The following is a 144,179-nucleotide window of genomic DNA, read 5'->3' as shown; positions in this document are numbered from 1 at the left end:
GAGTAGAATAGAATAAAACAGAACAGAACACAACAAAATAGAACAGAACAACACAGAACGAATACAGAAACGAGTAGGCTAGAGTAGAGTAGAGGGGAATAGAGTAGAGTAGAATAGATTCGAACAGAGCCAAATCGAGCCGAATCGCGTCGAAATGGGTTGAATGAATCAAATCCAATCAAGTGGATTACAATACCTTAGAGTTGGGTAGCATAGGGTAGGGTAGAATAGAGTAGAATAGTACAGAACAGAGTAGAAACAATACAATAGAATAGAGAAGAGTTGACTAGAGTAGAATAGAGCTGAATAGAGCCAAATGCAGACGAAACGAGAGGAATCGTGTAGAAGCAATTAGAGTGGTGCTGGGTAGGGTAGAGCAGAATAGAGTAGAATAGTGTAGAATAGTGTGGAATGAATAGAATGGAGTAGAATGGAGTCAAATAGAAATGAATAGAGTAGAAAAGAGTCGAATAGAGCAGAATAGGGCCGAAGAACGCCAAATCGAGCAGATTCGAAGCGACTCAAGCCAAAACAAGCTGAATGGAGCCTAACTGAGCCGAATAGAGCCAAATCGAGCCGAATCGAGCCGATTCAAGCTTCATCGCCTCAAATCGCGTTCAATGCGTCAAATCCAATTGAGACGTATAGTTTAGAGGAGGGGAGGGGAGGGGAGGGTAGAATAGAACAGAGTAGAGTGGAATAGAAGAGATTAGAACAGAATAGAAGGAATAGAATCGAGTAGAATAGAGTGGAAAAGAGTAGAGTCGAATACAGTCGAATAGAGCCGACTAAGCTGAATAGAGACGAATGGAGCTGAATACAGCCGAAAAGAGCTGTATACTGCCGAATCACACCTAATCGAGCGGAATCAAGCAGAATCGCACTGACTGTCACCGAACAGCGTCGAATCGAATCAGGTCGAATCGAGTCGAGCCACATCGTTTTGAATCAAACAAGGTCAAATCGCTTCATATTGTGTCGAATCCCATGGAATCACGTCGAATAACTTCGAATCGCGTCAAACCTCAGAGAATCCTACCGAATCACGTCGAGTCGCATGGAATCTCATCAAATCCCTTCAGATCTTGCTGAATCCAGTCAAGTCATATCAAATCGCTTTGCACGGAATCGAATTGAATCCAATAGACTAAAGTAGGCTAGGTTCGGGTGGGGTGCCGTAGGTTCGGGTGGGGTGCCGTAGGGTCGGGTAGGGTAGAATAGAATAGAGTACAACAGAATAGGAGAGAACAGAACAGAACAGAAAGAATACAACGGAACAGAATAGAGTCAAAGAGAGAGAACATAGCCGAATTGAGCCGAGTGGAGACAAAACGAGACGAATCACGTCCGGTTGCTTCGAATCGCGTCAAATCAAATCGAATCGATTAGAAGAGATTAGGGTAGGGAAGGGTAGACTAGAATAGAGGAAAATAGTGAAGAATGGTGTGGAATGGAATAGAATGGAGTTGAACGGAGTCCAATAGAGACGGATAGATATGAATAGAGTACAAAAGAGTCTATTAGAGAAGAATAGGGCCGGATAGGGCCAAACAAGGCCTAATTGAGCAGAATCCAGCAGAATCGATGGAATTCGAGCCTAATCGAGCCGAATGGAGTGAAATGGAGTCAAGTCGAGCCGAATAGAGCCGATGCGAACTGAATCGAGCTGATTCAAGCCTAATCGCGTCAAATCGCGTGGAAATACGTCACATCGAATCTAATCAAATAGATTAGGGGAGGGGCGGGTGGGTAGAATAGAACAGAATAGTACAGAATAGAAAGACTAGAATATAGTACAGTAGGGTGGAGTAGAGAGAGTAAAGCAGAGCAGAGTAGAATTGAGTCAAATAGAGTCAAATAGTGCAGGACATAGCTGAATAGAGCCCATTCTGGCCGAATCGAGTCAAATGGAAACAAAACGAGATGAATCACACCGAATTGCTTCGAATCGCATCCAGTCGAATAGATTAGAGTAACGAAGGGTAGAGTAGAACAGAATAGAGTAGAATAGCGTAGAATGGAGAAGAGTGGAGTCAAATGGAGTCGAACAGAGACAAATAGAGTAGAAAAGAGTCGAATCGAGCCAAATAGGGCCGAATAGGGCTGAACCGAGTGGAAACGAGCTGAATTGAAGCGATTCGAGCCAAATCGAGCTGAATCGAGCTGATGTTGCGGAATCGAGCCGACTCAAGCGTGATGGTGTCCAGTCGCATCGAAATGCTTTGAATCGAATCAAATGGAATCGATTAGAATAGGTTAGGGTAGGGTAGTTTATGATAGGAAGACTAGGGTAGATGCAAGTAGACTACACTAGAGTAGACAAGAGAAGGCTAGAGTAGAAGCCTAGACTAGTAAGCTGGACTAGTCAGCTAGACTAGTGGCATAGAGCAGTAGCCTAGACAACTAGTCTTGAATAGTACCCTAAGTCAGTAATCTGAACGAGTACCCTTGCCTGAACTCTTAGCCTAATCTAGTACCCTTGCCTTAACTAGTAGTCCTAACAAGTACCCTTGCCTTAACCAGTAGTCTTCACTAGTACCCTTGCCTTCACTAGTAGTATGTCCTTAACAAGTAGCCTGAACGGGTAGCCTTGCCTTAACCAGTACCCTCAACAAGTACCCACGCCTTAACTAGTAGCCTGGCCTTAACTAGTAGCCTGGCCTTAACTAGTAGCCTGAACTAGTACACTTGCCTTAAGGAGTACCCTTGCCCGAACTACTCCCCTTAATTAGGACCCTTATTGAATAACCCTAAGTAGTAGAGTATGGTACGGTGGGGTAGCATAGGGTAGGGAAGCCTATGGTGGAACAGAGAAAATAGAAGGAAATAGAATAGAACAGCATAGGTCAGGGTAGGTTAGCTTAGTGCAGGGTATGGTAGAGTAGCATAGGATGGAATAGAGAAAATAGAAAAGGAGACTAGAAAAGAGCAGACTAGATTAGGATAGGGTAGGGTGGGGGAGGGTTTTGTAGAATACAGTAGTGTAGAATGGAATAGAATGGTGTGGAGTGGAGTCGAATGGATTCGAACAGAGATGAATAGAGTAGAAAAGAGTTGAATAGAGCCGAATAACGCTGAATAGGACCAAATATGGCCGAAATGAGCCGAATCGAGTCGAGTCCACCAGATTCGGGATGAATGCAGCTGAGTGGAGCTGAAATGAGCCAAATAGAGACAAACTGAACCCAGCAAAATCGAGCCAAAACACACTTAATTGCATCCTATTGCATCGGATCTCGTCGAATTCCATCAAATCCCACCAAAACGCATCAAATCTCGCGGAATCTCACCGAATCCCGTCGAATTGTCTCAAATCGGGTCGAATGGAGTCAAACGGAATGGAATCGAATTAAATCGAATAGATTAGAGTAGTGTAGGTTAGGCTGGGATTCAGTAGGGAAGGGCACAGAAGAATAGAATAGAGTAGAACAGAAGAGAATACCAAGAGTAGAATGGAGTAGAGTTGAGTAGAGTGGAATAGTCAGAGTCGGGTAGTGCAGAATATAGATGAATAGATCCAATTCAAGCCGAATCGATTCGAATGGAGAGGAAAGGAGACAAATCGTGATGAATCGAATCGATTCGAATAGATTAGAGTAGGGTAGGGTAGGATAGAATAGAATAGAGTAGAAAAGAGTAGAATGGTGTGGAATGGAGTTGAATGGAGCCAAATAGAGACAAATAAAGTAGAAAGGGTTGAGTAGAGCTGAACAGGGCTGAATAAGGTTCACTCGAGCCTAATTATGCTGAATTGAGCAGAATCGAGACGAACTGACCCAATTCAAGCCAAATAGAGCTAAATCGAGCCGATTCAAGCCTAATCACATGGAATCGCGTCGAAATGCGTTGAATCGAATAGATTAGTGTAGAGAAGGGTATGGCAGGAGAGGCTAGACTACAACACAACAGAACACAATAGAAAGAAGAGAATAGAATTAAGTAGAGTCGGGTCCAGTAGAATAGAGTCAAATCGAGTTGACGAGAGCTGAAAAGAGCCAAACAGAGCTGAATACAACCGAATTGACCAAATTCAAGGTGAATCGAGATGAATCAAGTCCAGTCGTTTGAAATGTGTCGAATCGAATCAAATAGATTAGTGTGGGGAAGGTAAGGTTAGGGTAGGGTAGAGAAGAATAGAATAGAGTAGAATAGAACAGAACAGAAAGAATCGAGTAGACTAGAGTCACACAGAGTCGAATACTGCCAAAAAGAGCCGAATAGAGTGGAAAAGAGCCGAATAGAACCGAATCGAGTTTAATGGAGGAGAAAGGAGATGAATCGAGCCGATATGACCCGAATCAGGTCGAATTCCGTTCAAGTGTGTCGAATAGCATAGAACAGATTACAGTAGGCTAAGTTAGGGTAGGGTAGGGTAGAATAGAGTGCAGTAGAACAGAACAGAAGAGAAGAGAACAGAACTGAAAGAATAGAATAGGGTCGAGACGAGCAGAGTATAGAAGAGTAGAGTAGAGTCGAATATTGCCGAATAGAGCCAAAGACAGCCAAATAGAGCCCAAAAGAGCTAAATCGATAGAAACCAAGACAAATCACGCCGAATCCCGTGGAATCGTGCTCTATCGCGTCGAATCCCGTCGAATTGCATTGAATCTGATCAATTCCAATCCAATCCAACCCAATCCATTAGAATAGACTAGAGTAGGGTAGAGTCCAATACAATACAGTAGAGAACAGTTTAGGATGGAGTAGAATGGTGTAGCATGGAGTCGAGTGGAGTCGAAAAGAGATAATAGAGTTGAGTAGAGTCTAACAGAGCCGAATAGAGCCTATTCGAGCTGACTAGAGCCGAATGGAGCGGATTAGAGCTGAATCGAACCGATTTGAGCCGATTGGGGATGAATGGAGTGGAAAGGAGCCGATTTGAGCTGAATCGCATCGAGATGCGTGGAATCGAATCCAGTAGAATAGATTAGATTAGGGTAGGGTGGAATAGAGTAGACTTGAACACAGTAGAAGAGAATGGAAAGAATACAATAGAATAGAGTAGAAAAGGGTAGAGCAGAGCAGAATAGTGTAGAGTAGAATAGAGTAGAGTAGAACAGAGTCGAATCAAGCTGAATGGAGACGAAACGAGACAAATCGCGTCGAATGGCGTCGTATCCCGTCGAATCAATTTTTATAGTAGAATAGCGTAGAATGGAGTGGAATGGTGTGCAATGGAATCGAGTAGAGTAGAAGAGAGCCGAAGAGGGCCGAAGAGGGCCAAATTGAGCTGAATTGAGCGAAATCGAGCCGAATCCAGTGAATCGAGCCTAATCAAGCCGAATCGACACTATTCGAGACAAATGGAGCCGGATGGACATGAATCACACCGATTCGGCCCCTAGTCGCGTCAAAATTTGTCGAATTCAATGGAATAGACTAGAGTAGGGGAGGTTCGGGTAGGCTAGGGTAGGGTAGAATGGAGTAGAATAGAATAAAACAGAACAGAACACAACAAAATAGAACAGAACAACACAGAACGAATACAGAAACGAGTAGGCTAGAGTAGAGTAGAGGGGAATAGAGTAGAGTAGAATAGATTCGAACAGAGCCAAATCGAGCCGAATCGCGTCGAAATGGGTTGAATGAATCAAATCCAATCAAGTGGATTACAATACCTTAGAGTTGGGTAGCATAGGGTAGGGTAGAATAGAGTAGAATAGTACAGAACAGAGTAGAAACAATACAATAGAATAGAGAAGAGTTGACTAGAGTAGAATAGAGCTGAATAGAGCCAAATGCAGACGAAACGAGAGGAATCGTGTAGAAGCAATTAGAGTGGTGCTGGGTAGGGTAGAGCAGAATAGAGTAGAATAGTGTAGAATAGTGTGGAATGAATAGAATGGAGTAGAATGGAGTCAAATAGAAATGAATAGAGTAGAAAAGAGGCGAATAGAGCAGCATAGGGCCGAAGAACGCCAAATCGAGCAGATTCGAAGCGACTCAAGCCAAAACAAGCTGAATGGAGCCTAACTGAGCCGAACAGAGCCAAATCGAGCCGAATCGAGCCGATTCAAGCTTCATCGCCTCGAATCGCGTTCAATGCGTCAAATCCAATTGAGACGTATAGATTAGAGAAGGGGAGGGGAGGGGAGGGTAGAATAGAACAGAGTAGAGTGGAATAGAAGAGATTAGAACAGAATAGAAGGAATAGAATCGAGTAGAATAGAGTGGAAAAGAGTAGAGTCGAATACAGTCGAATAGAGCCGACTAAGCTGAATAGAGACGAATGGAGCTGAATACAGCCGAAAAGAGCTGTATACTGCCGAATCACACCTAATCGAGCGGAATCAAGCAGAATCGCACTGACTGTCACCGAACAGCGTCGAATCGAATCAGGTCGAATCGAGTCGAGCCACATCGTTTTGAATCAAACAAGGTCAAATCGCTTCATATCGTGTCGAATCCCATGGAATCACGTCGAATAACTTCGAATCGCGTCAAACCTCAGAGAATCCTACTGAATCACGTCGAGTCGCATGGAATCTCATCAAATCCCTTCAGATCTTGCTGAATCCAGTCAAGTCATATCAAATCGCTTTGCACGGAATCGAATTGAATCCAATAGACTAAAGTAGGCTAGGTTCGGGTGGGGTGTCGTAGGGTCGGGTAGGGTAGAATAGAATAGAGTACAACAGAATAGGAGAGAACAGAACAGAACAGAAAGAATACAATGGAACAGAATAGAGTCAAAGAGAGAGAACATAGCCGAATTGAGCCGAGTGGAGACAAAAGGAGACGAATCACGTCCGGTTGCTTCGAATCGCGTCAAATCAAATCGAATCGATTAGAAGAGATTAGGGTAGGGAAGGGTAGACTAGAATAGAGGAAAATAGTGAAGAATGGTGTGGAATGGAATAGAATGGAGTTGAATGGAGTCCAATAGAGACGGATAGATATGAATAGAGTACAAAAGAGTCTATTAGAGCAGAATAGGGCCGGATAGGGCCAAATAAGGCCTAATTGAGCAGAATCCAGCAGAATCGATGGAATTCGAGCCTAATCGAGCCGAATGGAGTGAAATGGAGTCAAGTCGAGCCGAATAGAGCCGATGCGAACTGAATCGAGCTGATTCAAGCCTAATCGCGTCAAATCGCGTGGAAATACGTCACATCGAATCTAATCAAATAGATTAGGGGAGGGGCGGGTGGGTAGAATAGAACAGAATAGTACAGAATAGAAAGACTAGAATATAGTACAGTAGGGTGGAGTAGAGAGAGTAAAGCAGAGCAGAGTAGAATTGAGTCAAATAGAGTCAAATAGTGCAGGACATAGCTGAATAGAGCCCATTCTGGCCGAATCAAGTCAAATGGAAACAAAACGAGATGAATCACACCGAATTGCTTCGAATCGCATCCAGTCGAATAGATTAGAGTAACGTAGGGTAGAGTAGAACAGAATAGAGTAGAATAGCGTAGAATGGAGAAGAGTGGAGTCAAATGGAGTCGAACAGAGACAAATAGAGTAGAAAAGAGTCGAATCGAGCCAAATAGGGCCGAATAAGGCTGAACCGAGTGGAAACGAGCTGAATTGAAGCGATTCGAGCCAAATCGAGCTGAATCGAGCTGATGTTGCGGAATCGAGCCGACTCAAGCGTGATGGTGTCCAGTCGCATCGAAATGCTTTGAATCGAATCAAATGGAATCGATTAGAATAGGTTAGGGTAGGGTAGTTTATGATCGGAAGACTAGGGTAGATGCAAGTAGACTACACTACAGTAGACAAGAGAAGGCTAGAGTAGAAGCCTAGACTAGTAAGCTGGACTAGTCAGCTAGACTAGTGGCATAGAGCAGTAGCCTAGACAACTAGTCTTGAAGAGTACCCTAAGTCAGTAATCTGAACGAGTACCCTTGCCTGAACTCTTAGCCTAATCTAGTACCCTTGCCTTAACTAGTAGTCCTAACAAGTACCCTTGCCTTAACCAGTAGTCTTCACTAGTACCCTTGCCTTCACTAGTAGTATGTCCTTAACAAGTAGCCTGAACGGGTAGCCTTGCCTTAACCAGTACCCTCAACAAGTACCCACGCCTTAACGAGTAGCCTGGCCTTAACTAGTAGCCTGGCCTTAACTAGTAGCCTGAACTAGTACACTTGCCTTAAGGAGTACCCTTGCCCGAACTACTCCCCTTAATTAGGACCCTTATTGAATAACCCTAAGTAGTAGAGTATGGTACGGTGGGGTAGCATAGGGTAGGGAAGCCTACGGTGGAACAGAGAAAATAGAAGGAAATAGAATAGAACAGCATAGGTCAGGGTAGGTTAGCTTAGTGCAGGGTATGGTAGAGTAGCATAGGATGGAATAGAGAAAATAGAAAAGGAGACTAGAAAAGAGCAGACTAGATTAGGATAGGGTAGGGTGGGGGAGGGTTTTGTAGAATACAGTAGTGTAGAATGGAATAGAATGGTGTGGAGTGGAGTCGAATGGATTCGAACAGAGATGAATAGAGTAGAAAAGAGTTGAATAGAGCTGAATAACGCTGAATAGGACCAAATATGGCCGAAATGAGCCGAATCGAGTCGAGTCCACCAGATTCGGGATGAATGCAGCTGAGTGGAGCTGAAATGAGCCAAATAGAGACAAACTGAACCCAGCAAAATCGAGCCAAAACACACTTAATTGCATCCTATTGCATCGGATCTCGTCGAATTCCATCAAATCCCACCAAAACGCATCAAATCTCGCGGAATCTCACCGAATCCCGTCGAATTGTCTCAAATCGGGTCCAATGGTGTCAAACGGAATGGAATCGAATTAAATCGAATAGATTAGAGTAGTGTAGGTTAGGCTGGGATTCAGTAGGGAAGGGCACAGAAGAATAGAATAGAGTAGAACAGAAGAGAATACCAAGAGTAGAATGGAGTAGAGTTGAGTAGAGTGGAATAGTCAGAGTCGGGTAGTGCAGAATATAGATGAATAGATCCAATTCAAGCCGAATCGATTCGAATGGAGAGGAAAGGAGACAAATCGTGATGAATCGAATCGATTCGAATAGATTAGAGTAGGGTAGGGTAGGATAGAATAGAATAGAGTAGAAAAGAGTAGAATGGTGTGGAATGGAGTTGAATGGAGCCAAATAGAGACAAATAAAGTAGAAAGGGTTGAGTAGAGCTGAACAGGGCTGAATAAGGTTCACTCGAGCCTAATTATGCTGAATTGAGCAGAATCGAGACGAACTGACCCAATTCAAGCCAAATAGAGCTAAATCGAGCCGATTCAAGCCTAATCACATGGAATCGCGTCGAAATGCGTTGAATCGAATAGATTAGTGTAGAGGAGGGTATGGCAGGAGAGGCTAGACTACAACACAACAGAACACAATAGAAAGAAGAGAATAGAATTAAGTAGAGTCGGGTCCAGTAGAATAGAGTCAAATCGAGTTGACGAGAGCTGAAAAGAGCCAAACAGAGCTGAATACAACCGAATTGACCAAATTCAAGGTGAATCGAGATGAATCAAGTCCAGTCGTTTGAAATGTGTCGAATCGAATCAAATAGATTAGTGTGGGGAAGGTAAGGTTAGGGTAGGGTAGAGAAGAATAGAATAGAGTAGAATAGAACAGAACAGAAAGAATCGAGTAGACTAGAGTCACACAGAGTCGAATACTGCCAAAAAGAGCCGAATAGAGTGGAAAAGAGCCGAATAGAACCGAATCGAGTTTAATGGAGGAGAAAGGAGATGAATCGAGCCGATATGACCCGAATCAGGTCGAATTCCGTTCAAGTGTGTCGAATAGCATAGAACAGATTACAGTAGGCTAAGTTAGGGTAGGGTAGGGTAGAATAGAGTGCAGTAGAACAGAGCAGAAGAGAAGAGAACAGAACTGAAAGAATAGAATAGGGTCGAGACGAGCAGAGTATAGAAGAGTAGAGTAGAGTAGAGTCGAATATTGCCGAATAGAGCCAAAGACAGCCAAATAGAGCCCAAAAGAGCTAAATCGATAGAAACCAAGACAAATCACGCCGAATCCCGTGGAATCGTGCTCTATCGCGTCGAATCCCGTCGAATTGCATTGAATCTGATCAATTCCAATCCAATCCAACCCAATCCATTAGAATAGACTAGAGTAGGGTAGAGTCCAATACAATACAGTAGAGAACAGTTTAGGATGGAGTAGAATGGTGTAGCATGGAGTCGAGTGGAGTCGAAAAGAGATAATAGAGTTGAGTAGAGTCTAACAGAGCCGAATAGAGCCTATTCGAGCTGACTAGAGCCGAATGGAGCGGATTAGAGCTGAATCGAACCGATTTGAGCCGATTGGGGATGAATGGAGTGGAAAGGAGCCGATTTGAGCTGAATCGCATCGAGATGCGTGGAATCGAATCCAGTAGAATAGATTAGATTAGGGTAGGGTGGAATAGAGTAGACTTGAACACAGTAGAAGAGAATGGAAAGAATACAATAGAATAGAGTAGAAAAGGGTAGAGCAGAGCAGAATAGTGTAGAGTAGAATAGAGTAGAGTAGAACAGAGTCGAATCAAGCTGAATGGAGACGAAACGAGACAAATCTCGTCGAATGGCGTCGTATCCCGTCGAATCAATTTTTACAGTAGAATAGCGTAGAATGGAGTGGAATGGTGTGCAATGGAATCGAGTAGAGTAGAAGAGAGCCGAAGAGGGCCGAAGAGGGCCAAATCGAGCTGAATTGAGCGAAATCGAGCCGAATCCAGTGAATCGAGCCTAATCAAGCCGAATCGACACTATTCGAGACAAATGGAGCCGGATGGACATGAATCACACCGATTCGGCCCCTAGTCGCGTCAAAATTTGTCGAATTCAATTGAATACACTAGAGTAGGGGAGGTTCGGGTAGGCTAGGGTAGGGTAGAATGGAGTAGAATAGAATAAAACAGAACAGAACACAACAAAATAGAACAGAACAACACAGAACGAATACAGAAACGAGTAGGCTAGAGTAGAGTAGAGGGGAATAGAGTAGAGTAGAATAGATTCGAACAGAGCCAAATCGAGCCGAATCGCGTCGAAATGGGTTGAATGAATCAAATCCAATCAAGTGGATTACAATACCTTAGAGTTGGGTAGCATAGGGTAGGGTAGAATAGAGTAGAATAGTACAGAACAGAGTAGAAACAATACAAGAGAATAGAGAAGAGTTGACTAGAGTAGAATAGAGCTGAATAGAGCCAAATGCAGACGAAACGAGAAGAATCGTGTAGAAGCAATTAGAGTGGTGCTGGGTAGGGTAGAGCAGAATAGAGTAGAATAGTGTAGAATAGTGTGGAATGAATAGAATGGAGTAGAATGGAGTCAAATAGAAATGAATAGAGTAGAAAAGAGGCGAATAGAGCAGCATAGGGCCGAAGAACGCCAAATCGAGCAGATTCGAAGCGACTCAAGCCAAAACAAGCTGAATGGAGCCTAACTGAGCCGAATAGAGCCAAATCGAGCCGAATCGAGCCGATTCAAGCTTCATCGCCTCGAATCGCGTTCAATGCGTCAAATCCAATTGAGACGTATAGTTTAGAGGAGGGGAGGGGAGGGGAGGGTAGAATAGAACAGAGTAGAGTGGAATAGAAGAGATTAGAACAGAATAGAAGGAATAGAATCGAGTAGAATAGAGTGGAAAAGAGTAGAGTCGAATACAGTCGAATAGAGCCGACTAAGCTGAATAGAGACGAATGGAGCTGAATACAGCCGAAAAGAGCTGTATACTGCCGAATCACACCTAATCGAGCGGAATCAAGCAGAATCGCACTGACTGTCACCGAACAGCGTCGAATCGAATCAGGTCGAATCGAGTCGAGCCACATCGTTTTGAATCAAACAAGGTCAAATCGCTTCATATTGTGTCGAATCCCATGGAATCACGTCGAATAACTTCGAATCGCGTCAAACCTCAGAGAATCCTACTGAATCACGTCGAGTCGCATGGAATCTCATCAAATCCCTTCAGATCTTGCTGAATCCAGTCAAGTCATATCAAATCGCTTTGCACGGAATCGAATTGAATCCAATAGACTAAAGTAGGCTAGGTTCGGGTGGAGTGCCGTAGGGTCGGGTAGGGTAGAATAGAATAGAGTACAACAGAATAGGAGAGAACAGAACAGAACAGAAAGAATACAACGGAACAGAATAGAGTCAAAGAGAGAGAACATACCCGAATTGAGCCGAGTGGAGACAAAAGCAGACGAATCACGTCCGGTTGCTTCGAATCGCGTCAAATCAAATCGAATCGATTAGAAGAGATTAGGGTAGGGAAGGGTAGACTAGAATAGAGGAAAATAGTGAAGAATGGTGTGGAATGGAATAGAATGGAGTTGAACGGAGTCCAATAGAGACGGATAGATATGAATAGAGTACAAAAGAGTCTATTAGAGCAGAATAGGGCCGGATAGGGCCAAATAAGGCCTAATTGAGCAGAATCCAGCAGAATCGATGGAATTCGAGCCTAATCGAGCCGAATGGAGTGAAATGGAGTCAAGTCGAGCCGAATAGAGCCAATGCGAACTGAATCGAGCTGATTCAAGCCTAATCGCGTCAAATCGCGTGGAAATACGTCACATCGAATCTAATCAAATAGATTAGGGGAGGGGCGGGTGGGTAGAATAGAACAGAATAGTACAGAATAGAAAGACTAGAATATAGTACAGTAGGGTGGAGTAGAGAGAGTAAAGCAGAGCAGAGTAGAATTGAGTCAAATAGAGTCAAATAGTGCAGGACATAGCTGAATAGAGCCCATTCTGGCCGAATCGAGTCAAATGGAAACAAAACGAGATGAATCACACCGAATTGCTTCGAATCGCATCCAGTCGAATAGATTAGAGTAACGAAGGGTAGAGTAGAACAGAATAGAGTAGAATAGCGTAGAATGGAGAAGAGTGGAGTCAAATGGAGTCGAACAGAGACAAATAGAGTAGAAAAGAGTCGAATCGAGCCAAATAGGGCCGAATAAGGCTGAACCGAGTGGAAACGAGCTGAATTGAAGCGATTCGAGCCAAATCGAGCTGATGTTGCGGAATCGAGCCGACTCAAGCGTGATGGTGTCCAGTCGCATCGAAATGCTTTGAATCGAATCAAATGGAATCGATTAGAATAGGTTAGGGTAGGGTAGTTTATGATAGGAAGACTAGGGTAGATGCAAGTAGACTACACTAGAGTAGACAAGAGAAGGCTAGAGTAGAAGCCTAGACTAGTAAGCTGGACTAGTCAGCTAGACTAGTGGCATAGAGCAGTAGCCTAGACAACTAGTCTTGAATAGTACCCTAAGTCAGTAATCTGAACGAGTACCCTTGCCTGAACTCTTAGCCTAATCTAGTACCCTTGCCTTAACTAGTAGTCCTAACAAGTACCCTTGCCTTAACCAGTAGTCTTCACTAGTACCCTTGCCTTCACTAGTAGTATGTCCTTAACAAGTAGCCTGAACGGGTAGCCTTGCCTTAACCAGTACCCTCAACAAGTACCCACGCCTTAACTAGTAGCCTGGCCTTAACTAGTAGCCTGGCCTTAACTAGTAGCCTGAACTAGTACACTTGCCTTAAGGAGTACCCTTGCCCGAACTACTCCCCTTAATTAGGACCCTTATTGAATAACCCTAAGTAGTAGAGTATGGTACGGTGGGGTAGCATAGGGTAGGGAAGCCTACGGTGGAACAGAGAAAATAGAAGGAAATAGAATAGAACAGCATAGGTCAGGGTAGGTTAGCTTAGTGCAGGGTATGGTAGAGTAGCATAGGATGGAATAGAGAAAATAGAAAAGGAGACTAGAAAAGAGCAGACTAGATTAGGATAGGGTAGGGTGGGGGAGGGTTTTGTAGAATACAGTAGTGTAGAATGGAATAGAATGGTGTGGAGTGGAGTCGAATGGATTCGAACAGAGATGAATAGAGTAGAAAAGAGTTGAATAGAGCCGAATAACGCTGAATAGGACCAAATATGGCCGAAATGAGCCGAATCGAGTCGAGTCCACCAGATTCGGGATGAATGCAGCTGAGTGGAGCTGAAATGAGCCAAATAGAGACAAACTGAACCCAGCAAAATCGAGCCAAAACACACTTAATTGCATCCTATTGCATCGGATCTCGTCGAATTCCATCAAATCCCACCAAAACGCATCAAATCTCGCGGAATCTCACCGAATCCCGTCGAATTGTCTCAAATCGGGTCGAATGGTGTCAAACGGAATGGAATCGAATAAATCGAATAGATTAGAGTAGTGTAGGTTAGGCTGGGATTCAGTAGGGAAGGGCACAGAAGAATAGAATAGAGTAGAACAGAAGAGAATACCAAGAGTAGAATGGAGTAGAGTTGAGCAGAGTGGAATAGTCAGAGTCGGGTAGTGCAGAATATAGATGAATAGATCCAATTCAAGCCGAATCGATTCGAATGGAGAGGAAAGGAGACAAATCGTGATGAATCGATTTGAATCGAATAGATTAGAGTAGGGTAGGGTAGAACAGAATAGAATAGAGCAGAAAAGAGTAGAATGGTGTGGAATGGAGTTGAATGGAGCCAAATAGAGACAAATAAAGTAGAAAGGGTTGAGTAGAGCTGAACAGGGCTGAATAAGGTTCACTCGAGCCTAATTATGCTGAATTGAGCAGAATCGAGACGAACTGACCCAATTCAAGCCAAATAGAGCTAAATCGAGCCGATTCAAGCCTAATCACATGGAATCGCGTCGAAATGCGTTGAATCGAATAGATTAGTGTAGAGGAGGGTACGGCAGGAGAGGCTAGACTACAACACAACAGAACACAATAGAAAGAAGAGAATAGAATTAAGTAGAGTCGGGTCCAGTAGAATAGAGTCAAATCGAGTTGACGAGAGCTGAAAAGAGCCAAACAGAGCTGAATACAACCGAATTGACCAAATTCAAGGTGAATCGAGATGAATCAAGTCCAGTCGTTTGAAATGTGTCGAATCGAATCAAATAGATTAGTGTGGGGAAGGTAAGGTTAGGGTAGGGTAGAGAAGAATAGAATAGAGTAGAATAGAACAGAACAGAAAGAATCGAGTAGACTAGAGTCACACAGAGTCGAATACTGCCAAAAAGAGCCGAATAGAGTGGAAAAGAGCCGAATAGAACCGAATCGAGTTTAATGGAGGAGAAAGGAGATGAATCGAGCCGATATGACCCGAATCAGGTCGAATTCCGTTCAAGTGTGTCGAATAGCATAGAACAGATTACAGTAGGCTAAGTTAGGGTAGGGTAGGGTAGAATAGAGTGCAGTAGAACAGAACAGAACAGAAGAGAACAGAACTGAAAGAATAGAATAGGGTCGAGATGAGCAGAGTATAGAAGAGTAGAGTAGAGTAGAGTCGAATATTGCCGAATAGAGCCAAAGACAGCCAAATAGAGCCCAAAAGAGCTAAATCGATAGAAACCAAGACAAATCACGCCGAATCCCGTGGAATCGTGCTCTATCGCGTCGAATCCCGTCGAATTGCATTGAATCTGATCAATTCCAATCCAATCCAACCCAATCTATTAGAATAGACTAGAGTAGGGTAGAGTCCAATACAATACAGTAGAGAACAGTTTAGGATGGAGTAGAATGGTGTAGCATGGAGTCGAGTGGAGTCGAAAAGAGATAATAGAGTTGAGTAGAGTCTAACAGAGCCGAATAGAGCCTATTCGAGCTGACTAGAGCCGAATGGAGCCGATTAGAGCTGAATCGAACCGATTTGAGCCGATTGGGGATGAATGGAGTGGAAAGGAGCCGATCTGAGCCAAATCGCATCGAGATGCGTGGAATCGAATCCAGTAGAATAGATTAGATTAGGGTAGGGTGGAATAGAGTAGACTTGAACACAGTAGAAGAGAATGGAAAGAATACAATAGAATAGAGTAGAAAAGGGTAGAGCAGAGCAGAATAGTGTAGAGTAGAATAGAGTAGAGTAGAACAGAGTCGAATCAAGCTGAATGGAGACGAAACGAGACAAATCGCGTCAAATGGCGTCGTATCCCGTCGAATCAATTTTTATAGTAGAATAGCGTAGAATGGAGTGGAATGGTGTGCAATGGAATCGAGTAGAGTAGAAGAGAGCCGAAGAGGGCCAAATCGAGCTGAATTGAGCGAAATCGAGCCGAATCCAGTGAATCGAGCCTAATCAAGCCGAATCGACACTATTCGAGACAAATGGAGCCGGATGGACATGAATCACACCAATTCGGCCCCTAGTCGCGTCAAAATTTGTCGAATTCAGTGGAATAGACTAGAGTAGGGGAGCTTCGGGTAGGCTAGGGTAGGGTAGAATGGAGTAGAATAGAATAAAACAGAACAGAACACAACAAAATAGAACAGAACAACACAGAACGAATACAGAAACGAGTAGGCTAGAGTAGAGTAGAGGGGAATAGAGTAGAGTAGAATAGATTCGAACAGAGCCAAATCGAGCCGAATCGCGTCGAAATGGGTTGAATGAATCAAATCCAATCAAGTGGATTACAATACCTTAGAGTTGGGTAGCATAGGGTAGGGTAGAATAGAGTAGAATAGTACAGAACAGAGTAGAAACAATACAATAGAATAGAGAAGAGTTGACTAGAGTAGAATAGAGCTGAATAGAGCCAAATGCAGACGAAACGAGAAGAATCGTGTAGAAGCAATTAGAGTGGTGCTGGGTAGGGTAGAGCAGAATAGAGTAGAATAGTGTAGAATAGTGTGGAATGAATAGAATGGAGTAGAATGGAGTCAAATAGAAATGAATAGAGTAGAAAAGAGGCGAATAGAGCAGCATAGGGCCGAAGAATGCCAAATCGAGCAGATTCGAAGCGACTCAAGCCAAAACAAGCTGAATGGAGCCTAACTGAGCCGAATAGAGCCAAATCGAGCCGAATCGAGCCGATTCAAGCTTCATCGCCTCGAATAGCGTTCAATGCGTCAAATCCAATTGAGACGTATAGTTTAGAGGAGGGGAGGGGAGGGGAGGGTAGAATAGAAGAGATTAGAACAGAATAGAAGGAATAGAATCGAGTAGAATAGAGTGGAAAAGAGTAGAGTCGAATACAGTCGAATAGAGCCGACTAAGCTGAATAGAGACGAATGGAGCTGAATACAGCCGAAAAGAGCTGTATACTGCCGAATCACACCTAATCGAGCGGAATCAAGCAGAATCGCACTGACTGTCACCGAACAGCGTCGAATCGAATCAGGTCGAATCGAGTCGAGCCACATCGTTTTGAATCAAACAAGGTCAAATCGCTTCATATCGTGTCGAATCCCATGGAATCACGTCGAATAACTTCGAATCGCGTCAAACCTCAGAGAATCCTACCGAATCACGTCGAGTCGCATGGAATCTCATCAAATCCCTTCAGATCTTGCTGAATCCAGTCAAGTCATATCAAATCGCTTTGCACGGAATCGAATTGAATCCAATAGACTAAAGTAGGCTAGGTTCGGGTGGGGTGCCGTAGGGTCGGGTAGGGTAGAATAGAATAGAGTACAACAGAATAGGAGAGAACAGAACAGAACAGAAAGAATACAACGGAACAGAATAGAGTCAAAGAGAGAGAACATAGCCGAATTGAGCCGAGTGGAGACAAAAGGAGACGAATCACGTCCGGTTGCTTCGAATCGCGTCCAATCAAATCGAACCGATTAGAAGAGATTAGGGTAGGGAAGGGTAGACTAGAATAGAGGAAAATAGTGAAGAATGGTGTGGAATGGAATAGAATGGAGTTGAACGGAGTCCAATAGAGACGGATAGATATGAATAGAGTACAAAAGAGTCTATTAGAGCAGAATAGGGCCGGATAGGGCCAAATAAGGCCTAATTGAGCAGAATCCAGCAGACTCGATGGAATTCGAGCCTAATCGAGCCGAATGGAGTGAAATGGAGTCAAGTCGAGCCGAATAGAGCCGATGCGACCTGAATCGAGCTGATTCAAGCCTAATCGCGTCAAATCGCGTGGAAATACGTCACATCGAATCTAATCAAATAGATTAGGGGAGGGGCGGGTGGGTAGAATAGAACAGAATAGTACAGAATAGAAAGACTAGAATATAGTACAGTAGGGTGGAGTAGAGAGAGTAAAGCAGAGCAGAGTAGAATTGAGTCAAATAGAGTCAAATAGTGCAGGACATAGCTGAATAGAGCCCATTCTGGCCGAATCGAGTCAAATGGAAACAAAACGAGATGAATCACACCGAATTGCTTCGAATCGCATCCAGTCGAATAGATTAGAGTAACGTAGGGTAGAGTAGAACAGAATAGAGTAGAATAGCGTAGAATGGAGAAGAGTGGAGTCAAATGGAGTCGAACAGAGACAAATAGAGTAGAAAGGAGTCGAATCGAGCCAAATAGGGCCGAATAAGGCTGAACCGAGTGGAAACGAGCTGAATTGAAGCGATTCGAGCCAAATCGAGCTGAATCGAGCTGATGTTGCGGAATCGAGCCGACTCAAGCGTGATGGTGTCCAGTCGCATCGAAATGCTTTGAATCGAATCAAATGGAATCGATTAGAATAGGTTAGGGTAGGGTAGTTTATGATAGGAAGACTAGGGAAGATGCAAGTAGACTACACTAGAGTAGACAAGAGAAGGCTAGAGTAGAAGCCTAGACTAGTAAGCTGGACTAGTCAGCTAGACTAGTGGCATAGAGCAGTAGCCTAGACAACTAGTCTTGAATAGTACCCTAAGTCAGTAATCTGAACGAGTACCCTTGCCTGAACTCTTAGCCTAATCTAGTACCCTTGCCTTAACTAGTAGTCCTAACAAGTACCCTTGCCTTAACCAGTAGTCTTCACTAGTACCCTTGCCTTCACTAGTAGTATGTCCTTAACAAGTAGCCTGAACGGGTAGCCTTGCCTTAACCAGTACTCTCAACAAGTACCCACGCCTTAACTAGTAGCCTGGCCTTAACTAGTAGCCTGGCCTTAACTAGTAGCCTGAACTAGTACACTTGCCTTAAGGAGTACCCTTGCCCGAACTACTCCCCTTAATTAGGACCCTTATTGAATAACCCTAAGTAGTAGAGTATGGTACGGTGGGGTAGCATAGGGTAGGGAAGCCTACGGTGGAACAGAGAAAATAGAAGGAAATAGAATAGAACAGCATAGGTCAGGGTAGGTTAGCTTAGTGCAGGGTATGGTAGAGTAGCATAGGATGGAATAGAGAAAATAGAAAAGGAGACTAGAAAAGAGCAGACTAGATTAGGATAGGGTAGGGTGGGGGAGGGTTTTGTAGAATACAGTAGTGTAGAATGGAATAGAATGGTGTGGAGTGGAGTCGAATGGATTCGAACAGAGATGAATAGAGTAGAAAAGAGTTGAATAGAGCCGAATAACGCTGAATAGGACCAAATATGGCCGAAATGAGCCGAATCGAGTCGAGTCCACCAGATTCGGGATGAATGCAGCTGAGTGGAGCTGAAATGAGCCAAATAGAGACAAACTGAACCCAGCAAAATCGAGCCAAAACACACTTAATTGCATCCTATTGCATCGGATCTCGTCGAATTCCATCAAATCCCACCAAAACGCATCAAATCTCGCGGAATCTCACCGAATCCCGTCGAATTGTCTCAAATCGGGTCGAATGGTGTCAAACGGAATGGAATCGAATTAAATCGAATAGATTAGAGTAGTGTAGCTTAGGCTGGGATTCAGTAGGGAAGGGCACAGAAGAATAGAATAGAGTAGAACAGAAGAGAATACCAAGAGTAGAATGGAGTAGAGTTGAGTAGAGTGGAATAGTCAGAGTCGGGTAGTGCAGAATATAGATGAATAGATCCAATTCAAGCCGAATCGATTCGAATGGAGAGGAAAGGAGACAAATCGTGATGAATCGATTCGAATAGATTAGAGTAGGGTAGGGTAGAATAGAATAGAATAGAATAGAATAGAGTAGAAAAGAGTAGAATGGTGTGGAATGGAGTTGAATGGAGCCAGATAGAGACAAATAAAGTAGAAAGGGTTGAGTAGAGCTGAACAGGGCTGAATAAGGTTCACTCGAGCCTAATTATGCTGAATTGAGCAGAATCGAGACGAACTGACCCAATTCAAGCCAAATAGAGCTAAATCGAGCCGATTCAAGCCTAATCACATGGAATCGCGTCGAAATGCGTTGAATCGAATAGATTAGTGTAGAGGAGGGTACGGCAGGAGAGGCTAGACTACAACACAACAGAACACAATAGAAAGAAGAGAATAGAATTAAGTAGAGTCGGGTCCAGTAGAATAGAGTCAAATCGAGTTGACGAGAGCTGAAAAGAGCCAAACAGAGCTGAATACAGCCGAATTGACCAAATTCAAGGTGAATCGAGATGAATCAAGTCCAGTCGTTTGAAATGTGTCGAATCGAATCAAATAGATTAGTGTGGGGAAGGTAAGGTTAGGGTAGGGTAGAGAAGAATAGAATAGAGTAGAATAGAACAGAACAGAAAGAATCGAGTAGACTAGAGTCACACAGAGTCGAATACTGCCAAAAAGAGCCGAATAGAGTGGAAAAGAGCCGAATAGAAAAGAATCGAGTTTAATGGAGGAGAAAGGAGGTGAATCGAGCCGATATGACCCGAATCAGGTCGAATTCCGTTCAAGTGTGTCGAATAGCATAGAACAGATTACAGTAGGCTAAGTTAGGGTAGGGTAGGGTAGAATAGAGTGCAGTAGAACAGAGCAGAAGAGAAGAGAACAGAACTGAAAGAATAGAATAGGGTCGAGACGAGCAGAGTATAGAAGAGTAGAGTAGAGTAGAGTCGAATATTGCCGAATAGAGCCAAAGACAGCCAAATAGAGCCCAAAAGAGCTAAATCGATAGAAACCAAGACAAATCACGCCGAATCCCGTGGAATCGTGCTCTATCGTGTCGAATCCCGTCGAATTGCATTGAATCTGATCAATTCCAATCCAATCCATTACAATAGACTAGAGTAGGGTAGAGTCCAATACAATACAGTAGAGAACAGTTTAGGATGGAGTAGAATGGTGTAGCATGGAGTCGAGTGGAGTCTAAAAGAGATAATAGAGTTGAGTAGAGTCTAACAGAGCCGAATAGAGCCTATTCGAGCTGACTAGAGCCGAATGGAGCCGATTAGAGCTGAATCGAACCGATTTGAGCCGATTGGGGATGAATGGAGTGGAAAGGAGCCGATTTGAGTCAAATCGCATCGAGATGCGTGGAATCGAATCCAGTAGAATAGATTAGATTAGGGTAGGGTGGAATAGAGTAGACTTGAACACAGTAGAAGAGAATGGAAAGAATACAATAGAATAGAGTAGAAAAGGGTAGAGCAGAGCAGAATAGTGTAGAGTAGAATAGAGTAGAGTAGAACAGAGTCGAATCAAGCTGAATGGAGACGAAACGAGACAAATCGCGTCAAATGGCGTCGTATCCCGTCGAATCAATTTTTATAGTAGAATAGCGTAGAATGGAGTGGAATGGTGTGCAATGGAATCGAGTAGAGTAGAAGAGAGCCGAAGAGGGCCGAAGAGGGCCAAATCAAGCTGAATTGAGCGAAATCGAGCCGAATCCACTGAATCGAGCCTAATCAAGCCGAATCGACACTATTCGAGACAAATGGAGCCGGATGGACATGAATCACACCGATTCGGCCCCTAGTCGCGTCAAAATTTGTCGAATTCAATGGAATAGACTAGAGTAGGGGAGGTTTGGGTAGGCTAGGGTAGGGTAGAATGGAGTAGAATAGAATAAAACAGAACAGAACACAACAAAATAGAACAGAACAACACAGAACGAATACAGAAACGAGTAGGCTAGAGTAGAGTAGACGGGAATAGAGTAGAGTAGAATAGATTCGAACAGAGCCAAATCGAGCCGAATCGCGTCGAAATGGGTTGAATGAATCAAATCCAATCAAGTGGATTACAATACCTTAGAGTTGGGTAGCATAGGGTAGGGTAGAATAGAGTAGAATAGTACAGAACAGAGTAGAAACAATACAAGAGAATAGAGAAGAGTTGACTAGAGTAGAATAGAGCTGAATAGAGCCAAATGCAGACGAAACGAGAAGAATCGTGTAGAAGCAATTAGAGTGGTGCTGGGTAGGGTAGAGCAGAATAGAGTAGAATAGTGTAGAATAGTGTGGAATGAATAGAATGGAGTAGAATGGAGTCAAATAGAAATGAATAGAGTAGAAAAGAGTCGAATAGAGCAGCATAGGGCCGAAGAACGCCAAATCGAGCAGATTCGAAGCGACTCAAGCCAAAACAAGCTGAATGGAGCCTAACTGAGCCGAATAGAGCCAAATCGAGCCGAATCGAGCCGATTCAAGCTTCATCGCCTCGAATCGCGTTCCATGCGTCAAATCCAATTGAGACGTATAGTTTAGAGGAGGGGAGGGGAGGGGAGGGTATAATAGAACAGAGTAGAGTGGAATAGAAGAGATTAGAACAGAATAGAAGGAATAGAATCGAGTAGAATAGAGTGGAAAAGAGTAGAGTCGAATACAGTCGAATAGAGCCGACTAAGCTGAATAGAGACGAATGGAGCTGAATACAGCCGAAAAGAGCTGTATACTGCCGAATCACACCTAATCGAGCGGAATCAAGCAGAATCGCACTGACTGTCACCGAACAGCGTCGAATCGAATCAGGTCGAATCGAGTCGAGCCACATCGTTTTGAATCAAACAAGGTCAAATCGCTTCATATCGTTTCGAATCCCATGGAATCACGTCGAATAACTTCGAATCGCGTCAAACCTCAGAGAATCCTACCGAATCACGTCGAGTCGCATGGAATCTCATCAAATCCCTTCAGATCTTGCTGAATCCAGTCAAGTCATATCAAATCGCTTTGCACGGAATCGAATTGAATCCAATAGACTAAAGTAGGCTAGGTTCGGGTGGAGTGCCGTAGGGTCGGGTAGGGTAGAATAGAATAGAGTACAACAGAATAGGAGAGAACAGAACAGAACAGAAAGAATACAACGGAACAGAATAGAGTCAAAGAGAGAGAACATAGCCGAATTGAGCCGAGTGGAGACAAAACGAGACGAATCACGTCCGGTTGCTTCGAATCGCGTCAAATCAAATCGAATCGATTAGAAGAGATTAGGGTAGGGAAGGGTAGACTAGAATAGAGGAAAATAGTGAAGAATGGTGTGGAATGGAATAGAATGGAGTTGAACGGAGTCCAATAGAGACGGATAGATATGAATAGAGTACAAAAGAGTCTATTAGAGCAGAATAGGGCCGGATAGGGCCAAATAAGGCCTAATTGAGCAGAATCCAGCAGACTCGATGGAATTCGAGCCTAATCGAGCCGAATGGAGTGAAATGGAGTCAAGTCGAGCCGAATAGAGCCGATGCGACCTGAATCGAGCTGATTCAAGCCTAATCGCGTCAAATCGCGTGGAAATACGTCACATCGAATCTAATCAAATAGATTAGGGGAGGGGCGGGTGGGTAGAATAGAACAGAATAGTACAGAATAGAAAGACTAGAATATAGTACAGTAGGGTGGAGTAGAGAGAGTAAAGCAGAGCAGAGTAGAATTGAGTCAAATAGAGTCAAATAGTGCAGGACATAGCTGAATAGAGCCCATTCTGGCCGAATCGAGTCAAATGGAAACAAAACGAGATGAATCACACCGAATTGCTTCGAATCGCACCCAGTCGAATAGATTAGAGTAACGTAGGGTAGAGTAGAACAGAATAGAGTAGAATAGCGTAGAATGGAGAAGAGTGGAGTCAAATGGAGTCGAACAGAGACAAATAGAGTAGAAAAGAGTCGAATCGAGCCAAATAGGGCCGAATAAGGCTGAACCGAGTGGAAACGAGCTGAATTGAAGCGATTCGAGCCAAATCGAGCTGAATCGAGCTGATGTTGCGGAATCGAGCCGACTCAAGCGTGATGGTGTCCAGTCGCATCGAAATGCTTTGAATCGAATCAAATGGAATCGATTAGAATAGGTTAGGGTAGGGTAGTTTATGATAGGAAGACTAGGGAAGATGCAAGTAGACTACACTAGAGTAGACAAGAGAAGGCTAGAGTAGAAGCCTAGACTAGTAAGCTGGACTAGTCAGCTAGACTAGTGGCATAGAGCAGTAGCCTAGACAACTAGTCTTGAATAGTACCCTAAGTCAGTAATCTGAACGAGTACCCTTGCCTGAACTCTTAGCCTAATCTAGTACCCTTGCCTTAACTAGTAGTCCTAACAAGTACCCTTGCCTTAACCAGTAGTCTTCACTAGTACCCTTGCCTTCACTAGTAGTATGTCCTTAACAAGTAGCCTGAACGGGTAGCCTTGCCTTAACCAGTACTCTCAACAAGTACCCACGCCTTAACTAGTAGCCTGGCCTTAACTAGTAGCCTGGCCTTAACTAGTAGCCTGAACTAGTACACTTGCCTTAAGGAGTACCCTTGCCCGAACTACTCCCCTTAATTAGGACCCTTATTGAATAACCCTAAGTAGTAGAGTATGGTACGGTGGGGTAGCATAGGGTAGGGAAGCCTACGGTGGAACAGAGAAAATAGAAGGAAATAGAATAGAACAGCATAGGTCAGGGTAGGTTAGCTTAGTGCAGGGTATGGTAGAGTAGCATAGGATGGAATAGAGAAAATAGAAAAGGAGACTAGAAAAGAGCAGACTAGATTAGGATAGGGTAGGGTGGGGGAGGGTTTTGTAGAATACAGTAGTGTAGAATGGAATAGAATGGTGTGGAGTGGAGTCGAATGGATTCGAACAGAGATGAATAGAGTAGAAAAGAGTTGAATAGAGCCGAATAACGCTGAATAGGACCAAATATGGCCGAAATGAGCCGAATCGAGTCGAGTCCACCAGATTCGGGATGAATGCAGCTGAGTGGAGCTGAAATGAGCCAAATAGAGACAAACTGAACCCAGCAAAATCGAGCCAAAACACACTTAATTGCATCCTATTGCATCGGATCTCGTCGAATTCCATCAAATCCCACCAAAACGCATCAAATCTCGCGGAATCTCACCGAATCCCGTCGAATTGTCTCAAATCGGGTCCAATGGTGTCAAACGGAATGGAATCGAATTAAATCGAATAGATTAGAGTAGTGTAGCTTAGGCTGGGATTCAGTAGGGAAGGGCACAGAAGAATAGAATAGAGTAGAACAGAAGAGAATACCAAGAGTAGAATGGAGTAGAGTTGAGTAGAGTGGAATAGTCAGAGTCGGGTAGTGCAGAATATAGATGAATAGATCCAATTCAAGCCGAATCGATTCGAATGGAGAGGAAAGGAGACAAATCGTGATGAATCGATTCGAATAGATTAGAGTAGGGTAGGGTAGAATAGAATAGAATAGAGTAGAAAAGAGTAGAATGGTGTGGAATGGAGTTGAATGGAGCCAGATAGAGACAAATAAAGTAGAAAGGGTTGAGTAGAGCTGAACAGGGCTGAATAAGGTTCACTCGAGCCTAATTATGCTGAATTGAGCAGAATCGAGACGAACTGACCCAATTCAAGCCAAATAGAGCTAAATCGAGCCGATTCAAGCCTAATCACATGGAATCGCGTCGAAATGCGTTGAATCGAATAGATTAGTGTAGAGGAGGGTACGGCAGGAGAGGCTAGACTACAACACAACAGAACACAATAGAAAGAAGAGAATAGAATTAAGTAGAGTCGGGTCCAGTAGAATAGAGTCAAATCGAGTTGACGAGAGCTGAAAAGAGCCAAACAGAGCTGAATACAGCCGAATTGACCAAATTCAAGGTGAATCGAGATGAATCAAGTCCAGTCGTTTGAAATGTGTCGAATCGAATCAAATAGATTAGTGTGGGGAAGGTAAGGTTAGGGTAGGGTAGAGAAGAGTAGAATAGAACAGAACAGAAAGAATCGAGTAGACTAGAGTCACACAGAGTCGAATACTGCCAAAAAGAGCCGAATAGAGTGGAAAAGAGCCGAATAGAAAAGAATCGAGTTTAATGGAGGAGAAAGGAGGTGAATCGAGCCGATATGACCCGAATCAGGTCGAATTCCGTTCAAGTGTGTCGAATAGCATAGAACAGATTACAGTAGGCTAAGTTAGGGTAGGGTAGGGTAGAATAGAGTGCAGTAGAACAGAACAGAACAGAAGAGAACACAACTGAAAGAATAGAATAGGGTCGAGACGAGCACAGTATAGAAGAGTAGAGTAGAGTAGAGTCGAATATTGCCGAATAGAGCCAAAGACAGCCAAATAGAGCCCAAAAGAGCTAAATCGATAGAAACCAAGACAAATCACGCCGAATCCCGTGGAATCGTGCTCTATCGCGTCGAATCCCGTCGAATTGCATTGAATCTGATCAATTCCAATCCAATCCAATCCAATCCATTAGAATAGACTAGAGTAGGGTAGAGTCCAATACAATACAGTAGAGAACAGTTTAGGATGGAGTAGAATGGTGTAGCATGGAGTCGAGTGGAGTCGAAAAGAGATAATAGAGTTGAGTAGAGTCTAACAGAGCCGAATAGAGCCTATTCGAGCTGACTAGAGCCGAATGGAGCCGATTAGAGCTGAATCGAACCGATTTGAGCCGATTGGGGATGAATGGAGTGGAAAGGAGCCGATTTGAGCCGAATCGCATCGAGATGCGTGGAATCGAATCCAGTAGAATAGATTAGATTAGGGTAGGGTGGAATAGAGTAGACTTGAACACAGTAGAAGAGAATGGAAAGAATACAATAGAATAGAGTAGAAAAGGGTAGAGCAGAGCAGAATAGTGTAGAGTAGAATAGAGTAGAGTAGAACAGAGTCGAATCAAGCTGAATGGAGACGAAACGAGACAAATCGCGTCAAATGGCGTCGTATCCCGTCGAATCAATTTTTATAGTAGAATAGCGTAGAATGGAGTGGAATGGTGTGCAATGGAATCGAGTAGAGTAGAAGAGAGCCGAAGAGGGCCGAAGAGGGCCAAATCGAGCTGAATTGAGCGAAATCGAGCCGAATCCAGTGAATCGAGCCTAATCAAGCCGAATCGACACTATTCGAGACAAATGGAGCCGGATGGACATGAATCACACCGATTCGGCCCCTAGTCGCGTCAAAATTTGTCGAATTCAATGGAATAGACTAGAGTAGGGGAGGTTTGGGTAGGCTAGGGTAGGGTAGAATGGAGTAGAATAGAATAAAACAGAACAGAACACAACAAAATAGAACAGAACAACACAGAACGAATACAGAAACGAGTAGGCTAGAGTAGAGTAGAGGGGAATAGAGTAGAGTAGAATAGATTCGAACAGAGCCAAATCGAGCCGAATCGCGTCGAAATGGGTTGAATGAATCAAATCCAATCAAGTGGATTACAATACCTTAGAGTTGGGTAGCATAGTGTAGGGTAGAATAGAGTAGAATAGTACAGAACAGAGTAGAAACAATACAAGAGAATAGAGAAGAGTTGACTAGAGTAGAATAGAGCTGAATAGAGCCAAATGCAGACGAAACGAGAAGAATCGTGTAGAAGCAATTAGAGTGGTGCTGGGTAGGGTAGAGCAGAATAGAGTAGAATAGTGTAGAGTAGTGTGGAATGAATAGAATGGAGTAGAATGGAGTCAAATAGAAATGAATAGAGTAGAAAAGAGGCGAATAGAGCAGCATAGGGCCGAAGAACGCCAAATCGAGCAGATTCGAAGCGACTCAAGCCAAAACAAGCTGAATGGAGCCTAACTGAGCCGAATAGAGCCAAATCGAGCCGAATCGAGCCGATTCAAGCTTCATCGCCTCGAATCGCTTTCCATGCGTCAAATCCAATTGAGACGTATAGTTTAGAGGAGGGGAGGGGAGGGGAGGGTAGAATAGAACAGCGTAGAGTGGAATAGAAGAGATTAGAACAGAATAGAAGGAATAGAATCGAGTAGAATAGAGTGGAAAAGAGTAGAGTCGAATACAGTCGAATAGAGCCGACTAAGCTGAATAGAGACGAATGGAGCTGAATACAGCCGAAAAGAGCTGTATACTGCCGAATCACACCTAATCGAGCGGAATCAAGCAGAATCGCACTGACTGTCACCGAACAGCGTCGAATCGAATCAGGTCGAATCGAGTCGAGCCACATCGTTTTGAATCAAACAAGGTCAAATCGCTTCATATCGTGTCGAATCCCATGGAATCACGTCGAATAACTTCGAATCGTGTGAAACCTCAGAGAATCCTACCGAATCACGTCGAGTCACATGGAATCTCATCAAATCCCTTCAGATCTTGCTGAATCCAGTCAAGTCATATCAAATCGCTTTGCACGGAATCGAATTGAATCCAATAGACTAAAGTAGGCTAGGTTCGGGTGGGGTGCCGTAGGGTCGGGTAGGGTAGAATAGAATAGAGTACAACAGAATAGGAGAGAACAGAACAGAACAGAAAGAATACAACGGAACAGAATAGAGTCAAAGAGAGAGAACATACCCGAATTGAGCCGAGTGGAGACAAAACGAGACGAATCACGTCCGGTTGCTTCGAATCGCGTCAAATCAAATCGAATCGATTAGAAGAGATTAGGGTAGGGAAGGGTAGAATAGAATAGAGGAAAATAGTGAAGAATGGTGTGGAATGGAATAGAATGGAGTTGAACGGAGTCCAATAGAGACGGATAGATATGAATAGAGTACAAAAGAGTCTATTAGAGCAGAATAGGGCCGGATAGGGCCAAATAAGGCCTAATTGAGCAGAATCCAGCAGAATCGATGGAATTCGAGCCTAATCGAGCCGAATGGAGTGAAATGGAGTCAAGTCGAGCCGAATAGAGCCGATGCGACCTGAATCGAGCTGATTCAAGCCTAATCGCGTCAAATCGCGTGGAAATACGTCACATCGAATCTAATCAAATAGATTAGGGGAGGGGCGGGTGGGTAGAATAGAACAGAATAGTACAGAATAGAAAGACTAGAATATAGTACAGTAGGGTGGAGTAGAGAGAGTAAAGCAGAGCAGAGTAGAATTGAGTCAAATAGAGTCAAATAGTGCAGGACATAGCTGAATAGAGCCCATTCTGGCCGAATCGAGTCACATGGAAACAAAACGAGATGAATCACACCGAATTGCTTCGAATCGCATCCAGTCGAATAGATTAGAGTAACGAAGGGTAGAGTAGAACAGAATAGAGTAGAATAGCGTAGAATGGAGAAGAGTGGAGTCAAATGGAGTCGAACAGAGACAAATAGAGTAGAAAAGAGTCGAATCGAGCCAAATAGGGCCGAATAAGGCTGAACCGAGTGGAAACGAGCTGAATTGAAGCGATTCGAGCCAAATCGAGCTGAATCGAGCTGATGTTGCGGAATCGAGCCGACTCAAGCGTGATGGTGTCCAGTCGCATCGAAATGCTTTGAATCGAATCAAATGGAATCGATTAGAATAGGATAGGGTAGGGTAGTTTATGATCGGAAGACTAGGGTAGATGCAAGTAGACTACACTAGAGTAGACAAGAGAAGGCTAGAGTAGAAGCCTAGACTAGTAAGCTGGACTAGTCAGCTAGACTAGTGGCATAGAGCAGTAGCCTAGACAACTAGTCTTGAATAGTACCCTAAGTCGGTAATCTGAACGAGTACCCTTGCCTGAACTCTTAGCCTAATCTAGTACCCTTGCCTTAACTAGTAGTCCTAACAAGTACCCTTGCCTTAACCAGTAGTCTTCACTAGTACCCTTGCCTTCACTAGTAGTATGTCCTTAACAAGTAGCCTGAACGGGTAGCCTTGCCTTAACCAGTACCCTCAACAAGTACCCACGCCTTAACTAGTAGCCTGGCCTTAACTAGTAGCCTGGCCTTAACTAGTAGCCTGAACTAGTACACTTGCCTTAAGGAGTACCCTTGCCCGAACTACTCCCCTTAATTAGGACCCTTATTGAATAACCCTAAGTAGTAGAGTATGGTACGGTGGGGTAGCATAGGGTAGGGAAGCCTACGGTGGAACAGAGAAAATAGAAGGAAATAGAATAGAACAGCATAGGTCAGGGTAGGTTAGCTTAGTGCAGGGTATGGTAGAGTAGCATAGGATGGAATAGAGAAAATAGAAAAGGAGACTAGAAAAGAGCAGACTAGATTAGGATAGGGTAGGGTGGGGGAGGGTTTTGTAGAATACAGTAGTGTAGAATGGAATAGAATGGTGTGGAGTGGAGTCGAATGGATTCGAACAGAGATGAATAGAGTAGAAAAGAGTTGAATAGAGCCGAATAACGCTGAATAGGACCAAATATGGCCGAAATGAGCCGAATCGAGTCGAGTCCACCAGATTCGGGATGAATGCAGCTGAGTGGAGCTGAAATGAGCCAAATAGAGACAAACTGAACCCAGCAAAATCGAGCCAAAACACACTTAATTGCATCCTATTGCATCGGATCTCGTCGAATTCCATCAAATCCCACCAAAACGCATCAAATCTCGCGGAATCTCACCAAATCCCGTCGAATTGTCTCAAATCGGGTCGAATGGTGTCAAACGGAATGGAATCGAATTAAATCGAATAGATTAGAGTAGTGTAGCTTAGGCTGGGATTCAGTAGGGAAGGGCACAGAAGAATAGAATAGAGTAGAACAGAAGAGAATACCAAGAGTAGAATGGAGTAGAGTTGAGTAGAGTGGAATAGTCAGAGTCGGGTAGTGCAGAATATAGATGAATAGATCCAATTCAAGCCGAATCGATTCGAATGGAGAGGAAAGGAGACAAATCGTGATGAATCGATTTGAATAGATTAGAGTAGGGTAGGGTAGAATAGAATAGAATAGAGTAGAAAAGAGTAGAATGGTGTGGAATGGAGTTGAATGGAGCCAGATAGAGACAAATAAAGTAGAAAGGGTTGAGTAGAGCTGAACAGGGCTGAATAAGGTTCACTCGAGCCTAATTATGCTGAATTGAGCAGAATCGAGACGAACTGACCCAATTCAAGCCAAATAGAGCTAAATCGAGCCGATTCAAGCCTAATCACATGGAATCGCGTCGAAATGCGTTGAATCGAATAGATTAGTGTAGAGGAGGGTACGGCAGGAGAGGCTAGACTACAACACAACAGAACACAATAGAAAGAAGAGAATAGAATTAAGTAGAGTCGGGTCCAGTAGAATAGAGTCAAATCGAGTTGACGAGAGCTGAAAAGAGCCAAACAGAGCTGAATACAACCGAATTGACCAAATTCAAGGTGAATCGAGATGAATCAAGTCCAGTCGTTTGAAATGTGTCGAATCGAATCAAATAGATTAGTGTGGGGAAGGTAAGGTTAGGGTAGGGTAGAGAAGAATAGAATAGAGTAGAATAGAACAGAACAGAAAGAATCGAGTAGACTAGAGTCACACAGAGTCGAATACTGCCAAAAAGAGCCGAATAGAGTGGAAAAGAGCCGAATAGAACCGAATCGAGTTTAATGGAGGAGAAAGGAGGTGAATCGAGCCGATATGACCCGAATCAGGTCGAATTCCGTTCAAGTGTGTCGAATAGCATAGAACAGATTACAGTAGGCTAAGTTAGGGTAGGGTAGGGTAGAATAGAGTGCAGTAGAACAGAGCAGAAGAGAAGAGAACAGAACTGAAAGAATAGAATAGGGTCGAGACGAGCAGAGTATAGAAGAGTAGAGTAGAGTAGAGTCGAATATTGCCGAATAGAGCCAAAGACAGCCAAATAGAGCCCAAAAGAGCTAAATCGATAGAAACCAAGACAAATCACGCCGAATCCCGTGGAATCGTGCTCTATCGTGTCGAATCCCGTCGAATTGCATTGAATCTGATCAATTCCAATCCAATCCAATCCAATCCATTAGAATAGACTAGAGTAGGGTAGAGTCCAATACAATACAGTAGAGAACAGTTTAGGATGGAGTAGAATGGTGTAGCATGGAGTCGAGTGGAGTCGAAAAGAGATAATAGAGTTGGGTAGAGTCTAACAGAGCCGAATAGAGCCTATTCGAGCTGACTAGAGCCGAATGGAGCCGATTAGAGCTGAATCGAACCGATTTGAGCCGATTGGGGATGAATGGAGTGGAAAGGAGCCGATTTGAGCCGAATCGCATCGAGATGCGTGGAATCGAATCCAGTAGAATAGATTAGATTAGGGTAGGGTGGAATAGAGTAGACTTGAACACAGTAGAAGAGAATGGAAAGAATACAATAGAATAGAGTAGAAAAGGGTAGAGCAGAGCAGAATAGTGTAGAGTAGAATAGAGTAGAGTAGAACAGAGTCGAATCAAGCTGAATGGAGAAGAAACGAGACAAATCGCGTCAAATGGCGTCGTATCCCGTCGAATCAATTTTTATAGTAGAATAGCGTAGAATGGAGTGGAATGGTGTGCAATGGAATCGAGTAGAGTAGAAGAGAGCCGAAGAGGGCCGAAGAGGGCCAAATCGAGCTGAATTGAGCGAAATCGAGCCGAATCCAGTGAATCGAGCCTAATCAAGCCGAATCGACACTATTCGAGACAAATGGAGCCGGATGGACATGAATCACACCGATTCGGCCCCTAGTCGCGTCAAAATTTGTCGAATTCAATGGAATAGACTAGAGTAGGGGAGGTTCGGGTAGGCTAGGGTAGGGTAGAATGGAGTAGAATAGAATAAAACAGAACAGAACACAACAAAATAGAACAGAACAACACAGAACGAATACAGAAACGAGTAGGCTAGAGTAGAGTAGAGGGGAATAGAGTAGAGTAGAATAGATTCGAACAGAGCCAAATCGAGCCGAATCGCGTCGAAATGGGTTGAATGAATCAAATCCAATCAAGTGGATTACAATACCTTAGAGTTGGGTAGCATAGGGTAGGGTAGAATAGAGTAGAATAGTACAGAACAGAGTAGAAACAATACAAGAGAATAGAGAAGAGTTGACTAGAGTAGAATAGAGCTGAATAGAGCCAAATGCAGACGAAACGAGAAGAATCGTGTAGAAGCAATTAGAGTGGTGCTGGGTAGGGTAGAGCAGAATAGAGTAGAATAGTGTAGAATAGTGTGGAATGAATAGAATGGAGTAGAATGGAGTCAAATAGAAATGAATAGAGTAGAAAAGAGGCGAATAGAGCAGCATAGGGCCGAAGAACGCCAAATCGAGCAGATTCGAAGCGACTCAAGCCAAAACAAGCTGAATGGAGCCTAACTGAGCCGAATAGAGCCAAATCGAGCCGAATCGAGCCGACTCAAGCTTCATCGCCTCGAATCGCTTTCCATGCGTCAAATCCAATTGAGACGTATAGTTTAGAGGAGGGGAGGGGAGGGGAGGGTAGAATAGAACAGCGTAGAGTGGAATAGAAGAGATTAGAACAGAATAGAAGGAATAGAATCGAGTAGAATAGAGTGGAAAAGAGTAGAGTCGAATACAGTCGAATAGAGCCGACTAAGCTGAATAGAGACGAATGGAGCTGAATACAGCCGAAAAGAGCTGTATACTGCCGAATCACACCTAATCGAGCGGAATCAAGCAGAATCGCACTGACTGTCACCGAACAGCGTCGAATCGAATCAGGTCGAATCGAGTTGAGCCACATCGTTTTGAATCAAACAAGGTCAAATCGCTTCATATTGTGTCGAATCCCATGGAATCACGTCGAATAACTTTGAATCGCGTCAAACCTCAGAGAATCCTACCGAATCACGTCGAGTCACATGGAATCTCATCAAATCCCTTCAGATCTTGCTGAATCCAGTCAAGTCATATCAAATCGCTTTGCACGGAATCGAATTGAATCCAATAGACTAAAGTAGGCTAGGTTCGGGTGGGGTGCCGTAGGGTCGGGTAGGGTAGAATAGAATAGAGTACAACAGAATAGGAGAGAACAGAACAGAACAGAAAGAATACAACGGAACAGAATAGAGTCAAAGAGAGAGAACATAGCCGAATTGAGCCGAGTGGAGACAAAACAAGACGAATCACGTCCGGTTGCTTCGAATCGCGTCAAATCAAATCGAATCGATTAGAAGAGATTAGGGAAGGGTAGACTAGAATAGAGGAAAATAGTGAAGAATGGTGTGGAATGGAATAGAATGGAGTTGAACGGAGTCCAATAGAGACGGATAGATATGAATAGAGTACAAAAGAGTCTATTAGAGCAGAATAGGGCCGGATAGGGCCAAATAAGGCCTAATTGAGCAGAATCCAGCAGAATCGATGGAATTCGAGCCTAATCGAGCCGAATGGAGTGAAATGGAGTCAAGTCGAGCCGAATAGAGCCGATGCGACCTGAATCGAGCTGATTCAAGCCTAATCGCGTCAAATCGCGTGGAAATACGTCACATCGAATCTAATCAAATAGATTAGGGGAGGGGCGGGTGGGTAGAATAGAACAGAATAGTACAGAATAGAAAGACTAGAATATAGTACAGTAGGGTGGAGTAGAGAGAGTAAAGCAGAGCAGAGTAGAATTGAGTCAAATAGAGTCAAATAGTGCAGGACATAGCTGAATAGAGCCCATTCTGGCCGAATCGAGTCAAATGGAAACAAAACGAGATGAATCACACCGAATTGCTTCGAATCGCATCCAGTCGAATAGATTAGAGTAACGAAGGGTAGAGTAGAACAGAATAGAGTAGAATAGCGTAGAATGGAGAAGAGTGGAGTCAAATGGAGTCGAACAGAGACAAATAGAGTAGAAAAGAGTCGAATCGAGCCAAATAGGGCCGAATAAGGCTGAACCGAGTGGAAACGAGCTGAATTGAAGCGATTCGAGCCAAATCGAGCTGAATCGAGCTGATGTTGCGGAATCGAGCCGACTCAAGCGTGATGGTGTCCAGTCGCATCGAAATGCTTTGAATCGAATCAAATGGAATCGATTAGAATAGGATAGGGTAGGGTAGTTTATGATCGGAAGACTAGGGTAGATGCAAGTAGACTACACTAGAGTAGACAAGAGAAGGCTAGAGTAGAAGCCTAGACTAGTAAGCTGGACTAGTCAGCTAGACTAGTGGCATAGAGCAGTAGCCTAGACAACTAGTCTTGAATAGTACCCTAAGTCGGTAATCTGAACGAGTACCCTTGCCTGAACTCTTAGCCTAATCTAGTACCCTTGCCTTAACTAGTAGTCCTAACAAGTACCCTTGCCTTAACCAGTAGTCTTCACTAGTACCCTTGCCTTCACTAGTAGTATGTCCTTAACAAGTAGCCTGAACGGGTAGCCTTGCCTTAACCAGTACCCTCAACAAGTACCCACGCCTTAACTAGTAGCCTGGCCTTAACTAGTAGCCTGGCCTTAACTAGTAGCCTGAACTAGTACACTTGCCTTAAGGAGTACCCTTGCCCGAACTACTCCCCTTAATTAGGACCCTTATTGAATAACCCTAAGTAGTAGAGTATGGTACGGTGGGGTAGCATAGGGTAGGGAAGCCTACGGTGGAACAGAGAAAATAGAAGGAAATAGAATAGAACAGCATAGGTCAGGGTAGGTTAGCTTAGTGTAGGGTATGGTAGAGTAGCATAGGATGGAATAGAGAAAATAGAAAAGGAGACTAGAAAAGAGCAGACTAGATTAGGATAGGGTAGGGTGGGGGAGGGTTTTGTAGAATACAGTAGTGTAGAATGGAATAGAATGGTGTGGAGTGGAGTCGAATGGATTCGAACAGAGATGAATAGAGTAGAAAAGAGTTGAATAGAGCCGAATAACGCTGAATAGGACCAAATATGGCCGAAATGAGCCGAATCGAGTCGAGTCCACCAGATTCGGGATGAATGCAGCTGAGTGGAGCTGAAATGAGCCAAATAGAGACAAACTGAACCCAGCAAAATCGAGCCAAAACACACTTAATTGCATCCTATTGCATCGGATCTCGTCGAATTCCATCAAATCCCACCAAAACGCATCAAATCTCGCGGAATCTCACCGAATCCCGTCGAATTGTCTCAAATCGGGTCCAATGGTGTCAAACGGAATGGAATCGAATTAAATCGAATAGATTAGAGTAGTGTAGCTTAGGCTGGGATTCAGTAGGGAAGGGCACAGAAGAATAGAATAGAGTAGAACAGAAGAGAATACCAAGAGTAGAATGGAGTAGAGTTGAGTAGAGTGGAATAGTCAGAGTCGGGTAGTGCAGAATATAGATGAATAGATCCAATTCAAGCCGAATCGATTCGAATGGAGAGGAAAGGAGACAAATCGTGATGAATCGATTCGAATAGATTAGAGTAGGGTAGGGTAGAATAGAATAGAATAGAGTAGAAAAGAGTAGAATGGTGTGGAATGGAGTTGAATGGAGCCAGATAGAGACAAATAAAGTAGAAAGGGTTGAGTAGAGCTGAACAGGGCTGAATAAGGTTCACTCGAGCCTAATTATGCTGAATTGAGCAGAATCGAGACGAACTGACCCAATTCAAGCCAAATAGAGCTAAATCGAGCCGATTCAAGCCTAATCACATGGAATCGCGTCGAAATGCGTTGAATCGAATAGATTAGTGTAGAGGAGGGTACGGCAGGAGAGGCTAGACTACAACACAACAGAACACAATAGAAAGAAGAGAATAGAATTAAGTAGAGTCGGGTGCAGTAGAATAGAGTCAAATCGAGTTGACGAGAGCTGAAAAGAGCCAAACAGAGCTGAATACAGCCGAATTGACCAAATTCAAGGTGAATCGAGATGAATCAAGTCCAGTCGTTTGAAATGTGTCGAATCGAATCAAATAGATTAGTGTGGGGAAGGTAAGGTTAGGGTAGGGTAGAGAAGAATAGAATAGAGTAGAATAGAACAGAACAGAAAGAATCGAGTAGACTAGAGTCACACAGAGTCGAATACTGCCAAAAAGAGCCGAATAGAGTGGAAAAGAGCCGAATAGAACCGAATCGAGTTTAATGGAGGAGAAAGGAGGTGAATCGAGCCGATATGACCCGAATCAGGTCGAATTCCGTTCAAGTGTGTCGAATAGCATAGAACAGATTACAGTAGGCTAAGTTAGGGTAGGGTAGGGTAGAATAGAGTGCAGTAGAACAGAGCAGAAGAGAAGAGAACAGAACTGAAAGAATAGAATAGGGTCGAGACGAGCAGAGTATAGAAGAGTAGAGTAGAGTAGAGTCGAATATTGCCGAATAGAGCCAAAGACAGCCAAATAGAGCCCAAAAGAGCTAAATCGATAGAAACCAAGACAAATCACGCCGAATCCCGTGGAATCGTGCTCTATCGTGTCGAATCCCGTCGAATTGCATTGAATCTGATCAATTCCAATCCAATCCAATCCAATCCATTAGAATAGACTAGAGTAGGGTAGAGTCCAATACAATACAGTAGAGAACAGTTTAGGATGGAGTAGAATGGTGTAGCATGGAGTCGAGTGGAGTCGAAAAGAGATAATAGAGTTGAGTAGAGTCTAACAGAGCCGAATAGAGCCTATTCGAGCTGACTAGAGCCGAATGGAGCCGATTAGAGCTGAATCGAACCGATTTGAGCCGATTGGGGATGAATGGAGTGGAAAGGAGCCGATTTGAGCCGAATCGCATCGAGATGCGTGGAATCGAATCCAGTAGAATAGATTAGATTAGGGTAGGGTGGAATAGAGTAGACTTGAACACAGTAGAAGAGAATGGAAAGAATACAATAGAATAGAGTAGAAAAGGGTAGAGCAGAGCAGAATAGTGTAGAGTAGAATAGAGTAGAGTAGAACAGAGTCGAATCAAGCTGAATGGAGACGAAACGAGACAAATCGCGTCAAATGGCGTCGTATCCCGTCGAATCAATTTTTATAGTAGAATAGCGTAGAATGGAGTGGAATGGTGTGCAATGGAATCGAGTAGAGTAGAAGAGAGCCGAAGAGGGCCGAAGAGGGCCAAATCGAGCTGAATTGAGCGAAATCGAGCCGAATCCAGTGAATCGAGCCTAATCAAGCCGAATCGACACTATTCGAGACAAATGGAGCCGGATGGACATGAATCACACCGATTCGGCCCCTAGTCGCGTCAAAATTTGTCGAATTCAATGGAATAGACTAGAGTAGGGGAGGTTTGGGTAGGCTAGGGTAGGGTAGAATGGAGTAGAATAGAATAAAACAGAACAGAACACAACAAAATAGAACAGAACAACACAGAACGAATACAGAAACGAGTAGGCTAGAGTAGAGTAGAGGGGAATAGAGTAGAGTAGAATAGATTCGAACAGAGCCAAATCGAGCCGAATCGCGTCGAAATGGGTTGAATGAATCAAATCCAATCAAGTGGATTACAATACCTTAGAGTTGGGTAGCATAGGGTAGGGTAGAATAGAGTAGAATAGTACAGAACAGAGTAGAAACAATACAAGAGAATAGAGAAGAGTTGACTAGAGTAGAATAGAGCTGAATAGAGCCAAATGCAGACGAAACGAGAAGAATCGTGTAGAAGCAATTAGAGTGGTGCTGGGTAGGGTAGAGCAGAATAGAGTAGAATAGTGTAGAATAGTGTGGAATGAATAGAATGGAGTAGAATGGAGTCAAATAGAAATGAATAGAGTAGAAAAGAGGCGAATAGAGCAGCATAGGGCCGAAGAACGCCAAATCGAGCAGATTCGAAGCGACTCAAGCCAAAACAAGCTGAATGGAGCCTAACTGAGCCGAATAGAGCCAAATCGAGCCGAATCGAGCCGACTCAAGCTTCATCGCCTCGAATCGCGTTCAATGCGTCAAATCCAATTGAGACGTATAGTTTAGAGGAGGGGAGGGGAGGGGAGGGTAGAATAGAAGAGATTAGAACAGAATAGAAGGAATAGAATCGAGTAGAATAGAGTGGAAAAGAGTAGAGTCGAATACAGTCGAATAGAGCCGACTAAGCTGAATAGAGACGAATGGAGCTGAATACAGCCGAAAAGAGCTGTATACTGCCGAATCACACCTAATCGAGCGGAATCAAGCAGAATCGCACTGACTGTCACTGAACAGCGTCGAATCGAATCAGGTCGAATCGAGTCGAGCCACATCGTTTTGAATCAAACAAGGTCAAATCGCTTCATATCGTGTCGAATCCCATGGAATCACGTCGAATAACTTCGAATCGCGTCAAACCTCAGAGAATCCTACCGAATCACGTCGAGTCGCATGGAATCTCATCAAATCCCTTCAGATCTTGCTGAATCCAGTCAAGTCATATCAAATCGCTTTGCACGGAATCGAATTGAATCCAATAGACTAAAGTAGGCTAGGTTCGGGTGGGGTGCCGTAGGGTCGGGTAGGGTAGAATAGAATAGAGTACAACAGAATAGGAGAGAACAGAACAGAACAGAAAGAATACAACGGAACAGAATAGAGTCAAAGAGAGAGAACATAGCCGAATTGAGCCGAGTGGAGACAAAACGAGACGAATCACGTCCGGTTGCTTCGAATCGCGTCAAATCAAATCGAATCGATTAGAAGAGATGAGGGTAGAGAAGGGTAGACTAGAATAGAGGAAAATAGTGAAGAATGGTGTGGAATGGAATAGAATGGAGTTGAACGGAGTCCAATAGAGACGGATAGATATGAATAGAGTACAAAAGAGTCTATTAGAGCAGAATAGGGCCGGATAGGGCCAAATAAGGCCTAATTGAGCAGAATCCAGCAGAATCGATGGAATTCGAGCCTAATCGAGCCGAATGGAGTGAAATGGAGTCAAGTCGAGCCGAATAGAGCCGATGCGACCTGAATCGAGCTGATTCAAGCCTAACCGCGTCAAATCGCGTGGAAATACGTCACATCGAATCTAATCAAATAGATTAGGGGAGGGGCGGGTGGGTAGAATAGAACAGAATAGTACAGAATAGAAAGACTAGAATATAGTACAGTAGGGTGGAGTAGAGAGAGTAAAGCAGAGCAGAGTAGAATTGAGTCAAATAGAGTCAAATAGTGCAGGACATAGCTGAATAGAGCCCATTCTGGCCGAATCGAGTCAAATGGAAACAAAACGAGATGAATCACACCGAATTGCTTCGAATCGCATCCAGTCGAATAGATTAGAGTAACGAAGGGTAGAGTAGAACAGAATAGAGTAGAATAGCGTAGAATGGAGAAGAGTGGAGTCAAATGGAGTCGAACAGAGACAAATAGAGTAGAAAAGAGTCGAATCGAGCCAAATAGGGCCGAATAAGGCTGAACCGAGTGGAAACGAGCTGAATTGAAGCGATTCGAGCCAAATCGAGCTGAATCGAGCTGATGTTGCGGAATCGAGCCGACTCAAGCGTGATGGTGTCCAGTCGCATCGAAATGCTTTGAATCGAATCAAATGGAATCGATTAGAATAGGTTAGGGTAGGGTAGTTTATGATCGGAAGACTAGGGTAGATGCAAGTAGACTACACTAGAGTAGACAAGAGAAGGCTAGAGTAGAAGCCTAGACTAGTAAGCTGGACTAGTCAGCTAGACTAGTGGCATAGAGCAGTAGCCTAGACAACTAGTCTTGAAGAGTATCCTAAGTCAGTAATCTGAACGAGTACCCTTGCCTGAACTCTTAGCCTAATCTAGTACCCTTGCCTTAACTAGTAGTCCTAACAAGTACCCTTGCCTTAAGCAGTAGTCTTCACTAGTACCCTTGCCTTCACTAGTAGTATGTCCTTAACAAGTAGCCTGAACGGGTAGCCTTGCCTTAACCAGTACCCTCAACAAGTACCCACGCCTTAACTAGTAGCCTGGCCTTAACTAGTAGCCTGGCCTTAACTAGTAGCCTGAACTAGTACACTTGCCTTAAGGAGTACCCTTGCCCGAACTACTCCCCTTAATTAGGACCCTTATTGAATAACCCTAAGTAGTAGAGTATGGTACGGTGGGGTAGCATAGGGTAGGGAAGCCTACGGTGGAACAGAGAAAATAGAAGGAAATAGAATAGAACAGCATAGGTCAGGGTAGGTTAGCTTAGTGCAGGGTATGGTAGAGTAGCATAGGATGGAATAGAGAAAATAGAAAAGGAGACTAGAAAAGAGCAGACTAGATTAGGATAGGGTAGGGTGGGGGAGGGTTTTGTAGAATACAGTAGTGTAGAATGGAATAGAATGGTGTGGAGTGGAGTCGAATGGATTCGAACAGAGATGAATAGAGTAGAAAAGAGTTGAATAGAGCCGAATAACGCTGAATAGGACCAAATATGGCCGAAATGAGCCGAATCGAGTCGAGTCCACCAGATTCGGGATGAATGCAGCTGAGTGGAGCTGAAATGAGCCAAATAGAGACAAACTGAACCCAGCAAAATCGAGCCAAAACACACTTAATTGCATCCTATTGCATCGGATCTCGTCGAATTCCATCAAATCCCACCAAAACGCATCAAATCTCGCGGAATCTCACCGAATCCCGTCGAATTGTCTCAAATCGGGTCGAATGGTGTCAAACGGAATGGAATCGAATTAAATCGAATAGATTAGAGTAGTGTAGCTTAGGCTGGGATTCAGTAGGGAAGGGCACAGAAGAATAGAATAGAGTAGAACAGAAGAGAATACCAAGAGTAGAATGGAGTAGAGTTGAGTAGAGTGGAATAGTGAGAGTCGGGTAGTGCAGAATATAGATGAATAGATCCAATTCAAGCCGAATCGATTCGAATGGAGAGGAAAGGAGACAAATCGTGATGAATCGAATCGATTCGAATAGATTAGAGTAGGGTAGGGTAGAATAGAATAGAATAGAGTAGAAAAGAGTAGAATGGTGTGGAATGGAGTTGAATGGAGCCAGATAGAGACAAATAAAGTAGAAAGGGTTGAGTAGAGCTGAACAGGGCTGAATAAGGTTCACCCGAGCCTAATTATGCTGAATTGAGCAGAATCGAGACGAACTGACCCAATTCAAGCCAAATAGAGCTAAATTGAGCCGATTCAAGCCTAATCACATGGAATCGCGTCGAAATGCGTTGAATCGAATAGATTAGTGTAGAGGAGGGTACGGCAGGAGAGGCTAGACTACAACACAACAGAACACAATAGAAAGAAGAGAATAGAATTAAGTAGAGTCGGGTCCAGTAGAATAGAGTCAAATCGAGTTGACGAGAGCTGAAAAGAGCCAAACAGAGCTGAATACAACCGAATTGACCAAATTCAAGGTGAATCGAGATGAATCAAGTCCAGTCGTTTGAAATGTGTCGAATCGAATCAAATAGATTAGTGTGGGGAAGGTAAGGTTAGGGTAGGGTAGAGAAGAATAGAATAGAGTAGAATAGAACAGAACAGAAAGAATCGAGTAGACTAGAGTCACACAGAGTCGAATACTGCCAAAAAGAGCCGAATAGAGTGGAAAAGAGCCGAATAGAACCGAATCGAGTTTAATGGAGGAGAAAGGAGATGAATCGAGCCGATATGACCCGAATCAGGTCGAATTCCGTTCAAGTGTGTCGAATAGCATAGAACAGATTACAGTAGGCTAAGTTAGGGTAGGGTAGGGTAGAATAGAGTGCAGTAGAACAGAGCAGAAGAGAAGAGAACAGAACTGAAAGAATAGAATAGGGTCGAGACGAGCAGAGTATAGAAGAGTAGAGTAGAGTAGAGTCGAATATTGCCGAATAGAGCCAAAGACAGCCAAATAGAGCCCAAAAGAGCTAAATCGATAGAAACCAAGACAAATCACGCCGAATCCCGTGGAATCGTGCTCTATCGTGTCGAATCCCGTCGAATTGCATTGAATCTGATCAATTCCAATCCAATCCAATCCAATCCATTAGAATAGACTAGAGTAGGGTAGAGTCCAATACAATACAGTAGAGAACAGTTTAGGATGGAGTAGAATGGTGTAGCATGGAGTCGAGTGGAGTCGAAAAGAGATAATAGAGTTGAGTAGAGTCTAACAGAGCCGAATAGAGCCTATTCGAGCTGACTAGAGCCGAATGGAGCCGATTAGAGCTGAATCGAACCGATTTGAGCCGATTGGGGATGAATGGAGTGGAAAGGAGCCGATTTGAGCCGAATCGCATCGAGATGCGTGGAATCGAATCCAGTAGAATAGATTAGATTAGGGTAGGGTGGAATAGAGTAGACTTGAACACAGTAGAAGAGAATGGAAAGAATACAATAGAATAGAGTAGAAAAGGGTAGAGAAGAGCAGAATAGTGTAGAGTAGAATAGAGTAGAGTAGAACAGAGTCGAATCAAGCTGAATGGAGACGAAACGAGACAAATCGCGTCAAATGGCGTCGTATCCCGTCGAATCAATTTTTATAGTAGAATAGCGTAGAATGGAGTGGAATGGTGTGCAATGGAATCGAGTAGAGTAGAAGAGAGCCGAAGAGGGCCGAAGAGGGCCAAATCGAGCTGAATTGAGCGAAATCGAGCCGAATCCAGTGAATCGAGCCTAATCAAGCCGAATCGACACTATTCGAGACAAATGGAGCCGGATGGACATGAATCACACCGATTCGGCCCCTAGTCGCGTCAAAATTTGTCGAATTCAATGGAATAGACTAGAGTAGGGGAGGTTCGGGTAGGCTAGGGTAGGGTAGAATGGAGTAGAATAGAATAAAACAGAACAGAACACAACAAAATAGAACAGAACAACACAGAACGAATACAGAAACGAGTAGGCTAGAGTAGAGTAGAGGGGAATAGAGTAGAGTAGAATAGATTCGAACAGAGCCAAATCGAGCCGAATCGCGTCGAAATGGGTTGAATGAATCAAATCCAATCAAGTGGATTACAATACCTTAGAGTTGGGTAGCATAGGGTAGGGTAGAATAGAGTAGAATAGTACAGAACAGAGTAGAAACAATACAAGAGAATAGAGAAGAGTTGACTAGAGTAGAATAGAGCTGAATAGAGCCAAATGCAGACGAAACGAGAAGAATCGTGTAGAAGCAATTAGAGTGGTGCTGGGTAGGGTAGAGCAGAATAGAGTAGAATAGTGTAGAATAGTGTGGAATGAATAGAATAGAGTAGAATGGAGTCAAATAGAAATGAATAGAGTAGAAAAGAGTCGAATAGAGCAGCATAGGGCCGAAGAATGCCAAATCGAGCAGATTCGAAGCGACTCAAGCCAAAACAAGCTGAATGGAACCTAACTGAGCCGAATAGAGCCAAATCGAGCCGAATCGAGCCGATTCAAGCTTCATCGCCTCGAATCGCGTTCCATGCGTCAAATCCAATTGAGACGTATAGTTTAGAGGAGGGGAGGGGAGGGGAGGGTATAATAGAACAGAGTAGAGTGGAATAGAAGAGATTAGAACAGAATAGAAGGAATAGAATCGAGTAGAATAGAGTGGAAAAGAGTAGAGTCGAATACAGTCGAATAGAGCCGACTAAGCTGAATAGAGACGAATGGAGCTGAATACAGCCGAAAAGAGCTGTATACTGCCGAATCACACCTAATCGAGCGGAATCAAGCAGAATCGCACTGACTGTCACCGAACAGCGTCGAATCGAATCAGGTCGAATCGAGTCGAGCCACATCGTTTTGAATCAAACAAGGTCAAATCGCTTCATATCGTGTCGAATCCCATGGAATCACGTCGAATAACTTCGAATCGTGTGAAACCTCAGAGAATCCTACTGAATCACGTCGAGTCACATGGAATCTCATCAAATCCCTTCGGATCTTGCCGAATCCAGTCAAGTCACATCAAATCGCTTTGCACGGAATCGAATTGAATCCAATAGATTAAAGTAGGCTAGGTTCGGGTGGGGTGCCGTAGGGTCGGGTAGGGTAGAATAGAATAGAGTACAACAGAATAGGAGAGAAAAGAACAGAACAGAAAGAATACAACAGAACAGAATAGAGTCAAAGAGAGAGAACATAGCCGAATTGAGCCGAGTGGAGACAAAACGAGACGAATCACGTCCGGTTGCTTCGAATCGCGTCAAATCAAATCGAATCGATTAGAAGAGATTAGGGTAGGGAAGGGTAGAATAGAATAGAGGAAAATAGTGAAGAATGGTGTGGAATGGAATAGAATGGAGTTGAACGGAGTCCAATAGAGACGGATAGATATGAATAGAGTACAAAAGAGTCTAATAGAGCAGAATAGGGCCGGATAGGGCCAAATAAGGCCTAATTGAGCAGAATCCAGCAGAATCGATGGAATTCGAGCCTAATCGAGCCGAATGGAGTGAAATGGAGTCAAGTCGAGCCGAACGAATAGAGCGGATGCGAACTGAATCGAGCTGATTCAAGCCTAATCGCGTCAAATCGCGTGGAAATACGTCACATCGAATCTAATCAAATAGATTAGGGGAGGGGCGGGTGGGTAGAATAGAACAGAATAGTACAGAATAGAAAGACTAGAATATAGTACAGTAGGGTGGAGTAGAGAGAGTAAAGCAGAGCAGAGTAGAATTGAGTCAAATAGAGTCAAATAGTGCAGGACATAGCTGAATAGAGCCCATTCTGGCCGAATCGAGTCAAATGGAAACAAAACGAGATGAATCACACCGAATTGCTTCGAATCGCATCCAGTCGAATAGATTAGAGTAACGAAGGGTAGAGTAGAACAGAATAGAGTAGAATAGCGTAGAATGGAGAAGAGTGGAGTCAAATGGAGTCGAACAGAGACAAATAGAGTAGAAAAGAGTCGAATCGAGCCAAATAGGGCCGAATAAGGCTGAACCGAGTGGAAACGAGCTGAATTGAAGCGATTCGAGCCAAATCGAGCTGAATCGAGCTGATGTTGCGGAATCGAGCCGACTCAAGCGTGATGGTGTCCAGTCGCATCGAAATGCTTTGAATCGAATCAAATGGAATCGATTAGAATAGGATAGGGTAGGGTAGTTTATGATCGGAAGACTAGGGTAGATGCAAGTAGACTACACTAGAGTAGACAAGAGAAGGCTAGAGTAGAAGCCTAGACTAGTAAGCTGGACTAGTCAGCTAGACTAGTGGCATAGAGCAGTAGCCTAGACAACTAGTCTTGAATAGTACCCTAAGTCGGTAATCTGAACGAGTACCCTTGCCTGAACTCTTAGCCTAATCTAGTACCCTTGCCTTAACTAGTAGTCCTAACAAGTACCCTTGCCTTAACCAGTAGTCTTCACTAGTACCCTTGCCTTCACTAGTAGTATGTCCTTAACAAGTAGCCTGAACGGGTAGCCTTGCCTTAACCAGTACCCTCAACAAGTACCCACGCCTTAACTAGTAGCCTGGCCTTAACTAGTAGCCTGGCCTTAACTAGTAGCCTGAACTAGTACACTTGCCTTAAGGAGTACCCTTGCCCGAACTACTCCCCTTAATTAGGACCCTTATTGAATAACCCTAAGTAGTAGAGTATGGTACGGTGGGGTAGCATAGGGTAGGGAAGCCTACGGTGGAACAGAGAAAATAGAAGGAAATAGAATAGAACAGCATAGGTCAGGGTAGGTTAGCTTAGTGCAGGGTATGGTAGAGTAGCATAGGATGGAATAGAGAAAATAGAAAAGGAGACTAGAAAAGAGCAGACTAGATTAGGATAGGGTAGGATGGGGGAGGGTTTTGTAGAATACAGTAGTGTAGAATGGAATAGAATGGTGTGGAGTGGAGTCGAATGGATTCGAACAGAGATGAATAGAGTAGAAAAGAGTTGAATAGAGCCGAATAACGCTGAATAGGACCAAATATGGCCGAAATGAGCCGAATCGAGTCGAGTCCACCAGATTCGGGATGAATGCAGCTGAGTGGAGCTGAAATGAGCCAAATAGAGACAAACTGAACCCAGCAAAATCGAGCCAAAACACACTTAATTGCATCCTATTGCATCGGATCTCGTCGAATTCCATCAAATCCCACCAAAACGCATCAAATCTCGCGGAATCTCACCGAATCCCGTCGAATTGTCTCAAATCGGGTCGAATGGTGTCAAACGGAATGGAATCGAATTAAATCGAATAGATTAGAGTAGTGTAGGTTAGGCTGGGATTCAGTAGGGAAGGGCACAGAAGAATAGAATAGAGTAGAACAGAAGAGAATACCAAGAGTAGAATGGAGTAGAGTTGAGTAGAGTGGAATAGTCAGAGTCGGGTAGTGCAGAATATAGATGAATAGATCCAATTCAAGCCGAATCGATTCGAATGGAGAGGAAAGGAGACAAATCGTGATGAATCGATTCGAATAGATTAGAGTAGGGTAGGGTAGAATAGAATAGAATAGAGTAGAAAAGAGTAGAATGGTGTGGAATGGAGTTGAATGGAGCCAGATAGAGACAAATAAAGTAGAAAGGGTTGAGTAGAGCTGAACAGGGCTGAATAAGGTTCACTCGAGCCTAATTATGCTGAATTGAGCAGAATCGAGACGAACTGACCCAATTCAAGCCAAATAGAGCTAAATCGAGCCGATTCAAGCCTAATCACATGGAATCGCGTCGAAATGCGTTGAATCGAATAGATTAGTGTAGAGGAGGGTACGGCAGGAGAGGCTAGACTACAACACAACAGAACACAATAGAAAGAAGAGAATAGAATTAAGTAGAGTCGGGTCCAGTAGAATAGAGTCAAATCGAGTTGACGAGAGCTGAAAAGAGCCAAACAGAGCTGAATACAGCCGAATTGACCAAATTCAAGGTGAATCGAGATGAATCAAGTCCAGTCGTTTGAAATGTGTCGAATCGAATCAAATAGATTAGTGTGGGGAAGGTAAGGTTAGGGTAGGGTAGAGAAGAATAGAATAGAGTAGAATAGAACAGAACAGAAAGAATCGAGTAGACTAGAGTCACACAGAGTCGAATACTGCCAAAAAGAGCCGAATAGAGTGGAAAAGAGCCGAATAGAAAAGAATCGAGTTTAATGGAGGAGAAAGGAGGTGAATCGAGCCGATATGACCCGAATCAGGTCGAATTCCGTTCAAGTGTGTCGAATAGCATAGAACAGATTACAGTAGGCTAAGTTAGGGTAGGGTAGGGTAGAATAGAGTGCAGTAGAACAGAGCAGAAGAGAAGAGAACAGAACTGAAAGAATAGAATAGGGTCGAGACGAGCAGAGTATAGAAGAGTAGAGTAGAGTAGAGTCGAATATTGCCGAATAGAGCCAAAGACAGCCAAATAGAGCCCAAAAGAGCTAAATCGATAGAAACCAAGACAAATCACGCCGAATCCCGTGGAATCGTGCTCTATCGTGTCGAATCCCGTCGAATTGCATTGAATCTGATCAATTCCAATCCAATCCAATCCAATCCATTAGAATAGACTAGAGTAGGGTAGAGTCCAATACAATACAGTAGAGAACAGTTTAGGATGGAGTAGAATGGTGTAGCATGGAGTTGAGTGGAGTCGAAAAGAGATAATAGAGTTGAGTAGAGTCTAACAGAGCCGAATAGAGCCTATTCGAGCTGACTAGAGCCGAATGGAGCCGATTAGAGCTGAATCGAACCGATTTGAGCCGATTGGGGATGAATGGAGTGGAAAGGAGCCGATTTGAGCCGAATCGCATCGAGATGCGTGGAATCGAATCCAGTAGAATAGATTAGATTAGGGTAGGGTGGAATAGAGTAGACTTGAACACAGTAGAAGAGAATGGAAAGAATACAATAGAATAGAGTAGAAAAGGGTAGAGCAGAGCAGAATAGTGTAGAGTAGAATAGAGTAGAGTAGAACAGAGTCGAATCAAGCTGAATGGAGACGAAACGAGACAAATCGCGTCAAATGGCGTCGTATCCCGTCGAATCAATTTTTATAGTAGAATAGCGTAGAATGGAGTGGAATGGTGTGCAATGGAATCGAGTAGAGTAGAAGAGAGCCGAAGAGGGCCGAAGAGGGCCAAATCGAGCTGAATTGAGCGAAATCGAGCCGAATCCAGTGAATCGAGCCTAATCAAGCCGAATCGACACTATTCGAGACAAATGGAGCCGGATGGACATGAATCACACCGATTCGGCCCCTAGTCGCGTCAAAATTTGTCGAATTCAATGGAATAGACTAGAGTAGGGGAGGTTTGGGTAGGCTAGGGTAGGGTAGAATGGAGTAGAATAGAATAAAACAGAACAGAACACAACAAAATAGAACAGAACAACACAGAACGAATACAGAAACGAGTAGGCTAGAGTAGAGTAGAGGGGAATAGAGTAGAGTAGAATAGATTCGAACAGAGCCAAATCGAGCCGAATCGCGTCGAAATGGGTTGAATGAATCAAATCCAATCAAGTGGATTACAATACCTTAGAGTTGGGTAGCATAGGGTAGGGTAGAATAGAGTAGAATAGTACAGAACAGAGTAGAAACAATACAAGAGAATAGAGAAGAGTTGACTAGAGTAGAATAGAGCTGAATAGAGCCAAATGCAGACGAAACGAGAAGAATCGTGTAGAAGCAATTAGAGTGGTGCTGGGTAGGGTAGAGCAGAATAGAGTAGAATAGTGTAGAATAGTGTGGAATGAATAGAATGGAGTAGAATGGAGTCAAATAGAAATGAATAGAGTAGAAAAGAGGCGAATAGAGCAGCATAGGGCCGAAGAACGCCAAATCGAGCAGATTCGAAGCGACTCAAGCCAAAACAAGCTGAATGGAGCCTAACTGAGCCGAATAGAGCCAAATCGAGCCGAATCGAGCCGACTCAAGCTTCATCGCCTCGAATCGCGTTCAATGCGTCAAATCCAATTGAGACGTATAGTTTAGAGGAGGGGAGGGGAGGGGAGGGTAGAATAGAAGAGATTAGAACAGAATAGAAGGAATAGAATCGAGTAGAATAGAGTGGAAAAGAGTAGAGTCGAATACAGTCGAATAGAGCCGACTAAGCTGAATAGAGACGAATGGAGCTGAATACAGCCGAAAAGAGCTGTATACTGCCGAATCACACCTAATCGAGCGGAATCAAGCAGAATCGCACTGACTGTCACTGAACAGCGTCGAATCGAATCAGGTCGAATCGAGTCGAGCCACATCGTTTTGAATCAAACAAGGTCAAATCGCTTCATATCGTGTCGAATCCCATGGAATCACGTCGAATAACTTCGAATCGCGTCAAACCTCAGAGAATCCTACCGAATCACGTCGAGTCGCATGGAATCTCATCAAATCCCTTCAGATCTTGCTGAATCCAGTCAAGTCATATCAAATCGCTTTGCACGGAATCGAATTGAATCCAATAGACTAAAGTAGGCTAGGTTCGGGTGGGGTGCCGTAGGGTCGGGTAGGGTAGAATAGAATAGAGTACAACAGAATAGGAGAGAACAGAACAGAACAGAAAGAATACAACAGAACAGAATAGAGTCAAAGAGAGAGAACATAGCCGAATTGAGCCGAGTGGAGACAAAACGAGACGAATCACGTCCGGTTGCTTCGAATCGCGTCAAATCAAATCGAATCGATTAGAAGAGATTAGGGTAGAGAAGGGTAGACTAGAATAGAGGAAAATAGTGAAGAATGGTGTGGAATGGAATAGAATGGAGTTGAACGGAGTCCAATAGAGACGGATAGATATGAATAGAGTACAAAAGAGTCTATTAGAGCAGAATAGGGCCGGATAGGGCCAAATAAGGCCTAATTGAGCAGAATCCAGCAGAATCGATGGAATTCGAGCCTAATCGAGCCGAATGGAGTGAAATGGAGTCAAGTCGAGCCGAATAGAGCCGATGCGACCTGAATCGAGCTGATTCAAGCCTAACCGCGTCAAATCGCGTGGAAATACGTCACATCGAATCTAATCAAATAGATTAGGGGAGGGGCGGGTGGGTAGAATAGAACAGAATAGTACAGAATAGAAAGACTAGAATATAGTACAGTAGGGTGGAGTAGAGAGAGTAAAGCAGAGCAGAGTAGAATTGAGTCAAATAGAGTCAAATAGTGCAGGACATAGCTGAATAGAGCCCATTCTGGCCGAATCGAGTCAAATGGAAACAAAACGAGATGAATCACACCGAATTGCTTCGAATCGCATCCAGTCGAATAGATTAGAGTAACGAAGGGTAGAGTAGAACAGAATAGAGTAGAATAGCGTAGAATGGAGAAGAGTGGAGTCAAATGGAGTCGAACAGAGACAAATAGAGTAGAAAAGAGTCGAATCGAGCCAAATAGGGCCGAATAAGGCTGAACCGAGTGGAAACGAGCTGAATTGAAGCGATTCGAGCCAAATCGAGCTGAATCGAGCTGATTTGCGGAATCGAGCCGACTCAAGCGTGATGGTGTCCAGTCGCATCGAAATGCTTTGAATCGAATCAAATGGAATCGATTAGAATAGGTTAGGGTAGGGTAGTTTATGATCGGAAGACTAGGGTAGATGCAAGTAGACTACACTAGAGTAGACAAGAGAAGGCTAGAGTAGAAGCCTAGACTAGTAAGCTGGACTAGTCAGCTAGACTAGTGGCATAGAGCAGTAGCCTAGACAACTAGTCTTGAAGAGTATCCTAAGTCAGTAATCTGAACGAGTACCCTTGCCTGAACTCTTAGCCTAATCTAGTACCCTTGCCTTAACTAGTAGTCCTAACAAGTACCCTTGCCTTAACCAGTAGTCTTCACTAGTACCCTTGCCTTCACTAGTAGTATGTCCTTAACAAGTAGCCTGAACGGGTAGCCTTGCCTTAACCAGTACCCTCAACAAGTACCCACGCCTTAACTAGTAGCCTGGCCTTAACTAGTAGCCTGGCCTTAACTAGTAGCCTGAACTAGTACACTTGCCTTAAGGAGTACCCTTGCCCGAACTACTCCCCTTAATTAGGACCCTTATTGAATAACCCTAAGTAGTAGAGTATGGTACGGTGGGGTAGCATAGGGTAGGGAAGCCTACGGTGGAACAGAGAAAATAGAAGGAAATAGAATAGAACAGCATAGGTCAGGGTAGGTTAGCTTAGTGCAGGGTATGGTAGAGTAGCATAGGATGGAATAGAGAAAATAGAAAAGGAGACTAGAAAAGAGCAGACTAGATTAGGATAGGGTAGGGTGGGGGAGGGTTTTGTAGAATACAGTAGTGTAGAATGGAATAGAATGGTGTGGAGTGGAGTCGAATGGATTCGAACAGAGATGAATAGAGTAGAAAAGAGTTGAATAGAGCCGAATAACGCTGAATAGGACCAAATATGGCCGAAATGAGCCGAATCGAGTCGAGTCCACCAGATTCGGGATGAATGCAGCTGAGTGGAGCTGAAATGAGCCAAATAGAGACAAACTGAACCCAGCAAAATCGAGCCAAAACACACTTAATTGCATCCTATTGCATCGGATCTCGTCGAATTCCATCAAATCCCACCAAAACGCATCAAATCTCGCGGAATCTCACCGAATCCCGTCGAATTGTCTCAAATCGGGTCGAATGGTGTCAAACGGAATGGAATCGAATTAAATCGAATAGATTAGAGTAGTGTAGCTTAGGCTGGGATTCAGTAGGGAAGGGCACAGAAGAATAGAATAGAGTAGAACAGAAGAGAATACCAAGAGTAGAATGGAGTAGAGTTGAGTAGAGTGGAATAGTGAGAGTCGGGTAGTGCAGAATATAGATGAATAGATCCAATTCAAGCCGAATCGATTCGAATGGAGAGGAAAGGAGACAAATCGTGATGAATCGATTCGAATAGATTAGAGTAGGGTAGGGTAGAATAGAATAGAATAGAGTAGAAAAGAGTAGAATGGTGTGGAATGGAGTTGAATGGAGCCAGATAGAGACAAATAAAGTAGAAAGGGTTGAGTAGAGCTGAACAGGGCTGAATAAGGTTCACCCGAGCCTAATTATGCTGAATTGAGCAGAATCGAGACGAACTGACCCAATTCAAGCCAAATAGAGCTAAATCGAGCCGATTCAAGCCTAATCACATGGAATCGCGTCGAAATGCGTTGAATCGAATAGATTAGTGTAGAGGAGGGTACGGCAGGAGAGGCTAGACTACAACACAACAGAACACAATAGAAAGAAGAGAATAGAATTAAGTAGAGTCGGGTCCAGTAGAATAGAGTCAAATCGAGTTGACGAGAGCTGAAAAGAGCCAAACAGAGCTGAATACAACCGAATTGACCAAATTCAAGGTGAATCGAGATGAATCAAGTCCAGTCGTTTGAAATGTGTCGAATCGAATCAAATAGATTAGTGTGGGGAAGGTAAGGTTAGGGTAGGGTAGAGAAGAATAGAATAGAGTAGAATAGAACAGAACAGAAAGAATCGAGTAGACTAGAGTCACACAGAGTCGAATACTGCCAAAAAGAGCCGAATAGAGTGGAAAAGAGCCGAATAGAACCGAATCGAGTTTAATGGAGGAGAAAGGAGATGAATCGAGCCGATATGACCCGAATCAGGTCGAATTCCGTTCAAGTGTGTCGAATAGCATAGAACAGATTACAGTAGGCTAAGTTAGGGTAGGGTAGGGTAGAATAGAGTGCAGTAGAACAGAGCAGAAGAGAAGAGAACAGAACTGAAAGAATAGAATAGGGTCGAGACGAGCAGAGTATAGAAGAGTAGAGTAGAGTAGAGTCGAATATTGCCGAATAGAGCCAAAGACAGCCAAATAGAGCCCAAAAGAGCTAAATCGATAGAAACCAAGACAAATCACGCCGAATCCCGTGGAATCCTGCTCTATCGTGTCGAATCCCGTCGAATTGCATTGAATCTGATCAATTCCAATCCAATCCAATCCAATCCATTAGAATAGACTAGAGTAGGGTAGAGTCCAATACAATACAGTAGAGAACAGTTTAGGATGGAGTAGAATGGTGTAGCATGGAGTCGAGTGGAGTCGAAAAGAGATAATAGAGTTGAGTAGAGTCTAACAGAGCCGAATAGAGCCTATTCGAGCTGACTAGAGCCGAATGGAGCCGATTAGAGCTGAATCGAACCGATTTGAGCCGATTGGGGATGAATGGAGTGGAAAGGAGCCGATTTGAGCCGAATCGCATCGAGATGCGTGGAATCGAATCCAGTAGAATAGATTAGATTAGGGTAGGGTGGAATAGAGTAGACTTGAACACAGTAGAAGAGAATGGAAAGAATACAATAGAATAGAGTAGAAAAGGGTAGAGCAGAGCAGAATAGTGTAGAGTAGAATAGAGTAGAGTAGAACAGAGTCGAATCAAGCTGAATGGAGACGAAACGAGACAAATCGCGTCAAATGGCGTCGTATCCCGTCGAATCAATTTTTATAGTAGAATAGCGTAGAATGGAGTGGAATGGTGTGCAATGGAATCGAGTAGAGTAGAAGAGAGCCGAAGAGGGCCGAAGAGGGCCAAATCGAGCTGAATTGAGCGAAATCGAGCCGAATCCAGTGAATCGAGCCTAATCAAGCCGAATCGACACTATTCGAGACAAATGGAGCCAGATGGACATGAATCACACCGATTCGGCCCCTAGTCGCGTCAAAATTTGTCGAATTCAATGGAATAGACTAGAGTAGGGGAGGTTCGGGTAGGCTAGGGTAGGGTAGAATGGAGTAGAATAGAATAAAACAGAACAGAACACAACAAAATAGAACAGAACAACACAGAACGAATACAGAAACGAGTAGGCTAGAGTAGAGTAGAGGGGAATAGAGTAGAGTAGAATAGATTCGAACAGAGCCAAATCGAGCCGAATCGCGTCGAAATGGGTTGAATGAATCAAATCCAATCAAGTGGATTACAATACCTTAGAGTTGGGTAGCATAGGGTAGGGTAGAATAGAGTAGAATAGTACAGAACAGAGTAGAAACAATACAAGAGAATAGAGAAGAGTTGACTAGAGTAGAATAGAGCTGAATAGAGCCAAATGCAGACGAAACGAGAAGAATCGTGTAGAAGCAATTAGAGTGGTGCTGGGTAGGGTAGAGCAGAATAGAGTAGAATAGTGTAGAATAGTGTGGAATGAATAGAATAGAGTAGAATGGAGTCAAATAGAAATGAATAGAGTAGAAAAGAGTCGAATAGAGCAGCATAGGGCCGAAGAATGCCAAATCGAGCAGATTCGAAGCGACTCAAGCCAAAACAAGCTGAATGGAACCTAACTGAGCCGAATAGAGCCAAATCGAGCCGAATCGAGCCGATTCAAGCTTCATCGCCTCGAATCGCGTTCCATGCGTCAAATCCAATTGAGACGTATAGTTTAGAGGAGGGGAGGGGAGGGGAGGGTATAATAGAACAGAGTAGAGTGGAATAGAAGAGATTAGAACAGAATAGAAGGAATAGAATCGAGTAGAATAGAGTGGAAAAGAGTAGAGTCGAATACAGTCGAATAGAGCCGACTAAGCTGAATAGAGACGAATGGAGCTGAATACAGCCGAAAAGAGCTGTATACTGCCGAATCACACCTAATCGAGCGGAATCAAGCAGAATCGCACTGACTGTCACCGAACAGCGTCGAATCGAATCAGGTCGAATCGAGTCGAGCCACATCGTTTTGAATCAAACAAGGTCAAATCGCTTCATATCGTGTCGAATCCCATGGAATCACGTCGAATAACTTCGAATCGTGTGAAACCTCAGAGAATCCTACTGAATCACGTCGAGTCACATGGAATCTCATCAAATCCCTTCGGATCTTGCCGAATCCAGTCAAGTCACATCAAATCGCTTTGCACGGAATCGAATTGAATCCAATAGATTAAAGTAGGCTAGGTTCGGGTGGGGTGCCGTAGGGTCGGGTAGGGTAGAATAGAATAGAGTACAACAGAATAGGAGAGAAAAGAACAGAACAGAAAGAATACAACAGAACAGAATAGAGTCAAAGAGAGAGAACATAGCCGAATTGAGCCGAGTGGAGACAAAACGAGACGAATCACGTCCGGTTGCTTCGAATCGCGTCAAATCAAATCGAATCGATTAGAAGAGATTAGGGTAGGGAAGGGTAGAATAGAATAGAGGAAAATAGTGAAGAATGGTGTGGAATGGAATAGAATGGAGTTGAACGGAGTCCAATAGAGACGGATAGATATGAATAGAGTACAAAAGAGTCTAATAGAGCAGAATAGGGCCGGATAGGGCCAAATAAGGCCTAATTGAGCAGAATCCAGCAGAATCGATGGAATTCGAGCCTAATCGAGCCGAATGGAGTGAAATGGAGTCAAGTCGAGCCGAACGAATAGAGCGGATGCGAACTGAATCGAGCTGATTCAAGCCTAATCGCGTCAAATCGCGTGGAAATACGTCACATCGAATCTAATCAAATAGATTAGGGGAGGGGCGGGTGGGTAGAATAGAACAGAATAGTACAGAATAGAAAGACTAGAATATAGTACAGTAGGGTGGAGTAGAGAGAGTAAAGCAGAGCAGAGTAGAATTGAGTCAAATAGAGTCAAATAGTGCAGGACATAGCTGAATAGAGCCCATTCTGGCCGAATCGAGTCAAATGGAAACAAAACGAGATGAATCACACCGAATTGCTTCGAATCGCATCCAGTCGAATAGATTAGAGTAACGAAGGGTAGAGTAGAACAGAATAGAGTAGAATAGCGTAGAATGGAGAAGAGTGGAGTCAAATGGAGTCGAACAGAGACAAATAGAGTAGAAAAGAGTCGAATCGAGCCAAATAGGGCCGAATAAGGCTGAACCGAGTGGAAACGAGCTGAATTGAAGCGATTCGAGCCAAATCGAGCTGAATCGAGCTGATGTTGCGGAATCGAGCCGACTCAAGCGTGATGGTGTCCAGTCGCATCGAAATGCTTTGAATCGAATCAAATGGAATCGATTAGAATAGGATAGGGTAGGGTAGTTTATGATCGGAAGACTAGGGTAGATGCAAGTAGACTACACTAGAGTAGACAAGAGAAGGCTAGAGTAGAAGCCTAGACTAGTAAGCTGGACTAGTCAGCTAGACTAGTGGCATAGAGCAGTAGCCTAGACAACTAGTCTTGAAGAGTATCCTAAGTCAGTAATCTGAACGAGTACCCTTGCCTGAACTCTTAGCCTAATCTAGTACCCTTGCCTTAACTAGTAGTCCTAACAAGTACCCTTGCCTTAACCAGTAGTCTTCACTAGTACCCTTGCCTTCACTAGTAGTATGTCCTTAACAAGTAGCCTGAACGGGTAGCCTTGCCTTAACCAGTACCCTCAACAAGTACCCACGCCTTAACTAGTAGCCTGGCCTTAACTAGTAGCCTGGCCTTAACTAGTAGCCTGAACTAGTACACTTGCCTTAAGGAGTACCCTTGCCCGAACTACTCCCCTTAATTAGGACCCTTATTGAATAACCCTAAGTAGTAGAGTATGGTACGGTGGGGTAGCATAGGGTAGGGAAGCCTACGGTGGAACAGAGAAAATAGAAGGAAATAGAATAGAACAGCATAGGTCAGGGTAGGTTAGCTTAGTGCAGGGTATGGTAGAGTAGCATAGGATGGAATAGAGAAAATAGAAAAGGAGACTAGAAAAGAGCAGACTAGATTAGGATAGGGTAGGGTGGGGGAGGGTTTTGTAGAATACAGTAGTGTAGAATGGAATAGAATGGTGTGGAGTGGAGTCGAATGGATTCGAACAGAGATGAATAGATTAGAAAAGAGTTGAATAGAGCCGAATAACGCTGAATAGGACCAAATATGGCCGAAATGAGCCGAATCGAGTCGAGTCCACCAGATTCGGGATGAATGCAGCTGAGTGGAGCTGAAATGAGCCAAATAGAGACAAACTGAACCCAGCAAAATCGAGCCAAAACACACTTAATTGCATCCTATTGCATCGGATCTCGTCGAATTCCATCAAATCCCACCAAAACGCATCAAATCTCGCGGAATCTCACCGAATCCCGTCGAATTGTCTCAAATCGGGTCGAATGGTGTCAAACGGAATGGAATCGAATTAAATCGAATAGATTAGAGTAGTGTAGCTTAGGCTGGGATTCAGTAGGGAAGGGCACAGAAGAATAGAATAGAGTAGAACAGAAGAGAATACCAAGAGTAGAATGGAGTAGAGTTGAGTAGAGTGGAATAGTGAGAGTCGGGTAGTGCAGAATATAGATGAATAGATCCAATTCAAGCCGAATCGATTCGAATGGAGAGGAAAGGAGACAAATCGTGATGAATCGATTCGAATAGATTAGAGTAGGGTAGGGTAGAATAGAATAGAATAGAGTAGAAAAGAGTAGAATGGTGTGGAATGGAGTTGAATGGAGCCAGATAGAGACAAATAAAGTAGAAAGGGTTGAGTAGAGCTGAACAGGGCTGAATAAGGTTCACCCGAGCCTAATTATGCTGAATTGAGCAGAATCGAGACGAACTGACCCAATTCAAGCCAAATAGAGCTAAATTGAGCCGATTCAAGCCTAATCACATGGAATCGCGTCGAAATGCGTTGAATCGAATAGATTAGTGTAGAGGAGGGTACGGCAGGAGAGGCTAGACTACAACACAACAGAACACAATAGAAAGAAGAGAATAGAATTAAGTAGAGTCGGGTCCAGTAGAATAGAGTCAAATCGAGTTGACGAGAGCTGAAAAGAGCCAAACAGAGCTGAATACAACCGAATTGACCAAATTCAAGGTGAATCGAGATGAATCAAGTCCAGTCGTTTGAAATGTGTCGAATCGAATCAAATAGATTAGTGTGGGGAAGGTAAGGTTAGGGTAGGGTAGAGAAGAATAGAATAGAGTAGAATAGAACAGAACAGAAAGAATCGAGTAGACTAGAGTCACACAGAGTCGAATACTGCCAAAAAGAGCCGAATAGAGTGGAAAAGAGCCGAATAGAACCGAATCGAGTTTAATGGAGGAGAAAGGAGATGAATCGAGCCGATATGACCCGAATCAGGTCGAATTCCGTTCAAGTGTGTCGAATAGCATAGAACAGATTACAGTAGGCTAAGTTAGGGTAGGGTAGGGTAGAATAGAGTGCAGTAGAACAGAGCAGAAGAGAAGAGAACAGAACTGAAAGAATAGAATAGGGTCGAGACGAGCAGAGTATAGAAGAGTAGAGTAGAGTAGAGTCGAATATTGCCGAATAGAGCCAAAGACAGCCAAATAGAGCCCAAAAGAGCTAAATCGATAGAAACCAAGACAAATCACGCCGAATCCCGTGGAATCGTGCTCTATCGTGTCGAATCCCGTCGAATTGCATTGAATCTGATCAATTCCAATCCAATCCAATCCAATCCATTAGAATAGACTAGAGTAGGGTAGAGTCCAATACAATACAGTAGAGAACAGTTTAGGATGGAGTAGAATGGTGTAGCATGGAGTCGAGTGGAGTCGAAAAGAGATAATAGAGTTGAGTAGAGTCTAACAGAGCCGAATAGAGCCTATTCGAGCTGACTAGAGCCGAATGGAGCCGATTAGAGCTGAATCGAACCGATTTGAGCCGATTGGGGATGAATGGAGTGGAAAGGAGCCGATTTGAGCCGAATCGCATCGAGATGCGTGGAATCGAATCCAGTAGAATAGATTAGATTAGGGTAGGGTGGAATAGAGTAGACTTGAACACAGTAGAAGAGAATGGAAAGAATACAATAGAATAGAGTAGAAAAGGGTAGAGCAGAGCAGAATAGTGTAGAGTAGAATAGAGTAGAGTAGAACAGAGTCGAATCAAGCTGAATGGAGACGAAACGAGACAAATCGCGTCAAATGGCGTCGTATCCCGTCGAATCAATTTTTATAGTAGAATAGCGTAGAATGGAGTGGAATGGTGTGCAATGGAATCGAGTAGAGTAGAAGAGAGCCGAAGAGGGCCGAAGAGGGCCAAATCGAGCTGAATTGAGCGAAATCGAGCCGAATCCAGTGAATCGAGCCTAATCAAGCCGAATCGACACTATTCGAGACAAATGGAGCCGGATGGACATGAATCACACCGATTCGGCCCCTAGTCGCGTCAAAATTTGTCGAATTCAATGGAATAGACTAGAGTAGGGGAGGTTCGGGTAGGCTAGGGTAGGGTAGAATGGAGTAGAATAGAATAAAACAGAACAGAACACAACAAAATAGAACAGAACAACACAGAACGAATACAGAAACGAGTAGGCTAGAGTAGAGTAGAGGGGAATAGAGTAGAGTAGAATAGATTCGAACAGAGCCAAATCGAGCCGAATCGCGTCGAAATGGGTTGAATGAATCAAATCCAATCAAGTGGATTACAATACCTTAGAGTTGGGTAGCATAGGGTAGGGTAGAATAGAGTAGAATAGCACAGAACAGAGTAGAAACAATACAAGAGAATAGAGAAGAGTTGACTAGAGTAGAATAGAGCTGAATAGAGCCAAATGCAGACGAAACGAGAAGAATCGTGTAGAAGCAATTAGAGTGGTGCTGGGTAGGGTAGAGCAGAATAGAGTAGAATAGTGTAGAATAGTGTGGAATGAATAGAATAGAGTAGAATGGAGTCAAATAGAAATGAATAGAGTAGAAAAGAGTCGAATAGAGCAGCATAGGGCCGAAGAATGCCAAATCGAGCAGATTCGAAGCGACTCAAGCCAAAACAAGCTGAATGGAGCCTAACTGAGCCGAATAGAGCCAAATCGAGCCGAATCGAGCCGATTCAAGCTTCATCGCCTCGAATCGCGTTCCATGCGTCAAATCCAATTGAGACGTATAGTTTAGAGGAGGGCAGGGGAGGGGAGGGTAGAATAGAACAGAGTAGAGTGGAATAGAAGAGATTAGAACAGAATAGAAGGAATAGAATCGAGTAGAATAGAGTGGAAAAGAGTAGAGTCGAATACAGTCGAATAGAGCCGACTAAGCTGAATAGAGACGAATGGAGCTGAATACAGCCGAAAAGAGCTGTATACTGCCGAATCACACCTAATCGAGCGGAATCAAGCAGAATCGCACTGACTGTCACCGAACAGCGTCGAATCGAATCAGGTCGAATCGAGTCGAGCCACATCGTTTTGAATCAAACAAGGTCAAATCGCTTCATATCGTGTCGAATCCCATGGAATCACGTCGAATAACTTCGAATCGCGTCAAACCTCAGAGAATCCTACCGAATCACGTCGTCGCATGGAATCTCATCAAATCCCTTCAGATCTTGCTGAATCCAGTCAAGTCATACCAAATCGCTTTGCACGGAATCGAATTGAATCCAATAGACTAAAGTAGGCTAGGTTCGGGTGGGGTGCCGTAGGGTCGGGTAGGGTAGAATAGAATAGAGTACAACAGAATAGGAGAGAACAGAACAGAACAGAAAGAATACAACGGAACAGAATAGAGTCAAAGAGAGAGAACATACCCGAATTGAGCCGAGTGGAGACAAAACGAGACGAATCACGTCCGGTTGCTTCGAATCGCGTCAAATCAAATCGAATCGATTAGAAGAGATTAGGGTAGGGAAGGGTAGAATAGAATAGAGGAAAATAGTGAAGAATGGTGTGGAATGGAATAGAATGGAGTTGAACGGAGTCCAATAGAGACGGATAGATATGAATAGAGTACAAAAGAGTCTAATAGAGCAGAATAGGGCCGGATAGGGCCAAATAAGGCCTAATTGAGCAGAATCCAGCAGAATCGATGGAATTCGAGCCTAATCGAGCCGAATGGAGTGAAATGGAGTCAAGTCGAGCCGAACGAATAGAGCCGATGCGAACTGAATCGAGCTGATTCAAGCCTAATCGCGTCAAATCGCGTGGAAATACGTCACATCGAATCTAATCAAATAGATTAGGGGAGGGGCGGGTGGGTAGAATAGAACAGAATAGTACAGAATAGAAAGACTAGAATATAGTACAGTAGGGTGGAGTAGAGAGAGTAAAGCAGAGCAGAGTAGAATTGAGTCAAATAGAGTCAAATAGTGCAGGACATAGCTGAATAGAGCCCATTCTGGCCGAATCGAGTCAAATGGAAACAAAACGAGATGAATCACACCGAATTGCTTCGAATCGCATCCAGTCGAATAGATTAGAGTAACGAAGGGTAGAGTAGAACAGAATAGAGTAGAATAGCGTAGAATGGAGAAGAGTGGAGTCAAATGGAGTCGAACAGAGACAAATAGAGTAGAAAAGAGTCGAATCGAGCCAAATAGGGCCGAATAAGGCTGAACCGAGTGGAAACGAGCTGAATTGAAGCGATTCGAGCCAAATCGAGCTGAATCGAGCTGATGTTGCGGAATCGAGCCGACTCAAGCGTGATGGTGTCCAGTCGCATCGAAATGCTTTGAATCGAATCAAATGGAATCGATTAGAATAGGTTAGGGTAGGGTAGTTTATGATCGGAAGACTAGGGTAGATGCAAGTAGACTACACTAGAGTAGACAAGAGAAGGCTAGAGTAGAAGCCTAGACTAGTAAGCTGGACTAGTCAGCTAGACTAGTGGCATAGAGCAGTAGCCTAGACAACTAGTCTTGAAGAGTACCCTAAGTCAGTAATCTGAACGAGTACCCTTGCCTGAACTCTTAGCCTAATCTAGTACCCTTGCCTTAACTAGTAGTCCTAAGAAGTACCCTTGCCTTAACCAGTAGTCTTCACTAGTACCCTTGCCTTCACTAGTAGTATGTCCTTAACACGTAGCCTGAACGGGTAGCCTTGCCTTAACGAGTACCCTCAACAAGTACCCACGCCTTAACGAGTAGCCTGGCCTTAACTAGTAGCCTGGCCTTAACTAGTAGCCTGAACTAGTACACTTGCCTTAAGGAGTACCCTTGCCCGAACTACTCCCCTTAATTAGGACCCTTATTGAATAACCCTAAGTAGTAGAGTATGGTACGGTGGGGTAGCATAGGGTAGGGAAGCCTACGGTGGAACAGAGAAAATAGAAGGAAATAGAATAGAACAGCATAGGTCAGGGTAGGTTAGCTTAGTGCAGGGTATGGTAGAGTAGCATAGGATGGAATAGAGAAAATAGAAAAGGAGACTAGAAAAGAGCAGACTAGATTAGGATAGGGTAGGGTGGGGGAGGGTTTTGTAGAATACAGTAGTGTAGAATGGAATAGAATGGTGTGGAGTGGAGTCGAATGGATTCGAACAGAGATGAATAGAGTAGAAAAGAGTTGAATAGAGCCGAATAACGCTGAATAGGACCAAATATGGCCGAAATGAGCCGAATCGAGTCGAGTCCACCAGATTCGGGATGAATGCAGCTGAGTGGAGCTGAAATGAGCCAAATAGAGACAAACTGAACCCAGCAAAATCGAGCCAAAACACACTTAATTGCATCCTATTGCATCGGATCTCGTCGAATTCCATCAAATCCCACCAAAACGCATCAAATCTCGCGGAATCTCACCGAATCCCGTCGAATTGTCTCAAATCGGGTCGAATGGTGTCAAACGGAATGGAATCGAATTAAATCGAATAGATTAGAGTAGTGTAGCTTAGGCTGGGATTCAGTAGGGAAGGGCACAGAAGAATAGAATAGAGTAGAACAGAAGAGAATACCAAGAGTAGAATGGAGTAGAGTTGAGTAGAGTGGAATAGTCAGAGTCGGGTAGTGCAGAATATAGATGAATAGATCCAATTCAAGCCGAATCGATTCGAATGGAGAGGAAAGGAGACAAATCGTGATGAATCGATTCGAATAGATTAGAGTAGGGTAGGGTAGAATAGAATAGAATAGAGTAGAAAAGAGTAGAATGGTGTGGAATGGAGTTGAATGGAGCCAGATAGAGACAAATAAAGTAGAAAGGGTTGAGTAGAGCTGAACAGGGCTGAATAAGATTCACTCGAGCCTAATTATGCTGAATTGAGCAGAATCGAGACGAACTGACCCAATTCAAGCCAAATAGAGCTAAATCGAGCCGATTCAAGCCTAATCACATGGAATCGCGTCGAAATGCGTTGAATCGAATAGATTAGTGTAGAGGAGGGTACGGCAGGAGAGGCTAGACTACAACACAACAGAACACAATAGAAAGAAGAGAATAGAATTAAGTAGAGTCGGGTCCAGTAGAATAGAGTCAAATCGAGTTGACGAGAGCTGAAAAGAGCCAAACAGAGCTGAATACAACCGAATTGACCAAATTCAAGGTGAATCGAGATGAATCAAGTCCAGTCGTTTGAAATGTGTCGAATCGAATCAAATAGATTAGTGTGGGGAAGGTAAGGTTAGGGTAGGGTAGAGAAGAATAGAATAGAGTAGAATAGAACAGAACAGAAAGAATCGAGTAGACTAGAGTCACACAGAGTCGAATACTGCCAAAAAGAGCCGAATAGAGTGGAAAAGAGCCGAATAGAACCGAATCGAGTTTAATGGAGGAGAAAGGAGATGAATCGAGCCGATATGACCCGAATCAGGTCGAATTCCGTTCAAGTGTGTCGAATAGCATAGAACAGATTACAGTAGGCTAAGTTAGGGTAGGGTAGGGTAGAATAGAGTGCAGTAGAACAGAGCAGAAGAGAAGAGAACAGAACTGAAAGAATAGAATAGGGTCGAGACGAGCAGAGTATAGAAGAGTAGAGTAGAGTAGAGTCGAATATTGCCGAATAGAGCCAAAGACAGCCAAATAGAGCCCAAAAGAGCTAAATCGATAGAAACCAAGACAAATCACGCCGAATCCCGTGGAATCCTGCTCTATCGTGTCGAATCCCGTCGAATTGCATTGAATCTGATCAATTCCAATCCAATCCAATCCAATCCATTAGAATAGACTAGAGTAGGGTAGAGTCCAATACAATACAGTAGAGAACAGTTTAGGATGGAGTAGAATGGTGTAGCATGGAGTCGAGTGGAGTCGAAAAGAGATAATAGAGTTGAGTAGAGTCTAACAGAGCCGAATAGAGCCTATTCGAGCTGACTAGAGCCGAATGGAGCCGATTAGAGCTGAATCGAACCGATTTGAGCCGATTGGGGATGAATGGAGTGGAAAGGAGCCGATTTGAGCCGAATCGCATCGAGATGCGTGGAATCGAATCCAGTAGAATAGATTAGATTAGGGTAGGGTGGAATAGAGTAGACTTGAACACAGTAGAAGAGAATGGAAAGAATACAATAGAATAGAGTAGAAAAGGGTAGAGCAGAGCAGAATAGTGTAGAGTAGAATAGAGTAGAGTAGAACAGAGTCGAATCAAGCTGAATGGAGACGAAACGAGACAAATCGCGTCAAATGGCGTCGTATCCCGTCGAATCAATTTTTATAGTAGAATAGCGTAGAATGGAGTGGAATGGTGTGCAATGGAATCGAGTAGAGTAGAAGAGAGCCGAAGAGGGCCGAAGAGGGCCAAATCGAGCTGAATTGAGCGAAATCGAGCCGAATCCAGTGAATCGAGCCTAATCAAGCCGAATCGACACTATTCGAGACAAATGGAGCCGGATGGACATGAATCACACCGATTCGGCCCCTAGTCGCGTCAAAATTTGTCGAATTCAATGGAATAGACTAGAGTAGGGGAGGTTCGGGTAGGCTAGGGTAGGGTAGAATGGAGTAGAATAGAATAAAACAGAACAGAACACAACAAAATAGAACAGAACAACACAGAACGAATACAGAAACGAGTAGGCTAGAGTAGAGTAGAGGGGAATAGAGTAGAGTAGAATAGATTCGAACAGAGCCAAATCGAGCCGAATCGCGTCGAAATGGGTTGAATGAATCAAATCCAATCAAGTGGATTACAAATACCTTAGCATAGGGTAGGGTAGAATAGAGTAGAATAGTACAGAACAGAGTAGAAACAATACAATAGAATAGAGAAGAGTTGACTAGAGTAGAATAGAGCTGAATAGAGCCAAATGCAGACGAAACGAGAAGAATCGTGTAGAAGCAATTAGAGTGGTGCTGGGTAGGGTAGAGCAGAATAGAGTAGAATAGTGTAGAATAGTGTGGAATGAATAGAATAGAGTAGAATGGAGTCAAATAGAAATGAATAGAGTAGAAAAGAGTCGAATAGAGCAGCATAGGGCCGAAGAATGCCAAATCGAGCAGATTCGAAGTGACTCAAGCCAAAACAAGCTGAATGGAGCCTAACTGAGCCGAATAGAGCCAAATCGAGCCGAATCGAGCCGATTCAAGCTTCATCGCCTCGAATCGCGTTCCATGCGTCAAATCCAATTGAGACGTATAGTTTAGAGGAGGGGAGGGGAGGGGAGGGTATAATAGAACAGAGTAGAGTGGAATAGAAGAGATTAGAACAGAATAGAAGGAATAGAATCGAGTAGAATAGAGTGGAAAAGAGTAGAGTCGAATACAGTCGAATAGAGCCGACTAAGCTGAATAGAGACGAATGGAGCTGAATACAGCCGAAAAGAGCTGTATACTGCCGAATCACACCTAATCGAGCGGAATCAAGCAGAATCGCACTGACTGTCACCGAACAGCGTCGAATCGAATCAGGTCGAATCGAGTCGAGCCACATCGTTTTGAATCAAACAAGGTCAAATCGCTTCATATCGTGTCGAATCCCATGGAATCACGTCGAATAACTTCGAATCGCGTCAAACCTCAGAGAATCCTACCGAATCACGTCGTCGCATGGAATCTCATCAAATCCCTTCAGATCTTGCTGAATCCAGTCAAGTCATATCAAATCGCTTTGCACGGAATCGAATTGAATCCAATAGACTAAAGTAGGCTAGGTTCGGGTGGGGTGCCGTAGGGTCGGGTAGGGTAGAATAGAATAGAGTACAACAGAATAGGAGAGAACAGAACAGAACAGAAAGAATACAACGGAACAGAATAGAGTCAAAGAGAGAGAACATACCCGAATTGAGCCGAGTGGAGACAAAACGAGACGAATCACGTCCGGTTGCTTCGAATCGCGTCAAATCAAATCGAATCGATTAGAAGAGATTAGGGTAGGGAAGGGTAGAATAGAATAGAGGAAAATAGTGAAGAATGGTGTGGAATGGAATAGAATGGAGTTGAACGGAGTCCAATAGAGACGGATAGATATGAATAGAGTACAAAAGAGTCTAATAGAGCAGAATAGGGCCGGATAGGGCCAAATAAGGCCTAATTGAGCAGAATCCAGCAGAATCGATGGAATTCGAGCCTAATCGAGCCGAATGGAGTGAAATGGAGTCAAGTCGAGCCGAACGAATAGAGCCGATGCGAACTGAATCGAGCTGATTCAAGCCTAATCGCGTCAAATCGCGTGGAAATACGTCACATCGAATCTAATCAAATAGATTAGGGGAGGGGCGGGTGGGTAGAATAGAACAGAATAGTACAGAATAGAAAGAATAGAATATAGTACAGTAGGGTGGAGTAGAGAGAGTAAAGCAGAGCAGAGTAGAATTGAGTCAAATAGAGTCAAATAGTGCAGGACATAGCTGAATAGAGCCCATTCTGGCCGAATCGAGTCAAATGGAAACAAAACGAGATGAATCACACCGAATTGCTTCGAATCGCATCCAGTCGAATAGATTAGAGTAACGAAGGGTAGAGTAGAACAGAATAGAGTAGAATAGCGTAGAATGGAGAAGAGTGGAGTCAAATGGAGTCGAACAGAGACAAATAGAGTAGAAAAGAGTCGAATCGAGCCAAATAGGGCCGAATAAGGCTGAACCGAGTGGAAACGAGCTGAATTGAAGCGATTCGAGCCAAATCGAGCTGAATCGAGCTGATGTTGCGGAATCGAGCCGACTCAAGCGTGATGGTGTCCAGTCGCATCGAAATGCTTTGAATCGAATCAAATGGAATCGATTAGAATAGGTTAGGGTAGGGTAGTTTATGATCGGAAGACTAGGGTAGATGCAAGTAGACTACACTAGAGTAGACAAGAGAAGGCTAGAGTAGAAGCCTAGACTAGTAAGCTGGACTAGTCAGCTAGACTAGTGGCATAGAGCAGTAGCCTAGACAACTAGTCTTGAAGAGTACCCTAAGTCAGTAATCTGAACGAGTACCCTTGCCTGAACTCTTAGCCTAATCTAGTACCCTTGCCTTAACTAGTAGTCCTAAGAAGTACCCTTGCCTTAACCAGTAGTCTTCACTAGTACCCTTGCCTTCACTAGTAGTATGTCCTTAACACGTAGCCTGAACGGGTAGCCTTGCCTTAACCAGTACCCTCAACAAGTACCCACGCCTTAACGAGTAGCCTGGCCTTAACTAGTAGCCTGGCCTTAACTAGTAGCCTGAACTAGTACACTTGCCTTAAGGAGTACCCTTGCCCGAACTACTCCCCTTAATTAGGACCCTTATTGAATAACCCTAAGTAGTAGAGTATGGTACGGTGGGGTAGCATAGGGTAGGGAAGCCTACGGTGGAACAGAGAAAATAGAAGGAAATAGAATAGAACAGCATAGGTCAGGGTAGGTTAGCTTAGTGCAGGGTATGGTAGAGTAGCATAGGATGGAATAGAGAAAATAGAAAAGGAGACTAGAAAAGAGCAGACTAGATTAGGATAGGGTAGGGTGGGGGAGGGTTTTGTAGAATACAGTAGTGTAGAATGGAATAGAATGGTGTGGAGTGGAGTCGAATGGATTCGAACAGAGATGAATAGAGTAGAAAAGAGTTGAATAGAGCCGAATAACGCTGAATAGGACCAAATATGGCCGAAATGAGCCGAATCGAGCCGAGTCCACCAGATTCGGGATGAATGCAGCTGAGTGGAGCTGAAATGAGCCAAATAGAGACAAACTGAACCCAGCAAAATCGAGCCAAAACACACTTAATTGCATCCTATTGCATCGGATCTCGTCGAATTCCATCAAATCCCACCAAAACGCATCAAATCTCGCGGAATCTCACCGAATCCCGTCGAATTGTCTCAAATCGGGTCGAATGGTGTCAAACGGAATGGAATCGAATTAAATCGAATAGATTAGAGTAGTGTAGCTTAGGCTGGGATTCAGTAGGGAAGGGCACAGAAGAATAGAATAGAGTAGAACAGAAGAGAATACCAAGAGTAGAATGGAGTAGAGTTGAGTAGAGTGGAATAGTCAGAGTCGGGTAGTGCAGAATATAGATGAATAGATCCAATTCAAGCCGAATCGATTCGAATGGAGAGGAAAGGAGACAAATCGTGATGAATCGATTTGAATAGATTAGAGTAGGGTAGGGTAGAATAGAATAGAATAGAGTAGAAAAGAGTAGAATGGTGTGGAATGGAGTTGAATGGAGCCAGATAGAGACAAATAAAGTAGAAAGGGTTGAGTAGAGCTGAACAGGGCTGAATAAGGTTCACTCGAGCCTAATTATGCTGAATTGAGCAGAATCGAGACGAACTGACCCAATTCAAGCCAAATAGAGCTAAATCGAGCCGATTCAAGCCTAATCACATGGAATCGCGTCGAAATGCGTTGAATCGAATAGATTAGTGTAGAGGAGGGTACGGCAGGAGAGGCTAGACTACAACACAACAGAACACAATAGAAAGAAGAGAATAGAATTAAGTAGAGTCGGGTCCAGTAGAATAGAGTCAAATCGAGTTGACGAGAGCTGAAAAGAGCCAAACAGAGCTGAATACAACCGAATTGACCAAATTCAAGGTGAATCGAGATGAATCAAGTCCAGTCGTTTGAAATGTGTCGAATCGAATCAAATAGATTAGTGTGGGGAAGGTAAGGTTAGGGTAGGGTAGAGAAGAATAGAATAGAGTAGAATAGAACAGAACAGAAAGAATCGAGTAGACTAGAGTCACACAGAGTCGAATACTGCCAAAAAGAGCCGAATAGAGTGGAAAAGAGCCGAATAGAACGGAATCGAGTTTAATGGAGGAGAAAGGAGGTGAATCGAGCCGATATGACCCGAATCAGGTCGAATTCCGTTCAAGTGTGTCGAATAGCATAGAACAGATTACAGTAGGCTAAGTTAGGGTAGGGTAGGGTAGAATAGAGTGCAGTAGAACAGAGCAGAAGAGAAGAGAACACAACTGAAAGAATAGAATAGGGTCGAGACGAGCAGAGTATAGAAGAGTAGAGTAGAGTAGAGTCGAATATTGCCGAATAGAGCCAAAGACAGCCAAATAGAGCCCAAAAGAGCTAAATCGATAGAAACCAAGACAAATCACGCCGAATCCCGTGGAATCGTGCTCTATCGCGTCGAATCCCGTCGAATTGCATTGAATCTGATCAATTCCAATCCAATCCAACCCAATCCATTAGAATAGACTAGAGTAGGGTAGAGTCCAATACAATACAGTAGAGAACAGTTTAGGATGGAGTAGAATGGTGTAGCATGGAGTCGAGTGGAGTCGAAAAGAGATAATAGAGTTGGGCAGAGTCTAACAGAGCCGAATAGAGCCTATTCGAGCTGACTAGAGCCGAATGGAGCCGATTAGAGCTGAATCGAACCGATTTGAGCCGATTGGGGATGAATGGAGTGGAAAGGAGCCGATTTGAGCCGAATCGCATCGAGATGCGTGGAATCGAATCCAGTAGAATAGATTAGATTAGGGTAGGGTGGAATAGAGTAGACTTGAACACAGTAGAAGAGAATGGAAAGAATACAATAGAATAGAGTAGAAAAGGGTAGAGCAGAGCAGAATAGTGTAGAGTAGAATAGAGTAGAGTAGAACAGAGTCGAATCAAGCTGAATGGAGACGAAACGAGACAAATCGCGTCAAATGGCGTCGTATCCCGTCGAATCAATTTTTATAGTAGAATAGCGTAGAATGGAGTGGAATGGTGTGCAATGGAATCGAGTAGAGTAGAAGAGAGCCGAAGAGGGCCAAATCGAGCTGAATTGAGCGAAATCGAGCCGAATCCAGTGAATCGAGCCTAATCAAGCCCAATCGACACTATTCGAGACAAATGGAGCCGGATGGACATGAATCACACCGATTCGGCCCCTAGTCGCGTCAAAATTTGTCGAATTCAATGGAATACACTAGAGTAGGGGAGGTTCGGGTAGGCTAGGGTAGGGTAGAATGGAGTAGACTAGAATAAAACAGAACAGAACACAACAAAATAGAACAGAACAACACAGAACGAATACAGAAACGAGTAGGCTAGAGTAGAGTAGAGGGGAATAGAGTAGAGTAGAATAGATTCGAACAGAGCCAAATCGAGCTGAATCGCGTCGAAATGGTTTGAATGAATCAAATCCAATCAAGTGGATTACAATACCTTAGAGTTGGGTAGCATAGGGTAGGGTAGAATAGAGTAGAATAGTACAGAACAGAGTAGAAACAATACAATAGAATAGAGAAGAGTTGACTAGAGTAGAATAGAGCTGAATAGAGCCAAATGCAGACGAAACGAGAAGAATCGTGTAGAAGCAATTAGAGTGGTGCTGGGTAGGGTAGAGCAGAATAGAGTAGAATAGTGTAGAATAGTGTGGAATGAATAGAATAGAGTAGAATGGAGTCAAATAGAAATGAATAGAGTAGAAAAGAGGCGAATAGAGCAGCATAGGGCCGAAGAACGCCAAATCGAGCAGATTCGAAGCGACTCAAGCCAAAACAAGCTGAATGGAGCCTAACTGAGCCGAATAGAGCCAAATCGAGCCGAATCGAGCCGATTCAAGCTTCATCGCCTCGAATCGCGTTCAATGCGTCAAATCCAATTGAGACGTATAGTTTAGAGGAGGGGAGGGGAGGGGAGGGTAGAATAGAACAGAGTAGAGTGGAATAGAAGAGATTAGAACAGAATAGAAGGAATAGAATCGAGTAGTATAGAGTGGAAAAGAGTAGAGTCGAATACAGTCGAATAGAGCCGACTAAGCTGAATAGAGACGAATGGAGCTGAATACAGCCGAAAAGAGCTGTATACTGCCGAATCACACCTAATCGAGCGGAATCAAGCAGAATCGCACTGACTGTCACCGAACAGCGTCGAATCGAATCAGGTCGAATCGAGTCGAGCCACATCGTTTTGAATCAAACAAGGTCAAATCGCTTCATATCGTGTCGAATCCCATGGAATCACGTCGAATAACTTCGAATCGCGTCAAACCTCAGAGAATCCTACCGAATCACGTCGAGTCGCATGGAATCTCATCAAATCCCTTCAGATCTTGCTGAATCCAGTCAAGTCATATCAAATCGCTTTGCACGGAATCGAATTGAATCCAATAGACTAAAGTAGGCTAGGTTCGGGTGGGGTGCCGTAGGGTCGGGTAGGGTAGAATAGAATAGAGTACAACAGAATAGGAGAGAACAGAACAGAACAGAAAGAATACAACGGAACAGAATAGAGTCAAAGAGAGAGAACATACCCGAATTGAGCCGAGTGGAGACAAAACGAGACGAATCACGTCCGGTTGCTTCGAATCGCGTCAAATCAAATCGAATCGATTAGAAGAGATTAGGGTAGGGAAGGGTAGAATAGAATAGAGGAAAATAGTGAAGAATGGTGTGGAATGGAATAGAATGGAGTTGAACGGAGTCCAATAGAGACGGATAGATATGAATAGAGTACAAAAGAGTCTATTAGAGCAGAATAGGGCCGGATAGGGCCAAATAAGGCCTAATTGAGCAGAATCCAGCAGAATCGATGGAATTCGAGCCTAATCGAGCCGAATGGAGTGAAATGGAGTCAAGTCGAGCCGAATAGAGCCGATGCGAACTGAATCGAGCTGATTCAAGCCTAATCGCGTCAAATCGCGTGGAAATACGTCACATCGAATCTAATCAAATAGATTAGGGGAGGGGCGGGTGGGTAGAATAGAACAGAATAGTACAGAATAGAAAGACTAGAATATAGTACAGTAGGGTGGAGTAGAGAGAGTAAAGCAGAGCAGAGTAGAATTGAGTCAAATAGAGTCAAATAGTGCAGGACATAGCTGAATAGAGCCCATTCTGGCCGAATCGAGTCAAATGGAAACAAAACGAGATGAATCACACCGAATTGCTTCGAATCGCATCCAGTCGAATAGATTAGAGTAACGAAGGGTAGAGTAGAACAGAATAGAGTAGAATAGCGTAGAATGGAGAAGAGTGGAGTCAAATGGAGTCGAACAGAGACAAATAGAGTAGAAAAGAGTCGAATCGAGCCAAATAGGGCCGAATAAGGCTGAACCGAGTGGAAACGAGCTGAATTGAAGCGATTCGAGCCAAATCGAGCTGAATCGAGCTGATGTTGCGGAATCGAGCCGACTCAAGCGTGATGGTGTCCAGTCGCATCGAAATGCTTTGAATCGAATCAAATGGAATCGATTAGAATAGGTTAGGGTAGGGTAGTTTATGATCGGAAGACTAGGGTAGATGCAAGTAGACTACACTAGAGTAGACAAGAGAAGGCTAGAGTAGAAGCCTAGACTAGTAAGCTGGACTAGTCAGCTAGACTAGTGGCATAGAGCAGTAGCCTAGACAACTAGTCTTGAAGAGTACCCTAAGTCAGTAATCTGAACGAGTACCCTTGCCTGAACTCTTAGCCTAATCTAGTACCCTTGCCTTAACTAGTAGTCCTAAGAAGTACCCTTGCCTTAACCAGTAGTCTTCACTAGTACCCTTGCCTTCACTAGTAGTATGTCCTTAACAAGTAGCCTGAACGGGTAGCCTTGCCTTAACCAGTACCCTCAACAAGTACCCACGCCTTAACGAGTAGCCTGGCCTTAACTAGTAGCCTGGCCTTAACTAGTAGCCTGAACTAGTACACTTGCCTTAAGGAGTACCCTTGCCCGAACTACTCCCCTTAATTAGGACCCTTATTGAATAACCCTAAGTAGTAGAGTATGGTACGGTGGGGTAGCATAGGGTAGGGAAGCCTACGGTGGAACAGAGAAAATAGAAGGAAATAGAATAGAACAGCATAGGTCAGGGTAGGTTAGCTTAGTGCAGGGTATGGTAGAGTAGCATAGGATGGAATAGAGAAAATAGAAAAGGAGACTAGAAAAGAGCAGACTAGATTAGGATAGGGTAGGGTGGGGGAGGGTTTTGTAGAATACAGTAGTGTAGAATGGAATAGAATGGTGTGGAGTGGAGTCGAATGGATTCGAACAGAGATGAATAGAGTAGAAAAGAGTTGAATAGAGCCGAATAACGCTGAATAGGACCAAATATGGCCGAAATGAGCCGAATCGAGTCGAGTCCACCAGATTCGGGATGAATGCAGCTGAGTGGAGCTGAAATGAGCCAAATAGAGACAAACTGAACCCAGCAAAATCGAGCCAAAACACACTTAATTGCATCCTATTGCATCGGATCTCGTCGAATTCCATCAAATCCCACCAAAACGCATCAAATCTCGCGGAATCTCACCGAATCCCGTCGAATTGTCTCAAATCGGGTCGAATGGTGTCAAACGGAATGGAATCGAATTAAATCGAATAGATTAGAGTAGTGTAGGTTAGGCTGGGATTCAGTAGGGAAGGGCACAGAAGAATAGAATAGAGTAGAACAGAAGAGAATACCAAGAGTAGAATGGAGTAGAGTTGAGTAGAGTGGAATAGTCAGAGTCGGGTAGTGCAGAATATAGATGAATAGATCCAATTCAAGCCGAATCGATTCGAATGGAGAGGAAAGGAGACAAATCGTGATGAATCGATTCGAATAGATTAGAGTAGGGTAGGGTAGAATAGAATAGAATAGAGTAGAAAAGAGTAGAATGGTGTGGAATGGAGTTGAATGGAGCCAGATAGAGACAAATAAAGTAGAAAGGGTTGAGTAGAGCTGAACAGGGCTGAATAAGGTTCACTCGAGCCTAATTATGCTGAATTGAGCAGAATCGAGACGAACTGACCCAATTCAAGCCAAATAGAGCTAAATCGAGCCGATTCAAGCCTAATCACATGGAATCGCGTCGAAATGCGTTGAATCGAATAGATTAGTGTAGAGGAGGGTACGGCAGGAGAGGCTAGACTACAACACAACAGAACACAATAGAAAGAAGAGAATAGAATTAAGTAGAGTCGGGTCCAGTAGAATAGAGTCAAATCGAGTTGACGAGAGCTGAAAAGAGCCAAACAGAGCTGAATACAACCGAATTGACCAAATTCAAGGTGAATCGAGATGAATCAAGTCCAGTCGTTTGAAATGTGTCGAATCGAATCAAATAGATTAGTGTGGGGAAGGTAAGGTTAGGGTAGGGTAGAGAAGAATAGAATAGAGTAGAATAGAACAGAACAGAAAGAATCGAGTAGACTAGACTCACACAGAGTCGAATACTGCCAAAAAGAGCCGAATAGAGTGGAAAAGAGCCGAATAGAACGGAATCGAGTTTAATGGAGGAGAAAGGAGGTGAATCGAGCCGATATGACCCGAATCAGGTCGAATTCCGTTCAAGTGTGTCGAATAGCATAGAACAGATTACAGTAGGCTAAGTTAGGGTAGGGTAGGGTAGAATAGAGTGCAGTAGAACAGAGCAGAAGAGAAGAGAACACAACTGAAAGAATAGAATAGGGTCGAGACGAGCAGAGTATAGAAGAGTAGAGTAGAGTAGAGTCGAATATTGCCGAATAGAGCCAAAGACAGCCAAATAGAGCCCAAAAGAGCTAAATCGATAGAAACCAAGACAAATCACGCCGAATCCTGTGGAATCGTGCTCTATCGCGTCGAATCCCGTCGAATTGCATTGAATCTGATCAATTCCAATCCAATCCAACCCAATCCATTAGAATAGACTAGAGTAGGGTAGAGTCCAATACAATACAGTAGAGAACAGTTTAGGATGGAGTAGAATGGTGTAGCATGGAGTCGAGTGGAGTCGAAAAGAGATAATAGAGTTGAGTAGAGTCTAACAGAGCCGAATAGAGCCTATTCGAGCTGACTAGAGCCGAATGGAGCCGATTAGAGCTGAATCGAACCGATTTGAGCCGATTGGGGATGAATGGAGTGGAAAGGAGCCGATTTGAGCCGAATCGCATCGAGATGCGTGGAATCGAATCCAGTAGAATAGATTAGATTAGGGTAGGGTGGAATAGAGTAGACTTGAACACAGTAGAAGAGAATGGAAAGAATACAATAGAATAGAGTAGAAAAGGGTAGAGCAGAGCAGAATAGTGTAGAGTAGAATAGAGTAGAGTAGAACAGAGTCGAATCAAGCTGAATGGAGACGAAACGAGACAAATCGCGTCAAATGGCGTCGTATCCCGTCGAATCAATTTTTATAGTAGAATAGCGTAGAATGGAGTGGAATGGTGTGCAATGGAATCGAGTAGAGTAGAAGAGAGCCGAAGAGGGCCGAAGAGGGCCAAATCGAGCTGAATTGAGCGAAATCGAGCCGAATCCAGTGAATCGAGCCTAATCAAGCCGAATCGACACTATTCGAGACAAATGGAGCCGGATGGACATGAATCACACCGATTCGGCCCCTAGTCGCGTCAAAATTTGTCGAATTCAATGGAATAGACTAGAGTAGGGGAGGTTTGGGTAGGCTAGGGTAGGGTAGAATGGAGTAGAATAGAATAAAACAGAACAGAACACAACAAAATAGAACAGAACAACACAGAACGAATACAGAAACGAGTAGGCTAGAGTAGAGTAGAGGGGAATAGAGTAGAGTAGAATAGATTCGAACAGAGCCAAATCGAGCCGAATCGCGTCGAAATGGGTTGAATGAATCAAATCCAATCAAGTGGATTACAATACCTTAGAGTTGGGTAGCATAGGGTAGGGTAGAATAGAGTAGAATAGTACAGAACAGAGTAGAAACAATACAATAGAATAGAGAAGAGTTGACTAGAGTAGAATAGAGCTGAATAGAGCCAAATGCAGACGAAACGAGAAGAATCGTGTAGAAGCAATTAGAGTGGTGCTGGGTAGGGTAGAGCAGAATAGAGTAGAATAGTGTAGAATAGTGTGGAATGAATAGAATGGAGTAGAATGGAGTCAAATAGAAATGAATAGAGTAGAAAAGAGGCGAATAGAGCAGCATAGGGCCGAAGAACGCCAAATCGAGCAGATTCGAAGCGACTCAAGCCAAAACAAGCTGAATGGAGCCTAACTGAGCCGAATAGAGCCAAATCGAGCCGAATCGAACCGATTCAAGCTTCATCGCCTCGAATAGCGTTCAATGCGTCAAATCCAATTGAGACGTATAGTTTAGAGGAGGAGAGGGGAGGGGAGGGTAGAATAGAACAGAGTAGAGTGGAATAGAAGAGATTAGAACAGAATAGAAGGAATAGAATCGAGTAGAATAGAGTGGAAAAGAGTAGAGTCGAATACAGTCGAATAGAGCCGACTAAGCTGAATAGAGACGAATGGAGCTGAATACAGCCGAAAAGAGCTGTATACTGCCGAATCACACCTAATCGAGCGGAATCAAGCAGAATCGCACTGACTGTCACCGAACAGCGTCGAATCGAATCAGGTCGAATCGAGTCGAGCCACATCGTTTTGAATCAAACAAGGTCAAATCGCTTCATATCGTGTCGAATCCCATGGAATCACGTCGAATAACTTCGAATCGCGTCAAACCTCAGAGAATCCTACCGAATCACGTCGAGTCGCATGGAATCTCATCAAATCCCTTCAGATCTTGCTGAATCCAGTCAAGTCATATCAAATCGCTTTGCACGGAATCGAATTGAATCCAATAGACTAAAGTAGGCTAGGTTCGGGTGGGGTGCCGTAGGGTCGGGTAGGGTAGAATAGAATAGAGTACAACAGAATAGGAGAGAACAGAACAGAACAGAAAGAATACAACGGAACAGAATAGAGTCAAAGAGAGAGAACATACCCGAATTGAGCCGAGTGGAGACAAAACGAGACGAATCACGTCCGGTTGCTTCGAATCGCGTCAAATCAAATCGAATCGATTAGAAGAGATTAGGGTAGGGAAGGGTAGAATAGAATAGAGGAAAATAGTGAAGAATGGTGTGGAATGGAATAGAATGGAGTTGAACGGAGTCCAATAGAGACGGATAGATATGAATAGAGTACAAAAGAGTCTAATAGAGCAGAATAGGGCCGGATAGGGCCAAATAAGGCCTAATTGAGCAGAATCCAGCAGAATCGATGGAATTCGAGCCTAATCGAGCCGAATGGAGTGAAATGGAGTCAAGTCGAGCCGAACGAATAGAGCCGATGCGAACTGAATCGAGCTGATTCAAGCCTAATCGCGTCAAATCGCGTGGAAATACGTCACATCGAATCTAATCAAATAGATTAGGGGAGGGGCGGGTGGGTAGAATAGAACAGAATAGTACAGAATAGAAAGACTAGAATATAGTACAGTAGGGTGGAGTAGAGAGAGTAAAGCAGAGCAGAGTAGAATTGAGTCAAATAGAGTCAAATAGTGCAGGACATAGCTGAATAGAGCCCATTCTGGCCGAATCGAGTCAAATGGAAACAAAACGAGATGAATCACACCGAATTGCTTCGAATCGCATCCAGTCGAATAGATTAGAGTAACGAAGGGTAGAGTAGAACAGAATAGAGTAGAATAGCGTAGAATGGAGAAGAGTGGAGTCAAATGGAGTCGAACAGAGACAAATAGAGTAGAAAAGAGTCGAATCGAGCCAAATAGGGCCGAATAAGGCTGAACCGAGTGGAAACGAGCTGAATTGAAGCGATTCGAGCCAAATCGAGCTGAATCGAGCTGATGTTGCGGAATCGAGCCGACTCAAGCGTGATGGTGTCCAGTCGCATCGAAATGCTTTGAATCGAATCAAATGGAATCGATTAGAATAGGTTAGGGTAGGGTAGTTTATGATCGGAAGACTAGGGTAGAGGCAAGTAGACTACACTAGAGTAGACAAGAGAAGGCTAGAGTAGAAGCCTAGACTAGTAAGCTGGACTAGTCAGCTAGACTAGTGGCATAGAGCAGTAGCCTAGACAACTAGTCTTGAAGAGTACCCTAAGTCAGTAATCTGAACGAGTACCCTTGCCTGAACTCTTAGCCTAATCTAGTACCCTTGCCTTAACTAGTAGTCCTAAGAAGTACCCTTGCCTTAACCAGTAGTCTTCACTAGTACCCTTGCCTTCACTAGTAGTATGTCCTTAACAAGTAGCCTGAACGGGTAGCCTTGCCTTAACCAGTACTCTCAACAAGTACCCACGCCTTAACGAGTAGCCTGGCCTTAACTAGTAGCCTGGCCTTAACTAGTAGCCTGAACTAGTACACTTGCCTTAAGGAGTACCCTTGCCCGAACTACTCCCCTTAATTAGGACCCTTATTGAATAACCCTAAGTAGTAGAGTATGGTACGGTGGGGTAGCATAGGGTAGGGAAGCCTACGGTGGAACAGAGAAAATAGAAGGAAATAGAATAGAACAGCATAGGTCAGGGTAGGTTAGCTTAGTGCAGGGTATGGTAGAGTAGCATAGGATGGAATAGAGAAAATAGAAAAGGAGACTAGAAAAGAGCAGACTAGATTAGGATAGGGTAGGGTGGGGGAGGGTTTTGTAGAATACAGTAGTGTAGAATGGAATAGAATGGTGTGGAGTGGAGTCGAATGGATTCGAACAGAGATGAATAGAGTAGAAAAGAGTTGAATAGAGCCGAATAACGCTGAATAGGACCAAATATGGCCGAAATGAGCCGAATCGAGTCGAGTCCACCAGATTCGGGATGAATGCAGCTGAGTGGAGCTGAAATGAGCCAAATAGAGACAAACTGAACCCAGCAAAATCGAGCCAAAACACACTTAATTGCATCCTATTGCATCGGATCTCGTCGAATTCCATCAAATCCCACCAAAACGCATCAAATCTCGCGGAATCTCACCGAATCCCGTCGAATTGTCTCAAATCGGGTCGAATGGTGTCAAACGGAATGGAATCGAATTAAATCGAATAGATTAGAGTAGTGTAGCTTAGGCTGGGATTCAGTAGGGAAGGGCACAGAAGAATAGAATAGAGTAGAACAGAAGAGAATACCAAGAGTAGAATGGAGTAGAGTTGAGTAGAGTGGAATAGTCAGAGTCGGGTAGTGCAGAATATAGATGAATAGATCCAATTCAAGCCGAATCGATTCGAATGGAGAGGAAAGGAGACAAATCGTGATGAATCGATTCGAATAGATTAGAGTAGGGTAGGGTAGAATAGAATAGAATAGAGTAGAAAAGAGTAGAATGGTGTGGAATGGAGTTGAATGGAGCCAGATAGAGACAAATAAAGTAGAAAGGGTTGAGTAGAGCTGAACAGGGCTGAATAAGGTTCACTCGAGCCTAATTATGCTGAATTGAGCAGAATCGAGACGAACTGACCCAATTCAAGCCAAATAGAGCTAAATCGAGCCGATTCAAGCCTAATCACATGGAATCGCGTCGAAATGCGTTGAATCGAATAGATTAGTGTAGAGGAGGGTACGGCAGGAGAGGCTAGACTACAACACAACAGAACACAATAGAAAGAAGAGAATAGAATTAAGTAGAGTCGGGTCCAGTAGAATAGAGTCAAATCGAGTTGACGAGAGCTGAAAAGAGCCAAACAGAGCTGAATACAACCGAATTGACCAAATTCAAGGTGAATCGAGATGAATCAAGTCCAGTCGTTTGAAATGTGTCGAATCGAATCAAATAGATTAGTGTGGGGAAGGTAAGGTTAGGGTAGGGTAGAGAAGAATAGAATAGAGTAGAATAGAACAGAACAGAAAGAATCGAGTAGACTAGAGTCACACAGAGTCGAATACTGCCAAAAAGAGCCGAATAGAGTGGAAAAGAGCCGAATAGAACCGAATCGAGTTTAATGGAGGAGAAAGGAGATGAATCGAGCCGATATGACCCGAATCAGGTCGAATTCCGTTCAAGTGTGTCGAATAGCATAGAACAGATTACAGTAGGCTAAGTTAGGGTAGGGTAGGGTAGAATAGAGTGCAGTAGAACAGAGCAGAAGAGAAGAGAACAGAACTGAAAGAATAGAATAGGGTCGAGACGAGCAGAGTATAGAAGAGTAGAGTAGAGTAGAGTCGAATATTGCCGAATAGAGCCAAAGACAGCCAAATAGAGCCCAAAAGAGCTAAATCGATAGAAACCAAGACAAAAAACGCCGAATCCCGTGGAATCGTGCTCTATCGCGTCGAATCCCGTCGAATTGCATTGAATCTGATCAATTCCAATCCAATCCAACCCAATCCATTAGAATAGACTAGAGTAGGGTAGAGTCCAATACAATACAGTAGAGAACAGTTTAGGATGGAGTAGAATGGTGTAGCATGGAGTCGAGTGGAGTCGAAAAGAGATAATAGAGTTGGGTAGAGTCTAACAGAGCCGAATAGAGCCTATTCGAGCTGACTAGAGCCGAATGGAGCCGATTAGAGCTGAATCGAACCGATTTGAGCCGATTGGGGATGAATGGAGTGGAAAGGAGCCGATTTGAGCCGAATCGCATCGAGATGCGTGGAATCGAATCCAGTAGAATAGATTAGATTAGGGTAGGGTGGAATAGAGTAGACTTGAACACAGTAGAAGAGAATGGAAAGAATACAATAGAATAGAGTAGAAAAGGGTAGAGCAGAGCAGAATAGTGTAGAGTAGAATAGAGTAGAGTAGAACAGAGTCGAATCAAGCTGAATGGAGACGAAACGAGACAAATCGCGTCAAATGGCGTCGTATCCCGTCGAATCAATTTTTATAGTAGAATAGCGTAGAATGGAGTGGAATGGTGTGCAATGGAATCGAGTAGAGTAGAAGAGAGCCGAAGAGGGCCGAAGAGGGCCAAATCGAGCTGAATTGAGCGAAATCGAGCCGAATCCAGTGAATCGAGCCTAATCAAGCCGAATCGACACTATTCGAGACAAATGGAGCCGGATGGACATGAATCACACCGATTCGGCCCCTAGTCGCGTCAAAATTTGTCGAATTCAATGGAATAGACTAGAGTAGGGGAGGTTCGGGTAGGCTAGGGTAGGGTAGAATGGAGTAGAATAGAATAAAACAGAACAGAACACAACAAAATAGAACAGAACAACACAGAACGAATACAGAAACGAGTAGGCTAGAGTAGAGTAGAGGGGAATAGAGTAGAGTAGAATAGATTCGAACAGAGCCAAATCGAGCCGAATCGCGTCGAAATGGGTTGAATGAATCAAATCCAATCAAGTGGATTACAATACCTTAGAGTTGGGTAGCATAGGGTAGGGTAGAATAGAGTAGAATAGTACAGAACAGAATAGAAACAATACAATAGAATAGAGAAGAGTTGACTAGAGTAGAATAGAGCTGAATAGAGCCAAATGCAGACGAAACGAGAAGAATCGTGTAGAAGCAATTAGAGTGGTGCTGGGTAGGGTAGAGCAGAATAGAGTAGAATAGTGTAGAATAGTGTGGAATGAATAGAATGGAGTAGAATGGAGTCAAATAGAAATGAATAGAGTAGAAAAGAGGCGAATAGAGCAGCATAGGGCCGAAGAACGCCAAATCGAGCAGATTCGAAGCGACTCAAGCCAAAACAAGCTGAATGGAGCCTAACTGAGCCGAATAGAGCCAAATCGAGCCGAATCGAACCGATTCAAGCTTCATCGCCTCGAATAGCGTTCAATGCGTCAAATCCAATTGAGACGTATAGTTTAGAGGAGGGGAGGGGAGGGGAGGGTAGAATAGAACAGAGTAGAGTGGAATAGAAGAGATTAGAACAGAATAGAAGGAATAGAATCGAGTAGAATAGAGTGGAAAAGAGTAGAGTCGAATACAGTCGAATAGAGCCGACTAAGCTGAATAGAGACGAATGGAGCTGAATACAGCCGAAAAGAGCTGTATACTGCCGAATCACACCTAATCGAGCGGAATCAAGCAGAATCGCACTGACTGTCACCGAACAGCGTCGAATCGAATCAGGTCGAATCGAGTCGAGCCACATCGTTTTGAATCAAACAAGGTCAAATCGCTTCATATCGTGTCGAATCCCATGGAATCACGTCGAATAACTTCGAATCGCGTCAAACCTCAGAGAATCCTACCGAATCACGTCGAGTCGCATGGAATCTCATCAAATCCCTTCAGATCTTGCTGAATCCAGTCAAGTCATATCAAATCGCTTTGCACGGAATCGAATTGAATCCAATAGACTAAAGTAGGCTAGGTTCGGGTGGGGTGCCGTAGGGTCGGGTAGGGTAGAATAGAATAGAGTACAACAGAATAGGAGAGAACAGAACAGAACAGAAAGAATACAACGGAACAGAATAGAGTCAAAGAGAGAGAACATACCCGAATTGAGCCGAGTGGAGACAAAACGAGACGAATCACGTCCGGTTGCTTCGAATCGCGTCAAATCAAATCGAATCGATTAGAAGAGATTAGGGTAGGGAAGGGTAGAATAGAATAGAGGAAAATAGTGAAGAATGGTGTGGAATGGAATAGAATGGAGTTGAACGGAGTCCAATAGAGACGGATAGATATGAATAGAGTACAAAAGAGTCTAATAGAGCAGAATAGGGCCGGATAGGGCCAAATAAGGCCTAATTGAGCAGAATCCAGCAGAATCGATGGAATTCGAGCCTAATCGAGCCGAATGGAGTGAAATGGAGTCAAGTCGAGCCGAACGAATAGAGCCGATGCGAACTGAATCGAGCTGATTCAAGCCTAATCGCGTCAAATCGCGTGGAAATACGTCACATCGAATCTAATCAAATAGATTAGGGGAGGGGCGGGTGGGTAGAATAGAACAGAATAGTACAGAATAGAAAGACTAGAATATAGTACAGTAGGGTGGAGTAGAGAGAGTAAAGCAGAGCAGAGTAGAATTGAGTCAAATAGAGTCAAATAGTGCAGGACATAGCTGAATAGAGCCCATTCTGGCCGAATCGAGTCAAATGGAAACAAAACGAGATGAATCACACCGAATTGCTTCGAATCGCATCCAGTCGAATAGATTAGAGTAACGAAGGGTAGAGTAGAACAGAATAGAGTAGAATAGCGTAGAATGGAGAAGAGTGGAGTCAAATGGAGTCGAACAGAGACAAATAGAGTAGAAAAGAGTCGAATCGAGCCAAATAGGGCCGAATAAGGCTGAACCGAGTGGAAACGAGCTGAATTGAAGCGATTCGAGCCAAATCGAGCTGAATCGAGCTGATGTTGCGGAATCGAGCCGACTCAAGCGTGATGGTGTCCAGTCGCATCGAAATGCTTTGAATCGAATCAAATGGAATCGATTAGAATAGGTTAGGGTAGGGTAGTTTATGATCGGAAGACTAGGGTAGATGCAAGTAGACTACACTAGAGTAGACAAGAGAAGGCTAGAGTAGAAGCCTAGACTAGTAAGCTGGACTAGTCAGCTAGACTAGTGGCATAGAGCAGTAGCCTAGACAACTAGTCTTGAAGAGTACCCTAAGTCAGTAATCTGAACGAGTACCCTTGCCTGAACTCTTAGCCTAATCTAGTACCCTTGCCTTAACTAGTAGTCCTAACAAGTACCCTTGCCTTAACCAGTAGTCTTCACTAGTACCCTTGCCTTCACTAGTAGTATGTCCTTAACAAGTAGCCTGAACGGGTAGCCTTGCCTTAACCAGTACCCTCAACAAGTACCCACGCCTTAACGAGTAGCCTGGCCTTAACTAGTAGCCTGGCCTTAACTAGTAGCCTGAACTAGTACACTTGCCTTAAGGAGTACCCTTGCCCGAACTACTCCCCTTAATTAGGACCCTTATTGAATAACCCTAAGTAGTAGAGTATGGTACGGTGGGGTAGCATAGGGTAGGGAAGCCTACGGTGGAACAGAGAAAATAGAAGGAAATAGAATAGAACAGCATAGGTCAGGGTAGGTTAGCTTAGTGCAGGGTATGGTAGAGTAGCATAGGATGGAATAGAGAAAATAGAAAAGGAGACTAGAAAAGAGCAGACTAGATTAGGATAGGGTAGGGTGGGGGAGGGTTTTGTAGAATACAGTAGTGTAGAATGGAATAGAATGGTGTGGAGTGGAGTCGAATGGATTCGAACAGAGATGAATAGAGTAGAAAAGAGTTGAATAGAGCCGAATAACGCTGAATAGGACCAAATATGGCCGAAATGAGCCGAATCGAGTCGAGTCCACCAGATTCGGGATGAATGCAGCTGAGTGGAGCTGAAATGAGCCAAATAGAGACAAACTGAACCCAGCAAAATCGAGCCAAAACACACTTAATTGCATCCTATTGCATCGGATCTCGTCGAATTCCATCAAATCCCACCAAAACGCATCAAATCTCGCGGAATCTCACCGAATCCCGTCGAATTGTCTCAAATCGGGTCGAATGGTGTCAAACGGAATGGAATCGAATTAAATCGAATAGATTAGAGTAGTGTAGGTTAGTCTGGGATTCAGTAGGGAAGGGCACAGAAGAATAGAATAGAGTAGAACAGAAGAGAATACCAAGAGTAGAATGGAGTAGAGTTGAGTAGAGTGGAATAGTCAGAGTCGGGTAGTGCAGAATATAGATGAATAGATCCAATTCAAGCCGAATCGATTCGAATGGAGAGGAAAGGAGACAAATCGTGATGAATCGATTCGAATAGATTAGAGTAGGGTAGGGTAGAATAGAATAGAATAGAGTAGAAAAGAGTAGAATGGTGTGGAATGGAGTTGAATGGAGCCAGATAGAGACAAATAAAGTAGAAAGGGTTGAGTAGAGCTGAACAGGGCTGAATAAGGTTCACTCGAGCCTAATTATGCTGAATTGAGCAGAATCGAGACGAACTGACCCAATTCAAGCCAAATAGAGCTAAATCGAGCCGATTCAAGCCTAATCACATGGAATCGCGTCGAAATGCGTTGAATCGAATAGATTAGTGTAGAGGAGGGTACGGCAGGAGAGGCTAGACTACAACACAACAGAACACAATAGAAAGAAGAGAATAGAATTAAGTAGAGTCGGGTCCAGTAGAATAGAGTCAAATCGAGTTGACGAGAGCTGAAAAGAGCCAAACAGAGCTGAATACAACCGAATTGACCAAATTCAAGGTGAATCGAGATGAATCAAGTCCAGTCGTTTGAAATGTGTCGAATCGAATCAAATAGATTAGTGTGGGGAAGGTAAGGTTAGGGTAGGGTAGAGAAGAATAGAATAGAGTAGAATAGAACAGAACAGAAAGAATCGAGTAGACTAGAGTCACACAGAGTCGAATACTGCCAAAAAGAGCCGAATAGAGTGGAAAAGAGCCGAATAGAACCGAATCGAGTTTAATGGAGGAGAAAGGAGATGAATCGAGCCGATATGACCCGAATCAGGTCGAATTCCGTTCAAGTGTGTCGAATAGCATAGAACAGATTACAGTAGGCTAAGTTAGGGTAGGGTAGGGTAGAATAGAGTGCAGTAGAACAGAGCAGAAGAGAAGAGAACAGAACTGAAAGAATAGAATAGGGTCGAGACGAGCAGAGTATAGAAGAGTAGAGTAGAGTAGAGTCGAATATTGCCGAATAGAGCCAAAGACAGCCAAATAGAGCCCAAAAGAGCTAAATCGATAGAAACCAAGACAAAAAACGCCGAATCCCGTGGAATCGTGCTCTATCGCGTCGAATCCCGTCGAATTGCATTGAATCTGATCAATTCCAATCCAATCCAACCCAATCCATTAGAATAGACTAGAGTAGGGTAGAGTCCAATACAATACAGTAGAGAACAGTTTAGGATGGAGTAGAATGGTGTAGCATGGAGTCGAGTGGAGTCGAAAAGAGATAATAGAGTTGGGTAGAGTCTAACAGAGCCGAATAGAGCCTATTCGAGCTGACTAGAGCCGAATGGAGCCGATTAGAGCTGAATCGAACCGATTTGAGCCGATTGGGGATGAATGGAGTGGAAAGGAGCCGATTTGAGCCGAATCGCATCGAGATGCGTGGAATCGAATCCAGTAGAATAGATTAGATTAGGGTAGGGTGGAATAGAGTAGACTTGAACACAGTAGAAGAGAATGGAAAGAATACAATAGAATAGAGTAGAAAAGGGTAGAGCAGAGCAGAATAGTGTAGAGTAGAATAGAGTAGAGTAGAACAGAGTCGAATCAAGCTGAATGGAGACGAAACGAGACAAATCGCGTCAAATGGCGTCGTATCCCGTCGAATCAATTTTTATAGTAGAATAGCGTAGAATGGAGTGGAATGGTGTGCAATGGAATCGAGTAGAGTAGAAGAGAGCCGAAGAGGGCCGAAGAGGGCCAAATCGAGCTGAATTGAGCGAAATCGAGCCGAATCCAGTGAATCGAGCCTAATCAAGCCCAATCGACACTATTCGAGACAAATGGAGCCGGATGGACATGAATCACACCGATTCGGCCCCTAGTCGCGTCAAAATTTGTCGAATTCAATGGAATAGACTAGAGTAGGGGAGGTTCGGGTAGGCTAGGGTAGGGTAGAATGGAGTAGAATAGAATAAAACAGAACAGAACACAACAAAATAGAACAGAACAACACAGAACGAATACAGAAACGAGTAGGCTAGAGTAGAGTAGAGGGGAATAGAGTAGAGTAGAATAGATTCAAACAGAGCCAAATCGAGCTGAATCGCGTCGAAATGGGTTGAATGAATCAAATCCAATCAAGTGGATTACAATACCTTAGAGTTGGGTAGCATAGGGTAGGGTAGAATAGAGTAGAATAGTACAGAACAGAATAGAAACAATACAATAGAATAGAGAAGAGTTGACTAGAGTAGAATAGAGCTGAATAGAGCCAAATGCAGAGGAAACGAGAAGAATCGTGTAGAAGCAATTAGAGTGGTGCTGGGTAGGGTAGAGCAGAATAGAGTAGAATAGTGTAGAATAGTGTGGAATGAATAGAATGGAGTAGAATGGAGTCAAATAGAAATGAATAGAGTAGAAAAGAGGCGAATAGAGCAGCATAGGGCCGAAGAACGCCAAATCGAGCAGATTCGAAGCGACTCAAGCCAAAACAAGCTGAATGGAGCCTAACTGAGCCGAATAGAGCCAAATCGAGCCGAATCGAACCGATTCAAGCTTCATCGCCTCGAATAGCGTTCAATGCGTCAAATCCAATTGAGACGTATAGTTTAGAGGAGGGGAGGGGAGGGGAGGGTAGAATAGAACAGAGTAGAGTGGAATAGAAGAGATTAGAACAGAATAGAAGGAATAGAATCGAGTAGAATAGAGTGGAAAAGAGTAGAGTCGAATACAGTCGAATAGAGCCGACTAAGCTGAATAGAGACGAATGGAGCTGAATACAGCCGAAAAGAGCTGTATACTGCCGAATCACACCTAATCGAGCGGAATCAAGCAGAATCGCACTGACTGTCACCGAACAGCGTCGAATCGAATCAGGTCGAATCGAGTCGAGCCACATCGTTTTGAATCAAACAAGGTCAAATCGCTTCATATCGTGTCGAATCCCATGGAATCACGTCGAATAACTTCGAATCGCGTCAAACCTCAGAGAATCCTACCGAATCACGTCGAGTCGCATGGAATCTCATCAAATCCCTTCAGATCTTGCTGAATCCAGTCAAGTCATATCAAATCGCTTTGCACGGAATCGAATTGAATCCAATAGACTAAAGTAGGCTAGGTTCGGGTGGGGTGCCGTAGGGTCGGGTAGGGTAGAATAGAATAGAGTACAACAGAATAGGAGAGAACAGAACAGAACAGAAAGAATACAACGGAACAGAATAGAGTCAAAGAGAGAGAACATACCCGAATTGAGCCGAGTGGAGACAAAACGAGACGAATCACGTCCGGTTGCTTCGAATCGCGTCAAATCAAATCGAATCGATTAGAAGAGATTAGGGTAGGGAAGGGTAGAATAGAATAGAGGAAAATAGTGAAGAATGGTGTGGAATGGAATAGAATGGAGTTGAACGGAGTCCAATAGAGACGGATAGATATGAATAGAGTACAAAAGAGTCTAATAGAGCAGAATAGGGCCGGATAGGGCCAAACAAGGCCTAATTGAGCAGAATCCAGCAGAATCGATGGAATTCGAGCCTAATCGAGCCGAATGGAGTGAAATGGAGTCAAGTCGAGCCGAATAGAGCCGATGCGAACTGAATCGAGCTGATTCAAGCCTAATCGCGTCAAATCGCGTGGAAATACGTCACATCGAATCTAATCAAATAGATTAGGGGAGGGGCGGGTGGGTAGAATAGAACAGAATAGTACAGAATAGAAAGACTAGAATATAGTACAGTAGGGTGGAGTAGAGAGAGTAAAGCAGAGCAGAGTAGAATTGAGTCAAATAGAGTCAAATAGTGCAGGACATAGCTGAATAGAGCCCATTCTGGCCGAATCGAGTCAAATGGAAACAAAACGAGATGAATCACACCGAATTGCTTCGAATCGCATCCAGTCGAATAGATTAGAGTAACGAAGGGTAGAGTAGAACAGAATAGAGTAGAATAGCGTAGAATGGAGAAGAGTGGAGTCAAATGGAGTCGAACAGAGACAAATAGAGTAGAAAAGAGTCGAATCGAGCCAAATAGGGCCGAATAAGGCTGAACCGAGTGGAAACGAGCTGAATTGAAGCGATTCGAGCCAAATCGAGCTGAATCGAGCTGATGTTGCGGAATCGAGCCGACTCAAGCGTGATGGTGTCCAGTCGCATCGAAATGCTTTGAATCGAATCAAATGGAATCGATTAGAATAGGTTAGGGTAGGGTAGTTTATGATCGGAAGACTAGGGTAGATGCAAGTAGACTACACTAGAGTAGACAAGAGAAGGCTAGAGTAGAAGCCTAGACTAGTAAGCTGGACTAGTCAGCTAGACTAGTGGCATAGAGCAGTAGCCTAGACAACTAGTCTTGAAGAGTACCCTAAGTCAGTAATCTGAACGAGTACCCTTGCCTGAACTCTTAGCCTAATCTAGTACCCTTGCCTTAACTAGTAGTCCTAACAAGTACCCTTGCCTTAACCAGTAGTCTTCACTAGTACCCTTGCCTTCACTAGTAGTATGTCCTTAACAAGTAGCCTGAACGGGTAGCCTTGCCTTAACCAGTACCCTCAACAAGTACCCACGCCTTAACTAGTAGCCTGGCCTTAACTAGTAGCCTGGCCTTAACTAGTAGCCTGAACTAGTACACTTGCCTTAAGGAGTACCCTTGCCCGAACTACTCCCCTTAATTAGGACCCTTATTGAATAACCCTAAGCAGTAGAGTATGGTACGGTGGGGTAGCATAGGGTAGGGAAGCCTACGGTGGAACAGAGAAAATAGAAGGAAATAGAATAGAACAGCATAGGTCAGGGTAGGTTAGCTTAGTGCAGGGTATGGTAGAGTAGCATAGGATGGAATAGAGAAAATAGAAAAGGAGACTAGAAAAGAGCAGACTAGATTAGGATAGGGTAGGGTGGGGGAGGGTTTTGTAGAATACAGTAGTGTAGAATGGAATAGAATGGTGTGGAGTGGAGTCGAATGGATTCGAACAGAGATGAATAGAGTAGAAAAGAGTTGAATAGAGCCGAATAACGCTGAATAGGACCAAATATGGCCGAAATGAGCCGAATCGAGTCGAGTCCACCAGATTCGGGATGAATGCAGCTGAGTGGAGCTGAAATGAGCCAAATAGAGACAAACTGAACCCAGCAAAATCGAGCCAAAACACACTTAATTGCATCCTATTGCATCGGATCTCGTCGAATTCCATCAAATCCCACCAAAACGCATCAAATCTCGCGGAATCTCACCGAATCCCGTCGAATTGTCTCAAATCGGGTCGAATGGTGTCAAACGGAATGGAATCGAATTAAATCGAATAGATTAGAGTAGTGTAGCTTAGGCTGGGATTCAGTAGGGAAGGGCACAGAAGAATAGAATAGAGTAGAACAGAAGAGAATACCAAGAGTAGAATGGAGTAGAGTTGAGTAGAGTGGAATAGTCAGAGTCGGGTAGTGCAGAATATAGATGAATAGATCCAATTCAAGCCGAATCGATTCGAATAGAGAGGAAAGGAGACAAATCGTGATGAATCGATTCGAATAGATTAGAGTAGGGTAGGGTAGAATAGAACAGAATAGAGTAGAAAAGAGTAGAATGGTGTGGAATGGAGTTGAATGGAGCCAGATAGAGACAAATAAAGTAGAAAGGGTTGAGTAGAGCTGAACAGGGCTGAATAAGGTTCACTCGAGCCTAATTATGCTGAATTGAGCAGAATCGAGACGAACTGACCCAATTCAAGCCAAATAGAGCTAAATCGAGCCGATTCAAGCCTAATCACATGGAATCGCGTCGAAATGCGTTGAATCGAATAGATTAGTGTAGAGGAGGGTACGGCAGGAGAGGCTAGACTACAACACAACAGAACACAATAGAAAGAAGAGAATAGAATTAAGTAGAGTCGGGTCCAGTAGAATAGAGTCAAATCGAGTTGACGAGAGCTGAAAAGAGCCAAACAGAGCTGAATACAACCGAATTGACCAAATTCAAGGTGAATCGAGATGAATCAAGTCCAGTCGTTTGAAATGTGTCGAATCGAATCAAATAGATTAGTGTGGGGAAGGTAAGGTTAGGGTAGGGTAGAGAAGAATAGAATAGAGTAGAATAGAACAGAACAGAAAGAATCGAGTAGACTAGAGTCACACAGAGTCGAATACTGCCAAAAAGAGCCGAATAGAGTGGAAAAGAGCCGAATAGAACCGAATCGAGTTTAATGGAGGAGAAAGGAGGTGAATCGAGCCGATATGACCCGAATCAGGTCGAATTCCGTTCAAGTGTGTCGAATAGCATAGAACAGATTACAGTAGGCTAAGTTAGGGTAGGGTAGGGTAGAATAGAGTGCAGTAGAACAGAGCAGAAGAGAAGAGAACAGAACTGAAAGAATAGAATAGGGTCGAGACGAGCAGAGTATAGAAGAGTAGAGTAGAGTAGAGTCGAATATTGCCGAATAGAGCCAAAGACAGCCAAATAGAGCCCAAAAGAGCTAAATCGATAGAAACCAAGACAAATCACGCCGAATCCCGTGGAATCGTGCTCTATCGCGTCGAATCCCGTCGAATTGCATTGAATCTGATCAATTCCAATCCAATCCAACCCAATCCATTAGAATAGACTAGAGTAGGGTAGAGTCCAATACAATACAGTAGAGAACAGTTTAGGATGGAGTAGAATGGTGTAGCATGGAGTCGAGTGGAGTCGAAAAGAGATAATAGAGTTGGGTAGAGTCTAACAGAGCCGAATAGAGCCTATTCGAGCTGACTAGAGCCGAATGGAGCCGATTAGAGCTGAATCGAACCGATTTGAGCCGATTGGGGATGAATGGAGTGGAAAGGAGCCGATTTGAGCCGAATCGCATCGAGATGCGTGGAATCGAATCCAGTAGAATAGATTAGATTAGGGTAGGGTGGAATAGAGTAGACTTGAACACAGTAGAAGAGAATGGAAAGAATACAATAGAATAGAGTAGAAAAGGGTAGAGCAGAGCAGAATAGTGTAGAGTAGAATAGAGTAGAGTAGAACAGAGTCGAATCAAGCTGAATGGAGACGAAACGAGACAAATCGCGTCAAATGGCGTCGTATCCCGTCGAATCAATTTTTATAGTAGAATAGCGTAGAATGGAGTGGAATGGTGTGCAATGGAATCGAGTAGAGTAGAAGAGAGCCGAAGAGGGCCGAAGAGGGCCAAATCGAGCTGAATTGAGCGAAATCGAGCCGAATCCAGTGAATCGAGCCTAATCAAGCCGAATCGACACTATTCGAGACAAATGGAGCCGGATGGACATGAATCACACCGATTCGGCCCCTAGTCGCGTCAAAATTTGTCGAATTCAATGGAATAGACTAGAGTAGGGGAGGTTCGGGTAGGCTAGGGTAGGGTAGAATGGAGTAGAATAGAATAAAACAGAACAGAACACAACAAAATAGAACAGAACAACACAGAACGAATACAGAAACGAGTAGGCTAGAGTAGAGTAGAGGGGAATAGAGTAGAGTAGAATAGATTCGAACAGAGCCAAATCGAGCCGAATCGCGTCGAAATGGGTTGAATGAATCAAATCCAATCAAGTGGATTACAATACCTTAGAGTTGGGTAGCATAGGGTAGGGTAGAATAGAGTAGAATAGTACAGAACAGAATAGAAACAATACAATAGAATAGAGAAGAGTTGACTAGAGTAGAATAGAGCTGAATAGAGCCAAATGCAGAGGAAACGAGAAGAATCGTGTAGAAGCAATTAGAGTGGTGCTGGGTAGGGTAGAGCAGAATAGAGTAGAATAGTGTAGAATAGTGTGGAATGAATAGAATGGAGTAGAATGGAGTCAAATAGAAATGAATAGAGTAGAAAAGAGGCGAATAGAGCAGCATAGGGCCGAAGAACGCCAAATCGAGCAGATTCGAAGCGACTCAAGCCAAAACAAGCTGAATGGAGCCTAACTGAGCCGAATAGAGCCAAATCGAGCCGAATCGAACCGATTCAAGCTTCATCGCCTCGAATCGCGTTCCATGCGTCAAATCCAATTGAGACGTATAGTTTAGAGGAGGGGAGGGGAGGGGAGGGTAGAATAGAACAGAGTAGAGTGGAATAGAAGAGATTAGAACAGAATAGAAGGAATAGAATCGAGTAGAATAGAGTGGAAAAGAGTAGAGTCGAATACAGTCGAATAGAGCCGACTAAGCTGAATAGAGACGAATGGAGCTGAATACAGCCGAAAAGAGCTGTATACTGCCGAATCACACCTAATCGAGCGGAATCAAGCAGAATCGCACTGACTGTCACCGAACAGCGTCGAATCGAATCAGGTCGAATCGAGTCGAGCCACATCGTTTTGAATCAAACAAGGTCAAATCGCTTCATATCGTGTCGAATCCCATGGAATCACGTCGAATAACTTCGAATCGCGTCAAACCTCAGAGAATCCTACCGAATCACGTCGAGTCGCATGGAATCTCATCAAATCCCTTCAGATCTTGCTGAATCCAGTCAAGTCATATCAAATCGCTTTGCACGGAATCGAATTGAATCCAATAGACTAAAGTAGGCTAGGTTCGGGTGGGGTGCCGTAGGGTCGGGTAGGGTAGAATAGAATAGAGTACAACAGAATAGGAGAGAACAGAACAGAACAGAAAGAATACAACGGAACAGAATAGAGTCAAAGAGAGAGAACATAGCCGAATTGAGCCGAGTGGAGACAAAACGAGACGAATCACGTCCGGTTGCTTCGAATCGCGTCAAATCAAATCGAATCGATTAGAAGAGATTAGGGTAGGGAAGGGTAGACTAGAATAGAGGAAAATAGTGAAGAATGGTGTGGAATGGAATAGAATGGAGTTGAACGGAGTCCAATAGAGACGGATAGATATGAATAGAGTACAAAAGAGTCTATTAGAGCAGAATAGGGCCGGATAGGGCCAAATAAGGCCTAATTGAGCAGAATCCAGCAGAATCGATGGAATTCGAGCCTAATCGAGCCGAATGGAGTGAAATGGAGTCAAGTCGAGCCGAATAGAGCCGATGCGAACTGAATCGAGCTGATTCAAGCCTAATCGCGTCAAATCGCGTGGAAATACGTCACATCGAATCTAATCAAATAGATTAGGGGAGGGGCGGGTGGGTAGAACAGAACAGAATAGTACAGAATAGAAAGACTAGAATATAGTACAGTAGGGTGGAGTAGAGAGAGTAAAGCAGAGCAGAGTAGAATTGAGTCAAATAGAGTCAAATAGTGCAGGACATAGCTGAATAGAGCCCATTCTGGCCGAATCGAGTCAAATGGAAACAAAACGAGATGAATCACACCGAATTGCTTCGAATCGCATCCAGTCGAATAGATTAGAGTAACGAAGGGTAGAGTAGAACAGAATAGAGTAGAATAGCGTAGAATGGAGAAGAGTGGAGTCAAATGGAGTCGAACAGAGACAAATAGAGTAGAAAAGAGTCGAATCGAGCCAAATAGGGCCGAATAAGGCTGAACCGAGTGGAAACGAGCTGAATTGAAGCGATTCGAGCCAAATCGAGCTGAATCGAGCTGATGTTGCGGAATCGAGCCGACTCAAGCGTGATGGTGTCCAGTCGCATCGAAATGCTTTGAATCGAATCAAATGGAATCGATTAGAATAGGTTAGGGTAGGGTAGTTTATGATCGGAAGACTAGGGTAGATGCAAGTAGACTACACTAGAGTAGACAAGAGAAGGCTAGAGTAGAAGCCTAGACTAGTAAGCTGGACTAGTCAGCTAGACTAGTGGCATAGAGCAGTAGCCTAGACAACTAGTCTTGAAGAGTACCCTAAGTCAGTAATCTGAACGAGTACCCTTGCCTGAACTCTTAGCCTAATCTAGTACCCTTGCCTTAACTAGTAGTCCTAACAAGTACCCTTGCCTTAAGCAGTAGTCTTCACTAGTACCCTTGCCTTCACTAGTAGTATGTCCTTAACAAGTAGCCTGAACGGGTAGCCTTGCCTTAACCAGTACCCTCAACAAGTACCCACGCCTTAACTAGTAGCCTGGCCTTAACTAGTAGCCTGGCCTTAACTAGTAGCCTGAACTAGTACACTTGCCTTAAGGAGTACCCTTGCCCGAACTACTCCCCTTAATTAGGACCCTTATTGAATAACCCTAAGCAGTAGAGTATGGTACGGTGGGGTAGCATAGGGTAGGGAAGCCTACGGTGGAACAGAGAAAATAGAAGGAAATAGAATAGAACAGCATAGGTCAGGGTAGGTTAGCTTAGTGCAGGGTATGGTAGAGTAGCATAGGATGGAATAGAGAAAATAGAAAAGGAGACTAGAAAAGAGCAGACTAGATTAGGATAGGGTAGGGTGGGGGAGGGTTTTGTAGAATACAGTAGTGTAGAATGGAATAGAATGGTGTGGAGTGGAGTCGAATGGATTCGAACAGAGATGAATAGAGTAGAAAAGAGTTGAATAGAGCCGAATAACGCTGAATAGGACCAAATATGGCCGAAATGAGCCGAATCGAGTCGAGTCCACCAGATTCGGGATGAATGCAGCTGAGTGGAGCTGAAATGAGCCAAATAGAGACAAACTGAACCCAGCAAAATCGAGCCAAAACACACTTAATTGCATCCTATTGCATCGGATCTCGTCGAATTCCATCAAATCCCACCAAAACGCATCAAATCTCGCGGAATCTCACCGAATCCCGTCGAATTGTCTCAAATCGGGTCGAATGGTGTCAAACGGAATGGAATCGAATTAAATCGAATAGATTAGAGTAGTGTAGCTTAGGCTGGGATTCAGTAGGGAAGGGCACAGAAGAATAGAATAGAGTAGAACAGAAGAGAATACCAAGAGTAGAATGGAGTAGAGTTGAGTAGAGTGGAATAGTCAGAGTCGGGTAGTGCAGAATATAGATGAATAGATCCAATTCAAGCCGAATCGATTCGAATGGAGAGGAAAGGAGACAAATCGTGATGAATCGATTCGAATAGATTAGAGTAGGGTAGGGTAGAATAGAATAGAATAGAGTAGAAAAGAGTAGAATGGTGTGGAATGGAGTTGAATGGAGCCAGATAGAGACAAATAAAGTAGAAAGGGTTGAGTAGAGCTGAACAGGGCTGAATAAGGTTCACTCGAGCCTAATTATGCTGAATTGAGCAGAATCGAGACGAACTGACCCAATTCAAGCCAAATAGAGCTAAATCGAGCCGATTCAAGCCTAATCACATGGAATCGCGTCGAAATGCGTTGAATCGAATAGATTAGTGTAGAGGAGGGTACGGCAGGAGAGGCTAGACTACAACACAACAGAACACAATAGAAAGAAGAGAATAGAATTAAGTAGAGTCGGGTCCAGTAGAATAGAGTCAAATCGAGTTGACGAGAGCTGAAAAGAGCCAAACAGAGCTGAATACAACCGAATTGACCAAATTCAAGGTGAATCGAGATGAATCAAGTCCAGTCGTTTGAAATGTGTCGAATCGAATCAAATAGATTAGTGTGGGGAAGGTAAGGTTAGGGTAGGGTAGAGAAGAATAGAATAGAGTAGAATAGAACAGAACAGAAAGAATCGAGTAGACTAGAGTCACACAGAGTCGAATACTGCCAAAAAGAGCCGAATAGAGTGGAAAAGAGCCGAATAGAACCGAATCGAGTTTAATGGAGGAGAAAGGAGGTGAATCGAGCCGATATGACCCGAATCAGGTCGAATTCCGTTCAAGTGTGTCGAATAGCATAGAACAGATTACAGTAGGCTAAGTTAGGGTAGGGTAGGGTAGAATAGAGTGCAGTAGAACAGAGCAGAAGAGAAGAGAACAGAACTGAAAGAATAGAATAGGGTCGAGACGAGCAGAGTATAGAAGAGTAGAGTAGAGTAGAGTCGAATATTGCCGAATAGAGCCAAAGACAGCCAAATAGAGCCCAAAAGAGCTAAATCGATAGAAACCAAGACAAATCACGCCGAATCCCGTGGAATCGTGCTCTATCGTGTCGAATCCCGTCGAATTGCATTGAATCTGATCAATTCCAATCCAATCCAATCCAATCCATTACAATAGACTAGAGTAGGGTAGAGTCCAATACAATACAGTAGAGAACAGTTTAGGATGGAGTAGAATGGTGTAGCATGGAGTCGAGTGGAGTCGAAAAGAGATAATAGAGTTGAGTAGAGTCTAACAGAGCCGAATAGAGCCTATTCGAGCTGACTAGAGCCGAATGGAGCCGATTAGAGCTGAATCGAACCGATTTGAGCCGATTGGGGATGAATGGAGTGGAAAGGAGCCGATTTGAGCCAAATCGCATCGAGATGCGTGGAATCGAATCCAGTAGAATAGATTAGATTAGGGTAGGGTGGAATAGAGTAGACTTGAACACAGTAGAAGAGAATGGAAAGAATACAATAGAATAGAGTAGAAAAGGGTAGAGCAGAGCAGAATAGTGTAGAGTAGAATAGAGTAGAGTAGAACAGAGTCGAATCAAGCTGAATGGAGACGAAACGAGACAAATCGCGTCAAATGGCGTCGTATCCCGTCGAATCAATTTTTATAGTAGAATAGCGTAGAATGGAGTGGAATGGTGTGCAATGGAATCGAGTAGAGTAGAAGAGAGCCGAAGAGGGCCGAAGAGGGCCAAATCGAGCTGAATTGAGCGTAATCGAGCCGAATCCAGTGAATCGAGCCTAATCAAGCCGAATCGACACTATTCGAGACAAATGGAGCCGGATGGACATGAATCACACCGATTCGGCCCCTAGTCGCGTCAAAATTTGTCGAATTCAATGGAATAGACTAGAGTAGGGGAGGTTCGGGTAGGCTAGGGTAGGGTAGAATGGAGTAGAATAGAATAAAACAGAACAGAACACAACAAAATAGAACAGAACAACACAGAACGAATACAGAAACGAGTAGGCTAGAGTAGAGTAGAGGGGAATAGAGTAGAGTAGAATAGATTCGAACAGAGCCAAATCGAGCCGAATCGCGTCGAAATGGGTTGAATGAATCAAATCCAATCAAGTGGATTACAATACCTTAGAGTTGGGTAGCATAGGGTAGGGTAGAATAGAGTAGAATACTACAGAACAGAGTAGAAACAATACAAGAGAATAGAGAAGAGTTGACTAGAGTAGAATAGAGCTGAATAGAGCCAAATGCAGACGAAACGAGAAGAATCGTGTAGAAGCAATTAGAGTGGTGCTGGGTAGGGTAGAGCAGAATAGAGTAGAATAGTGTAGAATAGTGTGGAATGAATAGAATAGAGTAGAATGGAGTCAAATAGAAATGAATAGAGTAGAAAAGAGGCGAATAGAGCAGCATAGGGCCGAAGAACGCCAAATCGAGCAGATTCGAAGCGACTCAAGCCAAAACAAGCTGAATGGAGCCTAACTGAGCCGAATAGAGCCAAATCGAGCCGAATCGAGCCGATTCAAGCTTCATCGCCTCGAATCGCGTTCCATGCGTCAAATCCAATTGAGACGTATAGTTTAGAGGAGGGGAGGGGAGGGGAGGGTAGAATAGAACAGAGTAGAGTGGAATAGAAGAGATTAGAACAGCATAGAAGGAATAGAATCGAGTAGAATAGAGTGGAAAAGAGTAGAGTCGAATACAGTCGAATAGAGCCGACTAAGCTGAATAGAGACGAATGGAGCTGAATACAGCCGAAAAGAGCTGTATACTGCCGAATCACACCTAATCGAGCGGAATCAAGCAGAATCGCACTGACTGTCACCGAACAGCGTCGAATCGAATCAGGTCGAATCGAGTCGAGCCACATCGTTTTGAATCAAACAAGGTCAAATCGCTTCATATTGTGTCGAATCCCATGGAATCACGTCGAATAACTTTGAATCGCGTCAAACCTCAGAGAATCCTACCGAATCACGTCGTCGCATGGAATCTCATCAAATCCCTTCAGATCTTGCTGAATCCAGTCAAGTCATATCAAATCGCTTTGCACGGAATCGAATTGAATCCAATAGACTAAAGTAGGCTAGGTTCGGGTGGGGTGCCGTAGGGTCGGGTAGGGTAGAATAGAATAGAGTACAACAGAATAGGAGAGAACAGAACAGAACAGAAAGAATACAACGGAACAGAATAGAGTCAAAGAGAGAGAACATACCCGAATTGAGCCGAGTGGAGACAAAACGAGACGAATCACGTCCGGTTGCTTCGAATCGCGTCAAATCAAATCAAATCGATTAGAAGAGATTAGGGTAGGGAAGGGTAGAATAGAATAGAGGAAAATAGTGAAGAATGGTGTGGAATGGAATAGAATGGAGTTGAACGGAGTCCAATAGAGACGGATAGATATGAATAGAGTACAAAAGAGTCTAATAGAGCAGAATAGGGCCGGATAGGGCCAAATAAGGCCTAATTGAGCAGAATCCAGCAGAATTGATGGAATTCGAGCCTAATCGAGCCGAATGGAGTGAAATGGAGTCAAGTGGAGCCGAATAGAGCCGATGCGAACTGAATCGAGCTGATTCAAGTCTAATCGCGTCAAATCGCGTGGAAATACGTCACATCGAATCTAATCAAATAGATTAGGGGAGGGGCGGGTGGGTAGAATAGAACAGAATAGTACAGAATAGAAAGACTAGAATATAGTACAGTAGGGTGGAGTAGAGAGAGTAAAGCAGAGCAGAGTAGAATTGAGTCAAATAGAGTCAAATAGTGCAGGACATAGCTGAATAGAGCCCATTCTGGCCGAATCGAGTCAAATGGAAACAAAACGAGATGAATCACACCGAATTGCTTCGAATCGCATCCAGTCGAATAGATTAGAGTAACGTAGGGTAGAGTAGAACAGAATAGAGTAGAATAGCGTAGAATGGAGAAGAGTGGAGTCAAATGGAGTCGAACAGAGACAAATAGAGTAGAAAAGAGTCGAATCGAGCCAAATAGGGCCGAATAAGGCTGAACCGAGTGGAAACGAGCTGAATTGAAGCGATTCGAGCCAAATCGAGCTGAATCGAGCTGATGTTGCGGAATCGAGCCGACTCAAGCGTGATGGTGTCCAGTCGCATCGAAATGCTTTGAATCGAATCAAATGGAATCGATTAGAATAGGTTAGGGTAGGGTAGTTTATGATCGGAAGACTAGGGTAGATGCAAGTAGACTACACTAGAGTAGACAAGAGAAGGCTAGAGTAGAAGCCTAGACTAGTAAGCTGGACTAGTCAGCTAGACTAGTGGCATAGAGCAGTAGCCTAGACAACTAGTCTTCAATAGTACCCTAAGTCAGTAATCTGAACGAGTACCCTTGCCTGAACTCTTAGCCTAATCTAGTACCCTTGCCTTAACTAGTAGTCCTAAGAAGTACCCTTGCCTTAACCAGTAGTCTTCACTAGTACCCTTGCCTTCACTAGTAGTATGTCCTTAACAAGTAGCCTGAACGGGTAGCCTTGCCTTAACCAGTACCCTCAACAAGTACCCACGCCTTAACTAGTAGCCTGGCCTTAACTAGTAGCCTGGCCTTAACTAGTAGCCTGAACTAGTACACTTGCCTTAAGGAGTACCCTTGCCCGAACTACTCCCCTTAATTAGGACCCTTATTGAATAACCCTAAGTAGTAGAGTATGGTACGGTGGGGTAGCATAGGGTAGGGAAGCCTACGGTGGAACAGAGAAAATAGAAGGAAATAGAATAGAACAGCATAGGTCAGGGTAGGTTAGCTTAGTGCAGGGTATGGTAGAGTAGCATAGGATGGAATAGAGAAAATAGAAAAGGAGACTAGAAAAGAGCAGACTAGATTAGGATAGGGTAGGGTGGGGGAGGGTTTTGTAGAATACAGTAGTGTAGAATGGAATAGAATGGTGTGGAGTGGAGTCGAATGGATTCGAACAGAGATGAATAGAGTAGAAAAGAGTTGAATAGAGCCGAATAACGCTGAATAGGACCAAATATGGCCGAAATGAGCCGAATCGAGTCGAGTCCACCAGATTCGGGATGAATGCAGCTGAGTGGAGCTCAAATGAGCCAAATAGAGACAAACTGAACCCAGCAAAATCGAGCCAAAACACACTTAATTGCATCCTATTGCATCGGATCTCGTCGAATTCCATCAAATCCCACCAAAACGCATCAAATCTCGCGGAATCTCACCGAATCCCGTCGAATTGTCTCAAATCGGGTCGAATGGTGTCAAACGGAATGGAATCGAATTAAATCGAGTAGATTAGAGTAGTGTAGGTTAGGCTGGGATTCAGTAGGGAAGGGCACAGAAGAATAGAATAGAGTAGAACAGAAGAGAATACCAAGAGTAGAATGGAGTAGAGTTGAGTAGAGTGGAATAGTCAGAGTCGGGTAGTGCAGAATATAGATGAATAGATCCAATTCAAGCCGAATCGATTCGAATGGAGAGGAAAGGAGACAAATCGTGATGAATCGATTCGAATAGATTAGAGTAGGGTAGGGTAGAATAGAATAGAATAGAGTAGAAAAGAGTAGAATGGTGTGGAATGGAGTTGAATGGAGCCAGATAGAGACAAATAAAGTAGAAAGGGTTGAGTAGAGCTGAACAGGGCTGAATAAGGTTCACTCGAGCCTAATTATGCTGAATTGAGCAGAATCGAGACGAACTGACCCAATTCAAGCCAAATAGAGCTAAATCGAGCCGATTCAAGCCTAATCACATGGAATCGCGTCGAAATGCGTTGAATCGAATAGATTAGTGTAGAGGAGGGTACGGCAGGAGAGGCTAGACTACAACACAACAGAACACAATAGAAAGAAGAGAATAGAATTAAGTAGAGTCGGGTCCAGTAGAATAGAGTCAAATCGAGTTGACGAGAGCTGAAAAGAGCCAAACAGAGCTGAATACAACCGAATTGACCAAATTCAAGGTGAATCGAGATGAATCAAGTCCAGTCGTTTGAAATGTGTCGAATCGAATCAAATAGATTAGTGTGGGGAAGGTAAGGTTAGGGTAGGGTAGAGAAGAATAGAATAGAGTAGAATAGAACAGAACAGAAAGAATCGAGTAGACTAGAGTGACACAGAGTCGAATACTGCCAAAAAGAGCCGAATAGAGTGGAAAAGAGCCGAATAGAACCGAATCGAGTTTAATGGAGGAGAAAGGAGGTGAATCGAGCCGATATGACCCGAATCAGGTCGAATTCCGTTCAAGTGTGTCGAATAGCATAGAACAGATTACAGTAGGCTAAGTTAGGGTAGGGTAGGGTAGAATAGAGTGCAGTAGAACAGAGCAGAAGAGAAGAGAACAGAACTGAAAGAATAGAATAGGGTCGAGACGAGCAGAGTATAGAAGAGTAGAGTAGAGTAGAGTCGAATATTGCCGAATAGAGCCAAAGACAGCCAAATAGAGCCCAAAAGAGCTAAATCGATAGAAACCAAGACAAATCACGCCGAATCCCGTGGAATCGTGCTCTATCGCGTCGAATCCCGTCGAATTGCATTGAATCTGATCAATTCCAATCCAATCCAACCCAATCCATTAGAATAGACTAGAGTAGGGTAGAGTCCAATACAATACAGTAGAGAACAGTTTAGGATGGAGTAGAATGGTGTGGCATGGAGTCGAGTGGAGTCGAAAAGAGATAATAGAGTTGAGTAGAGTCTAACAGAGCCGAATAGAGCCTATTCGAGCTGACTAGAGCCGAATGGAGCCGATTAGAGCTGAATCGAACCGATTTGAGCCGATTGGGGACGAATGGAGTGGAAAGGAGCCGATTTGAGCCGAATCGCATCGAGATGCGTGGAATCGAATCCAGTAGAATAGATTAGATTAGGGTAGGGTGGAATAGAGTAGACTTGAACACAGTAGAAGAGAATGGAAAGGATACAAGAGAATAGAGTAGAAAAGGGTAGAGCAGAGCAGAATAGTGTAGAGTAGAATAGAGTAGAGTAGAACAGAGTCGAATCAAGCTGAATGGAGACGAAACGAGACAAATCGCGTCAAATGGCGTCGTATCCCGTCGAATCAATTTTTATAGTAGAATAGCGTAGAATGGAGTGGAATGGTGTGCAATGGAATCCAGTAGAGTAGAAGAGAGCCGAAGAGGGCCGAAGAGGGCCAAATCGAGCTGAATTGAGCGAAATCGAGCCGAATCCAGTGAATCGAGCCTAATCAAGCCGAATCGACACTATTCGAGACAAATGGAGCCGGATGGACATGAATCACACCGATTCGGCCCCTAGTCGCGTCAAAATTTGTCGAATTCAATGGAATAGACTAGAGTAGGGGAGGTTCGGGTAGGCTAGGGTAGGGTAGAATGGAGTAGAATAGAATAAAACAGAACAGAACACAACAAAATAGAACAGAACAACACAGAACGAATACAGAAACGAGTAGGCTAGAGTAGAGTAGAGGGGAATAGAGTAGAGTAGAATAGATTCGAACAGAGCCAAATCGAGCCGAATCGCGTCGAAATGGGTTGAATGAATCAAATCCAATCAAGTGGATTACAATACCTTAGAGTTGGGTAGCATAGGGTAGGGTAGAATAGAGTAGAATAGTACAGAACAGAGTAGAAACAATACAAGAGAATAGAGAAGAGTTGACTAGAGTAGAATAGAGCTGAATAGAGCCAAATGCAGAGGAAACGAGAAGAATCGTGTAGAAGCAATTAGAGTGGTGCTGGGTAGGGTAGAGCAGAATAGAGTAGAATAGTGTAGAATAGTGTGGAATGAATAGAATAGAGTAGAATGGAGTCAAATAGAAATGAATAGAGTAGAAAAGAGGCGAATAGAGCAGCATAGGGCCGAAGAACGCCAAATCGAGCAGATTCGAAGCGACTCAAGCCAAAACAAGCTGAATGGAGCCTAACTGAGCCGAATAGAGCCAAATCGAGCCGAATCGAGCCGATTCAAGCTTCATCGCCTCGAATCGCGTTCAATGCGTCAAATCCAATTGAGACGTATAGTTTAGAGGAGGGGAGGGGAGGGGAGGGTAGAATAGAAGAGATTAGAACAGAATAGAAGGAATAGAATCGAGTAGAATAGAGTGGAAAAGAGTAGAGTCGAATACAGTCGAATAGAGCCGACTAAGCTGAATAGAGACGAATGGAGCTGAATACAGCCGAAAAGAGCTGTATACTGCCGAATCACACCTAATCGAGCGGAATCAAGCAGAATCGCACTGACTGTCACCGAACAGCGTCGAATCGAATCAGGTCGAATCGAGTCGAGCCACATCGTTTTGAATCAAACAAGGTCAAATCGCTTCATATCGTGTCGAATCCCATGGAATCACGTCGAATAACTTCGAATCGCGTCAAACCTCAGAGAATCCTACCGAATCACGTCGAGTCGCATGGAATCTCATCAAATCCCTTCAGATCTTGCTGAATCCAGTCAAGTCATATCAAATCGCTTTGCACGGAATCGAATTGAATCCAATAGACTAAAGTAGGCTAGGTTCGGGTGGGGTGCCGTAGGGTCGGGTAGGGTAGAATAGAATAGAGTACAACAGAATAGGAGAGAACAGAACAGAACAGAAAGAATACAACGGAACAGAATAGAGTCAAAGAGAGAGAACATACCCGAATTGAGCCGAGTGGAGACAAAACGAGACGAATCACGTCCGGTTGCTTCGAATCGCGTCAAATCAAATCGAATCGATTAGAAGAGATTAGGGTAGGGAAGGGTAGACTAGAATAGAGGAAAATAGTGAAGAATGGTGTGGAATGGAATAGAATGGAGTTGAACGGAGTATAATAGAGACGGATAGATATGAATAGAGTACAAAAGAGTCTATTAGAGCAGAATAGGGCCGGATAGGGCCAAATAAGGCCTAATTGAGCAGAATCCAGCAGAATCGATGGAATTCGAGCCTAATCGAGCCGAATGGATTGAAATGGAGTCAAGTCGAGCCGAATAGAGCCGATGCGAACTGAATCGAGCTGATTCAAGCCTAATCGCGTCAAATCGCGTGGAAATACGTCACATCGAATCTAATCAAATAGATTAGGGGAGGGGCGGGTGGGTAGAATAGAACAGAATAGTACAGAATAGAAAGACTAGAATATAGTACAGTAGGGTGGAGTAGAGAGAGTAAAGCAGAGCAGAGTAGAATTGAGTCAAATAGAGTCAAATAGTGCAGGACATAGCTGAATAGAGCCCATTCTGGCCGAATCGAGTCAAATGGAAACAAAACGAGATGAATCACACCGAATTGCTTCGAATCGCATCCAGTCGAATAGATTAGAGTAACGTAGGGTAGAGTAGAACAGAATAGAGTAGAATAGCGTAGAATGGAGAAGAGTGGAGTCAAATGGAGTCGAACAGAGACAAATAGAGTAGAAAAGAGTCGAATCGAGCCAAATAGGGCCGAATAAGGCTGAACCGAGTGGAAACGAGCTGAATTGAAGCGATTCGAGCCAAATCGAGCTGAATCGAGCTGATGTTGCGGAATCGAGCCGACTCAAGCGTGATGGTGTCCAGTCGCATCGAAATGCTTTGAATCGAATCAAATGGAATCGATTAGAATAGGTTAGGGTAGGGTAGTTTATGATCGGAAGACTAGGGTAGATGCAAGTAGACTACACTAGAGTAGACAAGAGAAGGCTAGAGTAGAAGCCTAGACTAGTAAGCTGGACTAGTCAGCTAGACTAGTGGCATAGAGCAGTAGCCTAGACAACTAGTCTTCAATAGTACCCTAAGTCAGTAATCTGAACGAGTACCCTTGCCTGAACTCTTAGCCTAATCTAGTACCCTTGCCTTAACTAGTAGTCCTAAGAAGTACCCTTGCCTTAACCAGTAGTCTTCACTAGTACCCTTGCCTTCACTAGTAGTATGTCCTTAACAAGTAGCCTGAACGGGTAGCCTTGCCTTAACCAGTACCCTCAACAAGTACCCACGCCTTAACTAGTAGCCTGGCCTTAACTAGTAGCCTGGCCTTAACTAGTAGCCTGAACTAGTACACTTGCCTTAAGGAGTACCCTTGCCCGAACTACTCCCCTTAATTAGGACCCTTATTGAATAACCCTAAGTAGTAGAGTATGGTACGGTGGGGTAGCATAGGGTAGGGAAGCCTACGGTGGAACAGAGAAAATAGAAGGAAATAGAATAGAACAGCATAGGTCAGGGTAGGTTAGCTTAGTGCAGGGTATGGTAGAGTAGCATAGGATGGAATAGAGAAAATAGAAAAGGAGACTAGAAAAGAGCAGACTAGATTAGGATAGGGTAGGGTGGGGGAGGGTTTTGTAGAATACAGTAGTGTAGAATGGAATAGAATGGTGTGGAGTGGAGTCGAATGGATTCGAACAGAGATGAATAGAGTAGAAAAGAGTTGAATAGAGCCGAATAACGCTGAATAGGACCAAATATGGCCGAAATGAGCCGAATCGAGTCGAGTCCACCAGATTCGGGATGAATGCAGCTGAGTGGAGCTCAAATGAGCCAAATAGAGACAAACTGAACCCAGCAAAATCGAGCCAAAACACACTTAATTGCATCCTATTGCATCGGATCTCGTCGAATTCCATCAAATCCCACCAAAACGCATCAAATCTCGCGGAATCTCACCGAATCCCGTCGAATTGTCTCAAATCGGGTCGAATGGTGTCAAACGGAATGGAATCGAATTAAATCGAATAGATTAGAGTAGTGTAGGTTAGGCTGGGATTCAGTAGGGAAGGGCACAGAAGAATAGAATAGAGTAGAACAGAAGAGAATACCAAGAGTAGAATGGAGTAGAGTTGAGTAGAGTGGAATAGTCAGAGTCGGGTAGTGCAGAATATAGATGAATAGATCCAATTCAAGCCGAATCGATTCGAATGGAGAGGAAAGGAGACAAATCGTGATGAATCGATTCGAATAGATTAGAGTAGGGTAGGGTAGAATAGAATAGAATAGAGTAGAAAAGAGTAGAATGGTGTGGAATGGAGTTGAATGGAGCCAGATAGAGACAAATAAAGTAGAAAGGGTTGAGTAGAGCTGAACAGGGCTGAATAAGGTTCACTCGAGCCTAATTATGCTGAATTGAGCAGAATCGAGACGAACTGACCCAATTCAAGCCAAATAGAGCTAAATCGAGCCGATTCAAGCCTAATCACATGGAATCGCGTCGAAATGCGTTGAATCGAATAGATTAGTGTAGAGGAGGGTACGGCAGGAGAGGCTAGACTACAACACAACAGAACACAATAGAAAGAAGAGAATAGAATTAAGTAGAGTCGGGTCCAGTAGAATAGAGTCAAATCGAGTTGACGAGAGCTGAAAAGAGCCAAACAGAGCTGAATACAACCGAATTGACCAAATTCAAGGTGAATCGAGATGAATCAAGTCCAGTCGTTTGAAATGTGTCGAATCGAATCAAATAGATTAGTGTGGGGAAGGTAAGGTTAGGGTAGGGTAGAGAAGAATAGAATAGAGTAGAATAGAACAGAACAGAAAGAATCGAGTAGACTAGAGTGACACAGAGTCGAATACTGCCAAAAAGAGCCGAATAGAGTGGAAAAGAGCCGAATAGAACCGAATCGAGTTTAATGGAGGAGAAAGGAGGTGAATCGAGCCGATATGACCCGAATCAGGTCGAATTCCGTTCAAGTGTGTCGAATAGCATAGAACAGATTACAGTAGGCTAAGTTAGGGTAGGGTAGGGTAGAATAGAGTGCAGTAGAACAGAGCAGAAGAGAAGAGAACAGAACTGAAAGAATAGAATAGGGTCGAGACGAGCAGAGTATAGAAGAGTAGAGTAGAGTAGAGTCGAATATTGCCGAATAGAGCCAAAGACAGCCAAATAGAGCCCAAAGGAGCTAAATCGATAGAAACCAAGACAAATCACGCCGAATCCCGTGGAATCGTGCTCTATCGCGTCGAATCCCGTCGAATTGCATTGAATCTGATCAATTCCAATCCAATCCAATCCAATCCATTAGAATAGACTAGAGTAGGGTAGAGTCCAATACAATACAGTAGAGAACAGTTTAGGATGGAGTAGAATGGTGTAGCATGGAGTCGAGTGGAGTCGAAAAGAGATAATAGAGTTGAGTAGAGTCTAACAGAGCCGAATAGAGCCTATTCGAGCTGACTAGAGCCGAATGGAGCCGATTAGAGCTGAATCGAACCGATTTGAGCCGATTGGGGATGAATGGAGTGGAAAGGAGCCGATTTGAGCCAAATCGCATCGAGATGCGTGGAATCGAATCCAGTAGAATAGATTAGATTAGGGTAGGGTGGAATAGAGTAGACTTGAACACAGTAGAAGAGAATGGAAAGAATACAATAGAATAGAGTAGAAAAGGGTAGAGCAGAGCAGAATAGTGTAGAGTAGAATAGAGTAGAGTAGAACAGAGTCGAATCAAGCTGAATGGAGACGAAACGAGACAAATCGCGTCAAATGGCGTCGTATCCCGTCGAATCAATTTTTATAGTAGAATAGCGTAGAATGGAGTGGAATGGTGTGCAATGGAATCGAGTAGAGTAGAAGAGAGCCGAAGAGGGCCGAAGAGGGCCAAATCGAGCTGAATTGAGCGAAATCGAGCCGAATCCAGTGAATCGAGCCTAATCAAGCCCAATCGACACTATTCGAGACAAATGGAGCCGGATGGACATGAATCACACCGATTCGGCCCCTAGTCGCGTCAAAATTTGTCGAATTCAATGGAATAGACTAGAGTAGGGGAGGTTCGGGTAGGCTAGGGTAGGGTAGAATGGAGTAGAATAGAATAAAACAGAACAGAACACAACAAAATAGAACAGAACAACACAGAACGAATACAGAAACGAGTAGGCTAGAGTAGAGTAGAGGGGAATAGAGTAGAGTAGAATAGATTCGAACAGAGCCAAATCGAGCTGAATCGCGTCGAAATGGGTTGAATGAATCAAATCCAATCAAGTGGATTACAATACCTTAGAGTTGGGTAGCATAGGGTAGGGTAGAATAGAGTAGAATAGTACAGAACAGAATAGAAACAATACAATAGAATAGAGAAGAGTTGACTAGAGTAGAATAGAGCTGAATAGAGCCAAATGCAGACGAAACGAGAAGAATCGTGTAGAAGCAATTAGAGTGGTGCTGGGTAGGGTAGAGCAGAATAGAGTAGAATAGTGTAGAATAGTGTGGAATGAATAGAATGGAGTAGAATGGAGTCAAATAGAAATGAATAGAGTAGAAAAGAGGCGAATAGAGCAGCATAGGGCCGAAGAACGCCAAATCGAGCAGATTCGAAGCGACTCAAGCCAAAACAAGCTGAATGGAGCCTAACTGAGCCGAATAGAGCCAAATCGAGCCGAATCGAACCGATTCAAGCTTCATCGCCTCGAATAGCGTTCAATGCGTCAAATCCAATTGAGACGTATAGTTTAGAGGAGGGGAGGGGAGGGGAGGGTAGAATAGAACAGAGTAGAGTGGAATAGAAGAGATTAGAACAGAATAGAAGGAATAGAATCGAGTAGAATAGAGTGGAAAAGAGTAGAGTCGAATACAGTCGAATAGAGCCGACTAAGCTGAATAGAGACGAATGGAGCTGAATACAGCCGAAAAGAGCTGTATACTGCCGAATCACACCTAATCGAGCGGAATCAAGCAGAATCGCACTGACTGTCACCGAACAGCGTCGAATCGAATCAGGTCGAATCGAGTCGAGCCACATCGTTTTGAATCAAACAAGGTCAAATCGCTTCATATCGTGTCGAATCCCATGGAATCACGTCGAATAACTTTGAATCGCGTCACACCTCAGAGAATCCTACCGAATCACGTCGAGTCGCATGGAATCTCATCAAATCCCTTCAGATCTTGCTGAATCCAGTCAAGTCATATCAAATCGCTTTGCACGGAATCGAATTGAATCCAATAGACTAAAGTAGGCTAGGTTCGGGTGGGGTGCCGTAGGGTCGGGTAGGGTAGAATAGAATAGAGTACAACAGAATAGGAGAGAACAGAACAGAACAGAAAGAATACAACGGAACAGAATAGAGTCAAAGAGAGAGAACATACCCGAATTGAGCCGAGTGGAGACAAAACGAGACGAATCACGTCCGGTTGCTTCGAATCGCGTCAAATCAAATCGAATCGATTAGAAGAGATTAGGGTAGGGAAGGGTAGACTAGAATAGAGGAAAATAGTGAAGAATGGTGTGGAATGGAATAGAATGGAGTTGAACGGAGTCCAATAGAGACGGATAGATATGAATAGAGTACAAAAGAGTCTATTAGAGCAGAATAGGGCCGGATAGGGCCAAATAAGGCCTAATTGAGCAGAATCCAGCAGAATTGATGGAATTCGAGCCTAATCGAGCCGAATGGAGTGAAATGGAGTCAAGTCGAGCCGAATAGAGCCGATGCGAACGGAATCGAGCTGATTCAAGCCTAATCGCGTCAAATCGCGTGGAAATACGTCACATCGAATCTAATCAAATAGATTAGGGGAGGGGCGGGTGGGTAGAATAGAACAGAATAGTACAGAATAGAAAGACTAGAATATAGTACAGTAGGGTGGAGTAGAGAGAGTAAAGCAGAGCAGAGTAGAATTGAGTCAAATAGAGTCAAATAGTGCAGGACATAGCTGAATAGAGCCCATTCTGGCCGAATCGAGTCAAATGGAAACAAAACGAGATGAATCACACCGAATTGCTTCGAATCGCATCCAGTCGAATAGATTAGAGTAACGTAGGGTAGAGTAGAACAGAATAGAGTAGAATAGCGTAGAATGGAGAAGAGTGGAGTCGAATGGAGTCGAACAGAGACAAATAGAGTAGAAAAGAGTCGAATCGAGCCAAATAGGGCCGAATAAGGCTGAACCGAGTGGAAACGAGCTGAATTGAAGCGATTCGAGCCAAATCGAGCTGAATCGAGCTGATGTTGCGGAATCGAGCCGACTCAAGCGTGATGGTGTCCAGTCGCATCGAAATGCTTTGAATCGAATCAAATGGAATCGATTAGAATAGGTTAGGGTAGGGTAGTTTATGATAGGAAGACTAGGGTAGATGCAAGTAGACTACATTAGAGTAGACAAGAGAAGGCTAGAGTAGAAGCCTAGACTAGTAAGCTGGACTAGTCAGCTAGACTAGTGGCATAGAGCAGTAGCCTAGACAACTAGTCTTGAATAGTACCCTAAGTCAGTAATCTGAACGAGTACCCTTGCCTGAACTCTTAGCCTAATCTAGTACCCTTGCCTTAACTAGTAGTCCTAAGAAGTACCCTTGCCTTAACCAGTAGTCTTCACTAGTACCCTTGCCTTCACTAGTAGTATGTCCTTAACAAGTAGCCTGAACGGGTAGCCTTGCCTTAACCAGTACCCTCAACAAGTACCCACGCCTTAACTAGTAGCCTGGCCTTAACTAGTAGCCTGGCCTTAGCTAGTAGCCTGAACTAGTACACTTGCCTTAAGGAGTACCCTTGCCCGAACTACTCCCCTTAATTAGAACCCTTATTGAATAACCCTAAGCAGTAGAGTATGGTACGGTGGGGTAGCATAGGGTAGGGAAGCCTACGGTGGAACAGAGAAAATAGAAGGAAATAGAATAGAACAGCATAGGTCAGGGTAGGTTAGCTTAGTGCAGGGTATGGTAGAGTAGCATAGGATGGAATAGAGAAAATAGAAAAGGAGACTAGAAAAGAGCAGACTAGATTAGGATAGGGTAGGGTGGGGGAGGGTTTTGTAGAATACAGTAGTGTAGAATGGAATAGAATGGTGTGGAGTGGAGTCGAACGGATTCGAACAGAGATGAATAGAGTAGAAAAGAGTTGAATAGAGCCGAATAACGCTGAATAGGACCAAATATGGCCGAAATGAGCCGAATCGAGTCGAGTCCACCAGATTCGGGATGAATGCAGCTGAGTGGAGCTCAAATGAGCCAAATAGAGACAAACTGAACCCAGCAAAATCGAGCCAAAACACACTTAATTGCATCCTATTGCATCGGATCTCGTCGAATTCCATCAAATCCCACCAAAACGCATCAAATCTCGCGGAATCTCACCGAATCCCGTCGAATTGTCTCAAATCGGGTCGAATGGTGTCAAACGGAATGGAATCGAATTAAATCGAATAGATTAGAGTAGTGTAGGTTAGGCTGGGATTCAGGAGGGAAGGGCACAGAAGAATAGAATAGAGTAGAACAGAAGAGAATACCAAGAGTAGAATGGAGTAGAGTTGAGTAGAGTGGAATAGTCAGAGTCGGGTAGTGCAGAATATAGATGAATAGATCCAATTCAAGCCGAATCGATTCGAATGGAGAGGAAAGGAGACAAATCGTGATGAATCGATTTGAATAGATTAGAGTAGGGTAGGGTAGAATAGAATAGAATAGAGTAGAAAAGAGTAGAATGGTGTGGAATGGAGTTGAATGGAGCCAGATAGAGACAAATAAAGTAGAAAGGGTTGAGTAGAGCTGAACAGGGCTGAATAAGGTTCACTCGAGCCTAATTATGCTGAATTGAGCAGAATCGAGACGAACTGACCCAATTCAAGCCAAATAGAGCTAAATCGAGCCGATTCAAGCCTAATCACATGGAATCGCGTCGAAATGCGTTGAATCGAATAGATTAGTGTAGAGGAGGGTACGGCAGGAGAGGCTAGACTACAACACAACAGAACACAATAGAAAGAAGAGAATAGAATTAAGTAGAGTCGGGTCCAGTAGAATAGAGTCAAATCGAGTTGACGAGAGCTGAAAAGAGCCAAACAGAGCTGAATACAACCGAATTGACCAAATTCAAGGTGAATCGAGATGAATCAAGTCCAGTCGTTTGAAATGTGTTGAATCGAATCAAATAGATTAGTGTGGGGAAGGTAAGGTTAGGGTAGGGTAGAGAAGAATAGAATAGAGTAGAATAGAACAGAACAGAAAGAATCGAGTAGACTAGAGTCACACAGAGTCGAATACTGCCAAAAAGAGCCGAATAGAGTGGAAAAGAGCCGAATAGAACCGAATCGAGTTTAATGGAGGAGAAAGGAGGTGAATCGAGCCGATATGACCCGAATCAGGTCGAATTCCGTTCAAGTGTGTCGAATAGCATAGAACAGATTACAGTAGGCTAAGTTAGGGTAGGGTAGGGTAGAATAGAGTGCAGTAGAACAGAGCAGAAGAGAAGAGAACACAACTGAAAGAATAGAATAGGGTCGAGACGAGCAGAGTATAGAAGAGTAGAGTAGAGTAGAGTCGAATATTGCCGAATAGAGCCAAAGACAGCCAAATAGAGCCCAAAAGAGCTAAATCGATAGAAACCAAGACAAATCACGCCGAATCCCGTGGAATCGTGCTCTATCGTGTCGAATCCCGTCGAATTGCATTGAATCTGATCAATTCCAATCCAATCCAATCCAATCCATTACAATAGACTAGAGTAGGGTAGAGTCCAATACAATACAGTAGAGAACAGTTTAGGATGGAGTAGAATGGTGTAGCATGGAGTCGAGTGGAGTCGAAAAGAGATAATAGAGTTGAGCAGAGTCTAACAGAGCCGAATAGAGCCTATTCGAGCTGACTAGAGCCGAATGGAGCCGATTAGAGCTGAATCGAACCGATTTGAGCCGATTGGGGAGGAATGGAGTGGAAAGGAGCCGATTTGAGCTGAATCGCATCGAGATGCGTGGAATCGAATCCAGTAGAATAGATTAGATTAGGGTAGGGTGGAATAGAGTAGACTTGAACACAGTAGAAGAGAATGGAAAGAATACAATAGAATAGAGTAGAAAAGGGTAGAGCAGAGCAGAATAGTGTAGAGTAGAATAGAGTAGAGTAGAACAGAGTCGAATCAAGCTGAATGGAGACGAAACGAGACAAATCGCGTCAAATGGCGTCGTATCCCGTCGAATCAATTTTTATAGTAGAATAGCGTAGAATGGAGTGGAATGGTGTGCAATGGAATCGAGTAGAGTAGAAGAGAGCCGAAGAGGGCCGAAGAGGGCCAAATCGAGCTGAATTGAGCGAAATCGAGCCGAATCCAGTGAATCGAGCCTAATCAAGCCGAATCGACACTATTCGAGACAAATGGAGCCGGATGGACATGAATCACACCGATTCGGCCCCTAGTCGCGTCAAAATTTGTCGAATTCAATGGAATAGACTAGAGTAGGGGAGGTTCGGGTAGGCTAGGGTAGGGTAGAATGGAGTAGAATAGAATAAAACAGAACAGAACACAACAAAATAGAACAGAACAACACAGAACGAATACAGAAACGAGTAGGCTAGAGTAGAGTAGAGGGGAATAGAGTAGAGTAGAATAGATTCGAACAGAGCCAAATCGAGCTGAATCGCGTCGAAATGGGTTGAATGAATCAAATCCAATCAAGTGGATTACAATACCTTAGAGTTGGGTAGCATAGGGTAGGGTAGAATAGAGTAGAATAGTACAGAACAGAATAGAAACAATACAATAGAATAGAGAAGAGTTGACTAGAGTAGAATAGAGCTGAATAGAGCCAAATGCAGAGGAAACGAGAAGAATCGTGTAGAAGCAATTAGAGTGGTGCTGGGTAGGGTAGAGCAGAATAGAGTAGAATAGTGTAGAATAGTGTGGAATGAATAGAATGGAGTAGAATGGAGTCAAATAGAAATGAATAGAGTAGAAAAGAGGCGAATAGAGCAGCATAGGGCCGAAGAACGCCAAATCGAGCAGATTCGAAGCGACTCAAGCCAAAACAAGCTGAATGGAGCCTAACTGAGCCGAATAGAGCCAAATCGAGCCGAATCGAACCGATTCAAGCTTCATCGCCTCGAATCGCGTTCCATGCGTCAAATCCAATTGAGACGTATAGTTTAGAGGAGGGGAGGGGAGGGGAGGGTAGAATAGAACAGAGTAGAGTGGAATAGAAGAGATTAGAACAGAATAGAAGGAATAGAATCGAGTAGAATAGAGTGGAAAAGAGTAGAGTCGAATACAGTCGAATAGAGCCGACTAAGCTGAATAGAGACGAATGGAGCTGAATACAGCCGAAAAGAGCTGTATACTGCCGAATCACACCTAATCGAGCGGAATCAAGCAGAATCGCACTGACTGTCACCGAACAGCGTCGAATCGAATCAGGTCGAATCGAGTCGAGCCACATCGTTTTGAATCAAACAAGGTCAAATCGCTTCATATTGTGTCGAATCCCATGGAATCACGTCGAATAACTTCGAATCGCGTCAAACCTCAGAGAATCCTACCGAATCACGTCGAGTCGCATGGAATCTCATCAAATCCCTTCAGATCTTGCTGAATCCAGTCAAGTCATATCAAATCGCTTTGCACGGAATCGAATTGAATCCAATAGACTAAAGTAGGCTAGGTTCGGGTGGGGTGCCGTAGGGTCGGGTAGGGTAGAATAGAATAGAGTACAACAGAATAGGAGAGAACAGAACAGAAAGAATACAACAGAACAGAATAGAGTCAAAGAGAGAGAACATAGCCGAATTGAGCCGAGTGGAGACAAAACGAGACGAATCACGTCCGGTTGCTTCGAATCGCGTCAAATCAAATCGAATCGATTAGAAGAGATTAGGGTAGGGAAGGGTAGACTAGAATAGAGGAAAATAGTGAAGAATGGTGTGGAATGGAATAGAATGGAGTCGAACGGAGTCCAATAGAGACGGATAGATATGAATAGAGTACAAAAGAGTCTAATAGAGCAGAATAGGGCCGGATAGGGCCAAATAAGGCCTAATTGAGCAGAATCCAGCAGAATTGATGGAATTCGAGCCTAATCGAGCCGAATGGAGTGAAATGGAGTCAAGTCGAGCCGAATAGAGCCGATGCGAACTGAATCGAGCTGATTCAAGCCTAATCGCGTCAAATCGCGTGGAAATACGTCACATCGAATCTAATCAAATAGATTAGGGGAGGGGCGGGTGGGTAGAATAGAACAGAATAGTACAGAATAGAAAGACTAGAATATAGTACAGTAGGGTGGAGTAGAGAGAGTAAAGCAGAGCAGAGTAGAATTGAGTCAAATAGAGTCAAATAGTGCAGGACATAGCTGAATAGAGCCCATTCTGGCCGAATCGAGTCAAATGGAAACAAAACGAGATGAATCACACCGAATTGCTTCGAATCGCATCCAGTCGAATAGATTAGAGTAACGTAGGGTAGAGTAGAACAGAATAGAGTAGAATAGCGTAGAATGGAGAAGAGTGGAGTCGAATGGAGTCGAACAGAGACAAATAGAGTAGAAAAGAGTCGAATCGAGCCAAATAGGGCCGAATAAGGCTGAACCGAGTGGAAACGAGCTGAATTGAAGCGATTCGAGCTGAATCGAGCTGATGTTGCGGAATCGAGCCGACTCAAGCGTGATGGTGTCCAGTCGCATCGAAATGCTTTGAATCGAATCAAATGGAATCGATTAGAATAGGTTAGGGTAGGGTAGTTTATGATCGGAAGACTAGGGTAGATGCAAGTAGACTACACTAGAGTAGACAAGAGAAGGCTAGAGTAGAAGCCTAGACTAGTAAGCTGGACTAGTCAGCTAGACTAGTGGCATAGAGCAGTAGCCTAGACAACTAGTCTTCAATAGTACCCTAAGAAAGTAATCTGAACGAGTACCCTTGCCTGAACTCTTAGCCTAATCTAGTACCCTTGCCTTAACTAGTAGTCCTAAGAAGTACCCTTGCCTTAACCAGTAGTCTTCACTAGTACCCTTGCCTTCACTAGTAGTATGTCCTTAACACGTAGCCTGAACGGGTAGCCTTGCCTTAACCAGTACCCTCAACAAGTACCCACGCCTTAACGAGTAGCCTGGCCTTAACTAGTAGCCTGGCCTTAGCTAGTAGCCTGAACTAGTACACTTGCCTTAAGGAGTACCCTTGCCCGAACTACTCCCCTTAGTTAGGACCCTTATTGAATAACCCTAAGCAGTAGAGTATGGTACGGTGGGGTAGCATAGGGTAGGGAAGCCTACGGTGGAACAGAGAAAATAGAAGGAAATAGAATAGAACAGCATAGGTCAGGGTAGGTTAGCTTAGTGCAGGGTATGGTAGAGTAGCATAGGATGGAATAGAGAAAATAGAAAAGGAGACTAGAAAAGAGCAGACTAGATTAGGATAGGGTAGGGTGGGGGAGGGTTTTGTAGAATACAGTAGTGTAGAATGGAATAGAATGGTGTGGAGTGGAGTCGAATGGATTCGAACAGAGATGAATAGAGTAGAAAAGAGTTGAATAGAGCCGAATAACGCTGAATAGGACCAAATATGGCCGAAATGAGCCGAATCGAGTCGAGTCCACCAGATTCGGGATGAATGCAGCTGAGTGGAGCTCAAATGAGCCAAATAGAGACAAACTGAACCCAGCAAAATCGAGCCAAAACACACTTAATTGCATCCTATTGCATCGGATCTCGTCGAATTCCATCAAATCCCACCAAAACGCATCAAATCTCGCGGAATCTCACCGAATCCCGTCGAATTGTCTCAAATCGGGTCGAATGGTGTCAAACGGAATGGAATCGAATTAAATCGAATAGATTAGAGTAGTGTAGGTTAGGCTGGGATTCAGGAGGGAAGGGCACAGAAGAATAGAATAGAGTAGAACCGAAGAGAATACCAAGAGTAGAATGGAGTAGAGTTGAGTAGAGTGGAATAGTCAGAGTCGGGTAGTGCAGAATATAGATGAATAGATCCAATTCAAGCCGAATCGATTCGAATGGAGAGGAAAGGAGACAAATCGTGATGAATCGATTTGAATAGATTAGAGTAGGGTAGGGTAGAATAGAATAGAATAGAGTAGAAAAGAGTAGAATGGTGTGGAATGGAGTTGAATGGAGCCAGATAGAGACAAATAAAGTAGAAAGGGTTGAGTAGAGCTGAACAGGGCTGAATAAGGTTCACTCGAGCCTAATTATGCTGAATTGAGCAGAATCGAGACGAACTGACCCAATTCAAGCCAAATAGAGCTAAATCGAGCCGATTCAAGCCTAATCACATGGAATCGCGTCGAAATGCGTTGAATCGAATAGATTAGTGTAGAGGAGGGTACGGCAGGAGAGGCTAGACTACAACACAACAGAACACAATAGAAAGAAGAGAATAGAATTAAGTAGAGTCGGGTCCAGTAGAATAGAGTCAAATCGAGTTGACGAGAGCTGAAAAGAGCCAAACAGAGCTGAATACAACCGAATTGACCAAATTCAAGGTGAATCGAGATGAATCAAGTCCAGTCGTTTGAAATGTGTTGAATCGAATCAAATAGATTAGTGTGGGGAAGGTAAGGTTAGGGTAGGGTAGAGAAGAATAGAATAGAGTAGAATAGAACAGAACAGAAAGAATCGAGTAGACTAGAGTCACACAGAGTCGAATACTGCCAAAAAGAGCCGAATAGAGTGGAAAAGAGCCGAATAGAACCGAATCGAGTTTAATGGAGGAGAAAGGAGGTGAATCGAGCCGATATGACCCGAATCAGGTCGAATTCCGTTCAAGTGTGTCGAATAGCATAGAACAGATTACAGTAGGCTAAGTTAGGGTAGGGTAGGGTAGAATAGAGTGCAGTAGAACAGAGCAGAAGAGAAGAGAACACAACTGAAAGAATAGAATAGGGTCGAGACGAGCAGAGTATAGAAGAGTAGAGTAGAGTAGAGTCGAATATTGCCGAATAGAGCCAAAGACAGCCAAATAGAGCCCAAAAGAGCTAAATCGATAGAAACCAAGACAAATCACGCCGAATCCCGTGGAATCGTGCTCTATCGTGTCGAATCCCGTCGAATTGCATTGAATCTGATCAATTCCAATCCAATCCAATCCAATCCATTACAATAGACTAGAGTAGGGTAGAGTCCAATACAATACAGTAGAGAACAGTTTAGGATGGAGTAGAATGGTGTAGCATGGAGTCGAGTGGAGTCGAAAAGAGATAATAGAGTTGAGCAGAGTCTAACAGAGCCGAATAGAGCCTATTCGAGCTGACTAGAGCCGAATGGAGCCGATTAGAGCTGAATCGAACCGATTTGAGCCGATTGGGGAGGAATGGAGTGGAAAGGAGCCGATTTGAGCTGAATCGCATCGAGATGCGTGGAATCGAATCCAGTAGAATAGATTAGATTAGGGTAGGGTGGAATAGAGTAGACTTGAACACAGTAGAAGAGAATGGAAAGAATACAATAGAATAGAGTAGAAAAGGGTAGAGCAGAGCAGAATAGTGTAGAGTAGAATAGAGTAGAGTAGAACAGAGTCGAATCAAGCTGAATGGAGACGAAACGAGACAAATCGCGTCAAATGGCGTCGTATCCCGTCGAATCAATTTTTATAGTAGAATAGCGTAGAATGGAGTGGAATGGTGTGCAATGGAATCGAGTAGAGTAGAAGAGAGCCGAAGAGGGCCGAAGAGGGCCAAATCGAGCTGAATTGAGCGAAATCGAGCCGAATCCAGTGAATCGAGCCTAATCAAGCCGAATCGACACTATTCGAGACAAATGGAGCCGGATGGACATGAATCACACCGATTCGGCCCCTAGTCGCGTCAAAATTTGTCGAATTCAATGGAATAGACTAGAGTAGGGGAGGTTCGGGTAGGCTAGGGTAGGGTAGAATGGAGTAGAATAGAATAAAACAGAACAGAACACAACAAAATAGAACAGAACAACACAGAACGAATACAGAAACGAGTAGGCTAGAGTAGAGTAGAGGGGAATAGAGTAGAGTAGAATAGATTCGAACAGAGCCAAATCGAGCTGAATCGCGTCGAAATGGGTTGAATGAATCAAATCCAATCAAGTGGATTACAATACCTTAGAGTTGGGTAGCATAGGGTAGGGTAGAATAGAGTAGAATAGTACAGAACAGAATAGAAACAATACAATAGAATAGAGAAGAGTTGACTAGAGTAGAATAGAGCTGAATAGAGCCAAATGCAGAGGAAACGAGAAGAATCGTGTAGAAGCAATTAGAGTGGTGCTGGGTAGGGTAGAGCAGAATAGAGTAGAATAGTGTAGAATAGTGTGGAATGAATAGAATGGAGTAGAATGGAGTCAAATAGAAATGAATAGAGTAGAAAAGAGGCGAATAGAGCAGCATAGGGCCGAAGAACGCCAAATCGAGCAGATTCGAAGCGACTCAAGCCAAAACAAGCTGAATGGAGCCTAACTGAGCCGAATAGAGCCAAATCGAGCCGAATCGAACCGATTCAAGCTTCATCGCCTCGAATCGCGTTCCATGCGTCAAATCCAATTGAGACGTATAGTTTAGAGGAGGGGAGGGGAGGGGAGGGTAGAATAGAACAGAGTAGAGTGGAATAGAAGAGATTAGAACAGAATAGAAGGAATAGAATCGAGTAGAATAGAGTGGAAAAGAGTAGAGTCGAATACAGTCGAATAGAGCCGACTAAGCTGAATAGAGACGAATGGAGCTGAATACAGCCGAAAAGAGCTGTATACTGCCGAATCACACCTAATCGAGCGGAATCAAGCAGAATCGCACTGACTGTCACCGAACAGCGTCGAATCGAATCAGGTCGAATCGAGTCGAGCCACATCGTTTTGAATCAAACAAGGTCAAATCGCTTCATATTGTGTCGAATCCCATGGAATCACGTCGAATAACTTCGAATCGCGTCAAACCTCAGAGAATCCTACCGAATCACGTCGAGTCGCATGGAATCTCATCAAATCCCTTCAGATCTTGCTGAATCCAGTCAAGTCATATCAAATCGCTTTGCACGGAATCGAATTGAATCCAATAGACTAAAGTAGGCTAGGTTCGGGTGGGGTGCCGTAGGGTCGGGTAGGGTAGAATAGAATAGAGTACAACAGAATAGGAGAGAACAGAACAGAACAGAAAGAATACAACAGAACAGAATAGAGTCAAAGAGAGAGAACATAGCCGAATTGAGCCGAGTGGAGACAAAACGAGACGAATCACGTCCGGTTGCTTCGAATCGCGTCAAATCAAATCGAATCGATTAGAAGAGATTAGGGTAGGGAAGGGTAGACTAGAATAGAGGAAAATAGTGAAGAATGGTGTGGAATGGAATAGAATGGAGTCGAACGGAGTCCAATAGAGACGGATAGATATGAATAGAGTACAAAAGAGTCTAATAGAGCAGAATAGGGCCGGATAGGGCCAAATAAGGCCTAATTGAGCAGAATCCAGCAGAATTGATGGAATTCGAGCCTAATCGAGCCGAATGGAGTGAAATGGAGTCAAGTCGAGCCGAATAGAGCCGATGCGAACTGAATCGAGCTGATTCAAGCCTAATCGCGTCAAATCGCGTGGAAATACGTCACATCGAATCTAATCAAATAGATTAGGGGAGGGGCGGGTGGGTAGAATAGAACAGAATAGTACAGAATAGAAAGACTAGAATATAGTACAGTAGGGTGGAGTAGAGAGAGTAAAGCAGAGCAGAGTAGAATTGAGTCAAATAGAGTCAAATAGTGCAGGACATAGCTGAATAGAGCCCATTCTGGCCGAATCGAGTCAAATGGAAACAAAACGAGATGAATCACACCGAATTGCTTCGAATCGCATCCAGTCGAATAGATTAGAGTAACGTAGGGTAGAGTAGAACAGAATAGAGTAGAATAGCGTAGAATGGAGAAGAGTGGAGTCGAATGGAGTCGAACAGAGACAAATAGAGTAGAAAAGAGTCGAATCGAGCCAAATAGGGCCGAATAAGGCTGAACCGAGTGGAAACGAGCTGAATTGAAGCGATTCGAGCCAAATCGAGCTGATGTTGCGGAATCGAGCCGACTCAAGCGTGATGGTGTCCAGTCGCATCGAAATGCTTTGAATCGAATCAAATGGAATCGATTAGAATAGGTTAGGGTAGGGTAGTTTATGATAGGAAGACTAGGGTAGATGCAAGTAGACTACACTAGAGTAGACAAGAGAAGGCTAGAGTAGAAGCCTAGACTAGTAAGCTGGACTAGTCAGCTAGACTAGTGGCATAGAGCAGTAGCCTAGACAACTAGTCTTCAATAGTACCCTAAGAAAGTAATCTGAACGAGTACCCTTGCCTGAACTCTTAGCCTAATCTAGTACCCTTGCCTTAACTAGTAGTCCTAACAAGTACCCTTGCCTTAACCAGTAGTCTTCACTAGTACCCTTGCCTTCACTAGTAGTATGTCCTTAACACGTAGCCTGAACGGGTAGCCTTGCCTTAACCAGTACCCTCAACAAGTACCCACGCCTTAACGAGTAGCCTGGCCTTAACTAGTAGCCTGGCCTTAACTAGTAGCCTGAACTAGTACACTTGCCTTAAGGAGTACCCTTGCCCGAACTACTCCCCTTAGTTAGGACCCTTATTGAATAACCCTAAGTAGTAGAGTATGGTACGGTGGGGTAGCATAGGGTAGGGAAGCCTACGGTGGAACAGAGAAAATAGAAGGAAATAGAATAGAACAGCATAGGTCAGGGTAGGTTAGCTTAGTGCAGGGTATGGTAGAGTAGCATAGGATGGAATAGAGAAAATAGAAAAGGAGACTAGAAAAGAGCAGACTAGATTAGAATAGGGTAGGGTGGGGGAGGGTTTTGTAGAATACAGTAGTGTAGAATGGAATAGAATGGTGTGGAGTGGAGTCGAATGGATTCGAACAGAGATGAATAGAGTAGAAAAGAGTTGAATAGAGCCGAATAACGCTGAATAGGACAAAATATGGCCGAAATGAGCCAAATCGAGTCGAGTCCACCAGATTCGGGATGAATGCAGCTGAGTGGAGCTGAAATGAGCCAAATAGAGACAAACTGAACCCAGCAAAATCGAGCCAAAACACACTTAATTGCATCCTATTGCATCGGATCTCGTCGAATTCCATCAAATCCCACCAAAACGCATCAAATCTCGCGGAATCTCACCGAATCCCGTCGAATTGTCTCAAATCGGGTCGAATGGTGTCAAACGGAATGGAATCGAATTAAATCGAATAGATTAGAGTAGTGTAGGTTAGGCTGGGATTCAGGAGGGAAGGGCACAGAAGAATAGAATAGAGTAGAACAGAAGAGAATACCAAGAGTAGAATGGAGTAGAGTTGAGCAGAGTGGAATAGTCAGAGTCGGGTAGTGCAGAATATAGATGAATAGATCCAATTCAAGCCGAATCGATTCGAATGGAGAGGAAAGGAGACAAATCGTGATGAATCGAATCGATTCGAATCGATTAGAGTAGGGTAGGGTAGAATAGAATAGAATAGAGTAGAAAAGAGTAGAATGGTGTGGAATGGAGTTGAATGGAGCCAAATAGAGACAAATAAAGTAGAAAGGGTTGAGTAGAGCTGAACAGGGCTGAATAAGGTTCACTCGAGCCTAATTATGCTGAATTGAGCAGAATCGAGACGAACTGACCCAATTCAAGCCAAGTAGAGCTAAATCGAGTCGATTCAAGCCTAATCACATGGAATCGCGTCGAAATGCGTTGAATCGAATAGATTAGTGTAGAGGAGGGTACGGCAGGAGAGGCTAGACTACAACACAACAGAACACAATAGAAAGAAGAGAAGAGAATTAAGTAGAGTCGGGTCCAGTAGAATAGAGTCAAATCGAGTTGACGAGAGCTGAAAAGAGCCAAACAGAGCTGAATACAGCCGAATTGACCAAATTCAAGGTGAATCGAGATGAATCAAGTCCAGTCGTTTGAAATGTGTCGAATCGAATCAAATAGATTAGTGTGGGGAAGGTAAGGTTAGGGTAGGGTAGAGAAGAATAGAATAGAGTAGAATAGAACAGAACAGAAAGAATCGAGTAGACTAGAGTCACACAGAGTCGAATACTGCCAAAAAGAGCCGAATAGAGTGGAAAAGAGCCGAATAGAACCGAATCGAGTTTAATGGAGGAGAAAGGAGATGAATCGAGCCGATATGACCCGAATCAGGTCGAATTCCGTTCAAGTGTGTCGAATAGCATAGAACAGATTACAGTAGGCTAAGTTAGGGTAGGGTAGGGTAGAATAGAGTGCAGTAGAACAGAGCAGAAGAGAAGAGAACACAACTGAAAGAATAGAATAGGGTCGAGATGAGCAGAGTATAGAAGAGTAGAGTCGAATATTGCCGAATAGAGCCAAAGACAGCCAAATAGAGCCCAAAAGAGCTAAATCGATAGAAACCAAGACAAATCACGCCGAATCCCGTGGAATCGTGCTCTATCGCGTCGAATCCCGTCGAATTGCATTGAATCTGATCAATTCCAATCCAATCCAATCCAATCCAATCCATTAGAATAGACTAGAGTAGGGTAGAGTCCAATACAATACAGTAGAGAACAGTTTAGGATGGAGTAGAATGGTGTGGCATGGAGTCGAGTGGAGTCGAAAAGAGATAATAGAGTTGAGTAGAGTCTAACAGAGCCGAATAGAGCCTATTCGAGCTGACTAGAGCCGAATGGAGCCGATTAGAGCTGAATCGAACCGATTTGAGCCGATTGGGGAGGAATGGAGTGGAAAGGAGCCGATTTGAGCTGAATCGCATCGAGATGCGTGGAATCGAATCCAGTAGAATAGATTAGATTAGGGTAGGGTGGAATAGAGTAGACTTGAACACAGTAGAAGAGAATGGAAAGAATACAATAGAATAGAGTAGAAAAGGGTAGAGCAGAGCAGAATAGTGTAGAGTAGAATAGAGTAGAGTAGAACAGAGTCGAAGCAAGCTGAATGGAGACGAAACGAGACAAATCTCGTCGAATGGCGTCGAATCCCATGGAATCAATCACAGTAGGGTATAGTAGAAGAGCGTAGAATGGAGTAGAATGGTGTGCAATGGAATCGAGTAGAGTAGAAGAGAGCCGAAGAGGGCCGAAGAGGGCCAAATCGAGCTGAATTGAGCGAAATCGAGCCGAATCCAGTGAATCGAGCCTAATCAAGCCGAATCGACACTATTCGAGACAAATGGAGCCGGATGGACATGAATCACACCGATTCGGCCCCTAGTCGCGTCAAAATTTGTCGAATTCAATGGAATAGACTAGAGTAGGGGAGGTTCGGGTAGGCTAGGGTAGGGTAGAATGGAGTAGAATAGAATAAAACAGAACAGAACACAACAAAATAGAACAGAACAACACAGAACGAATACAGAAACGAGTAGGCTAGAGTAGAGTAGAGGGGAATAGAGTAGAGTAGAATAGATTCGAACAGAGCCAAATCGAGCCGAATCGCGTCGAAATGGGTTGAATGAATCAAATCCAATCAAGTGGATTACAATACCTTAGAGTTGGGTAGCATAGGGTAGGGTAGAATAGAGTAGAATAGTACAGAACAGAGTAGAAACAATACAATAGAATAGAGAAGAGTTGACTAGAGTAGAATAGAGCTGAATAGAGCCAAATGCAGACGAAACGAGAGGAATCGTGTAGAAGCAATTAGAGTGGTGCTGGGTAGGGTAGAGCAGAATAGAGTAGAATAGTGTAGAATAGTGTGGAATGAATAGAATGGAGGAGAATGGAGTCAAATAGAAATGAATAGAGTAGAAAAGAGTCGAATAGAGCAGAATAGGGCCGAAGAACGCCAAATCGAGCAGATTCGAAGCGACTCAAGCCAAAACAAGCTGAATGGAGCCTAACTGAGCCGAATAGAGCCAAATCGAGCCGAATCGAGCCGATTCAAGCTTCATCGCCTCGAATCGCGTTCAATGCGTCAAATCCAATTGAGACGTATAGATTAGAGAAGGGGAGGGGAGGGGAGGGGAGAATAGAACAGCGTAGAGTGGAATAGAAGAGATTAGAACAGAATAGAAGGAATAGAATCGAGTAGAATAGAGTGGAAAAGAGTAGAGTCGAATACAGTCGAATAGAGCCGACTAAGCTGAATAGAGACGAATGGAGCTGAATACAGCCGAAAAGAGCTGTATACTGCCGAATCACACCTAATCGAGCGGAATCAAGCAGAATCGCACTGACTGTCACCGAACAGCGTCGAATCGAATCAGGTCGAATCGAGTCGAGCCACATCGTTTTGAATCAAACAAGGTCAAATCGCTTCATATCGTGTCGAATCCCATGGAATCACGTCGAATAACTTCGAATCGCGTCAAACCTCAGAGAATCCTACCGAATCACGTCGAGTCGCATGGAATCTCATCAAATCCCTTCAGATCTTGCTGAATCCAGTCAAGTCATATCAAATCGCTTTGCACGGAATCGAATTGAATCCAATAGACTAAAGTAGGCTAGGTTCGGGTGGGGTGCCGTAGGGTCGGGTAGGGTAGAATAGAATAGAGTACAACAGAATAGGAGAGAACAGAACAGAACAGAAAGAATACAACAGAACAGAATAGAGTCAAAGAGAGAGAACATACCCGAATTGAGCCGAGTGGAGACAAAACGAGACGAATCACGTCCGGTTGCTTCGAATCGCGTCAAATCAAATCGAATCGATTAGAAGAGATTAGGGTAGGGAAGGGTAGACTAGAATAGAGGAAAATAGTGAAGAATGGTGTGGAATGGAATAGAATGGAGTTGAACGGAGTCCAATAGAGACGGATAGATATGAATAGAGTACAAAAGAGTCTAATAGAGAAGAATAGGGCCGGATAGGGCCAAATAAGGCCTAATTGAGCAGAATCCAGCAGAATCGATGGAATTCGAGCCTAATCGAGCCGAATGGAGTGAAATGGAGTCAAGTCGAGCCGAATAGAGACGATGCGAACTGAATCGAGCTGATTCAAGCCTAATCGCGTCAAATCGCGTGGAAATACGTCACATCGAATCTAATCAAATAGATTAGGGGAGGGGCGGGTGGGTAGAATAGAACAGAATAGTACAGAATAGAAAGACTAGAATATAGTACAGTAGGGTGGAGTAGAGAGAGTAAAGCAGAGCAGAGTAGAATTGAGTCAAATAGAGTCAAATAGTGCAGGACATAGCTGAATAGAGCCCATTCTGGCCGAATCGAGTCAAATGGAAACAAAACGAGATGAATCACACCGAATTGCTTCGGAATCACATCTAGTCGAATAGATTAGAGTAACGTAGGGTAGAGTAGAACAGAATAGAGTAGAATAGCGTAGAATGGAGAAGAGTGGAGTCAAATGGAGTCGAACAGAGACAAATAGAGTAGAAAAGAGTCGAATCGAGCCAAATAGGGCCGAATAAGGCTGAACCGAGTGGAAACGAGCTGAATTGAAGCGATTCGAGCCAAATCGAGCTGAATCGAGCTGATGTTGCGGAATCGAGCCGACTCAAGCGTGATGGTGTCCAGTCGCATCGAAATGCTTTGAATCGAATCAAATGGAATCGATTAGAATTGGTTAGGGTAGGGTAGTTTATGATAGGAAGACTAGGGTAGATGCAAGTAGACTACACTAGAGTAGACAAGAGAAGGCTAGAGTAGAAGCCTAGACTAGTAAGCTGGACTAGTCAGCTAGACTAGTGGCATAGAGCAGTAGCCTAGACAACTAGTCTTCAATAGTACCCTAAGTCAGTAATCTGAACGAGTACCCTTGCCTGAACTCTTAGCCTAATCTAGTACCCTTGCCTTAATTAGTAGTCCTAACAAGTACCCTTGCCTTAACCAGTAGTCTTCACTAGTACCCTTGCCTTCACTAGTAGTATGTCCTTAACACGTAGCCTGAACGGGTAGCCTTGCCTTAACCAGTACCCTCAACAAGTACCCACGCCTTAACTAGTAGCCTGGCCTTAACTAGTAGCCTGGCCTTAACTAGTAGCCTGAACTAGTACACTTGCCTTAAGGAGTACCCTTGCCCGAACTACTCCCCTTAATTAGGACCCTTATTGAATAACCCTAAGTAGTAGAGTATGGTACGGTGGGGTAGCATAGGGTAGGGAAGCCTACGGTGGAACAGAGAAAATAGAAGGAAATAGAATAGAACAGCATAGGTCAGGGTAGGTTAGCTCAGTGCAGGGTATGGTAGAGTAGCATAGGATGGAATAGAGAAAATAGAAAAGGAGACTAGAAAAGAGCAGACTAGATTAGGATAGGGTAGGGTGGGGGAGGGTTTTGTAGAATACAGTAGTGTAGAATGGAATAGAATGGTGTGGAGTGGAGTCGAATGGATTCGAACAGAGATGAATAGAGTAGAAAAGAGTTGAATAGAGCCGAATAACGCTGAATAGGACCAAATATGGCCGAAATGAGCCGAATCGAGTCGAGTCCACCAGATTCGGGATGAATGCAGCTGAGTGGAGCTGAAATGAGCCAAATAGAGACAAACTGAACCCAGCAAAATCGAGCCAAAACACACTTAATTGCATCCTATTGCATCGGATCTCGTCGAATTCAATCAAATCCCACCAAAACGCATCAAATCTCGCGGAATCTCACCGAATCCCGTCGAATTGTCTCAAATCGGGTCGAATGATGTCAAACGGAATGGAATCGAATTAAATCGAATAGATTAGAGTAGTGTAGGTTAGGCTGGGATTCAGTAGGGAAGGGCACAGAAGAATAGAATAGAGTAGAACAGAAGAGAATACCAAGAGTAGAATGGAGTAGAGTTGAGTAGAGTGGAATAGTCAGAGTCGGGTAGTGCAGAATATAGATGAATAGATCCAATTCAAGCCGAATCGATTCGAATGGAGAGGAAAGGAGACAAATCGTGATGAATCGAATCGATTCGAATCGATTAGAGTAGGGTAGGGTAGAACAGAATAGAATAGAGTAGAAAAGAGTAGAATGGTGTGGAATGGAGTTGAATGAAGCCAGATAGAGACAAATAAAGTAGAAAGGGTTGAGTAGAGCTGAACAGGGCTGAATAAGGTTCACTCGAGCCTAATTATGCTGAATTGAGCAGAATCGAGACGAACTGACCCAATTCAAGCCAAATAGAGCTAAATCGAGCCGATTCAAGCCTAATCACATGGAATCGCGTCGAAATGCGTTGAATCGAATAGATTAGTGTAGAGGAGGGTACGGCAGGAGAGGCTAGACTACAACACAACAGAACACAATAGAAAGAAGAGAAGAGAATTAAGTAGAGTCGGGTCCAGTAGAATAGAGTCAAATCGAGTTGACGAGAGCTGAAAAGAGCCAAACAGAGCTGAATACAGCCGAATTGACCAAATTCAAGGTGAATCGAGATGAATCAAGTCCAGTCGTTTGAAATGTGTCGAATCGAATCAAATAGATTAGTGTGGGGAAGGTAAGGTTAGGGTAGGGTAGAGAAGAATAGAATAGAGTAGAATAGAACAGAACAGAAAGAATCGAGTAGACTAGAGTCACACAGAGTCGAATACTGCCAAAAAGAGCCGAATAGAGTGGAAAAGAGCCGAATAGAACCGAATCGAGTTTAATGGAGGAGAAAGGAGATGAATCGAGCCGATATGACCCGAATCAGGTCGAATTCCGTTCAAGTGTGTCGAATAGCATAGAACAGATTACAGTAGGCTAAGTTAGGGTAGGGTAGGGTAGAATAGAGTGCAGTAGAACAGAGCAGAAGAGAAGAGAACACAACTGAAAGAATAGAATAGGGTCGAGACGAGCAGAGTATAGAAGAGTAGAGTAGAGTAGAGTCGAATATTGCCGAATAGAGCCAAAGACAGCCAAATAGAGCCCAAAAGAGCTAAATCGATAGAAACCAAGACAAATCACGCCGAATCCCGTGGAATCGTGCTCTATCGCGTCGAATCCCGTCGAATTGCATTGAATCTGATCAATTCCAATCCAATCCAATCCATTACATTAGACTAGAGTAGGGTAGAGTCCAATACAATACAGTAGAGAACAGTTTAGGATGGAGTAGAATGGTGTGGCATGGAGTCGAGTGGAGTCGAAAAGAGATAATAGAGTTGAGTAGAGTCTAACAGAGCCGAATAGAGCCTATTCGAGCTGACTAGAGCCGAATGGAGCCGATTAGAGCTGAATCGAACCGATTTGAGCCGATTGGGGAGGAATGGAGTGGAAAGGAGCCGATTTGAGCCGAATCGCATCGAGATGCGTGGAATCGAATCCAGTAGAATAGATTAGATTAGGGTAGGGTGGAATAGAGTAGACTTGAACACAGTAGAAGAGAATGGAAAGAATACAATAGAATAGAGTAGAAAAGGGTAGAGCAGAGCAGAATAGTGTAGAGTAGAATAGAGTAGAGTAGAACAGAGTCGAAGCAAGCTGAATGGAGACGAAACGAGACAAATCTCGTCGAATGGCGTCGAATCCCATGGAATCAATCACAGTAGGGTATAGTAGAATAGCGTAGAATGGAGTAGAATGGTGTACAATGGAATCGAGTAGAGTAGAAGAGAGCCGAAGAGGGCCGAAGAGGGCCAAATCGAGCTGAATTGAGCGAAATCGAGCCGAATCCAGTGAATCGAGCCTAATCAAGCCGAATCGACACTATTCGAGACAAATGGAGCCGGATGGACATGAATCACACCGATTCGGCCCCTAGTCGCGTCAAAATTTGTCGAATTCAATGGAATAGACTAGAGTAGGGGAGGTTCGGGTAGGCTAGGGTAGGGTAGAATGGAGTAGAATAGAATAAAACAGAACAGAACACAACAAAATAGAACAGAACAACACAGAACGAATACAGAAACGAGTAGGCTAGAGTAGAGTAGAGGGGAATAGAGTAGAGTAGAATAGATTCGAACAGAGCCAAATCGAGCCGAATCGCGTCGAAATGGGTTGAATGAATCAAATCCAATCAAGTGGATTACAATACCTTAGAGTTGGGCAAAGCATAGGGTAGGGTAGAATAGAGTAGAATAGTACAGAACAGAGTAGAAACAATACAATAGAATAGAGAAGAGTTGACTAGAGTAGAATAGAGCTGAATAGAGCCAAATGCAGACGAAACGAGAGGAATCGTGTAGAAGCAATTAGAGTGGTGCTGGGCAGGGTGGAGCAGAATAGAGTAGAATAGTGTAGAATAGTGTGGAATGAATAGAATGGAGGAGAATGGAGTCAAATAGAAATGAATAGAGTAGAAAAGAGTCGAATAGAGCAGAATAGGGCCGAAGAACGCCAAATCGAGCAGATTCGAAGCGACTCAAGCCAAAACAAGCTGAATGGAGCCTAACTGAGCCGAATAGAGCCAAATCGAGCCGAATCGAGCCGATTCAAGCTTCATCGCCTCGAATCGCGTTCAATGCGTCAAATCCAATCGAGACGTATAGATTAGAGAAGGGGAGGGGAGGGCAGGGGAGGGTAGAATAGAACAGAGTAGAGTGGAATAGAAGAGATTAGAACAGAATAGAAGGAATAGAATCGAGTAGAATAGAGTGGAAAAGAGTAGAGTCGAATACAGTCGAATAGAGCCGACTAAGCTGAATAGAGACGAATGGAGCTGAATACAGCCGAAAAGAGCTGTATACTGCCGAATCACACCTAATCGAGCGGAATCAAGCAGAATCGCACTGACTGTCACCGAACAGCGTCGAATCGAATCAGGTCGAATCGAGTCGAGCCACATCGTTTTGAATCAAACAAGGTCAAATCGCTTCATATCGTGTCGAATCCCATGGAATCACGTCGAATAACTTCGAATCGTGTCAAACCTCAGAGAATCCTACCGAATCACGTCGAGTCGCATGGAATCTCATCAAATCCCTTCAGATCTTGCTGAATCCAGTCAAGTCATATCAAATCGCTTTGCACGGAATCGAATTGAATCCAATAGACTAAAGTAGGCTAGGTTCGGGTGGGGTGCCGTAGGGTCGGGTAGGGTAGAATAGAATAGAGTACAACAGAATAGGAGAGAACAGAACAGAACAGAAAGAATACAACGGAACAGAATAGAGTCAAAGAGAGAGAACATACCCGAATTGAGCCGAGTGGAGACAAAACGAGACGAATCACGTCCGGTTGCTTCGAATCGCGTCAAATCAAATCGAATCGATTAGAAGAGATTAGGGTAGGGAAGGGTAGAATAGAATAGAGGAAAATAGTGAAGAATGGTGTGGAATGGAATAGAATGGAGTTGAACGGAGTCCAATAGAGACGGATAGATATGAATAGAGTACAAAAGAGTCTAATAGAGAAGAATAGGGCCGGATAGGGCCAAATAAGGCCTAATTGAGCAGAATCCAGCAGAATCGATGGAATTCGAGCCTAATCGAGCCGAATGGAGAGAAATGGAGTCAAGTCGAGCCGAACGAATAGAGCCGATGCGAACTGAATCGAGCTGATTCAAGCCTAATCGCGTCAAATCGCGTGGAAATACGTCAAATCGAATCTAATCAAATAGATTAGGGGAGGGGCGGGTGGGTAGAATAGAACAGAATAGTACAGAATAAAAAGACTAGAATATAGTACAGTAGGGTGGAGTAGAGAGAGAAAAGCAGAGCAGAGTAGAATTGAGTCAAATAGAGTCAAATAGTGCAGGACATAGCTGAATAGAGCCCATTCTGGCCGAATCGAGTCAAATGGAAACAAAACGAGATGAATCACACCGAATTGCTTCGAATCGCATCCAGTCGAATAGATTAGAGTAACGTAGGGTAGAGTAGAACAGAATAGAGTAGAATAGCGTAGAATGGAGAAGAGTGGAGTCAAATGGAGTCGAACAGAGACAAATAGAGTAGAAAAGAGTCGAATCGAGCCAAATAGGGCCGAATAAGGCTGAACCGAGTGGAAACGAGCTGAATTGAAGCGATTCGAGCCAAATTGAGCTGAATCGAGCTGATGTTGCGGAATCGAGCCGACTCAAGCGTGATGGTGTCCAGTCGCATCGAAATGCTTTGAATCGAATCAAATGGAATCGATTAGAATAGGTTAGGGTAGGGTAGTTTATGATCGGAAGACTAGGGTAGATGCAAGTAGACTACACTAGAGTAGACAAGAGAAGGCTAGAGTAGAAGCCTAGACTAGTAAGCTGGACTAGTCAGCTAGACTAGTGGCATACAGCAGTAGCCTAGACAACTAGTCTTGAATAGTACCCTAAGTCAGTAATCTGAACGAGTACCCTTGCCTGAACTCTTAGCCTAATCTAGTACCCTTGCCTTAACTAGTAGTCCTAACAAGTACCCTTGCCTTAACCAGTAGTCTTCACTAGTACCCTTGCCTTCACTAGTAGTATGTCCTTAACAAGTAGCCTGAATGGGCAGCCTTGCCTTAACCAGCACCCTCAACAAGTACCCACGCCTTAACTAGTAGCCTGGCCTTAACTAGTAGCCTGGCCTTAACTAGTAGCCTGAACTAGTACACTTGCCTTAAGGAGTACCCTTGCCCGAACTACTCCCCTTAGTTAGGACCCTTATTGAATAACCCTAAGTAGTAGAGTATGGTACGGTGGGGTAGCATAGGGTAGGGAAGCCTACGGTGGAACAGAGAAAATAGAAGGAAATAGAATAGAACAGCATAGGTCAGGGTAGGTTAGCTCAGTGCAGGGTATGGTAGAGTAGCATAGGATGGAATAGAGAAAATAGAAAAGGAGACTAGAAAAGAGCAGACTAGATTAGGATAGGGTAGGGTGGGGGAGGGTTTTGTAGAATACAGTAGTGTAGAATGGAATAGAATGGTGTGGAGTGGAGTCGAATGGATTCGAACAGAGATGAATAGAGTAGAAAAGAGTTGAATAGAGCCGAATAACGCTGAATAGGACCAAATATGGCCGAAATGAGCCGAATCGAGTCGAGTCCACCAGATTCGGGATGAATGCAGCTGAGTGGAGCTGAAATGAGCCAAATAGACAAACTGAACCCAGCAAAATCGAGCCAAAACACACTTAATTGCATCCTATTGCATCGGATCTCGTCGAATTCCATCAAATCCCACCAAAACGCATCAAATCTCGTGGAATCTCACCGAATCCCGTCGAATTGTCTCAAATCGGGTCGAATGGTGTCAAACGGAATGGAATCGAATTAAATCGAATAGATTAGAGTAGTGTAGGTTAGGCTGGGATTCAGTAGGGAAGGGCACAGAAGAATAGAATAGAGTAGAACAGAAGAGAATACCAAGAGTAGAATGGAGTAGAGTTGAGTAGAGTGGAATAGTCAGAGTCGGGTAGTGCAGAATATAGATGAATAGATCCAATTCAAGCCGAATCGATTCGAATGGAGAGGAAAGGAGACAAATCGTGATGAATCGAATCGATTCGAATCGATTAGAGTAGGGTAGGGTAGAACAGAATAGAATAGAGTAGAAAAGAGTAGAATGGTGTGGAATGGAGTTGAATGGAGCCAGATAGAGACAAATAAAGTAGAAAGGGTTGAGTAGAGCTGAACAGGGCTGAATAAGGTTCACTCGAGCCTAATTACGCTGAATTGAGCAGAATCGAGACGAACTGACCCAATTCAAGCCAAATAGAGCTAAATCGAGCCGATTCAAGCCTAATCACATGGAATCGCGTCGAAATGCGTTGAATCGAATAGATTAGTGTAGAGGAGGGTACGGCAGGAGAGGCTAGACTACAACACAACAGAACACAATAGAAAGAAGAGAATAGAATTGAGTAGAGTCGGGTCCAGTAGAATAGAGTCAAATCGAGTTGACGAGAGCTGAAAAGAGCCAAACAGAGCTGAATACAGCCGAATTGACCAAATTCAAGGTGAATCGAGATGAATCAAGTCCAGTCGTTTGAAATGTGTCGAATCGAATCAAATAGATTAGTGTGGGGAAGGTAAGGTTAGGGTAGGGTAGAGAAGAATAGAATAGAGTAGAATAGAACAGAACAGAAAGAATCGAGTAGACTAGAGTCACACAGAGTCGAATACTGCCAAAAAGAGCCGAATAGAGTGGAAAAGAGCCGAATAGAACCGAATCGAGTTTAATGGAGGAGAAAGGAGATGAATCGAGCCGATATGAGCCGAATCAGGTCGAATTCCGTTCAAGTGTGTCGAATAGCATAGAACAGATTACAGTAGGCTAAGTTAGGGTAGGGTAGGGTAGAATAGAGTGCAGTAGAGCAGAGCAGAAGAGAAGAGAACACAACTGAAAGAATAGAATAGGGTCGAGACGAGCAGAGTATAGAAGAGTAGAGTAGAGTAGAGTCGAATATTGCCGAATAGAGCCAAAGACAGCCAAATAGAGCCCAAAAGAGCTAAATCGATAGAAACCAAGACAAATCACGCCGAATCCCGTGGAATCGTGCTCTATCGCGTCGAATCCCGTCGAATTGCATTGAATCTGATCAATTCCAATCCAATCCAATCCATTAGAATAGACTAGAGTAGGGTAGAGTCCAATACAATACAGTAGAGAACAGTTTAGGATGGAGTAGAATGGTGTGGCATGGAGTCGAGTGGAGTCGAAAAGAGATAATAGAGTTGAGTAGAGTCTAACAGAGCCGAATAGAGCCTATTCGAGCTGACTAGAGCCGAATGGAGCCGATTAGAGCTGAATCGAACCGATTTGAGCCGATTGGGGAGGAATGGAGTGGAAAGGAGCCGATTTGAGCTGAATCGCATCGAGATGCGTGGAATCGAATCCAGTAGAATAGATTAGATTAGGGTAGGGTGGAATAGAGTAGACTTGAACACAGTAGAAGAGAATGGAAAGAATACAATAGAATAGAGTAGAAAAGGGTAGAGCAGAGCAGAATAGTGTAGAGTAGAATAGAGTAGAGTAGAACAGAGTCGAAGCAAGCTGAATGGAGACGAAACGAGACAAATCTCGTCGAATGGCGTCGAATCCCATGGAATCAATCACAGTAGGGTATAGTAGAAGAGCGTAGAATGGAGTAGAATGGTGTGCAATGGAATCGAGTAGAGTAGAAGAGAGCCGAAGAGGGCCGAAGAGGGCCAAATCGAGCTGAATTGAGCGAAATCGAGCCGAATCCAGTGAATCGAGCCTAATCAAGCCGAATCGACACTATTCGAGACAAATGGAGCCGGATGGACATGAATCACACCGATTCGGCCCCTAGTCGCGTCAAAATTTGTCGAATTCAATGGAATAGACTAGAGTAGGGGAGGTTCGGGTAGGCTAGGGTAGGGTAGAATGGAGTAGAATAGAATAAAACAGAACAGAACACAACAAAATAGAACAGAACAACACAGAACGAATACAGAAACGAGTAGGCTAGAGTAGAGTAGAGGGGAATAGAGTAGAGTAGAATAGATTCGAACAGAGCCAAATCGAGCCGAATCGCGTCGAAATGGGTTGAATGAATCAAATCCAATCAAGTGGATTACAATACCTTAGAGTTGGGCAAAGCATAGGGTAGGGTAGAATAGAGTAGAATAGTACAGAACAGAGTAGAAACAATACAATAGAATAGAGAAGAGTTGACTAGAGTAGAATAGAGCTGAATAGAGCCAAATGCAGACGAAACGAGAGGAATCGTGTAGAAGCAATTAGAGTGGTGCTGGGCAGGGTGGAGCAGAATAGAGTAGAATAGTGTAGAATAGTGTGGAATGAATAGAATGGAGGAGAATGGAGTCAAATAGAAATGAATAGAGTAGAAAAGAGTCGAATAGAGCAGAATAGGGCCGAAGAACGCCAAATCGAGCAGATTCGAAGCGACTCAAGCCAAAACAAGCTGAATGGAGCCTAACTGAGCCGAATAGAGCCAAATCGAGCCGAATCGAGCCGATTCAAGCTTCATCGCCTCGAATCGCGTTCAATGCGTCAAATCCAATTGAGACGTATAGATTAGAGAAGGGGAGGGGAGGGGAGGGGAGAATAGAACAGCGTAGAGTGGAATAGAAGAGATTAGAACAGAATAGAAGGAATAGAATCGAGTAGAATAGAGTGGAAAAGAGTAGAGTCGAATACAGTCGAATAGAGCCGACTAAGCTGAATAGAGACGAATGGAGCTGAATACAGCCGAAAAGAGCTGTATACTGCCGAATCACACCTAATCGAGCGGAATCAAGCAGAATCGCACTGACTGTCACCGAACAGCGTCGAATCGAATCAGGTCGAATCGAGTCGAGCCACATCGTTTTGAATCAAACAAGGTCAAATCGCTTCATATCGTGTCGAATCCCATGGAATCACGTCGAATAACTTCGAATCGTGTCAAACCTCAGAGAATCCTACCGAATCACGTCGAGTCGCATGGAATCTCATCAAATCCCTTCAGATCTTGCTGAATCCAGTCAAGTCATATCAAATCGCTTTGCACGGAATCGAATTGAATCCAATAGACTAAAGTAGGCTAGGTTCGGGTGGGGTGCCGTAGGGTCGGGTAGGGTAGAATAGAATAGAGTACAACAGAATAGGAGAGAACAGAACAGAACAGAAAGAATACAACGGAACAGAATAGAGTCAAAGAGAGAGAACATACCCGAATTGAGCCGAGTGGAGACAAAACGAGACGAATCACGTCCGGTTGCTTCGAATCGCGTCAAATCAAATCGAATCGATTAGAAGAGATTAGGGTAGGGAAGGGTAGAATAGAATAGAGGAAAATAGTGAAGAATGGTGTGGAATGGAATAGAATGGAGTTGAACGGAGTCCAATAGAGACGGATAGATATGAATAGAGTACAAAAGAGTCTAATAGAGAAGAATAGGGCCGGATAGGGCCAAATAAGGCCTAATTGAGCAGAATCCAGCAGAATCGATGGAATTCGAGCCTAATCGAGCCGAATGGAGAGAAATGGAGTCAAGTCGAGCCGAACGAATAGAGCCGATGCGAACTGAATCGAGCTGATTCAAGCCTAATCGCGTCAAATCGCGTGGAAATACGTCAAATCGAATCTAATCAAATAGATTAGGGGAGGGGCGGGTGGGTAGAATAGAACAGAATAGTACAGAATAGAAAGACTAGAATATAGTACAGTAGGGTGGAGTAGAGAGAGAAAAGCAGAGCAGAGTAGAATTGAGTCAAATAGAGTCAAATAGTGCAGGACATAGCTGAATAGAGCCCATTCTGGCCGAATCGAGTCAAATGGAAACAAAACGAGATGAATCACACCGAATTGCTTCGAATCGCATCCAGTCGAATAGATTAGAGTAACGTAGGGTAGAGTAGAACAGAATAGAGTAGAATAGCGTAGAATGGAGAAGAGTGGAGTCAAATGGAGTCGAACAGAGACAAATAGAGTAGAAAAGAGTCGAATCGAGCCAAATAGGGCCGAATAAGGCTGAACCGAGTGGAAACGAGCTGAATTGAAGCGATTCGAGCCAAATTGAGCTGAATCGAGCTGATGTTGCGGAATCGAGCCGACTCAAGCGTGATGGTGTCCAGTCGCATCGAAATGCTTTGAATCGAATCAAATGGAATCGATTAGAATAGGTTAGGGTAGGGTAGTTTATGATCGGAAGACTAGGGTAGATGCAAGTAGACTACACTAGAGTAGACAAGAGAAGGCTAGAGTAGAAGCCTAGACTAGTAAGCTGGACTAGTCAGCTAGACTAGTGGCATAGAGCAGTAGCCTAGACAACTAGTCTTGAATAGTACCCTAAGTCAGTAATCTGAACGAGTACCCTTGCCTGAACTCTTAGCCTAATCTAGTACCCTTGCCTTAACTAGTAGTCCTAACAAGTACCCTTGCCTTAACCAGTAGTCTTCACTAGTACCCTTGCCTTCACTAGTAGTATGTCCTTAACAAGTAGCCTGAATGGGCAGCCTTGCCTTAACCAGCACCCTCAACAAGTACCCACGCCTTAACTAGTAGCCTGGCCTTAACTAGTAGCCTGGCCTTAACTAGTAGCCTGAACTAGTACACTTGCCTTAAGGAGTACCCTTGCCCGAACTACTCCCCTTAGTTAGGACCCTTATTGAATAACCCTAAGTAGTAGAGTATGGTACGGTGGGGTAGCATAGGGTAGGGAAGCCTACGGTGGAACAGAGAAAATAGAAGGAAATAGAATAGAACAGCATAGGTCAGGGTAGGTTAGCTCAGTGCAGGGTATGGTAGAGTAGCATAGGATGGAATAGAGAAAATAGAAAAGGAGACTAGAAAAGAGCAGACTAGATTAGGATAGGGTAGGGTGGGGGAGGGTTTTGTAGAATACAGTAGTGTAGAATGGAATAGAATGGTGTGGAGTGGAGTCGAATGGATTCGAACAGAGATGAATAGAGTAGAAAAGAGTTGAATAGAGCCGAATAACGCTGAATAGGACCAAATATGGCCGAAATGAGCCGAATCGAGTCGAGTCCACCAGATTCGGGATGAATGCAGCTGAGTGGAGCTGAAATGAGCCAAATAGACAAACTGAACCCAGCAAAATCGAGCCAAAACACACTTAATTGCATCCTATTGCATCGGATCTCGTCGAATTCCATCAAATCCCACCAAAACGCATCAAATCTCGTGGAATCTCACCGAATCCCGTCGAATTGTCTCAAATCGGGTCGAATGGTGTCAAACGGAATGGAATCGAATTAAATCGAATAGATTAGAGTAGTGTAGGTTAGGCTGGGATTCAGTAGGGAAGGGCACAGAAGAATAGAATAGAGTAGAACAGAAGAGAATACCAAGAGTAGAATGGAGTAGAGTTGAGTAGAGTGGAATAGTCAGAGTCGGGTAGTGCAGAATATAGATGAATAGATCCAATTCAAGCCGAATCGATTCGAATGGAGTGGAAAGGAGACAAATCGTGATGAATCGAATCGATTCGAATCGATTAGAGTAGGGTAGGGTAGAACAGAATAGAATAGAGTAGAAAAGAGTAGAATGGTGTGGAATGGAGTTGAATGGAGCCAGATAGAGACAAATAAAGTAGAAAGGGTTGAGTAGAGCTGAACAGGGCTGAATAAGGTTCACTCGAGCCTAATTATGCTGAATTGAGCAGAATCGAGACGAACTGACCCAATTCAAGCCAAATAGAGCTAAATCGAGCCGATTCAAGCCTAATCACATGGAATCGCGTCGAAATGCGTTGAATCGAATAGATTAGTGTAGAGGAGGGTACGGCAGGAGAGGCTAGACTACAACACAACAGAACACAATAGAAAGAAGAGAAGAGAATTAAGTAGAGTCGGGTCCAGTAGAATAGAGTCAAATCGAGTTGACGAGAGCTGAAAAGAGCCAAACAGAGCTGAATACAGCCGAATTGACCAAATTCAAGGTGAATCGAGATGAATCAAGTCCAGTCGTTTGAAATGTGTCGAATCGAATCAAATAGATTAGTGTGGGGAAGGTAAGGTTAGGGTAGGGTAGAGAAGAATAGAATAGAGTAGAATAGAACAGAACAGAAAGAATCGAGTAGACTAGAGTCACACAGAGTCGAATACTGCCAAAAAGAGCCGAATAGAGTGGAAAAGAGCCGAATAGAACCGAATCGAGTTTAATGGAGGAGAAAGGAGATGAATCGAGCCGATATGACCCGAATCAGGTCGAATTCCGTTCAAGTGTGTCGAATAGCATAGAACAGATTACAGTAGGCTAAGTTAGGGTAGGGTAGGGTAGAATAGAGTGCAGTAGAACAGAGCAGAAGAGAAGAGAACACAACTGAAAGAATAGAATAGGGTCGAGACGAGCAGAGTATAGAAGAGTAGAGTAGAGTAGAGTCGAATATTGCCGAATAGAGCCAAAGACAGCCAAATAGAGCCCAAAAGAGCTAAATCGATAGAAACCAAGACAAATCACGCCGAATCCCGTGGAATCGTGCTCTATCGCGTCGAATCCCGTCGAATTGCATTGAATCTGATCAATTCCAATCCAATCCAATCCATTAGAATAGACTAGAGTAGGGTAGAGTCCAATACAATACAGTAGAGAACAGTTTAGGATGGAGTAGAATGGTGTGGCATGGAGTCGAGTGGAGTCGAAAAGAGATAATAGAGTTGAGTAGAGTCTAACAGAGCCGAATAGAGCCTATTCGAGCTGACTAGAGCCGAATGGAGCCGATTAGAGCTGAATCGAACCGATTTGAGCCGATTGGGGAGGAATGGAGTGGAAAGGAGCCGATTTGAGCTGAATCGCATCGAGATGCGTGGAATCGAATCCAGTAGAATAGATTAGATTAGGGTAGGGTGGAATAGAGTAGACTTGAACACAGTAGAAGAGAATGGAAAGAATACAATAGAATAGAGTAGAAAAGGGTAGAGCAGAGCAGAATAGTGTAGAGTAGAATAGAGTAGAGTAGAACAGAGTCGAAGCAAGCTGAATGGAGACGAAACGAGACAAATCTCGTCGAATGGCGTCGAATCCCATGGAATCAATCACAGTAGGGTATAGTAGAAGAGCGTAGAATGGAGTAGAATGGTGTGCAATGGAATCGAGTAGAGTAGAAGAGAGCCGAAGAGGGCCGAAGAGGGCCAAATCGAGCTGAATTGAGCGAAATCGAGCCGAATCCAGTGAATCGAGCCTAATCAAGCCGAATCGACACTATTCGAGACAAATGGAGCCGGATGGACATGAATCACACCGATTCGGCCCCTAGTCGCGTCAAAATTTGTCGAATTCAATGGAATAGACTAGAGTAGGGGAGGTTCGGGTAGGCTAGGGTAGGGTAGAATGGAGTAGAATAGAATAAAACAGAACAGAACACAACAAAATAGAACAGAACAACACAGAACGAATACAGAAACGAGTAGGCTAGAGTAGAGTAGAGGGGAATAGAGTAGAGTAGAATAGATTCGAACAGAGCCAAATCGAGCCGAATCGCGTCAAAATGGGTTGAATGAATCAAATCCAATCAAGTGGATTACAATACCTTAGAGTTGGGTAGCATAGGGTAGGGTAGAATAGAGTAGAATAGTACAGAACAGAGTAGAAACAATACAATAGAATAGAGAAGAGTTGACTAGAGTAGAATAGAGCTGAATAGAGCCAAATGCAGACGAAACGAGAGGAATCGTGTAGAAGCAATTAGAGTGGTGCTGGGTAGGGTAGAGCAGAATAGAGTAGAATAGTGTAGAATAGTGTGGAATGAATAGAATGGAGGAGAATGGAGTTAAATAGAAATGAATAGAGTAGAAAAGAGTCGAATAGAGCAGAATAGGGCCGAAGAACGCCAAATCGAGCAGATTCGAAGCGACTCAAGCCAAAACAAGCTGAATGGAGCCTAACTGAGCCGAATAGAGCCAAATCGAGCCGAATCGAGCCGATTCAAGCTTCATCGCCTCGAATCGCGTTCAATGCGTCAAATCCAATTGAGACGTATAGATTAGAGAAGGGGAGGGGAGGGGAGGGGAGAATAGAACAGCGTAGAGTGGAATAGAAGAGATTAGAACAGAATAGAAGGAATAGAATCGAGTAGAATAGAGTGGAAAAGAGTAGAGTCGAATACAGTCGAATAGAGCCGACTAAGCTGAATAGAGACGAATGGAGCTGAAGACAGCCGAAAAGAGCTGTATACTGCCGAATCACACCTAATCGAGCGGAATCAAGCAGAATCGCACTGACTGTCACCGAACAGCGTCGAATCGAATCAGGTCGAATCGAGTCGAGCCACATCGTTTTGAATCAAACAAGGTCAAATCGCTTCATATCGTGTCGAATCCCATGGAATCACGTCGAATAACTTCGAATCGCGTCAAACCTCAGAGAATCCTACCGAATCACGTCGAGTCGCATGGAATCTCATCAAATCCCTTCAGATCTTGCTGAATCCAGTCAAGTCATATCAAATCGCTTTGCACGGAATCGAATTGAATCCAATAGACTAAAGTAGGCTAGGTTCGGGTGGGGTGCCGTAGGGTCGGGTAGGGTAGAATAGAATAGAGTACAACAGAATAGGAGAGAACAGAACAGAACAGAAAGAATACAACAGAACAGAATAGAGTCAAAGAGAGAGAACATACCCGAATTGAGCCGAGTGGAGACAAAACGAGACGAATCACGTCCGGTTGCTTCGAATCGCGTCAAATCAAATCGAATCGATTAGAAGAGATTAGGGTAGGGAAGGGTAGACTAGAATAAAGGAAAATAGTGAAGAATGGTGTGGAATGGAATAGAATGGAGTTGAACGGAGTCCAATAGAGACGGATAGATATGAATAGAGTACAAAAGAGTCTAATAGAGAAGAATAGGGCCGGATAGGGCCAAATAAGGCCTAATTGAGCAGAATCCAGCAGAATCGACGGAATTCGAGCCTAATCGAGCCGAATGGAGTGAAATGGAGTCAAGTCGAGCCGAACGAATAGAGCCGATGCGAACTGAATCGAGCTGATTCAAGCCTAATCGCGTCAAATCGCGTGGAAATACGTCACATCGAATCTAATCAAATAGATTAGGGGAGGGGCGGGTGGGTAGAATAGAACAGAATAGTACAGAATAGAAAGACTAGAATATAGTACAGTAGGGTGGAGTAGAGAGAGTAAAGCAGAGCAGAGTAGAATTGAGTCAAATAGAGTCAAATAGTGCAGGACATAGCTGAATAGAGCCCATTCTGGCCGAATCGAGTCAAATGGAAACAAAACGAGATGAATCACACCGAATTGCTTCGAATTGCATCCAGTCGAATAGATTAGAGTAACGTAGGGTAGAGTAGAACAGAATAGAGTAGAATAGCGTAGAATGGAGAAGAGTGGAGTCAAATGGAGTCGAACAGAGACAAATAGAGTAGAAAAGAGTCGAATCGAGCCAAATAGGGCCGAATAAGGCTGAACCGAGTGGAAACGAGCTGAATTGAAGCGATTCGAGCCAAATCGAGCTGAATCGAGCTGATGTTGCGGAATCGAGCCGACTCAAGCGTGATGGTGTCCAGTCGCATCGAAATGCTTTGAATCGAATCAAATGGAATCGATTAGAATAGGTTAGGGTAGGGTAGTTTATGATCGGAAGACTAGGGTAGATGCAAGTAGACTACACTAGAGTAGACAAGAGAAGGCTAGATTAGAAGCCTAGACTAGTAAGCTGGACTAGTCAGCTAGACTAGTGGCATAGAGCAGTAGCCTAGACAACTAGTCTTGAATAGTACCCTAAGTCAGTAATCTGAACGAGTACCCTTGCCTGAACTCTTAGCCTAATCTAGTACCCTTGCCTTAACTAGTAGTCCTAACAAGTACCCTTGCCTTAACCAGTAGTCTTCACTAGTACCCTTGCCTTCACTAGTAGTATGTCCTTAACACGTAGCCTGAACGGGTAGCCTTGCCTTAACCAGTACCCTCAACAAGTACCCACGGCTTAACTAGTAGCCTGGCCTAAACTAATACCCTGGCCTTAACTAGTAGCCTGAACTAGTACACTTGCCTTAAGGAGTACCCTTGCCCGAACTACTCCCCTTAATTAGGACCCTTATTGAATAACCCTAAGTAGTAGAGTATGGTACGGTGGGGTAGCATAGGGTAGGGAAGCCTACGGTGGAACAGAGAAAATAGAAGGAAATAGAATAGAACAGCATAGGTCAGGGTAGGTTAGCTCAGTGCAGGGTATGGTAGAGTAGCATAGGATGGAATAGAGAAAATAGAAAAGGAGACTAGAAAAGAGCAGACTAGATTAGGATAGGGTAGGGTGGGGGAGGGTTTTGTAGAATACAGTAGTGTAGAATGGAATAGAATGGTGTGGAGTGGAGTCGAATGGATTCGAACAGAGATGAATAGAGTAGAAAAGAGTTGAATAGAGCCGAATAACGCTGAATAGGACCAAATATGGCCGAAATGAGCCGAATCGAGTCGAGTCCACCAGATTCGGGATGAATGCAGCTGAGTGGAGCTGAAATGAGCCAAATAGAGACAAACTGAACCCAGCAAAATCGAGCCAAAACACACTTAATTGCATCCTATTGCATCGGATCTCGTCGAATTCCATCAAATCCCACCAAAACGCATCAAATCTCGCGGAATCTCACCGAATCCCGTCGAATTGTCTCAAATCGGGTCCAATGGTGTCAAACGGAATGGAATCGAATTAAATCGAATAGATTAGAGTAGTGTAGGTTAGGCTGGGATTCAGTAGGGAAGGGCACAGAAGAATAGAATAGAGTAGAACAGAAGAGAATACCAAGAGTAGAATGGAGTAGAGTTGAGTAGAGTGGAATAGTCAGAGTCGGGTAGTGCAGAATATAGATGAATAGATCCAATTCAAGCCGAATCGATTCGAATGGAGAGGAAAGGAGACAAATCGTGATGAATCGAATCGATTCGAATCGATTAGAGTAGGGTAGGGTAGAACAGAATAGAATAGAGTAGAAAAGAGTAGAATGGTGTGGAATGGAGTTGAATGGAGCCAGATAGAGACAAATAAAGTAGAAAGGGTTGAGTAGAGCTGAACAGGGCTGAATAAGGTTCACTCGAGCCTAATTACGCTGAATTGAGCAGAATCGAGACGAACTGACCCAATTCAAGCCAAACAGAGCTAAATCGAGCCG

The sequence above is a fragment of the Loxodonta africana genome (genome assembly GCF_030014295.1).
Source record: "Loxodonta africana isolate mLoxAfr1 chromosome 14 unlocalized genomic scaffold, mLoxAfr1.hap2 SUPER_14_unloc_1, whole genome shotgun sequence".
Lineage (NCBI taxonomy): Eukaryota > Metazoa > Chordata > Mammalia > Proboscidea > Elephantidae > Loxodonta > Loxodonta africana.
The sequence above is the reverse complement of the archived record's forward strand: the minus strand, read 5'-3'. Positions refer to the sequence as shown.